The sequence below is a fragment of the Chenopodium quinoa genome, unplaced genomic scaffold, assembly GCF_001683475.1.
Source record: "Chenopodium quinoa cultivar QQ74 unplaced genomic scaffold, ASM168347v1, whole genome shotgun sequence".
NCBI lineage: Eukaryota > Viridiplantae > Streptophyta > Magnoliopsida > Caryophyllales > Amaranthaceae > Chenopodium > Chenopodium quinoa.
The window spans coordinates 985,666-1,129,844 of NW_018742904.1; the positions used below are offsets into that span (position 1 = coordinate 985,666).

At 36.1% G+C, this 144,179-nt stretch overlaps 5 protein-coding genes across 10 annotated transcripts; 2 read left to right on the plus strand and 3 right to left on the minus strand.

The window, feature by feature from the left end:
• Window positions 1-36,596: 36,596 nt before the first annotated feature.
• On the minus strand, window positions 36,597-41,788 carry LOC110727326 (probable folate-biopterin transporter 9, chloroplastic). 3 transcript variants are annotated; one of them, XR_002512527.1, is made up of 3 exons: window positions 40,504-41,788; window positions 37,110-38,485; window positions 36,597-37,017 (listed from the first exon to the last, which is right to left on the minus strand). XR_002512527.1 is itself a non-coding variant. In XM_021906884.1 (2 exons), the coding sequence occupies exons 1-2, from the start codon at window positions 41,078-41,080 to the stop codon at window positions 37,332-37,334; spliced, it is 1,731 nt and encodes a 576-aa protein (XP_021762576.1). In that variant the 5' UTR covers window positions 41,081-41,788; the 3' UTR covers window positions 36,597-37,331. The 3 variants fall into 3 exon arrangements, 2 of the variants coding, with proteins under 2 accessions (XP_021762576.1, XP_021762577.1); XM_021906884.1 differs by having other exon boundaries at window positions 36,597-38,485; XM_021906885.1 differs by having other exon boundaries at window positions 36,597-38,474; window positions 40,504-41,787.
• A 2,989-nt stretch (window positions 41,789-44,777) lies between these two features.
• Window positions 44,778-47,087, plus strand: LOC110727397 (protein FAR-RED IMPAIRED RESPONSE 1-like). The gene is made up of 5 exons (XM_021906959.1): window positions 44,778-45,001; window positions 45,104-45,491; window positions 45,592-45,887; window positions 46,032-46,130; window positions 46,259-47,087. The coding sequence occupies exons 1-5, from the start codon at window positions 44,778-44,780 to the stop codon at window positions 47,085-47,087; spliced, it is 1,836 nt and encodes a 611-aa protein (XP_021762651.1).
• An 8,045-nt stretch (window positions 47,088-55,132) lies between these two features.
• Window positions 55,133-61,347, plus strand: LOC110727327. Of its 3 annotated transcripts, none has more exons than XM_021906889.1 (9): window positions 55,133-55,448; window positions 57,182-57,314; window positions 57,577-57,928; window positions 58,047-59,660; window positions 59,757-59,937; window positions 60,166-60,288; window positions 60,382-60,519; window positions 60,608-60,811; window positions 60,919-61,345. In XM_021906889.1, exons 2-9 carry the CDS (start codon window positions 57,227-57,229, stop codon window positions 61,105-61,107), a joined length of 2,889 nt encoding a protein of 962 aa, XP_021762581.1. In that variant the 5' UTR covers window positions 55,133-55,448; window positions 57,182-57,226; the 3' UTR covers window positions 61,108-61,345. The 3 variants fall into 3 exon arrangements, with proteins under 3 accessions (XP_021762581.1, XP_021762580.1, XP_021762578.1); XM_021906888.1 differs by lacking the exon at window positions 55,133-55,448 and having other exon boundaries at window positions 56,718-57,314; window positions 58,047-59,046; window positions 59,167-59,660; window positions 60,919-61,347; XM_021906886.1 differs by lacking the exon at window positions 55,133-55,448 and having other exon boundaries at window positions 56,718-57,314.
• Window positions 61,348-62,407: 1,060 nt separating this feature from the next.
• Window positions 62,408-64,476, minus strand: LOC110727398 (protein FAR1-RELATED SEQUENCE 5-like). Its single transcript, XM_021906960.1, has 2 exons — window positions 62,525-64,476; window positions 62,408-62,432 (listed from the first exon to the last, which is right to left on the minus strand). The coding sequence occupies exons 1-2, from the start codon at window positions 64,474-64,476 to the stop codon at window positions 62,408-62,410; spliced, it is 1,977 nt and encodes a 658-aa protein (XP_021762652.1).
• A 20,463-nt stretch (window positions 64,477-84,939) lies between these two features.
• On the minus strand, window positions 84,940-103,745 carry LOC110727329 (haloacid dehalogenase-like hydrolase domain-containing protein At2g33255). 2 transcript variants are annotated; one of them, XM_021906890.1, is made up of 5 exons: window positions 102,810-103,738; window positions 97,712-97,754; window positions 95,684-95,744; window positions 92,460-92,594; window positions 84,940-85,557 (listed from the first exon to the last, which is right to left on the minus strand). In XM_021906890.1, exons 1-5 carry the CDS (start codon window positions 103,159-103,161, stop codon window positions 85,393-85,395), a joined length of 756 nt encoding a protein of 251 aa, XP_021762582.1. In that variant the 5' UTR covers window positions 103,162-103,738; the 3' UTR covers window positions 84,940-85,392. The 2 variants fall into 2 exon arrangements, with proteins under 2 accessions (XP_021762582.1, XP_021762583.1); XM_021906891.1 differs by lacking the exon at window positions 92,460-92,594 and having other exon boundaries at window positions 102,810-103,745.
• Between the last annotated feature and the right edge of the window lie 40,434 nt (window positions 103,746-144,179).

Here is a 144,179-nt window from a genome sequence, read left to right on the forward strand (position 1 = left end):
TCCCTAGTGACTGTCAAGTATAGGCGAAGAGGAATGCTTGGGAGTGCTGGTGCTAGTACAGGAGGATTTGCAAGGTAGGGTTTGGTCTTATCAAAGGCTTCTTGACATTCATCATCCCACACTACCTGATTAGGGGATTTTCCCCAGCCAATGATCATCTGACACGTGGATCATTCAGGTCCTACCATGTGTCCGCCACATGGACTAGTTGGAGCCTGCCACATGTCAAGCGATGATGATTCCACCTTGGACCAATTGTGCCACACCATGTGGCCTCCCCTATGCCAAATGGGCAAAAAACGGCCACCTAGGCCCAATCTTCGGAAGAAGCCCAATCAGCCCTAGGTTGACCTAAACCTAGGACTGGCACGCTTCCCAAGGCATATAAATACCCTCATTTATCCTCATTAAAGGGGGGTGAAGCAACTAATTACTCTCATATAGAGAAGCCAAAAACACACTGATTACTCCTCACCTTGAGGAACCAGATCTCCCAACCTTTACTTTTCTGCACTATTCACTCCTCAAATAAGTACTAACTTGATCGTTGGAGGCGGAACTCCCACCACAAGGAGTCTCCGTTGTTTTGCAGGTACAGGCGTAAGGATACCAGTCCCGGAATTGTAACTCTCCCACAGGACATCAGAAAACCCCGAAACATTTTGGCACCGTCTGTGGGGAGAGTACTTTAGAGATGGAATCACAGTCTGTACTGACCTTAAATGACAAGCGTCCCATGGACTACCCTCTGGTTCATACGGACCAGGATACTAACAATGAGGTTGAGGTCGAGACTCACACAGCCCCCGACGGGACTTAAGAGCTCGACGAACTCGTTCCTCCGAAAGGAAGGAGCGACAGGATTGCTTGGCTGGTTCTAGTAAACCAGCCGGTCAGCCGCTTGATCATCAACAAGCTGCCGAGGGATCTGCCCCCATCACTAGAATTGAACTCATGACCTTCATGAATAGCTTCAAAGGGGAGATCCACGATCTCATCAAAAAGAAGACGCCTGCTCCATCCAAGGAGCAGTCGGCTAGAAGACCCTCCCAGTCTGGGAGGAAGAAGCCTGTACAGGGTCGGGAGGCGACCCCTTATCCTAAGTCTAAGAAGTGGGAACCGCCAGTGATCGACCTAACGATGTATCACTTTCCTTTACCAGGAAAGAAAAATCCCATCCGTCATGTTCAAGCGGATGGATCAAAGAAAACTTACTCAGATGCTCGATTGTTGCTAGAGCAGAAGAAGAATGACCGAATGTCAGAGTCAGCCTCTACTTCCGATTTTAGACAGTTTGCAAAATACCTCCATGAGGTATTCACAATCAAACTATGAGAGCTAGACAGGCGGCACCTCCCGTCGGTCTAGATCCCATAAAGACCAGTTGGCTCCGCATGTGCCACACCAGCCATACGTGCCGCAACAACAATATTTCTTGCAGCCTCCTCTTTTTGGAGGGCAGGCGGCAAGAAACGTCCAACCTTTGGACTAGCAACTACGGTTGCTCAGACTTGGAGAACAGCCGTCCGCCTTCTCCAAGGAAATTGTAGAGGCCGCCCAGCCGGCCAAAGTGAAGAATGTATTAGTAGGCGCCTATGATGGCACTACGAATCCAGAAAATCATCTGATGGCATTCACCAACCTTATGTACCTCCAAGGGTTGGATGATCCCACATGGTGCAAGTGCTTCCCAGCTACTTTAAAGGGCATTGCACAACAACGGTTCGGCAACCTGCCGACTGGTTGTGTGAATAATTTCAAGACCCTCGCCTACTTGTTCACCTCCAACTTCGCCATGAATATTCCTGCTAAGAAGACGACCCTTGACCTAGGGACTATACAGCAGGGAGAAAAGGAGGGATTTCGTTCCTACATCAGGCGGTTTAACCTGATGAGAATCCAGATACATGGGCTGCCGGATGAGGTAGCCTACATTGACTTCTTCAGAGGTCTTAAGGATGGGTCGACCTTCAAGTTTGGACTGGTCCAAAAGAGAATTGCTACTCTCCAAGAAGCATTAATTGAGGCGGAAGCCTACATACAGGCGACTGACCTGTGTAATACTGGGAAGCAGTCGGATGGAAGAAAGTTCGACAAAAAAGAGAGCCGACCAAAGCAGTTGGCCAAAAAAGATGAGAAGAAGAGAAAAGAAGTCTGGGCGGCCGACTCCTCTGATCAGCCGTCCTAGAAAAAGAAAAAAGAGGTTAAACCATACTCCCCGAAGTATGAGTTCAATAAGGATAGCCAAGCTATCCTCAAAGAAATCCAGAGCCGGATGACCAATGAGAAGTCGGCCCCCATGAAAGGTTCCGCGAGTAATCGGAACCAAAAGAAATTCTGTAATTTCCATGAAGACATTGGACATGAAACCAATGAGTGTATTAGCCTCATGCGCTACCTGGACCGCCTGGCTGAAAGAGGTGATCTTGACTCCTATGTCAAGAAATCCAAGGGGAAGGCTCCCCCCAAACAAAAGAAGTCGGCCAAGAAGAATCACCGGTCGGCCGACAGTTCAGATACAGATGACGCAGTCGTCTATACCATAGCAGGCGGCTTCGCTGGAGGCGGCCCCACAATTAGGGGCAACAAAGGTAAAATCAGGCGATTGGACGTAAACTATGTCAATCAAGGACGGACCACCAAAAGCACATTCCCAGAAATTGTTATCACAGAAGAGGACCTGGGAGGTGTTAGGGGGCCGCATGACGACCCCATTGTCATTGAATGTAAAGTGGCCAACCAAAGAGTTGGTCGGATCCTCATAAATACCGGCAGTTCCTCTGATCTCATCAGCAACAAATGCTTGGCAAAGCTCAAGTACAAACCTGACTGCATACATCCGGTATCTCACCCTTTAGTAGGGTTTGGAGGAAGTGTCGTACACCAAGTAGGACGAATGGATTTACCCATCCGTCTGGGTGGGAAAGGGGAGGGCTGCCACATAGTGGTTCGGTTCTTAGTTGTTGAATAACTCTCGGCCTATAACATGATCTTAAGGCGACCCACCCTGAACCACTCAAAATCTGTCATCATTCTCTCTCTTATGCTGCTCAAATTTCAGAAGGATGATGGAACAGTCGGCTCCCTAAGGGGAGATCAGAAGATGGCACGAGAGTGTTATCTCACTGATACTAAACCCAGTGTAGCAGCTGCTGGCCCAAGTGGAGAGAACAATGACCTCGCACAGCTCAAGGAGGATGCGCCTGTTCAAGTAGCAGGTGGCAAGAAAAGAAAGGCTGCCCAACTGGGGGCCAAGAAAAAAGAAAAACGATAGCAATCACTGGCAGAGGAGCGGTCAGACGAATTTCGCCCTCAACCGGCTGGTGAGCATACGGATGTTATCTTGGACGACTCACGTTCTGACCGAACAGTCAAAGTTGGGACGACTGCTCTTACAGTGCTGGGTGATGATCTTCATCAAGTCCTGAAGGAATTCAAGGATATCTTTGCATTTGAGGTACATGAGATGCCATGCATCAGTCCAGACTTGGCAGTGCATAAACTAGCTGTGGATCCGAAAAAGAAGCCGGTCCGGCAAAAGAAACAAAACCATGGTGAAGAAAGAAATCAGGCGGCTGCCGCCGAGGTTAAAAAGTTGCTTGATGCAGGGTTCATTCGGCAATGTTATTTCCCAGACTGGGTTGCAAACGTTGTGCTAGTAAAGAAGCCGAATGGTACCTGGCGAATGTGTGTGAACTACACTGATTTGAACAAGGCGTGCCCCAAAGATAGCTACCCTTTGCCAAAAATCGACAATCTGGTCGACTCAACAGCCAGCCACGCTTTAATAAGCTTCATGGACGCTTACTCTGGCTTCCATCAAATTCCTTTGTGGAAGAAAGATCAGGAGAAGACGGCCTTCGTCACTGATCAAGGGTTGTATTGCTACACGGTCATGCCATTTGGTTTGAAGAACGCCCCGGCCACCTTCCAAAGAATGATAAACACGGTCTTCTTTGACCAAATTGGAAGGAATGTCGAGGCATACATAGATGATATGATTGTGAAGTCCAAGCTTCAGACGGACCATTTGGCCGACCTCCGAGAAACATTCACCACACTCAGGCGGCACCATATCATGCTCAAACCCAAGAAGTGTGTTTTTGGGGTTGAGTCTGGGAAGTTTCTCGGATTTCTCATCAATCAGGGAGGTATAGAGGCGAACCCCGAGAAAGTGCAAGCGGTCATAGACATGCAGTCGCCTCGCACAGTCCGATAGGTTCAGAAGTTAACAGGTTGTCTGGCGGCCCTGGGAAGATTTCTCAGCCGGTCAGGCGATAAGTGCCTTTACTTTTTTCAGGCAATAAAAAAGAAAGCCAGGTTTAAATGGGGGCCGAATGCAGAAGCAGCCTTCCAAAAACTGAAAGATCATTTGCACTCCTTACCAAGGCTGCTCAGTCCCTTGCTCAAAGAAGTGCTCTATATGTATCACGCAGTGTCTGACCATACTATAAGTGTCGTCCTCCTTGCTGAAAGAGACGGTTGTTAGCTCCCGGTCTACTTTGTCAGTCATGTGCTGAAAAATGCTGAGTTGAGGTACCCCCTAGTGGAAAAATTCGGTCTTGCTCTCTTCATGGCAGTTAGAAAATTGAAGCCTTACTTCTTGGCACATTCAGTCGACGTATACACAGATCAGCCAATCAAGCGGCCACTTACAACCATGGAGTCGTCAGGCTGAATGATCAAATGGGCGATAGAGATTTAGAGCCTTAAAATCACATTCGAGCCAAGAAAAGCAGTAAAGGGGCAAGCATTTGTTGATTTTATTGTAGAGATGACTCAGCCCTCTGATCCTCACATTCCAGACCAAGTCTGTAAGGTTTATGTGGACGGGAGCTCCACTTCGAATGGGTGTGGGGCAGGCGTCATATGTCAGTCGCCAGAAGGCAACAGGTACGAGTACGCTTTACGTTTTAACTTTCAAGCCTCGAATAACGAGGCGGAATATGAAGCTTTACTGGTCGGTATCCGCATGTGTAAGGCGGGTGGGGCAAGAAGAATAGACACCTGCTCTCACTCACAATTGATAGTGAGTCAGTATAATGGCAAATACGAAGCAACCCATCCGGCCATGATTAAATATTTGCAGGCGGTACGACAAGCGACCGGGTCACTTGAAGAGTTTTATCTAACTCAAGTACCCAGGTCCGAAAACAACCAGGCGGATGCTCTCTCAAAATTAGCATCCTCGGCCTCCTGTGATACTCCAAGAGCCGTCTTCTGGGAAGTTATGGAAAAGAGAAGTATTGAAGAGGAACCTATTGGAGTTCTAGATCGAAGTTCGACCAAGATGGACCCAATCAGGGAGTATTTAACAGACGGAACCTTGCCGAATGATCATTCCCAGGCGACCCTGCTGAAAAAACGGGCGTCCAGCTTCGAAATGTACAAGGGTGAGATCTTTAAGAAGGGTTATCTTCTACCCCTCTTAAAGTGTGTGACCCCAGAAAGAGGACGAGAGGTCCTAGAGGACCTACAATCAGGGTACTGTGCTTCGCACGTAGGCGGCAAGTCGCTTGCTAAACGAGCAAGGCGGCAGGGTTACGTCTGGCCTACCCTAGAAAAAGACGCCATGGAAATGGTGAAAAAATGTGACAAGTGCTAAAGGTTTGGCAAGTTAATCCACCATCTGGCTACTGATCTCATGGTCGTCCATAGCTCACTACCGTTTGCTAAGTGGGGCATGGATATCCTAGGTCCCTATACGCCTGCTACAGGTGGCAGGAAGTACATACTTGTTGCAGTCGACTACTTCACCAAATGGGTAGAGGCAGAGGCTGTTAAGGGAATCAAGACGAAGGATGTGATCTCATTCATCTGGAAAAATGTCATCACTCGATTTGGGGTGCCCATATCTATGGTTTTTGATAATGGTCCCCAATTTGAGATGCCTGTTCTCAAAAATTGGCTAAGAGACCAAGGCATCTCACACTGCTTTGCATCAGACGGCCGTCCTCAAGCAAACGGCCAAGTAGAAGCTTCCAATAAGATCATCTCAGAAGGTCTTAAGAAGAAGATTGAACGAGCAGGCGGCCTATCGGCAGATGAACTACCACATGTTCTCTGGGCCATTAGGACGACTGAAAAAGGGGCGACTGGAGAAACTCCATTCCTCCTAACTTATGGGGCAGAAGTTGTTCTTCCAATTGAACGCTACGAGCCGACTCTTCGAATAATGTTGTATGACGAAGAGGCGAATTGGGAGTCCATGCGCCTGGCATTGGACTCACTCCCAGAACGAAGGGGCAATGCAGCCCTGCGCCATGAAATCTATCGCCTGAGAATGACCAGATCATATAACAAAAGAGTGCACAGACGTCCACTCAAAGTGGGGGACTTTGTACTAAGAAAGATGGAAGCAGTCGGTAGGGCTAATGAGTCAGTCAAATTAACTCCCAACTAGGAAGGACCCTACCGAATTTATGAAGAGGTCAGGGACGGCACCTACCGCCTGGAAACACCAGACGGCCAATCCTTACCTCGAACTTGGAATGTAGATAATTTAAAGAAGTATTTATTTTAAATGATGTAAATAACTAAGAGCTACTAATAAAGTTTTCTATTTTGCTCCATCTATATTGTACTCAGAGAGGCATGCCGCCTGCTCCACGAGCAGCCGGCTACTCTCCATTTTTTCTTCAATTGAGGGGCATGCCAACTGATAAAACAGTCGGCTACTCTCCATTTTACTCGAATGTATTCAAGAGGGGCACGCCGCTTGTAGCTATACAGTCGGCTACTCTCCTATACTAAGTTTGCCATGAACTACCTAAGGCCTATGGCCGAATGATCAGACCAGGCGCCCAGCCAACTGATCCAATCCTCAAACTAATACTACATGTCCCAACATCATAGCAGGCGTCCGGCGGCATCCCTCCGGATGAAATTCGTCGCAGAGAGCAGCTCCCTTTTGGGTGGAACATTGCTCTATAAACTAATTACACGGCACCTAGACGACTGTCCCCAAGGGCGACCACGTAGCCGTTTTTGAGACAAGGATAACTCTAACACTAAACCAAACAAGTTTTAGCAGTTAACATCCGCGTCTGATGGCCGACTGTATTACTTGGGATAAGTACAGTCGGTACCTCTTGGGTAAATAGCCAACAAAAATTGGCAAATCAAGGGGATCAGCCGGCCTCTGCCGCCTGGTTCCTCTACTACTCAAGCTTAGAAGCTGACGAATGAGTAATCTCAAAGATTACTCATAAGTCACCCTCTCATACTTCGTAGGAATTCAAAAAGGTATGAGTAGTCTGCCTGTCCAAAGGCAAACAAAAGCTCTCGTACTGCGACCCCTACTAAGATGATTTCTTTTCAAACCAAACATGTTTGAAAATCTGGTTCGTAGGTCGACTGTTTTTTGGCAAACAGGGACTCATGAACTATTCTTATTAACCAAACAGGCGGGCTGATTAAAAGCGGCTTGTTTCTTTCTAACTTGAAAAAATTAAACCTAACGTGTTTCCTTAAATACGTTGGGGTCCGACTAGGAAAATGGTCGATTGATCGCCTAACCTAGAACCAAGACAACCAGTCGTCCAGGGGCATAGGCAGTCGGTACCTAGTACCTGTTCGCAATCTTTGGCTCACAATAAGTTGCAAATTTTAAAACATTTTTAGCCGAAATAGTCGGTATAACATGCAAGCGGATAGTAAGGATCCTCTACACTTGGAAAAAATAAAGCACGAACAATATTCAGTGAGCAAAGACGACCGAAAGATGGTCGCCACATTCATATATAAACAGCCGGCCATAAAGACCGGCAAAATATTCATAAACCCCGGCCCCTTGGCCGGGTAAAGTGATTCAAGAACAAACGGCACGCAGGCCGAAGAAAAGTTTGAAGAAATAAAGCTTTAAGCATTCAGAGGGGCTTCGGTGTTAGTTGCCGCCTGATCGAGCTCAATGATGGGCGCTTGATTCTCCAAAGCGACCTTCTTTGTTGTCTCGTCTTCAGGGGCTGAAGCTTTAGATGCATCCACCTAAATTGGTTGTAGCGCCACCACCTTTTCTTCCTCTACAGAGCTGGAGTCGGCCGCCTCGTGTTCACCAGCCGCCTGCTGCATGATCATTCGGTTGTACTCTTCAGTACAAGCGTTGAACTTCCTATCCCAGGCGGCATAGTGATCTTTTGGGAAGAGGGCTGTCGAGGTCATCTTCATGATCTGAGCCAAGTCCTCCATCATAGCTTGAGCCAAAGCCATCTTTTCAGCCTCGACCTTAGCTTTGAGATCTTTGGTGATGGCCTCTTTCTGCTTTTGCAGGCGCTCCTTGACGCTCTCCAAGGATTTCTAAGAGATTCATATTGGAGCGCCATAAGCTTAAGTGGCTTCAACTCCCCTCAGAGATCTTTGACAGTCGTCTCCAGCTCATTGTTCCTTCTTTTTGGTCGCCTCCAACTCTGTGCGGACAGTCGAAGTGGCCTGCGCCTGATAATAAAGAATATCAGTTGCCAAAATTTCATTTTAGGCAATTTGAAACATTTCCTTATCAACGTCAGAGGCGGCCATAGCTTTAGCAGCCCTTACCTCTTTGTTCTTGGCGCTGATCGGCCTATGGAGGCTGTGTACTCGCAGCAGAGTCTAAAAAGGGGAAAACAACCGTCAGATTTGAAATAATAGGCGGCAGGCAAAGTAAAAAAAAAAAACTCTAAGTTTACCTCGGAAAGGAGACCCATGATTCCGTCTAGGTCAAGGATGCCGACTCCCTTGATCGTATCTCTCTCCTCTTGAGGGATGGCCTTAATCATGGACTTGGCCATTTGGACCAAGTCTTGTTCTTGAGGGCCGCCTGCATCCAGAGAATAGAAACATCAAAAACATGAAGAAAGCGATGAAGAAATAAGTTAAGTCTAGCAGAGCAGTTTATACTTCTTAGGGGCCGACTGTTCCTAAGGACTTGTGATGGTTTACCCACACTTTGTGGGGTGATTGGCTGTTTGTCAGCCGACTGCTTCCTGGCAGAGCCAGGAGAGCTCCCAATCGCCAGCTTGCGAGCCTTTGTATCCGGCTGCTGGGAAGAGGAGGGTCTGGACGTGCCCGCCTGCGAAAAATATGAAATGGTCAATACTAATAATAGCAGAATTTCAAGGCAAAGTTTGAAAGATCAGAAACTCACTATGGGCGTCTCCTTGGCAGGAGAATCAGAAGAGGTCCGCTTCTGATGCATGATGGAAGTCCGCAGCAAGGTGGCCGCCTTCTTTGACGCAGAAATGTGGTCCATAGCTTCAGCTGAAAATAAAACCGCAAAGAGTTAGAAAAATTCGAAAGCAAAGCCAAAGATGTGTACATATGCTCAAGAAGCCGACTACCTCTGGAGGACCAGCTGCTTAGGCCGCAGGCGGCCAGAAAGTACTCGTCATAGAGCCATTGAAACTTTAGGACGCAGTTTAGGGGCACTTGCTCTCGTACCCCGGTGGTAGAGTTTGCCCTAATCTCTACTTTGAAGAGTCCTCGATCAAGGATCTCTTCCCTAGCCTTGCGGGGGACAAGTGGCATGCTGCGACCGCCTACTAGAAGAGGCGGATCCTTGTTCCACCTATTGTAGCGCTTGTTCAGCAGCTTGTCAGGGCTGTCAATGATGAGGAAGGTGTTTCTCCAATCCTTCCATTTATTTTCTTTGCCCCTCGTCATCAGATAGCCTTTGTGGCTCGTTATTTGGTACCAGCTGGTACCGCTTGCTTTGGGGGTCCGGCTAAGATAGTTCATATGGGTGAACGCCTCAAAATTTGGCTCCACCCCATGCATTTCACATCCGGCTACATAGCCAAGGATGTTGAACCAGGAATTCAGGGCTAACTGCCATAGCCCCACCTCGTATCCATCGAGGATTTGTTGAACGACCGGATGCAAGGGAAATCGAAGCCCAGCCTTAATGGCCGCCTTGTAGCAGCCAAAACAGGCGTCACCATAGCTAGTTCCCGCGGGCCAGACGACTGTATCCTCAGCATCCGGCACAAATACTTGAAAATCAGGACCCATCACATGGTCCGATAGAAAAGAGTCTATTCGTTCTTTTATGGCCTTGATCCGGCCCTTTGGGACATGACAGTAGTAAGGAGTATTCAACTCCCTATGAGAAGAGAATGGTTCCGACCAGTCGTCCCCCTTTTCAGCCGCATGAGAAAGTCTCGCCTCATGCAGACGAGAATGCCTTTCCTGTGAGTTTATAGAGAGGCGGCTTGAAGAGCTAGAGTCAGACTCGCTATCAGAAGAGCCCGACTCCTCCCCTCTCCCTGAGGGGGTCGACCCCTCTTCTTCTTCAAGGGCCATCTGCTGACTGGCCAGGTCAACAGTGAGGTGGGAAAGGGCTACCTTAGCTCCCTCCTCAGAGCTCTCGGCAGAAGGGCCACCTTGAGTCCCTGCGGTATCAGGCGGCTGGTCCGACAGCTCGCTAATTTGAACCCAGAAAGAGGAGCCATCAGAGCTTTCAATCCTCTTTGTTCTTTTTGTTCTTACCATACTGTCTAGCATAGATACAAAGACAGTTGGATTCCGGGACTTGCTCAAAGTTTAAAGTACCACAGGGCAATCGGCACCCCTAGTCCTAGACTCAGCCGTCCCCGGTGACCGGCTGATTACTAACCTAGGTCCTGCCGGATGCTTTTGAGGCCTCATTTTCAAAAAAAAAAAAAAGAATGAAAAAGTGCAAAAAGCAAAACAGAAAAAGGATAAAGGAACAGACGGTTACCTGAAACTTAAGTTCTGAAAGAAAGCTTGATCGAACAGGCGTCCAACAAAAATAGGCGGTTGGTAAAAGCAGTCGTCCGGAAAGTCAAAGCTCAAGTTCAGGGGTCCGAGAGTTCTCTTGAAAAAGTTCGCAAATGTGAACAAAAGACTTGGTCAACATGCCCTTATATAGGGTAAGATAAGAATGCGAAGGGTCACTTCTGAATTCAAAAAATGAGCGGGAAAACCGTTCGGCCCATTGCAGGACGCCACCTGAAGCAGTCTGTCGCCTGTTACAGGCCGACACCTGTCACAGGTGACATGTGACCAGTCACGTGCCACCTGTGAGGGGCAAATAATTAGGGGATTTTCCCCAACCAATCATCATCTGACACGTGGATCATTCAGGTCCTGCCATGTGTACGCCACATGGACCAGTTAGAGCCTGCCACGTGTCAAGCGATGATGATTCCACCTTGGAAAAGTTGTGCCACACCATGTGGCCTCCCCTATGCCAAATGGGAAGAAACGGCCACCTAGGCCCAATCTTCGGAAGAAGCCTAATCAGCCTTAGGTTGACCTAAACCTAGGACTGGCACGCTTCCCAAGGCATATAAATACCCTCATTAATCCTCATTAAAGGGGGGTGAAGCAATAAAATTACTATCACATAGAGAAGCCAAAAACACACTGATCACTCCTCACCTTGAGGAACCAGATCTCCCAACCTTTACTTTTCTGCACTATTCACTCCTCAAACAAGTACTAACTTGATCGTTGGAGGCGGAACTCCCACCACAAGGAGTCTCCATTGTTTTGCAGGTACAGGCGCAAGGATACCAGTCCCGGAATTGTAACTCTCCCGCAGGACATCAAAAAACCCCGAAACACTACCGGTACATTCTTTTTGAGTTTCTTGAATATTAATTCACATATCATGGTGAGTTTTGATATGAACCTACTTATGTATTGCAACCGGCCAATAAATACTCGAATTTACTTCTTGATTTTGGGCGGTGGCATGGACATGATTGCCTTGATATTAGTGGGATCTATTTCAATTCATCTAGAGCTAATGACATAGCCTAGAAGCTTCCCTAAGGTAACCCCGAATGCACACTTGGTGGGATTTAGCCTCATGTTATATTTTCAAAGAATTTTCTCAAAGCTACTTGGTGGCCAGGGCGATCCTTAGATTTAACAATCATATCGTCCACGTACACCTCGACTTCTTTGTGCATCATGTCATGGAGTAAGGCAGTTGCTGCTCTTTGGTACGTGGCACCCACGTTTTTCAACTCGAATGGCATTACCATATAGCAGTAAGTGCCCCATGGTGCTATGAAGGTCGTCTTCTCCATGTCTTCTTTTACCATGTGAATCTGGTTGTAACCCGTGTACCCATCCATAAATGAGAGAAGTGCATGATTGGATGTATTATCTACTAGAATGTCGATGTGTGGTAGAGGGAAATTGTCCTTTGGACTAGCCTTGTTGAGATCCTTATAGTCGACACACAATCTTACTCTACCATCCTTTTTGGGAACTGGTACCACATTGGCGACCCATTCTGGATATTAGGATACCTTGATAAAACCTGCAGTTATTTGTTTTTGAACTTCTTCTTTTATTTAAGTGCTACGTCTGGTTTCATTCAACGTAACTTTTGTTTTACATGTTTCAATCTCTGGATTAGTGGTATAGTATGTTGAGCGATTTCTCTTTTTATGTCTGGCATATCTTCATATGACCAAGCAAAGACATAAATGAACTCTATAAGTAAATTTATTAAGTCAATTCTTTCTTCTTGATTTAGAGTTAAGCCAATTTTAACTTCTCTATTAATAGTGGGATCTTTTGAGATATTAACAATTTCAGTTTCTTCAATTACTGCTGTTTTATTCTTAAGTGCTTCCATTGCTTTAATTATATCTTTGTCATTTTCATTATTATCAAAGCAATGTTCATCATCTTGAGTGAGAGAACAACACGAGGAGTAAGCGAAAGAATTCATATTATTAAACTCTTGAATCATTACATCGAAAAGAGAAAGGTCCGCTGAGACCTGGCTACTAACTATTCTAGGGGTCGGTGTTAAGCTAGGTTCAAAAGTGGGGGGTGCAACTACAAGAAACTTAGAAGACTCAATAATAGAAAACTCAAACTCTGACTCAAACTCTGACTTTGACGACTCGCGCGGACTCATCAAACATAGGTCCTTCTCCTGTGGTTATGGATATCTTCCTTCCACTTGGTGTAGTCACCTTCACGGTCTTGCGTCATCCCTTGAGTTGTCCTTTTGCCGGAGTGATTTGCTTGGAGGGGTCAAAGTTTTCACTTTGTAGCGCGGAGTTGTCATCAATGCGCTTAGGCTCAATTTTCTCGTACCCAAAGAGGAGACCTATGATGTTAAATTCGAAGCATGGGGGTGCTCGTTCCTTATAAACAGGAGTAGGGATCTCGTCTCAAATGTTGTAATCTAGGATAATTTCGAACCTAGGCTGGCGTATCCCATTCTTGACAAGTGGTTCCTAGAATTCGTAGCATGGGTGGTCTTCTCCCTCTTTTATAAACTATCCATTTAAAGTGAGAGGGTATGATTCCATTAGCATTGCATCTTTCTGGATGCGAGCTTTTCTCCGTGCATTGGGCTTTTCCCGGGCTCGCCTAAGGTCCTCTGGAGTTGGTTCGAAGCCAAGTCCAAACGTATCCATTTTAGGGAGGTTAGGTAGTCCCATCCGTTTAGCTTTTCCTTTCTTCTTTCCTAAGGTCATTCTAGGAAAGTACCCTTGTCTTTTAAGGATAGCGTTGACCACGAGATTCGAGTGGGGGTTATAGTCGAGAGGGGTCTTTTCATCCTCTTCGATAAAAGAGACCTCTTAGGCGTTAAAGCCCACAAATCTTCGTCATTTTCATCGTGTTCCACATGAATGATTGGTTTGTCAACTACTGTGATTCTCATGGGGGAAGCATCTATTGTGATAGGAATTCCTCCAACTATAGCCTTTACTTGTTGATGGAGGGATGAAGGGACGGCCTTAAGGTCATGAAGCCAAGGGCGTCCCAACAACAGGTTGAATGAAGCCTTGATGTCTACTACTTGAAAAGTAGTGCTATGTTCAATGACTCCTGCGGTGATATTCATAGTAATTCTATCCCTACTTTTGCTAGAGCATCCATCACCGCAATTCTATGTTCATGAGATGAAGCTAGGAGTTTCCAAACATTCATCTCAACCTTAGTCTTTTTGAGTTGCTTGACAATGTCGTTGTCTTCTATAATGGGTGTTTGAACTTGTTGAGTTGTGGGTATGGGTACAGTTGTGACTGGTGGTTACACTCTCCCAGACCTTGTAAGCATAGTGATTGGAGAGTCCTCATCCAAAATGTCATCATTGTCTTCAACAGGGTGAAGTGCAGCAAGGGGTGAATATACCATACCTTAGAGGTATACATCCTCATCATCATTGTCCCAGGTTCCATTGGTATTGGCATCATTGTCCAAATTTTACTGCTATCTAATTTTGGAATATTGATGAAAAGTTTCCCATCATCTATGAGTCCTTGAATATATTCCTTGAACCAGAAACGGTTTTTAGTTATATGTCCTCCAGATTGATGGTAATTGCAGTAGAATTTTTCCATTCTTTTAAGGGACTCCAATGGCTTTGGCTCAAGAGACTTGACCATACCCCTTTCGAGGAGCATGTCAAAGGCTCTTTCATAAGTAGTGCCTATGGGTGTGTAACCCCTGTTATTCCTTCATGGTTCAACAACACTGAATTTAAATGGCTTTCTTCCAATGGTGTTGGGTTTTGTAAGAGGAAGAAGAGGGGTCACACCTTCTTTCGGGGACAGGCTTATTTTCTATCCTATTTACCTCCCTTTAAAGAACTTGAAGTTCAAGACTTAACTCTTGAAGAGCATCAAGAAGGCTATTTATATCTGCATTGATAGGATTTTGGGAAGGACTAGCAATGTCTTCATTGGTAGTCTCTTCTTGAAAGTCAGTCATGGCATCAAAGAAAATCTCATCTTGTTCTTCAATAGCATGAAATTCCTCTATGGAAGGATCTGCAACTGGTTTAATAAGTAGTGATGGATCTATTGGATCATGTTCATCATTTAGATTATTCATGGCTACACCATCATTTAGATTGTCGTTCTTCTTTCCTTTCCAGCCACAGTTGTTACTATTTTTAGCAGCTTTTTGTTTCGTAAGATCGTCCGCAATTTCAATACTTATTCTATAGACACCTTTAAAGTGTTTAGGTTGCATTGATATTTCAAATGCTTTTGGTATTTCTCTTGGAGGTTCTTATGAACATCCTTACAGATTCTTTCTCACTTGGGACTTCTTCATCCTAGCGGAAGTTTCCTTCCACCTATTATAAAAGACAGTGAAACCTTCATTTTCTTTTTGTTTAAGAATTTCAAGTTCCCTATGATCGGTTTCTACTTGAATATTACATCTGTATCTATCAATGAAAGCATGTGTGATAGAATCTCAAGTAGTGATCTTCTCAGTGCCTATGGAAAAGATTCATTGCTGGCATACTGGTTAAACAGAAAGCAAGAAAAGCGAGGGGAAAACTTTCTTGTCAATCCCCTTGATTTCCATGATTGTTTCAAAGGCCCTCAAGTAGAAGGGTTGTCAGTAACATTGAATTTAGGAATGTCATTGGCAGAGAACTTTTGCGGAAGAAGCTCCTTATCCACTGAGACTCCCTTAGAGCTTATTCCAAAGTACTTTTAGTCATTGGAGATTTGACTCAAGCTACCCTCCATGCGCTTGATGGTTTCAATGGGTACTTGCTTGTTAGGATCTTCGACTCGAGTGGTGAGTCCCTTGAGCATTCCAGCAAGTCCATTCACAGTTTATTGAAGTTTCTCAAAATCTTCTTGACTGGCCATTAATGTGAACTTTCTTCTCTGTCGAATCGGTTTATCAAAGAGTAGTACTTGAACGATTGTGTTGTTCTTGATTAAACGCCCTTCTTTCCTTGACCAAGCGCTGTAAAATTAAACCATTGACTTTTAATGACTTGACTCGAATTGACTCGTATTTTTATTGGGTTGGAAAAGCAGAAAATAAAAAAATGGGTGCATATTTTGGGAATCAAAATATGGGGATCAGATCAAGTTTTTAAGCAACATGGTTTATGTTGGGAGGATAACATCCGACTTACCCCCCTTAAAAATGACAGGTAAAAATGCACACTAGACTCTAAACATGGTCATGGTGAAAAAACAAAGTGTGTGCATTGACTTGTGAGTGAAAAAAAACATGTTCAAGACTCATGTGATGACCATGAGACTAAATATGTGATTAGACTCAAGCAAAGACTAAGTTAAGACCTTGTTATACATTAAATTGGTTAATCACGGTAATTAGACTCGACTTAAAGACTCAAAAAGGAAAAATATTGAAGAAAAATAAACGAACCATCGCGTGGTGATGAAACTGTCGCAGAACGTCAATCCTATCGCGGCGCGGCAAGGCTGTCGCGGGCGCAATAAGCTTGGTGTTCTATGGCACAAACAAAAATTTTGCACTAAAACAATGGAACGTTAATTTAATTTGTTTTCGGTAATCCTTTTGAAGGTATAAGCCTATAGCCTTGCTAAGTCAGGTGTGTTTAGACTTTATAAGTTCAAATTAATTAAGCAAAGTCCTTTTTAGTCCTTGGTAAGTTGGTTAAGACTTATTTACAAAAACAAGTCAACACAAAATGTTTGTTTAATCACAAGTAAACTATGCACAAGTAAGGAATGCACAAGTAGTCACAACATAATGCAATGAGTTTGCAACCTAACCATGGCTCTAGTTCTCTAAAGGTCAAGGATTATGGTGTCCAAAGAGGGTCCATGGTTATGAGTCCGGATGCATCGCGCGGAAGCCTTACCTTTGGAAGGGTTAGCACGATGGATGGGACCCCGCAAGTTAGACTTGCTTCCATGGTTTGGTGAATTCACAAACTCAGATGCACCCATTGTTGCACGGAGCATTCATTAGGGTGGATGGAGCATGAATTCCCAGGGGCTAATACCATATGTAGAACACATATGGGTTCAAAAAAGTCGGAAAAACTCAATCAGGAAGTAGAATCGTCGAAACAGTACTAGAATTGGTCAAAACAAGAAGACAAACTCCTGGCACAATGTCGCGAGAAAATAGGGGTTGTCGTTTGGGGACAAATTTGTCGTCTTGCGACAGTTCCAACGCGTCGCGGCAGTTTTCTATGTTCTATGTCTTTTTCGATTTTTGTAGTATCTTTTCGATTCTAGTTGTGAAAGATATTTCCAGCTTTTCCTACGTGTAAAAATCCTATGTTTTTGACGCATTACGGATGAACTTTCCAATGCGGACCTGTTTATGCTTATGTGATACGACTGTCGCGTGTCAACCAAAAATAAACCTAACTAAAACCTCCTAAAATGTAGTAAGGTAAGCTAGGGTCGATCCCACAGAGAATTAGATTATCAAATTATTACTTGTGAATGTTAAAAACCCCTGATTTGAATAAGGAAAATATGATCTAAAAAAATAAACTATTAACTAGTAAACAAATAAAGTACGGAGAAATAAACTAATAAAATTAAAATACTATAAAATCAAGAATAATGAAATAGGGAATCGGGAGACGTATTATAGCATTGGAATGTCAATTGATCATCGAATTAAATATAATCATGAATGTATCTTAATGATAACCAATGAACACAAACAAGCATTCGAAACTTCCCTTAATTGCTAATAAACGAAACAAGCTTTTGGAGTATTGTCTAACTAACTAACAATCTAGAACAGGCTCTCTAGACTCGATTAATTAGAAGCATTAATACAAGGAAGTAGTTAACCTAAGCCACAAGTCTCACAAGCTTGGACTTGTGCAACTCAAAGGGCTCATAATCTTAGGTATTACAACAAGTTTTAGTCACCAATCAAACACCTAATCACTACTAATGATATCAACTAGGACAATTACGGATCACAAGTTAAATCTCTAATCGTCAAACTAGCAAATTGCACTAAAGATGGTCGGTCTCAAATATAATCAACTAGTTCATAATATTCAAACGGATTATCAAACCTATTAAAAAATAAACGTAATACCCACGAATTATAACATATCTATTCTCACAATCCAATAATCCAATGCATAATATATCTCCCTACCCTAAATTAATTAGCCTGACATGTTAAGAATAAGAACCAAAGTAGAAACTATGGAATTCATAATTAACAAAGCAAAAAGTAATTGAAAATGAAAACTTGATAAACTAAGTAACCAAATTCTAATACCAACCATGAAAATGGCGAGAAGTAAGAAGCAAAACGTGACTTTTTCACTTCAATTATTAAAACAAAATTATAGTACTACCAAAGTAAGTAACTGACAATCAACTTAGATAATACCACAAAGAGAATAAGCTAACCGCTGTCGCTGCTCCCTTCCCCCGAAGTTGTCAAATATCAAGCCGCAAAAAAAAAAAACCCTAAAAAAATATGGATATGATATCTCCCCAGAACTCCCTTCAAAGAAAGATAAGAAAACTCCTTTGATTCATCTCAGCAGCTCCGAGTATTTCGCTCCAATAATTATCCAATTTCATCTTCATCATCTCTTGCTTGACAATTTGAAACCCACGAAAATCGCTCAACAGTTTATTTGTGCTTTACCCGCAAGAACAATGAGTTAGCTGCTCTCTTCTTTTTTTTTCTTTTTGTTTTGCTGAGTCAAATTCGTATATTTTAAGATCCATGTGACTATTGGGCTTTAAAGTATGCCTTAACTCGGTCTTGTGGGTTTTGCTTCGTTTGATCCGAGCGGTGGTAAAATGCATTCAGATATCCTAATCTTCCTTCCTACAAACAAATAAATGAAAATAGTGGTATCTCGTGTCTAGGAAAGAAAATTACTTAATATATCATTAAACCATTAAATATCAATATAAAATTAAGAGTTTAATACACATAAATATTATATTTTTACGACCTTATCATTATGCCACAATGTTAATCAAAATTACGCACATGAATATCTAGAATCTTTCAAGTCTCATCCACTCATTCTAAATCGATTGCCAAAATAAATTTTAGGAATCAAAATTAGAAATCCTCCGAGTGGAGTCGCCAAAAAACTGTAGGGAATTTTTCAAACTCAACTTTGAGCCCCACAGTGATCATGCTTTTAGGCATGGTGGCGTCCAAAGAGAAGGAAACTAGAAATAAAAGAGTCGCCAACACGTTTTAGGAACATGTAAACCGTTCACGGGTGTGAAGTTTACACCCTCATCACGATCACGGAGATCGATAACTCCATAGTGGTCCGGAATCATGACTGGATATTCGGCGATAATGGTACGAATCCAACCTAAAAGAGATTGAACCTTCCCTAAATCGACCTCTATTTAATTCTTATGATATTCATGTGCGCTTTCCGATCAACATACATACATCAAGTTAGCCCTAAACCTGTTTAATCTACGTTAGTTGATTTTTAATGCACAAATAAATCTATTGTTGGCGATCACTTGAATTAAAATCATATTAGCCTAAATTATCTTATTAGGCGTGATTTTAAGTACTAATTCCCTTTAAACCTGCAAAAAAGGGCGTGATCAAGCAATAGCAATAAATCATGAATAATCAAGCAATGTATAATTAACATAACAATCATCATCATAAATAGCAAGATCCTAGGCATGATACTAAACGGATTAATAACAAACCATAGCATGTCACTAATAAATAAAGATCAAAGCTTTAGCCTAAACATGATACTAGAAACATGATATTAGGAAAATTAATTAACAACCTAAACATGATACTAGGAATCAAAATCAACATCCTAACATGATACTAGGAATTAAAGTAATATATTAAACATGATTTCTATATCAAAATTGAGGAACAAGGATAGTAGATCTACTCAATTTAATGCCTCGTATCTCTTTCTATCAAAACAATACGCTCGTTAGAAACTTCAAGAAAGGTTAAATCAAATAAGTCAAAATAAATCAAATAAGAATTGAAATATAGATTAGGGACCAAACCCTCAGAACTATCAACCACTCACGTCGAGGTCGAAGGAAACATCAAGCTTGACTCGGAGTATTTAAGGCTCGTAAAGGAGGTATGGTGTTTGTTTGGGAAAGGTATCAAAAGATGTGTGTTAAAGATGTAGTGGGATGTTTAGGCTAAGGCTAGAAATCAAGAAAGAAGAAAGAGATAAAAGCTTTTAGCTTAGAGAGGAAATTAGATGATGATTGTTGGTGATTGAAAACCGGGTAATACGACCTCTATTAATAGGGAAAAAAGAGAATAAAACAGGTTCCATCGCGGCGCCACGGGCTTATCGCGGCACAATAGCCTTGTCGCGGCGCGATGGTGCTGTCGCTAAGCGATGCTTTTTTGAAACAACGAATCCGTACGGAATTCTATTCTCAACCAGATTTGGTTAATCGAATGTCGCTCAGCCCTACTGTAGTTCATGTTTTTAAGCATGGCGGCGCTCCAAGGAAATGAAGCTAGAGATAAAAAAAAAAGTATCCAACAAGTTTTGGGATCTTGTAAACCGTTCACAGATGTGAAGGTTACACCCCCATTCACAATCACAGAGATTGCTAACTCCATAGTGGTCCGGAACCATAACTGGATATTCGGGGATGGTGGTAAGAATCCAACCTAAAAGAGATTGAATCCGCTCTGAATAAGCCTCTACTCAATTCTTATGATATTCATGTCTACTTTTTTATCAACATACACACATCTAATTAATCCTAAACATGTTTAATCTACGTTGGTTAACTATTAATGCACAATCAAATCTTTTATTGGTGATCACTTGAATTAGAATCATATTATCCTAAATTCGAATTATTAATTATCTTTTTAGGCGTGATTTCAAGTAAAAATTCCCTTTAAATCTGCAAAAGGGGGCGTGAATTAACAATATAAATAAATCATGAATAATCAAGCAACATATGATTAATCCAACAATCATCATCATCAAAATATCATTAGTAGTAAGATCCTATGCATGATACTAAACAGATCAATAACACATCCTAGCATGCTACTAATAATCAAATCAAAGCATTATCCAAAACATGATACTAGAAATCATATTGAGCATCCTAAACATGATACTAGGAATAATAATGAGCATCCTAAACATGATACTAGGAATTAACATAATATTGCCAACATGATTTCAATTCCAAAATCAAAAGAACAATGAAATAGATAATTGAACTACTCACTTTGATGCCTCAACCTTCTTTCTATTAAAACAATAAACACGTTAGTAAACTTCAAGAAAGTTAAATTAATAAAGTAACTAAATCAAATATGAATTGAAATATAGATTTGGGACCAAACTCTCGGAGGTATCAACCTTTCACGTCGAGGTTGAAGGTAATGTCGAGGATGGCTTGGAGTATTCGAATCTCATGAATGAGATATTATGACTGATTTTGGGAGAATATCAAGAATGTGTTTAGGTTAAGGCTAAGAACATTGGAATTAAGAATTCCGAGTTATGATGTGAATTGATTGTTGTTGGTGATCAGAAATGGGGGAAAACGACCTCTATTTATAAGGAAAAAAGACGGTCGAAGCGATCAAAAAATATATATCAGAATTCGAATCTGAATAGAACTGCTCTTGACGCGTCGCACTGGGTACTAATGCCCCGTGCTGGGTGCTAACGCGTCGCGCTGGTGCTAACGCGCCGCATCAGAACTGTCGAAGTGCTCTGGTTTTAAAAGGATAATTTATTATTCGGAGTTTGGTTTCTGATGGGGTTTTCTATGCAAATTATATCCAAACGTCTTTTAATTTGAATAAAACATGGATTATCAAAAAGTGAAGTTTTATTCAATCTCAAACTATTTGATCTTTATCTTTTAGAAAAGGATAAAGTAGAAACTTCTAAAAGATTCATAATTGATTTCGGATTAGGAATAAGATATTTGGACCCTCATATGATCATTGGGTCGTAGGTAACGTGAACCTAGGCTCGGTTTGGGCTCGTTTAGTATTTTTGCTATAACTTATTCAATTTTAAGTCGTATTTGGGCTTATAATATATCGTTGGAAAACTCTTTTCCAGCCCCATCCAACTAAATAATAATTAGTCTAGGAATATGGATCAAAATAATCTGGTTTGGACGTATTTGTGAGTTGGACACGAAATAAATGATTTTGAGGGACACGGAATGAATGATTTTGGGTTTATAGACACGAAATAAATGATTTTGGATTGAAACATTTTAGGAAAGGTTATGGGCATAGTCAAGGCTTAAGGAAACTTCACGAGACTATTCAACTCTTTACCGAACTCGTTAATCAAAGACGTGAAAGGTACTCATCAGTAGATTTGGTTTTTGGGAAGACACAATCAGGTGTCTATAAAAGCCCCCACTTTGATTAAGTTTGGAGAAACGTAAGTTTTGAAAACAAAAGTCAAAGTAAGTCTATAGAGACAGAGAATGATTCAGAACGTTCTGCTATCCTAAATCGTCTTTTTTAACGCTGATACCTACATAAAGTGTTAGTTCTTCAAATAAAGGAGTTAAGAGGGAAGAAACGCGTATCTGGGTTTTCCGAGCACACGTCTCTGGGTGATATCTTATTGAATCAAATTTATGTTGTTTGACAACCTCCACATTCTCAGGGAGGGCTTTCGAAGACCGCTACGCTTTGAGCCATCTTCTCAAGTTGGGTGACAACCTCCACATTCTCAAGGAGCGTTGTGATGTCCACTCGTCTCTAAACATAAGATCTTTGAAAGAAATGTCTATGCGTCTCTGAACAAGAGCTTACTCAAGGAATGTTCACTCATCTCTAAATAAGAGCTTACTCAAGGAATGTTCACTCATCTCTAAACAAGAGCTTACTCAAGGAATGTTCACTCATCTCTGAACAAGAGCTTACTCAAGGAATGTTAACTCGTCTCTGAACAAGTGCTTTTAAATGAAATGTTCATGCGTCTCTGTACAAAAGAGCTTTTGAATGAAATGTTCACACGTCTCTGAACAAAAGAGCTTTGGAAAGGTGCGAGTGTTAGATTGGTTACGAACAGGAGATTCAAAGAATTGCTTTTAAAATGGTGAGAGTGTTTGATTAGTTGCGAACAGGAGATTCAAAGAATCGTTTTTGGAACATTAAGAGTGGTTAATTGGCTGCAAACAGGAGCTTCGATGATTTGATGAAATAGCTCGATTGACTCCGAACAGAAGCTTCGATAAATTGTTGTATCTTGTAAAATCAAATATTGCAAAAGGACTTTGCTAGTGGTATTCTTGGGGTTGACCCAAGACTTGGTGTACTCGACTCATTGTGGTTGGTTAGCTTGAGGTTGACTCAAGGCTTGGTGCTACTCGACTCATTGTGTGACTCAATGTACTCAACTTGACTCGATGTAACGGTGTGGTAAAATGACATGAATCAATGTGCATGACTCGTGTGTGCATTGTGTTGTGATTGTGCCCGTGCGACTCGAAAATGAAGAAAAGAAAAAAAAATTTGTCATTTTTGTGGAGGGTACCGACTTTCTCCCGAAAAGAAAGACGTGAAAATGAATGAAGGTAAAGTGTTGGTAAAAAAAAAAGTTTTTAAACTTCCTCAAAAGGAAAAAGATGAAAAGAATCAATCAAGCGATGGTGCATGTTGAGTGAGCTTAATCAAGTGTTTGTGTTAATCGTTGTATCTCATGGTGCAAGGATTGATGATCCAGTTATGAAAGTATTTGGGAAACTTAGGCGCGGAGGCTAAGTACTTCATACTTTGTGATGGAATGATGATTATGATAATGAGTGATTCAATTCTTAGATGACAAGGCATACTTTAGAGTTGTATCAAGATTTCATGACAAAGGGTTCCTAAAGGAAGGATTATTTGGCTATGTTTTGGTGATGTGTGTGAGAGTGACACTAAGGTTAGGCTGCAAAGGCTAAAGGTGTGGAAAAATATTTTGAGAAGAATCAAATGATTGTGACTCTTAGGCTGGGTAAGCTAATGAAGTAAGGAGCAAGCCCCCAAATCTAGCTCTAAATGGATAGGGATGAGCATTGGAGATCCCTTGATATGATCATGCATGAATTTGAATATGATTGAATGTGTTTTTATTACAGCCACACCCGAATGTGAGGTTGCCTACGTAGGAATCAGGCCGAACATAGCTCTAGTCGACCTTGCACAAGTGTGTGTACTCCTCAAAAAGGTCTTTCAAGGGTTGTAACGGGGTTAGGCTAAAGGTTTAAAGAAGAAGTGATAAAGGCTCAAGACCCAAAATAATCCCCCAAGGTGTGCAACCTTGCTTTTGAATCTTGGTATTTGTACGCTTAAGGTTTCTCACTTTTGAACTTGTTTTCTTAGTTTTTTTTTTTCGTATTTGAATTGAATAACTGTGGGCAATCCCGATCATGTGGTCGATCACTCACTTGACAATCATGTTTCTCAGGCACGGTGCCAAGCACTCGATAAGAGACGCAATCTGAGACATGTTCATATCAAAGACATTGAACACTTGTCCTTTTGTACACTTATCGTTTTTTAAAATTTTGGGACTTTGGTAAAAAAATCACTCAAGCTTTTGTACTTGACGTATGTTGCACCTATCCTGTCCCAAGGTTAGGTAGATGTGGGTTGAAAAAAGAAAGGTGAATAGTTAGACGAGGCTCAGAGTGGTTTATCAAGAAAGGATTATATTTGAAAGAGGTAAAGGTGGTATGATGTGGCTACAAGGGGTGCCTCAAATCACTGGTATACCTTGTTCTTAGCTCAGCAAGGGATTTTTTTTTCTTTTTTTTTTTTAAATGAAATGCAACGCAATGATAATATGCAAAGAAATAAAATGCTCATTTTATTGAAATGGAAAAGGGAAAAAAATCAAGCCCATGAAGTAATTCTAAGAAAAATGATAGAGGGTGCCTATGCTAGACTTATTAAGGGAAAGGAAAATCAAAAATAAGAAAAGAATAATGAAATCTTGTCGTAGAAACCCGCCTCGTACTTTTGCACTTATTATCACTTGACCTTCTTGTTGCTCGGAGGAACATGAAGGCAATTTGAATCAATGAGGTATTGAACACGATCCTTAAGGGTGAAGCATTTCTCAGTAGCGTGACCATCGCCTCGATGGTATTGGCAATAGGAATTTGGATTCCAATTAGGAGATCGTCTCTCAGGTACTGGATATTAGATTGGACTAGTAGGATGAATGAAACCTTGGCCATGGAGATAGTCAAAAGCTTCATCATAAGTCATTCCTATCGGTGTATATTCGTCAATGGTCCATTTAACCCGCGGCTTAGGAGCATTGAGTTTTTTCTTCAGTCTTTGATGGGAAGAAGAAGAAGGAGGAGGATGGTCGTTCTTTTCATTCTTTAAATCATGGCAATGAGGGTTTTGTTCAATGACTAATATCCGGTTCATTAGGTCTTCTACCATACTCAAATCATGGCAATGGAATCTCGGAGCTTATCAACATCTTCTTTTAGATTTGCTCAGTATTCCTCAGTGGCATCTAAGAAAACTTCTTCGTCCTCCTCAATCATGGTCACTTCCTCAATGGTGGTAATATAGACTTCTTCAATCATGGGCTTATAGATAGGTGTAATGAGGAGAGAAGGATCAAAGATTATTTTATCTTCTGTGATGGGTATAACCTCGGAAAGTTTGTTATCATCAATCAAATCCTTGATAGCTTCTTTGAGTTTCCAATATTCCTCGTATTATGACCTCTTCCTTGGTGGTACTTACAGTGTTTATTAATTAGGATCCCACTTAGTTGGTCTAGCCTCCGGGACTAGATCTTTGATAGGTCCTATAGGCATGACCAGTCCTTTGTGGTGTAGTTTATCGAAGGCTTCGTAACTCATGCCAAGAGGAGTAAACACCCTTTTCGACCTTTGGACTCGTTGCTTAGGAGTGTCGGTAGCAAGTACTTCATTAATGGGAGAGGAAGAAGAAGGATGGTCGTTCTTCTTTCCTTTCGCATTATTATCGTTAGCAGCTGCCGATTTCATAGGGTCGTCCTCAATTTCAATGCTTATATCGTAGACAGCCTTGAAAGTGTTTAGAAGTTGACATTTTAAGTACTTTTGGTAATTATCTTGGAGATTTCTAATGAACATTCTCACATAGTCCTTTTCATCTAAGACCTAGATCATTCTAGCATATGCTTCCTTCCACGAAGTATAAAATTCAGTGAAGCCTTCATTATGTTTTTTTTGTTTCAAGATTTCAAGCTCTTTGTAATCAGTCTCTATTTGTACGTCGCACTGGTATCTCTTAATGAAAGTATGAGCAATACTCTCTCAAGTAGCAATGTCCTTGGAATCCAGGGAAAAGAACCATTGTTGACACACTAGTTCTAATGAGAAGGAAGGGAAAAGTTACTTGTTGACCCTTGATTTCGATGACCATTTTGAAGGCTCCCAGGTGGAAGGGTAAGGGTTATCTGTGGGTTTGAACTTAGGAATGTCAGTGGTAGAGAACTTGTGCGGAAGAAGTTATAGTCATTGGATACTTGACTTAGGCTCTCTTCGATGCGCTTGATTGTCTCAAGTGGGACATATTTGCCAGGGTCTTCGGCTTTCTCCATTCGAGTGGTGAGTCTTTTGACCAGTTCAACGAGATCATCCACAGTCTTTTGGATTTTGTCAACATCTTCTTGTTTGGCCGCCATTTTCCTCTTTTTTCAAACCATGTTCTGGAAAAAGATTACTTGTACGTAGGTGTTATCTCGAACTAATCGACCCTCCTTCCTTGACCAAATGTTGTGGAAAGGGAAACCATGGACACTTCTTATTAATCACATGACTCAAACTCAATTCAACATGCATAGATGGGGTAAGATCATAGTGTACAAGGGGTATGATATGTATGGGAAAGCATGAAAGAGGAAAGTATGTGAAAAGTGTTTAAGAAGGAAAGTGTAAGGTATGTAATGTACGGAAGGTGATGTAGAAGGAAAAGATGTATTTGTGAAAGGATATGGAAATTTCTAGGAAAAGGAAAGACCCTCAACTCAAATGACAATAAGGATGAGTCATGCATGGACCTAAGACATGGTCATGGTGTGAAAAAAGAGTATGTACAAAGTGTGTGCAAAGACTTGTGGGTGAAAGTGATATTTACAAGACACATGTCATGACCATGTGCCTAGACATGTGGTTGGACTCAAACAAGACCAGGGATAGACCATGTATGTACATTAAACTGATTAATCGTGATAGTGAGACTCGATGCAAAGACTCGGAAAGAAATAGTCGAACCATCGCACAGCGATGGGACCATCGCATGGCATTGGTTCTAATGCAAGGCGACAAAGCTGTCGCGGCGCGCTGGTAGCCAACGTCCTGCGCTACAGATTAAAGTGGTGCGCCATCACTAGAACGTCACCGCAATCTGTTTTTAGCCATTCTTTCAAAGGTTTAGGCCTAAAAGTCCCGAGCATATTTAGACTTTATGGGTTTATATTAATTTACCAATTTAATTAACCAAAGTCTTTTTAGTCCTTGGTTAATATGTTTAAACATATTTACAAGAAATAAGTCAACACAAAGGGTTACTTTAATCACAAACAAGGTGTGCACAAGTAGTCAAGTAGTCACAATATGATGCAATGAGTTTGCCACCTAACCATGGCTCTAGTTCTCTATGGTTAAGGATTATGGTGTCCAAGAGGGTCCATGGTTAAGAGTTCGGATGCATAGCGTGGAAGCCTTACCTTAGAAGGGTTGGCACGATGGACGGGACCCTACGAGTTAAACTCAACTCCATGGTTTGGTGAATTCAACAAACTCGGATGCACCCATTATTGCACGAAGCGTTTATTAGGATACACGGAGCGTGAATTCCAAAAGGATAAAACCATATGTAAAACACATATGGGTTCAGAAAAGTCGAAAAAACTTAATCAGGAAGTAAAATGTCGACACAGTACTAGAATCGGTCAAAACACAAAGACAGAATTATGGCGCAGAATCGCCAAAACTAATGCTGGACAGCGGGGTCCAACGTCCAGCGCAGCATTGTAGCGATGCGGCAGTGCTGTCGCGCGGCGTTGGTCACTAACGCCTCGCGATGGTTGTGCCGCTCTGCGACAGTTTCTATTTTCGACGTTTTTTCGGATTTTTCACAACGTCTTTTTTATTTTAGTTGTGAAAAATATTTCCGTCCTTTCCTTACGTGTATGTCCTATGTTTTTGACGCATTCGCATGATCTTTCTAATGCAAACCTTTTTATGCTTATGTCACAATGTTAATCAAAATTACGCACATGAATATCTAGATTCATTCAAGTCTCATCCACTTATTCTAAATCAATTGCTAAAATAAATTTAGGAATCAATTTCGAAATCCTCCCCAGCAAAGTCACCAAAAACTAAAGGGGATTTTTCAACTCTTTCAACCCTACAGTGGTTCATGTTTTTAAGCATGGCGGCGCTCAAAGGAAAAGAAGCTAGAGATAAAAGAGTCGCCAACAAGTTTGTAAACCGTTCATGGGTGTGAAGGTTATTACACCCCATTCACAATCACGGAGATTGCTAACTCCATAGTGGTCCGGAACCATGACAGGATGTTTGGGGATGATGGTACGAATCCAACCTAAAAGGGATTGAACCCGCCCTAAATAGGCCTCTACTTAATTCTTATGATATTCATGTGCGCTTTTCGATCAACATACATACATCAAATTAATCCTAAACTTGTTTAATCTATAATAGTTGACTATTAATGCACAATCAATCTATTATTGGTGATCACTTGAATTAAAATCATATTATCCTAAATTCGAATTATTAATTATCTTATTAGGTGGGATTTCAAGTACAAATTCCCTTTAAACCTGCAAAAAGGGCATGATCAAACAATAGCAATAAATCATGAATAATAAAGCAACATATGATTAATACATCAATCATAATCATCAAAACATTGTTAGTAATAAGATCTTAGGCATGATACTAAATGGATCAATAACAAATCCTAGCATGCTACTAATAATCAAATCAAAGCATTATCCTAAACATGATACTAGAAATCATAATGAGCATCCTAAACATGATACTAGGAATCATAATGAGCAGCCTGAAAATGATACTAGGAATTAACATAATATTGCCAACATGATTTCTATTCTAAAATCAAAAGAACAATGAAATTGATAATTGAAGTACTCACTTTGATGCCTCAATCTTATTTCTATTAAAACAATACACACGTTAGTAAAGTTCAAGAAAGTTAAATCAATAACGTAAATAAATCAAATATGAATTGAAATATAGATTTGGCACCAAACCCTCAGAACTATCAACCTTTCACGTCGAGGTCGAAGGCAACATCGGGGATGGCTTGGAGTATTCGAATCTCGTGAATGAGGTATTGTGACTAATTTTGGGAGAATATCAAGGATGTGTTTAGGCTAAGGCTAAGAACATTGGAATTAAGAATTCCGGGTTATGATGAGAATTGATGGTTGTTGTTGATTATTATTAGTGATCTAAAACGGGGGAAAACGACCTCTATTTATAAGGAAAAAAGAGGGTCAAAGCGATCATGAAAGATCAAGAGAACTGCTCTTGACGTGCCGCGCTAGTGTTGACGCGCCACGTTAGGTACTAACGCGTCGCGTTCAAACTGTCGCAATACGCTAGTTTTAAAAGGATAATCTATTTTATGCGGAGTTTGGTTTCTGTTGTTTTTTCTATGCAAATTATATCCGAATGTCTTTTAATTTTAATAGAACAAGGATTATCAAAAAGAGAAGTTTTATTCAATCTCAAACTCTTTGATCTTTATCTTTTCGAAAAGGATAAACTAGAAACTTCTAAAAGAGTCCTAATTGATTTAGGATTAGGAATAAGATATTTAGACCTTCATATGATCACTGGGTCGTAGGCATTGTTACTAAAATCCCGATTAAATCTTAGAATCTTACGATTTTACGATTCATGTATGTCACACGATTTGATTTACGATTCTACCCGATTTTACATATTCTCTTAACCAGCGAAATCCTTAAAAGTTTTAAACATGCCTATATAGTCATTTATAAATATATATTGTCAATTATTCATTCCTCAATGGGTAAACAACTATTTTCTAATAATAATTTGGTTTCAAACTCGTAACTTAAATATATTTAATTAAATTTAGATATGACATCTTGATTATGCATGTCGGTAGAATCTTACGATTCTGAGATTTGATTTTACGAATCTATTATAAGAGCTCCTTCCGATTCGAAGTAGAATCCCGATTTTAATAACTTTGGTCGCAGGTAAGGTGGACCTAGGTTTGGTTCGGGCTCGATGTAGTATTTTGGCCATAACTTCTCCGTTTTAAGTCGGATTTGGGCTTATAATATATCGTTAGGAAACTCTTTTCAAAACCCATCCAACTAAAAAATAATAGGACTAGGAATATGAACCTAAATAATCTGGTTTGGATGCTTTTGTGAGTTGGACACGAAATGAATGATTTTGGGTTAAAACATTTTAGGAAAGGTTAGGGGCATAGTCAAGGCTTAAGGAAACTTCACGAGACTCTTCAACTCTTTACCAAACTTGTTAATCAAAGACGTGAAAGGTACTTATCACTGGGTTTTGTTTTTGAGGAGACACAATCTGGTGTCTACAGGCGTATAGTTTCTGCTCAGACTACTACTGAGGAGTTATGCATACGTGCTATGTAGTTGCTTAGAGTGGATATGGATACACTTTTGGCACCTCCTACACCAAATTATGATGGTGGTAGGATCCTCATTTATTCCATTGTCAGCATTTTCTCACAACGGATTCCTGATACGCAAATTATTGGATACATGTTAATATTGTTGGTTCTACAATGTTTGTGGATAAGAGTGCCACTAGGGTATACGAACGGCTAATATCCTAAAGCTCATTGAGAGATTGGATGACATTTCTGATTACACATGGGTTGTTGCCACTATGGCGAACTTATATCGCCGTTTAGGGATTGAGTAGGGGTACATGTTCAGGCATTACTGGTTGTTGTTTGACACTATTACATGCTTGGATATATGAGTAATTCCACCGTTTCGACCTCATAGGAGGTTCGGTTACTTTGTGCACTCATGGGGCTCGTGCCTCCACTTGGAGTACCAAGAAGGAGGATTTGTCGAACGCTCGGTTGAGAGCATTTCGCCAGCGGTTAGATGATGAGTTTGATTCCAACATGGTAAATTTTAACACTTTTTACATGTTTCCATTAAACAGCTATTATTGCAACTTAATTCATGTTTTTACTTTATTTCTTTTAGCTAGGTCGTTTGGCTACCTTATGGTCTAGAGCCTACCGCGGTTATTGCTAGGACTTCATTCATTGGATGGCTTCATTATCGAGATGTCATTGAGCCATACATGCCATATCGTGTCTTACGCTAGTTTGGTTATGTGTAGACGATCCCTATGCCTAACCGCCAAGATTTCGCGTACAAGCATGCAGATTTGAAATTGTATGAGGTTCAATCGCATATCTCGAGTGTTGAGAATGCTTGGACCTTGTATCAATTCTAGAGGTTTCCGTTTGATTCTTGTAGAGTTCTAGCGCAGTCAATATTCTGGTGAGACTATAGATGGGTAATTTGACTTATTCAATAACGTTTCACATGTGTATATTGTCCCAGAAGTGGATGCGGTGTTCCCTGCAGTTCTTAATAGGACACCCCCAGTTTATGTAAGTTAATTTTAATTTTGCTATAATTTTATTTCAATTAATTTAGTTTTGGTACTTCTTATTTTATTAATATGCTGCAGTGGATGGGACGGATTGATCGGGCCGTTCACTACAAAAAAAATGTCTATATAGAACAGAATTCTAGCGACATAATTCAATCCGTTTCTAAATTAGAGATGGAAATTAAAAAAATCCGTCTCTAAATTAATTTAGAAACGGAATCAAAAAATCAGTTTCTAAATTAGAGACGCGACAGAATTAAAAACTCTGTCTCTAAATTAGAAACAGAATTGAAAATCTGTCTCTAAATTAGAAACGGATTTTTTCCGTTGCTAAATTAGAAACGGATTTTTTTCCGTTACTAAATTTAGAGACAGATATTTTTTTTTTTCCGTTGCTAAATTAGAGACGGATTTTTTTTTTCCATTGCTGATATGAGCGACGGATTTTTAATTCCGTCTCTAAATTATTTTCGAAACGAATTATGTAAAATATTACTTTAGAGACGAATTATGTAAACTAAAATTAGTCTCTAAACTAGAAACAGATTTTCAAATCCGTCTCTGACCTAGAGACGGATTTTAAACTCCGTCTCTAATATTTCTTTCACTTATTATTAATTATGTGCGTAGAAGTAACAAATAATATTTGGTATAGTTGGTAAGAGTTTCACTATGTGACTTTGAGGTCACGAGTTCGACTCCTACCTATTACGATTCTTGATATTGGGGATTCAAGGAGCCTTACATGCAAAATCGAGTCGGGTTGACCCGAGTGATTCAAATCGAATAGCATCTACTTTTAGACACAAAATAATTTTTTCCGTTGCTAAATTTAGAGACAGATTTTTTTTTTTCCATTGCTAAATTTAGAGACGGATTTTTTTTTTCGTTGCTGATATGAGCGATGGATTTTTTTTTCCATTACTAATACCAGCGATAAAAATCCGTTGCTAAGTTTAGCAACAGAAAACAAATACAACGTCGCTAGTCTCATTTAGCGACAACAGTTTTGCCAATGGAGTAATTCCGTTCAAAATTTTTCGCTACCTATATTTAGCGATAGAAAAGTACAATCTAGCGACGGATTTGATCTGTTGCTAAATGTATATTTTTTGTAGTGGTTGAGGGTTGTCTCGATTTCCATCCACATGTTGCTGAAGTGCTGAAAGAATGGGATGAGTATGCTTAATGATTACTGTAATTGATGTACTTCAGATTGGGAGTTGATGAAGTTAGTGTTTTGCTACTATTATATGTTTTTGATAATTTTATGTAACTGATGGACTTGACTATGTATAGTATGGTCTTTCTTAAATTTTATATGTTTGGTGTTGATGGCTTTTTTTTCCTATAGCTTATAATTAGTGAATCTATAAATATATAGAGCTCAATTGTTAAGCAATTTCTACAGATAATAATATTACATAAAAAATCTAGAAAATTGCTTGAAGACAATCCCAATGTATCCTTCTATTAAGATGATGAACTAGACGATGCTACTAGCTGATCCAATGTGCCCTCATATCTTGATAAAGTTTCTCCCAACCAATGACGCTTTGATCTCTACCATGGATCAACAATAGGAGGTACTGAAAAGTTTGGTGACATATCAAGTCGAACATAGTGGCGGCCTATGCATGCAATGGCAATCTCAATCCAAGGTCGATCATCAATAGACTGGGCACGCAACGGTTGAACAGTCATACACGGAAATAACTCTCTATTTTGCCCAACTCCATAAACCATAACTGCATAATTCCAAAAATTTGCAATTGGGGTACAAATCATCGATCGGGCAAGTCCATGTAATGGTGCGCGCCACAATGTCCACTGTTCCAACTGATACGGGTAATCGATTCATCCAAGCCTGGCCTCTAGGATACAAATGTATGTATTCTTGTTGATTTGCTTTCACCTCGTTTACAATTATGTACCAAGCTTGTATCCAATTATCTTGTCCACCTAATAAAATTTCAAAAAATACCGAGTTTTTGTGTTTGGGTGTTGCACAACAATAAGATCTCTATTTTTTCCTCTATCTCAAGCACCACGATTGCATCGCAAATACAACCACTCGTTATGGATGTAGTCATGCACAATCTGTAACTTGAGTGTTATTGCAATGTCTTTCGCCCATGTGACAATTCTTGGTATGTCAGAAATAATTAGTCAATCTGAAAGTGTGAGCAACAATTTACCTCATCGCCACCAAAATCTTTAATCGGATCCTATTAAAAAGAAAAATACAATGTTAACAAAAAAACTAGTTGACTTTGAAACTATTAAATACATGAAATTACAAAAATTAAAATACTTCAATTAATATAAAAATTATAAACTAAACTAATTCGTAAATATCTACAAAAAAACGTAAATTTAAAAGCCAATTTCATAAATTATTTCATTCTCATACTATTAAATAAAAAGTTTTTTTTATTAATTTAATTAAATTAAATTAATTAGCTCATAAAATATTAAATTAATAAACTCATCGTGAATTTACTAATAATATTAAATGTATTTTGTTTATTTTATTTATTATAAAAACATAATTAAAAAATAAACAAAAAGAAAAAAAATTCCCTAACGTTTTCTAGCGCCTGTAATATTAACCATTCCTTGGTCTAGTTGCATGTAATATGCAATTATACCATGGTACTGTTGCGTATTACAGGTAACTATAACATGGTATAGGCGATTGTAATAGGTAACTATACCATGGTATAAGCGCATGTAATATGCAACTATACCATGGTGAGGTTGCATACTATAGACCTCATACCATGGTTTAGACACCTATTATAGATGCCTATTACAAGCACCTGAGTACATCTGAATTTGAAAAAAAAATAAGGTTTGACATATACCTGATTCGATGGCGTCGAAGGTTCGTTGTCCCCACCTAGTGCCTCTGATGAACGCGGACCGTCATCGTCTCATTTATGTGGCCGGAATGTACAATGTGGTGGCCAACCGTCTTGGAATCAGGGGCGGAGCTAGTGGTCGAGCTGGTTGTCAAGGTGGAGCCATGGTGGTGATGCCTTGGATGGTCAAGGTTAGTGGTGTCAGGTCAAGCTTTGGCAATCATGTGAATGTATGTAATGATGGGAGTATTGAGGTCACTCAATACCGCAGCTTGAGTATTTTCATTGTGGCATTTAGCAATTCACTTTTTTATTAAATTTGAACTTAAAGTAAACAATTAAAAATTAAAAACTATTTTGTGAAACAAATTATAATAGTTTTAACCCATCTAACACACTCACCTAGATAATTAAGCCACATGACCCACTACACTCTAACCAACCTAACCCATGAACCCAGCTTGACCCACCTGCGACCTACCTAACCCACAAACCCTGGGTGTTTAATTTCTTCAACCCAGTCCAGCCCACCCATACACCAACCAAGGGTCGGTCATGTGTCACCCTACCCCAACCCACAACCCACCTAACCTTAACCCAACACACCTAGCCTGCACGATGGCCACCTTAATGAGGCGAGTACAAAGCGAGGTGAATAGTGGGAGCGGGGCCAGTACAACCTAAAATCCACCTTTGTCCTCTGCCCCATCACCCATGGCAAGTATGACTTTTTATCCCCATCACCGATCCCACCACCCGTCAAATCAGCATCCTTGCCTCACTCACTTACTTGACTCGCTTCATTGACATCTCTAAGTAGATATTTTTATCAAACAGTCAAACCTAAACTTACACAGCATTTCCTTACATTAGGTAAATCCTAAGGTCATTAAAGGCCCAAAAAACTTGTTTAAACTCCCAACACCCTTATTTTGTGCATAGCCCAATCATGATGTTGTCCATCTCTAAAATGACCACCTAAGGGATTGACATTCATAAATTCCCCAACACCCTCCTGACCAAGAAAACACTATAACAAATAAAGTAGAATAATTGAATAATGCTAACTTTGATTATAACTCTACTAGTCTACTACTATTATTAATAGCCACAAAAGCTCCAAATTGCACAATTAACCAAAGATCACACAAGCTTAAAAGGTATTGCTCGGAATGTAAACTAGCAAATGGATAGGGTCAACCCACCACACAATTGGCAACAAAACTTATTATGGTTAATCGAGCACCTAACAAGGCAAAAATAACTAAGAATTCTGCTAATATAAGATAGATAAAACTCACATAATAAAAAAACTGATACGATTATGAAGAACGCCTATGTCTACTGCGGCGTCTCTTGTTAACTTGTGAGTCCTTGATGCAAAATTAGATTAGAGAGTATATACTAGAGTGCTTCCTTGTAATGAGTTGAAGGAAAATACAGATACGATAAAAGTTCAAATTTTGTTCGCCTACGTTTGGTTTAGCCATACACTGTTTCAAACAAATGGAAGCACTAAAATCACTCCAAAACAGCAATCACTGTACAATTTGTGCCAATATATGAGGTTGGATGTGTAGAGTTACATGTCATGGATATACCTAATGATCAAATAGCGAGTCTTATGGAGAGCAAAAGCATGTGGCGACTTACGACTTATCTTGCCAAGGCATAAAAAATACGGAGTAATACATTTTTTACAAAACCATAATCAAAGTTTAATGCAAAAATAAGGGGTCAGAAACTCCAACAGAGAAATCACACCACCAAGTAGGGGTGAAAATAATTTGGATTAAAACCGAACCAAATCGAAAATCAAATTGAATTAGTAATTCGGTTTAGATTTATTTGTAATTCGGATTGTATCAGTTTGGAAAAATTAAAAAATATGGATTACGGTTTGGATTCGGTTCGGAATTTTAATAAACCGAAAACCGAATTACAAACCGAGATTTCGTTTTGTTACATTAAGCCTATTTTCTTTTACAAAGTATCTCAACCCCTTTGCCCTTTCATGTATAAACCAAAATAAAAGACCCTAATTTTCAATTCTCCTTTCTCAATATCTCTCTCACAAAGAATATAGTTAACAAGAAAAAGTTCAACAATTGGAGGAATTTTTTAGGTGAAGTTCGGATTCGGGTTTGAATGTTGCGAAAGAATGGAACAAATTTCGGTTTTGACTGGATTCTAATTAGCAAAACCGAATTAATTCGGTTTGGTTTGGATTGGATCGAATCTTAATTCGGTTTGGATTCGGTTTGAGAAATCCAAAACTGAATTAATTTGGATTGGATTCGATTTTGGCTATATTCCAAACCGCAAACCGAACTTTCAACCCTACCACCAAGAACCTTATTATTATACAAAACTTCGTGCTGTACAGGACTCAGGACTCAAGTGAATCAATCAGATACTGGTAACGAATCCAACATCAGTTACAATTCTTAATATCAAGAAACGAAACCGACTAAATGACTGATTTCATCAAGATGCATATGGCATTTCGCTCAAATTAATGCAACAGGTCATCAATGGAAGTGCATATATACAATTGAAGCAAAACTGGGCAGCTCCGGTATGAGCATCTGACCAGCTTCTAACTGATCTTCAAGCAATTTGTCTGTACCTTCTACACCAATTGTGCATCTGATTAATCGCCCTGGAGTGATTCATTTGAGCAAGATGTCTGAATCTTCTATATCAACTGTGTGTTTCGTTCATTTGGATGAACAGCATCCTATCCATACTGAACTTCACCACTGAACAAAGATAGAGATAAACTGGTGTTATAACTTACAGCCAAAAAAAGAGTCCCACTTAGTTAATGAACTCAAGTAGCGAATCTACTGACTCTGTAAATTCAGCAGAAAGGAACTGGACCAAAATAATCATATCGCTCCTTGTTGCCCAAACAAAAATCAGCACCAGCGTAGTTTGGGGGATATTTGAACTATTCTGGGATTTAAACCAAATATGTATTGTATCCTCTTAGGAGTTCAAGCATGAGGCACAAGTCATCAGGACTTAAGTGGATATTCCTGTGTTATTCCTAAATAACATAATAAGAATGTTGTCATCTTTGTGTCTCAGATTCCCTTTTTCGACGGTAAGAAAAGATTGAGTTGAGCGTCACTCTTCCAACTCTCCTGTTTTTTCGGCTCCTTTTACTCCTGCCTTTCTTCTTTTCCTTTTCAACGGAAAGTTGTGAAATTGGTAAGTTGTTGATCCAAACTAAAGGCACTAAAGCAGCCAAACTCTGCAGCATGATCCCTACAGAGAGGCTAGTGTAATTGTCAGAAGTTATACCAAGTACAGAAGCCAATCCAATACCAAAAAAACCACTAACAATTGTTGACAAAGTTAAAGCTGAGGCCAAGAACGCAGTGACTGAAGCCTCACATCCTGAAGGGCATAAGCTCCCAATAAGCACAAAAAATGGTACTGTTTTAAAAGTAGCAATGGTCTCAGCCAACCCTGAAAAGCACAAAGCGAAAACATTGTTTGGTATTCCGAACTTCAGGTTGCTTTGTGTGACTAGAACAAGGTCAAGGAGGAGAGAAAAGGCATATAAGAATTGCACTATGCCAATCAATTTCCTTATGGGAATATTTTTCCAATACCGGTCATAGAGCACAGTTAATGATAAGAGCAGCATCTGCCCAATTACCTTGGAAACACCGATAACTGAAGGGTCAAGATTAAGGGATTGTGTTTGATAGCAAAAGATAGATCCTGTGAGCATTGGCACCATTGCAATAGAAGCTACAACCCAAAATAGAGGACGAGATATCTTATCATCACTCAAAGCAACTAGAAGATCAGAAAACTGTCTCTTTATATTGCTCAAGCTTGAACTTTGTTCAACAATAGTACTTAGAGGCTTTGATAAACCAAGGGACTCCTCCTTTGTTGATATAGAAATTAGAAGTTGAACAGACAGCAGGAGTGTAAAGATAGATAAGAGAGTCCTTGGATGCGATTTCGATAGTAGTATACCACCCAACGAGTTGCCTAGAATTCCTGCAACTGCTATTGCCATGAATGTATAGGACTGTAGCCCAACAATTTTATGTTTTTGTCCATATTCTGCAATAAGAGCATCTTGTGCAACCTCTGTGACAGCTGCACCAAGATTACTGAGAAGAACGCATGCCATAAGGGTAGGAAAGGCTTCACCCACAACTGGAATTAACGATAACGGTCCCCATGAAAAGACCTGCAAGATAACTACAAAGTATGAACTTATTTATGAGCATCACTTATGTGGCTTAGCCTCAAGGCACAGACAAAATGCACCACATTACTGCAAAATGCTAAGCTAGAGAAAATCAGCCAGAAATCACCGACAAATGAAGATAATGTACTTCTAAGAAAATGAAACCAATAATAAAGCATAAGCAAAAAATAGCTGCTAAACATGCAAAGACTCCAAGAGATAGAGTAAATAAATCAAAGAAAAGTATGGCACCCAAAGAAGCAGATGAGGCATGTTGATTCAGGCATACTACTCCTACCTCCAGATAAAGCCGACTGGTTTTAAGAGCTCATATGGGTTTTGGGAGCAGGGGATATGGGAGAGAGCATTACAAATTTACAAGCACCATCCTAGGATTGGCCTAACATGCTATACAATGTATCATAATGAGTTTTAAAAAATGTTAGGAGAAAAAAAAGCTGGACTAGATACCTCTACGCTGTTCCCAGAACCAAAAATCTAGATCATAATAACCTTGTGAACCCAAATTTTCATTTTCAAAACTTATTTAGCCCAAATTATTCATATACATTTCATTATTTAAGCTCTTAAATTTTGTATTAGAACCAAAAAATTCAAACTCTGTCCATCAAAAGACAGTATTACCTTTATCTGAATATACTACGCCTCATTTAACTTTAAGAATCAGAGGTTGCTTACATTTTGTCACAATTTCAGTAGTATCAAAAAAATAAAAATAAACCGCATTTTTCAGTTTTTTCTCAAGAAATATTTTAGTTAAACTAAAATTTACAGTTTTTGTTAAGATATGACTATACTAGTGTAATACGAGTATTACTTCTTTTTTTTTTTTTTTTAACACACTAGCAAAAACTTTTTGTTACAGTACGATTTTTATCAGTCCAAAATATACCAACATTTGATAACCAAGAAATATAACCCTTCATATTCATATGCTACCCTTCTATTTTGGGCTAGTCATAGTTACAAATTTACAATTCTGTATTCAACTATTCGTGATTTTACTTTCAGCTTTTGTTTAAAATTCTGTATCTGGTATCAGTCTTATAAATCAATAAGATTTAACAGCAATAAACCAAAAAGAAATAGACAATAGAATTAACAGCATTAAACCAAAAAGACATAGACAATAAGAACAAGCACAGCACAAATAACATGAATAGATTACAGTTTCCTGTACCATCAATACCATAAAAGGTACAGAGTACTGCATACTACATTCTACGTATTCCAATATAGATAACCAACAACGGTGTAAGTCCAAGTATCATACTAGGTCATTTTCAAGGTACATCCACCATACATAATTAGTGGTTAACTAATCACATTGTTCCAACCCTTCATATCTACTTATATTACACAGTTAACGTACTACCGGCAAATTTGCAGATTGCAAATTCAATCATAAATCATTAGTATTTCCTCGGCTCCACAATATTGCAACAAGGATGAAATTACGCATCCCGAAACACATTTTATATGCTAAATATCTATAATTATATAATATTGTGAAAGTATTTTACGGGACGAATCTAATAAGACCCCACGTAACTATATTTTACTTTACGTAAAAATTATAATATGTGGTCAAACAAGCGTCATGAATAGTGTAAAAGTCCAATTTATTGCAATATTACTAGAACGGAGGAAGTATTACATGATGGAATAGTACTAACATGCGCGTGTACTAAACATTAATTACACTAATATGCGCGTGTCTTTGTCATAAATCTCCAAACTTATACCATTTTAAGAAACCTTTTTACTACGTATATGCAGCGCTAACGGCTGTAATAGCATAACCCACTTTCTATATTAGATGACATTTTCCAGAACATTTTAAATTAATATGAACAATATACTACGAGCACATCAATTTCATGATTGTCAGCAAGTGAAAACTAAATGTGTATGTCATTTTTAGCAAGGATATAAACCAACAAAATTAAAAAAATTAAAAATTAAAAAAAAGAAAGAAAAAAAAAAATATTTGAATTTAGAAACTAACCTCCAATACAAATATAAGGAATTCTATGAGCAGCACCAATATAAAGAGCATCAGATAAAATCCCATAAAAGGGTTTAGCCACCATTGGAAGAATACCACAATATTGCACCCACTGTAAAGTTGAAGGATCATAATTCAGATTTTGTGCCATATGAAAATTAAGAGCTAACCATGGAAAACACCTAAACCCTTGTACCCAATAACCCAATCCACACAAAACCAACATTTGATTTTTACTACTACTAATAGTATTATCATTTTTGCTAACACCAATCTTTGTTTCAACAATTATCTCATCACCAATTCTCCATCTCATGGGGATCCTGCCCTTACATTTTTCCCCGAAAGGCGGCGGCGGCGGCACGGCCGCCTTTGGTGGTTGAACAATGAAACAACGTTTGTTTGTAGAATTGGGTTTCCATAATTTGTTGAAGAAATTGTAAGGGGTAAGGAATTTTGAGGTTTGGGATTCAAAACAAATGATGGAATTTTTCATGGAAATTGAAGATGATTTTGGGAATTTTTTGATAAATAATGGGTTTGAATGTAATCCATTGGGAATTATCAATGAAACCATTATTCTTGTTCAACCTTATTAACAAGAAAATGCAAGAAAAGATATTAATAAAGGGAATAAATGAAAAAGAAATTAGACCTTAAATTTGTTTGGCTGAATTTAATAAGAGTAAAATATAAAATTCTTGATTTATCTAGTGATGAGTAGAAGAGTGTAGTGTAGGGAAGGGATTTTTGTGGAGTCAGCCAAACAAATTCTCCATCATATGAGTCATTGGGAATTGGGAGGGAAGAGGTAGAAGAGACAGAAAGAAATTTCCAGGCTTTTTTTGAATATTTAAAGCTAATTTTTACAGCTGCTGGCCTTTTTGTCTCTTTTTTCAATTTTTTTTTAGTTTCAAATTTTTTTTTTTTTTTTTTTTTTGACATAAAAATGGAGTTCTTTTTTGGACATAAAAATGGAGTTCATAAATTTAAGTTTTACTTGCATTAATCCTTACCTTGAATAATTTAGGAATTACCCCCATGTTTTGGGGGACTATTTTTGAAAAAGTGTATTGTTTTATAATTTTTGGTTAATTAATTGTTTATCAGGCAATTATAACATGTTTGTTTATGGTGAAAAACTCTAAAAACTAAGAATGGTATTATTATGATAAATTTGAAAATGGAACTTTGTCTCTATGCATTTGTTATTGTTTAAGAACTTTTGTTACCACTTAATACCAAATATGAAGAAAAATATTTTTTTCCTTCATTGCGAAATTTTCTCCTTGATTCAATACAACTTAACATCTCCCACTTGGTTTTTCTTGATTATAACAAATTTTATTAGTTAAATAGTTAATGCACACAACATACCCTTCAACACTTTCGTTTCAACAATCTCAAGGCTTTACATCTGTATCGATCTTCTTGTACAGTTCACCGGATACATTTTAATCAATTTGCATTCTTGTTAGATTGATTATTTTTTTTGTTTTAGAAAATGATTATTTAAGTTGAAATATATGGAAGCTTCAATTGGCATGATAATTCTCTACGAAAAATACATCCTCCCCACTCTATTTTCTCTCTTCTCACTTCCTCCTTCAAAACCCAATTTAATTTATTTACTAGCTAAAGTCCCGTGCAAACCACGGTTATCGTAAAATTTATATCGAATTATATTTTTCATTACGTATTAGCAAAAAAATATTATTTTTAACCAAATAGTTTCAATTAAAATCTATATCCAATACCAAAGACATCAAAAATATTACCCTTCGTGTTTTTTTCTATATACTTTGTATATGTTATCAAAATAATATTTTTAATGAAATGACTTCTATAGCCAAAATATAAAGTTCTAGAAAAAAGAATGATTATGTTATTGTAATCATTGATAATAATATTATTCTAATTACCTTTTTTAAGGTAAATTCTAATAACCTTATATAATAGTATATACGAGTATAAAAATTTACCAAGTATATTATTGAAGATATATAAAAAATATTCTTTTACATATGATTACCAAAATGAGAAGACTATAATATAGGTTATAAATTTGAGATTTTAATTTGATACACTTTTGTAGGTTCTATTGTAATATACTTTGTAATTTAAAAATATTTTGTTTGATATATTTTTCTTAATTATATAGAAGACATTGCATTGCATTTATAAAAAAAATAGTACAATATCCAGTGACCTAATTATAGTGCCCTAATTATATATGTATAATGTTAGTCAATAATTTTGTGATTTGGTAAATATATGGTAAATATTTATTTTAGGAATAAATAAATGGAATCTTGTATAATAAATCAATGGATAATTAAAAAAATTAAGATTTTTTTGTACCAGGAATTGACACGTGTCATTCCTGGTGTCAGTTTTAGTATTATGTTATTGATTTTAATTTATGTTTTTTTTGTTTTGTTTTAGGGTTTACCGCCAACCTTTATTTGATGGTAAGCCCCTAATTTATTGTTATTTACTAGTTTTTGTTTTATGCTTATAATAAATCTCCACTCTCTCTCTCTCTCTCTCTCTCTCTCTCTCTCTCTCTCTCTCTCTCTATTAGAGAGTTATTTTATCCAATTTTTTCGATTATATCACACATATACCGGGTTTTTTCTCTCTCCTTGTAAGAGTTTGGGGCTATATAATTTTTTAAATTTTGCAGCAAAAATGGATTTTTTGATGAGGATTTGTGCAATGTCACAACAAAGTTCAGTTCTACAATACATTAATGATCAATTGCATCAAATTTGTTTAATTTCAAAACTACAATAGATCGAATTGAAAGACCCCCTCATGGAATGCGATATATATCAAATAATAATGTGAAGAAGAGTACTTATCATATCTCATATCCAATGATCGTGGCGTTGCTAAATTAGAATATTATTTGATCCAATTTATATAGTATTTGCTTGTTTTAAACTTTATTGCAGATGTTGTATGAATTTTCTATCAATGAATTATTTTTTATATACAAAAAGAAAAGTTCAAACATTAAACAATTGTTTTTCAAAACTTTCAAATATACTCCCTTCGCCTCATAATAATCGACACGTTGAATGAGTATTGATATAAATTTTCATTATATATATATATATATATATATATATATATATATATATAAAAAAAAAAAATAATATATATATATATATATATATATATTGAAAACACACACACACACACATATATATATATATATATGTAGCGAAGGGGGTATATTCAAAAGTTTTGAAAAACAATTGAGTTCATGTGAGAACCAAGGTGAATAATAGGAACTAGGAACTAATCTCAACTGTTCATCAAGTTGCATCTGATGCCTCACGTTTCACTCGCCTCATTAATGGCATTTTAGTAATTTTTCGCGTTGAATGAACTTCCTTCTGTTCTTTTCGTTCTCTCTCCTCTCTTGAACTTTCTCTCTCTACCCGCATAACTCTCTCTGCTCTCTCAAATTCGAGAATCTGTTCTTCGCTCATCAAGTATTTTCTCTGAATCTTCGATTTTCTTCATTGTTTTGAGGTAATTTGTTTCGATTTATTATACTTTTTGTGATTTTTTGAATTTTTTTTATCGATTTGCGGATTTTTGTTTTCTCATTCGATTAGTTATTTTTGATTTGTTGTTGTTGTTGTTTTTTGTTCGATTTTTCAAATTATTTCTTATTTATTTATTGTTCTTTTATTATGATTTTGTGTTTTTTGAATTACTTATTACGATTTAGGGTTCATATATTTCAATTTGGGTGTTTTTCGAATTACTTATTACATTTAGGGTTTTGTATTAAGATTTGGGGTTTTTTGTAATGATTTTTAATCTAATTGTATGATTTAGGGTTCTTTTGGTTGTTATTTTATGATTTACTGTTATTTGAGTTATTTCCTCTTTTGAAGAAATATTGCTCCATTTACTTTGTTCAATGTTCCGAAGAAACATTCGTTTTAGTGTTGCTGCTTTATTCAATTCTTTTTATTCTTTTTTCACTCTTTGTGGTTTTATATTTATTTTTTGCTTTGTGTCATTTACTTTTTGTATTGAATCATTTAGTTTTCACTATTACTTTTGCTTAATCCTTATAACTGCTTTTTTATTTTGTTTGTTTTACTTTTTGAGCTTTTTTTATTTACTTTTTGCTTTGAGTCATTTACTTTTTAGTATGCCTCTAATAGTTTTTATTTGTATACTTTTTTTTTGGTTTACTTTTTGTTATTGTTTATTTACTATTTTCTTTGATTCATTTACTTTTCAGGAAGATGACTAAAAGTGTAGAGCATTGTTCTACTGTTGTCACCGATAAAGATATGAATGTAAGAATTTTCAAAACACCCACTCAGCCTGTGCTTCCTAGGATATATTATAATTCTGGAGGTGATAAAGAGTATATCCTAGGTTGTTCTTTGGAAAACAAACCTATTATTGGAATGAAATTTGATAGTCTTGAAGATGGTATTGTCTTTTATATCAAATATGCTAATGAGTGTGGATTTACAGTCCGTTCTAGTACTACTTAAGTAGATAAGAATAAGGTTGGTTCTAGTAATGGTAAAAGAGTTACTGTAATTAAATATTTATTATGTAGCAAAGAAGGGTATGTGACAAATAACAAGAAAGCTGGTAAACTAGTTGAAGGTGCATGTTTAAGGAAAAAGACTGTGAATAGAGTTGGATGTCCTGCTAAGATTAAATTTAGGTTTTGTAGTGGTGGGAAGTATATGGTTTACTTTTTCCATGAGTCTCATTCTAACCCTTTTTCTACACCTATTACTAAGCAGGTTAATAAATATGAAGTTGGTTTAAATTTTGTTCATAAGAAGTTTATTTTTGACAACTCAAAGTTAAATATAGGGGCTGTTATGTCTTATAGGATCATGAAAGAACTTTGTGGTGGGTATATCAAGGGCAGTAAAAATGACTTCAAAAATTTTTCTAGGGACTTGAAAGTTTATATCTCTAATGCTGATGGTGCTGTTTGTTCAAAACCTTGAACAAAAAGTGAAAAGCACTGAAGGGGGTTATTATTTTGATTACTATGTTGATGCAAACAGGCAACTGACACATATTTTTTAGGCTGATCCTATTGGTAGAAGAGATTTTCAATTATTTGGGGACTCTTTATCTTTTGATTCTGCCTATGATACAAATAAATACTCATTAGTTTTCTGCCCTTTTACTGGAGTTGATAATCATAAGAGATGTATTACATTTTGTGCTGCTTTATTATCTAAAGAAGATGTAGAATCTTTTGTGTGGCTATTTCAAACTTTTTTGAAGTGTATGGGAAGAGAACCCTCTTGCATAATTACTGATCAAGACCCTGCAATGGGTATTGCCATACAAAAAGTTTTTACCATGACTAAACACAGGTTATGTATGAGGCATATAATGAGGAAGGTACCTGAAAAGGTTGGAACTCAGTTTTGTAATGAAACTGAGTTCTTGAAAAAGCTAAGTGCAGTAGTGTAGGATAGAGAAATTGATCCCCATGTATTTGTTGATGGCTGGAACAGTGTTATAGAGGAATTTAACCTTGTAGATCATGAATGGTTTGCATACATGTTCAAGATAGGCATCTTTGGATCCCTGCATATTCAGGGACTTGTTTATGGGTGGGTTACTGCGTTCTACTTCTAGGTCTGAAGGTGAAAACAGTTTCTTTTGTAATTTTATAAACCCCCATGTGATCGACCTGTGTTGAATTCTTTGTTTGTTATGAAACTACTCTTGATGCTCAAAGGCATGAACAGGATGAGTTGAACATGCTTAATAAATCTGAGCCTCAATTGCTTACTCAATTACACTTTGAAAAGCACGCTGCTGTTGTTTACAATCGTGCCATCTTTTATGATTTTCAAGAAGAATGTCAGGCAACTTGTTTCTCATGTGGTGTTGAAAGTTGTAGTTCTCTGTATGGAGATGGTGTGGAATTTTCTGTAATTGTTGATGATGAGAAAAGGAAAAACTTTGATGTAAATTTTGACTTGGCCACATATAAGTGCAATTGTACTTGTAAAATGTTTGAGAGTCAAGGCATCTTATGTAGACACATTTTGTTTATTATGAAAGGCAAGTCTATACGTGAAATTCCTGATCTTTATATCCTGAATCGTTGGAGAAAAGAAGTTCTGAAGAAAGCTTCAGCCAGAAATGCTATTCTGGATGATGCTTCTAAGTATGATAAGAAGAAGCAATTGGTGAGTGATGTGTGGTCCAAGATTTTTATTTGTGTGAGTTTATCTAAGCAATCTGAGGATGATTTATCTGAGCTTATTAGGACATTATTTTCATTTAAGGAGCAGATGCTGACAAAGAATAATCCTGAAAATGCAACTAGTTTAAAAGAGGTGAAATATGCTAATATTCAGGTTTTGGTTGGGTCAAATGAAGTAGATGTAAACATCTTGCCTCCAAATCAGTGCCTTAACAAAGGTTCTGACAGAAGTTCAAAGCGGTTGAAGAGTGCAAAAGAAATAGCTTCTGAAGAAAAATCCAAAAGGGGCAAAACTTGTAGAACTTGTGGGCAATCTGGTGTTTCACATGACAGTAGAAACTGTCCAAACAAGTAGTCCTTCAGGTATGTTACTTTTACATGTGTTCCATTTACTTTAATCTGTTATTTATTTACTTTAACTTTAAACTTGATTTACTTTTTATTTTGAAGGTATTATTATACTTGTACTTTTCTTTTAGGTATTTTACCTTTGTACTTTTCTCATTTACTTTAAGTTGAAATTATTTACTTTACATTGTAACTTTAATCTGTCACTGATTTTTAGATGTTTATTTTTGTGCAGTTATTATAATACTTGAAAATTTTAAGATGTTTTGGAAGATCAATATCAAGATGCACTGAAGAATTTTTTTTTTTAATGTAATATTTTTACATTTACTCTTAAGTAATTGTACTGTAGAAATAAAGTTCAGTTTATTTACTTTTTACCTATTATACTTTAACCTTATGAAATATTTCATTTACTTTATGATATTGTTTTTTTCCTGCCTTTCACAATGAATAATATATCATATGAATTGTATTATCATGTAATGTCCTTCTTATTTACAAAGTTGAAGATAATACCCTATATTACTCCCTTTGTTCCAGAATATTAAAATACATAAAAGAATCTTTTACACATTAAACTATTATTCTAACCATGGTTTCATTAAACTCCGTGTCTAACGAAACGTCCCAACTATCTGGGACGGAGGGAGTAACAAAACTTGTTAATATACGAGGCTCTTTTATAACCAAACTTTAACAGTATTTTTCTTTTCTTTAAAATCGAACACCATATTTCAAAATGACTTCATTTTCTAAACTTTTTTCTTTTACTTTTAACTGAGTTCCTGTTACTTTAACATTATTTTCATTTACTTTTTGATTTATTTCTTCTACTTTTATATCTAGCACCATTTTTCACATAGAATAAATCTACTACTTCAACTCAGAGATATAATATGTATTCTTCATACAAACATACTACTTAAACCTTCAAACTAATGTATTGGATTAGTACTATACAACTTAAAGTACTCTAATGCCTATGATATATTTAAATCTATTAAAAACATTTACAATTCTTCAAATGCCTTTTGCTTTCTTCTCTTCCCAATCCTCAACATTTGTCAGCAGTTTCTCTTGTATTTGATTGTTATCATTGAGAAGTAGGTCAAGTACTGTTTTTATATGATGGTGTGTCAATGTTTGAAATTCTTGTAAAAAAACAAAAGATTAACCTTAGTTTTAATAAATTATGCTCTAAGTAATTCATATAATTTAAAAAATTTAAGGACTTCAGAAATAAGTATGGTAACTTACCTCTTTTATGGTTCTCAATCCTATCCCATTAACACCATCATACACCTTCATATGTAGCATTAGATAGCTTCCTGAGTAATTTTCTTGTCTTTTTTTTGGGAATGGAAGTTCAATTATTCTCAAGTTGTAGGACAACATATCATCTGCCTTTGGATGCTTTTTTTTTTTTTGAACAACTTCTGCATTTGTATGATCTGCAATGGAATGAATATTAATGTAAATGATACATTGAAAAATGAATTTAATGACAATCTGTTAATCTATTTATGCTTTACCGTTTTTGAGATAAAACTCTTTACAGGGTCCCATTCATTAGTGTTCTCGTATTCAGTGTTGTCCAAATGATTAATTGTTTCATTTCTGAAGTTTATGACAGAAAAAATATAATGATCTTCCTGCTTCAGAGGTATAAATACCTGCACATAAAAAATATTTACACATATTTACTTTAAAGCTTTTTCTTATTACTTTAAACATATATCTTTCTACTTTAAATATTTATTCTATATCTTACACATTCAACTGCATCCAGGTCCAATGATTGTGATTTTGTCCATTCAACCTATAGTTTTTGCAGACTTGTTACTCCCTTTTTCCCATGTGCATTCAAACACATAGTTAAAGCATCCTGCAAAAAATTTCCCAAGTTTATTTCACATATTTATACAATGTATAGTTTTATATTATAAAAGTAAACTTAAAAAACTTACCATGAAGTCAAGTCCAAAGAATAATCTGACCATGTCATTTTCAGACCTCTCTTTTTGCCTTTCATTGTTATTGAGGTGGTTTGACCAAGCAGTGATCAGATTAGTTGTAGCTTCCATTCATTGAGCAAAGTGTTACAATCTTCCCTTATTATTTCAATTGATTCTCCAAACCAACCTACTACTTCTTATAATGTTAAATTAAATTTATGCTGAACAATTTAATATATAATGCAACAGCAGTATTAGTTTATTTACAAGTATAATACATACCTCTTGTTTGGAAAGTTTTCATCATCATTGATTGCTAAGTAGTCAATTACTTGATTACATTTCAAGCTCATGCTTTCCATTACTTCCTTGCGTGTTTTCAAGAAATTAGAAACATATACCATATCTTTCACCTCTTTCTCTTTCTCAAGTTTTCTAACTACTTTGAACCTTGAAACTTTTTCCATAAGACTTTTTCTTTTAGTGTTTATCTCTGCCAAAGAAAGTGTAGCACAAATTTTTGCACAATACACCTTTCTCCTATTTGCTAAATCAAGGTCGGAATCAAAAGGATCTCCAGTAAAACACAGCATATGCATCATTATAAAAACACCACAATCAAGAGTATATTTTGGTGTTTTCCACTTGAACTTAACTTCATCAAACTCATAATCTAGTATTTCATCAGCTTTTTCATGATTAATTCTCTTCAGGAAGTTTGACATTTCCTCCACCTATAACATTTGTAAAGCAATATATAAGTAAAACAAATTTACAGTACAGTTTACTTTAAATAACCTATGTATTACTTTAATAAGAACATCATTTACTTTATATTTTATCTTATTCTTTTTACAGGCATAATAATGTATACTTTTAATACAAATTTATTTACTTTAATAGTAATGTCATTTACTTTATATTAATAGTAATTTACTTTTGAGAAATTTTAAAAAATCATACCACAAGAGATGCAAGAATTTTGTAGAAAGGCTTATGCTTGTCATCATACTCCCTGTTATCCAAGTATTGAATGGTCTCTTTCAAGAAGTTAACCACTACCAAATTATAATGGTTACCTAGAAAGATTGGAACAAAGATCTGTCATTAAAATTACACTTATTAGTCTACAAATTCAAAATCATAATGCGCTACGATGTACTCTAATTGACATGTAATCAAACATACCAACTGAGCTGTCATAATTTTCTTCTTTGCTTCACAGAGGCACATCCAATCATACCATGCCTCATTCAATTCTGCCGTGTATGTTGAAGGAGATGGTTTTTCTTTTTTATCTGTTTTCGGAGTTGGCTAGGAAGGATTTTGTGACATGAGAGACAACTCTAGAGGTCTTTGTGTATTAATGAGGACATAAAACATGTTACTTAATTAGATCATATACATTTTATTATGTATTTAGCTAAAGATTTAATTTAACGCTTACATTGTGGTCAATGCCAAAGAAACAGCATGATGGATCTTCTTTCAATCGTAAATCATTCATAAGAAATGACCAACATTGAACTATACTGGATTTTATCATTTTGGGGGGGGGGGCAGTTGGAGCTAGGGATACCGTGTCATCCCTTGTTATCATGAAAGCAGCTTCATATCTCACAAGCTCTTCACTGTGCACATGTAAATGTTTATAAAGTAAATGAAATATTATATAAAGTAAATTAAATATTAACTAAAGTAGATAGAATATTCTTAAAATTAAAAAATTTCATAACTTACTGTTTGAATGCACTGTACTTCACAAAGCAATAATCAGCCTCTACTTGATACAGCTCTGGAATTTCATTCATTCTTGATTTGTTGCTTTTCATCCACTTTGAAACGAAATTAATTTCAACATCTTTTTCTCCACAATCTACATTGATGTTTATCTTTGAAGTTATCTCTTAGTGAATGTTCTTAAGCACAATGGTTTCTTATGCAACAGGTTGTTTATCATCATCACCTGAAATAAAACAGCAGATGTAGTTTCAAAGAAATCATACACTATCTACTTTTAATTGTTTTGTATTTACTTTTATACAATATTTACTTACTTTTGTTAACAACTGCTCAAAATCAAAGATAACAATTGAAAAGTTAAATAAAACAGATCAAACAGTTATTTATTAAATTTTAACCAATTTTTATTTACTTTTATCTATTTTCTATATACTTTTATCTACAACTATTAAATTTCAAAGAAAACTACCCAAAGTTAATTTGAAAAAAGGTACACCATTACCTTTTTCAACAACCACATTAGCCTCTTTGGTTACTTCCTTTGTGAAAGTATCTTCAGCATCTTTGAGTGCCTTTTTACTTTATTCTTTTGTGATAGGTGGCTTATCTTTGCTTATTTTTTTCCTTGGTTGTTCACCATCTTCCTCACCATTATCACCATCATTTTTTGTAGCACCCTTCCTAGTAACTTGAGGCTCTCCATCAATTGTTTTTTTTGTTACTTTCTTTGTAACATTTGGCTGCTCCTCTTGAACAACATATCCTTTAGGATACTCTTAGTAACTGAGCTTACTACATTATTAAGGTCTTCATTTGGTTCTTCATGAATATCATCACCATCATCAGCTATATTGACTTCAGTATCTGGATCAATATACTCAGCATTCATTTGATCTTGATTCAGATCTTCTTTGTGTTTAGCTGCCTGCTCTTGATAAGTATCGTAGAAAACGTTTGTATTATCCTTCAAATAATCATACAACCTAACCACTTCATCAAAAGCTCTTTGCACCCGTGGGTCACCCAAAAGTCTTTGTGTTTGAGTAACTACTTCAACTTTCTCTACCAATATTGTATTTATATCAGCAACATCTCTAAGCCTCTGTGTGATTGCATTGATGCGATTAGCATGCAACATTGAAAATAGAGATGTATCTCTAAGCAATAGCATCAAATCCTCTTCAACTTCCTGCAACTTATAAACATTTTACTGTTATTAAAATTAATATACACCCATTTACTTTTTATTATTAATGTTTACTTTTCATATGTCCAGGACCTTTTATGCCATTTAACATTTACTTTTAAAGGTAAATTGTTTACTTTTAAAAGTAAATCATTTAATTTTACTGGATGGACAACAATAATTTTACAGAAAACATAATCAAATATTTCCAACATATACTTGTACTCACTTTTCATTAATATCTATTTACTTTTTACTTAATTTTATTTACTTTTAAAGTTAAACTATTAACTTTTAAGAATAAAATTAGAAGTATAAAATAGAAGCAGTAAAAGTGACATAAAGTATTTACATCTCTTACTTTTTCATGGATTTCAATATCTGAAAACAAAGTGCTCGGAATGTCATATGTAACATATCTTCTTGCTGCAAAATGTTGATATTCGTTAAACCTTCCTTCTTTAGCACAAACTGGATAACTTTCTTTTTGCAATTCTCCCTGGCCAAACGACGCTTTTACTTCCTTTGATATTCTGGTTTTTATTTTTTCATCCGTCCAGTGCTTGATCAAAGGTAGCTCTGTTGGTTCAGGATGTCCTCTGAATGCAACGTGGTGAAAATAAGCAATCTGAAGGACAAGGATACATCCACTGATTCCAGATCTTGCTTCCTTGTTTTTGTTGTATTTCATCCTCTGAATTGCGTTCCAAAGGTTTTCAAGAACATAAGAACACCAATCCAAATTTGGTATTTCCTTCACATTATCACAATACTTGATAATCTTGTTATCAATAACCCTATTTGCAACCGGTGCAAGGAAGGTGCTGCATACGTACATCACAAAGTACTTCTTGAAATCATCACCTCCTTATTTTAAGGTCTGAATTTTATTTTCCAGAATATTATTGACAGTGTATCATCTTCTAAACCAACATCAAGCTTCTGCTTCCAATTATTTATAATCCTCAGATCAGTTATTCTGCTTTCTTAACTTCACTGCCAACTTGTTTCTAGTAGTATGTGGAAGGAGAAATATATCATACACATCGTAGTTGCTCACAGATAACTCCTTCATCAAGTCTACTTTAAACATACAGCTCTGTTCAATGAAGTGGTGACAAAGCCATGGAAGAATCCTTGTTTGAACATATGTCAGTTTCAGTTCAGATAATCCTCCAAAGCCTATGTCTGACATTGCCTTTCTCTGATCTTCACTGAAATTCTTCATCAAATCTATTACAGCATTTGGTCTGTAGTGTGTCTTTTTTTAATTATAATACCACCATTGTCTTCCACAGCTTCATCATCAACCATTACAATCTCTTGTATCTCTTTATCTTTTTCTCCTTTTTTGTTCTTTTCTTTAGAGGTGGTTTTGTATCGCTCTCTTCGTCATCTGAAGGTTCATCTTCTGGTTTATAATCATCTTCACCAGCTGGTTCTGGTATTCTTTTTTCGCTTCCTGTAATTTCATAAACAATGAATTATATTGGGTATTTTATTTACTTTATGTCCTATTCTATTAACTTCTATAACCAAAGTGAATAAAGTGGATAAAAAATGCTAGATTACCTTTTTCATTTTTCTTTTGAGACTTCTTCATATTAGCCTGAATCATAACAAGAGATAATAAATCAATTACTACTTTCAAATAAATCATAGACTTTCTACTTTTAACAAGTTCATATTTACTTTTATGCAATATCTATCTACTTTAGTCAACAACTTCTCAAAATTACAAAAAATTACGGAAAATTACAAAAAATTACACAAAATTATGCATAACTACACTAAATTAAACAGAACTACTCAATATTTAAGGAAGAACTACTAAAAATCAAAGAAAAACTAGGACAAAAGCAAATTAAAAAGAAATTTAGAAAAACTTTAAACAATTAAACAAAATAAGAACTAAATTACAACAAAACTCGAACATAAGTAAATTAAAACGAAATTACACAAAATTAAAAACAAATTTGCAGAAATATAGAAAGTTAGGTCGAAACTACATGATAGACAAAATAAGAACAAAATTAAAACAAATTTGCAACAAATTTAGGTCGAAACAACAAAAAAATCAAGTATACCTTTTGATCAGTTTGATTTCTGCTTAATTTACTTCAATTCATCAAAGATCGTACTTCTTTTACTTCAATTTCAACAAATTTAACAAAATATAGTAAACTAACTTAGAAATTACAAAAAAAATAAAAAAAAAATAAAAAAAATTATCTAGAAAAATTTTGAATACCTAAATTTTTGTTCGATTTTCGCCAATTTCTTCAAAAATCTTTTGAAAATGAACAAGGAAGTTGAATTGTAGCAATTTTTTTGAATTGTAGCAGTTAGCAATGGCGGTTTTTCGCTAATTTCAGGTGTTCTTGAGGAGAGAGAAAGTGTTGGAGTAGTAGTGAAGAGGAGAGAGAAATCGCGCTCAATTTTATGAGTTTTGCATTTAATTTGTCATAAAAAATCTCGACCGTCTATATTGATCCGCACCTTAACTAATCTAACGGTTTCTATTTGTTCCTAATTCCTATTATAGGATTGGTTCTCATTATAACTTGGTCCTATATATATATATATATTTATATATATAATTTTCATTAATATTTACTACTTATATAGAAACACAAGGTCAAGCTACTACATTGACTTGTGTATAAAATTTTACCGTATTAGTTGTTATTATGAGACAAAAGGAGTATGATAAATTTTTAGATTATCGAATATTGAAGAGTTACTCCCTCCGTTTCATAATGTTAGTCCCATAAACTATTTTGAGCGTTTCAAAAAGATCTACCCATATTCAATATGTTCCATTTTTAACTTAGTTTTTGGAATTAATTGGCTGTACTGTGGATTGATGACATGGTTCTAAGCAAAGAAATCTTTACCTTGAATTATGCATTATGAATTTATGACTTATGCTTTCCAAAAAACAAAATCAAAAAACTTAAATAAGGTAAACTAATTATGAATTATTTTGTACTTTAATGTTAGATTCCAACTTTTTATTGTAATTGATTCCGTATGGGATTAACATTATAAAACGAAGGGAGTAATTTTTAGCATATATATATATATATATATATATATATATATATATATATATATATATATATATATATTTTTTTTTTTTTTTTTTTTTATATATATATAGGATTAGGATCATGTAAAAACAAGTCTTAGGGTGAAAACATGAAAACAATTAATCCCAGCCGTAGATTATAATCTAACGGATGATATTTAATGTATATATATCCTAATTTTCTCTCTCCTCCCGCGAAAACACTTTCTCTTTCCTCTGTTATTTTCTTCCTCCTCTTCCTTCTCTCTTCACTTTCTCTCTCCTAATTTCTCGACATTAGCGAACTCCTTCAGCAACACCGCTTCAATTACCATCAGCGAACTCCTTCAGCAACACCGCTTCAATTACTTTGATTTTTAGCAATTTCTCAGCTCTACGATCTATTATCAGGTGAGTTCTTTGTGGTAATTTCGCTATTTTTGCACGATTTGAGGTTATTAGGTTTCTGAAATTTTGTTTGCTGGAATTTCATGAGTACTTTTTTGTAGATTCAACCGAAAATTTAATGTCTATTATGTTTTTCGTGTATGATTTTTGTTTAATTTTGTAATTTTGCATGTTTTTTTATTTTATTTTTTCGATTTGATTTTATTTTTTGAATTTCAACTTAAGTTTCGTTTTAGTAGAAGTATTTTTTAAATGTATTTTGTTTAATTTTTCTTAATTTAAGTAAACTAGGTTTTTATGTGTATTTTTGCTCGAAATTCTGCTTTTGTTGTTCTTCTTCATCTTCTTAGTAACACGATTTTTGTTGAGCATAATTTTGTTTTTGTTGATTTCGAGTTTAGCTGATTTTTGTGGATTTTGATTTCGAATTAATGCCTGTTAGGAATGCGAATAGCTAAAATGCGAATTGTGTGTGTGTGTTTGTGTTTGGAGTAGTTAATTTGAATTTTGAGTAATTTGAAGTGTTTTTAGTGGATTTGTGAGTGAATTCGGGAGAGTTTGGAGTAGTTAATTCGAATTTTGAGTAATTTGAAGTGTTTTTAGTGGATTTGTGAGTGAATTCGGGAGAGTTTGGAGTAGTTAATTCGAATTTTGAGTAATTTGAAATGTTTTTAGTGGATTTGTGAGTGAATTAGTGAGAGTTTGGAGTAGTTAATTCGAATTTTGAGTAATTTGAAGTGTTTTTAGTGAATTTGTGAGTGAATTAGTGAGAGTTTGGAGACATAAATTAGCTACACTGGTTCCTGCTTCCACTTGGTGTCCAACTCGATTTGTATTTTCCCGTGTTCCGTTTGGTGTAGGCAACAGGAATGGTCATCAATCTCTTGCTAATGATGATCTGGAATTGAGACCTGACCAACATGGTGACATGTTTGGAGATGGACTAACTGCCTTGGTTGCATTGGTGTTCCTTGATGCTGTTGTGTTTCTCTCTTACAACCTGTCTTTTCTTATTTGTGATTTGAAGTGGTTTCAGCTGCATCAAATGTCATTAGGTTCCTACATGAATTATTTGCCTTTTGCACTTAGATAAATTTTCTGGTGTTTGTGATATTGATGCAAAGACTCTTTCCACATCAACCGTAGAAAGAAAGAAAGAAAGAAAGAACATAAAGTATGAAGAATGCTTCCTGGTTTAAGATACTGACTTTGATTCTATATGTCCGATTTTTGGTGTTTAGCAGATTGCTTAAGCGACTAACCCAGGAACAAACATCTGGGGTGGATTTGTGATAGATTGCTTCTGATCATGCTAAATCGACATCTACATGACTTTCTTGACTGTTGAAAAGTGTACTTCTAGTCTGACATATGTGCATGGTTAATTTGACTCTGTACTGGATTTTGCTTCAAAATTTCTGAATTAGGCCTGTTTTGAACTTGAATCAAGGTAGCCAGAATTCGAGGATTTGGATACCTTAGTTTGATCTGATTTTCACTGCCCTGACCTGACTTGAATTGATTTTTTTATTCGTAAACAAATTGGTTGTCAAAAGACATAAATATGAATATGACCTGAACTTGTTCTAAACCAAACCAAAATAAACTGAATCTTTTTGGAGGGGTGTTGGACTATGTTATTTTTGAAGTTTTGTTTTAAAAAAAGGTCACTATGCCATAAAAAGAGGCAACTACTTTGGTTTCTTTTGTTTATCTTTTTGTATGTCTTGTTACAGGGTGCAACAAGGATTTTCATTCGATTTGGATTAGATTTTATAACTATGGTGAGAACTAGAGGTGGTGCTACTTTTAAAAAAAGGAGAGGCCTTCGTAGCTCAACAGGAGGAGTTAAATTGAAAGATACAGGAGGTATGATGAATGTTTGATTTTTGGATTATTAACCTTAATATACTAGTTGCTGTATTATGATAGTCTCCTAATACTATAGAATGTAGGTCCCTATATTAATATAAAAGTTACTATATTATTAGTTCCCTATGTAACTGAAAAAGGTCACTATATCAATGACAATGATTATTATTTTTAAGTTATTAGTTTGCTATATTATAATTGTTTGCTAGATTAAAATGAAGATAATTGTATATATAACTATATGCTTGCGTGTTTTTAGCATGTATCAATCTCGATCATGAAGATGAAGAGCATATTGATGGTGGAAGCAAAATGATCAATGATGATACTAACAGAGATAAAGATGCTTGTATTGAAAAAGGATTGAAAAAGAAAGCTATCACTAAGAAAAAGAAACCTTCTAACATTGAGAATGCTATACCTTTGTCAACTGTGATGGAAGGAAAGAAGGGGAATAAGTCTTCTTCTTCACATGCTATTGTTTTGCCAGCTAAGAAGAGAAAGTTGGATGAAAATGAAGGTCTTAAAGTGAAGAAAGTGAAGGCAAATAAGGATAAGAACATTGTGATTCATAGGCAAGAATCTGCAATCATAGATAGTGATGTACATATGTAAGTGAATATTTGTTTCTTTTTTTTGAAGTTTTGTTTAAAAAAAAGGTCACTATGCTATAAAAAGAGGCTACTATTTTGGTTTCTTTTGTTTATCTTTTCGTATGTCTTGTTACAGGGTGCAACGAGGATTTAAAACACGTTGCAGGCCATTTCATTTAGTAGAGATGATTAAAACTTTTTCAGATGATCAAATCAAGGCTGTTAAAGAAATTGGCTTTGGAGGTTTGTTATCTTTGAAGGTGAAACGAACTGCAACTGATATGCTATCATGGTTGGTAGATTGTTTTGATCATGGTAGCTGCATGTTTACTATTGATGGTAAAAAAGATTTTGTTGTGACTGAATTTGATGTGTATGATGTTTTTTGCCTTCCTTGCAAAACATCTAAGAAAGTTGAAGAAATTTCTCGTTGTGCTAATGTCATCAACCCTGATTATGATTTAAAGGTTAAATGGAGGTCTCATTTTGGTCTTATGGGTGAGAATGATCAGATTCCTTTGGGTTTTTTGGAATCTAAGATCCCTTTACTAGTAGATGGTGGGGAAGAATTCAGACAGCTTTTTATCATGCATGCTTTTTCAAGTTTTTTAGCACCTACGTCCAACAGAACTGTGGATTTGAGAATTGTAAAATGTTTGGTTGATGTTAATCAAATAAGAATTTATAATTGGTCAAAATATGTCTTAGATAGACTTTGTGAAGCTGTGAAGAGCTACAAAGAAGGAAATATAGAATGGTTTTGTGGTTGTGTTTTGATGTTAGAGATTATCTATTTTCATCGATTGAGGTTTAGGAATGTTGTGTTAAATTCTACAATACCTTTAATTCAACATTGGACTGATGTGGATATAAGAGATAGAATTAGAAATGAAAAGTTGTCCAAGGGTTTTGGGTGTGGAATTCTTGAGTTTGATACATATCCAGTGAGTGAGAAGTTGCAATTTGAGGATGGACAAGTTGTTTGTAATCAATTCAAGGAAGCTCCTGTGAATCAAACTTCTGGAAAAGAATCTGTTGTTTATGAAGGTGTCCGTAGCAATGTTAAGGGTGTTATTCAGTTTGAGCTACCTGCCAGTTCAATGTCTAATGAGGAAATCCGTTCAATTGCTATTGATGTAAGTATTTTACCCTTTAATTCTGTCTGTCTGTTTAGTTTTTTCTTTTTTTTTTTTTTTTTTTTTTTTTTGTCACAAATTATTTTATTAAAATCTAAGTGCTACATTTTTTTTTCACAGGAAGTTTATGAGAAGTTTTTGCTCATGAAAAGAGATTTAGAAGTGGTATCTAACTTCTACATGAATGAGTTGAAAGTGTTATTTCAGACTCGTAAATCTAATGATGCTTCAACTTCGACACCTCCAATGTCCCAAACTGATTTATTCTTTATGAATCCTCGTGTTCATGAAATTGTTGATGAGATTGTGTCTCTTGTAAATTGGGTAAGCAAAGTGCCTAATGGTTTGGATGATGATGATATTGATGATAATGGTGCACCTGCAAAAGAGATTAATGTTGTAGTTGGTGAGGTTCCAAGGATAGGTTTTGAGCATGTTTTGAGTAATGGAAAATCTAAATGCTCCCTTGCTATGGATGTTAGTCTCTTTGGTGATAAAGTTACATATGTAACTGAATATATGAAGTCAAGTAATAAGGATATGAAGGTTTTGGATGCAGTTGTCCAGGAACTTGTTGACTACTGCATTAGTGATTATCATGGTTTCGATCTCAAGTAAGTCATGTCATTGTTCTTTTTGTTATTTATTTTCAAATTTTAATAATAAGTGATTATGTTAATATACATGTGTCTTTTTATTTCCTTGTACAGTGAGGTGTTGGTATCTTTTGGCAAACCATTTGAGATTACAAGGAATGAATTCCTTTCATTAGGTGCACCGGCTATTGCTATATCTTCTGTTATTATTGATTGTTGGGCTATGTTGCTTAATGAAAACCAGAAGAGTAGTGCACATGGACCTCAAAAACTATATTTTGGTGTTTCTCAAAGTGTAAGTATCTTTCGGCTATTTAGTTACTACATCATTATAATGGTAGTTGTTCATTATAAAAAATTCATAAATTAATTTCACTATGTATTGAAAACAGTCACTATGATTCATAAATTAATTTCACTATGCAATGAAAACAGTCACTATGTAATGCAAGTAATTACATTTAAGAAAAATAACTCTACCTTCTAATTTTTTTAATATTTATTAATGTTTGTTCTTTTTTAGGCTTTTTTACTGAAAGTTGCAAACACAGATAGTAACACACAAGACATTGACAAGCTATTTGACATTTGGTCAAGATGGTTGTTCATTCCTTGCAATGATTTTGATATTGCAAATGTTGAGTTGGTAATACATTGCAAATGTTGACAATCATTTTTCAACTAAGTACTTTTATATTAAGTTTTTCAAGCTTAATAGTTGTTTATTTATTTATTGCAGATATTTGTTCCTATACTCTTGAATGAGCACTTTTTCCTAATTGTTGTGAATTTGAAGGAAGAAAAGCTTCAGTTCATAGATAATATGAGTTATGATACAAAGTACATGAGTGAGGTTGAGAAGTTCTCTGATGTTCTGGTAAAAATATGATATTTTGGATTTTATTTGTATTTTTCTAGTTAGGATATGCTTCATGGAACCTAAAGTATTAATTTATTTTGCCTAGAGTGATATGCTGAGTACTTTTCTTGATCAACGCCTTCCTCAAAGTAATGACTCAGTGAAGAACATGATTGAGTATACTTTGGAGTCACCTTCTGTAAATTGGAAGTCTGGAAAACAGAAGAATAATGATAGTGGCATTTATACTATGGTCAGCATGCTTTACTTTGATGGAGCTGATGTGTTCGACTGCAATGTTTTGAAAACGGTTATCTCGTCTCATTTTTTTTATTTGGCTTTCAATTTTTATTATATTAACTATTTCCTCCATGGAATTTAACTAGCTTTTTTATTCTAATTTTTGCTTAAATTTAGGTTTCAACTAGACGGACATTGAGAGCTCAGATTGCTGCTACTCTGGTATTATCTGATATGAACATTGTCAGAGATGAAGTTCTTGAAAAGCTATCTGAATTCAGATTAATAAGGAGTCAAGTTGCAAAAGATGTTTTTGATGGGATTAAGAAGAAAACAAAGCAAGGTAAAAAGGAAAAGAAAGTATAGGCAGACTAACGAATATGTGGATGAAGTTTTTTGCTCGGAAGTATTTGTATTTTGCACAGAAGTAGGAAATCTAATGTAATGATGTAGTTTGCATCAACAAATGGATAATCTGACAAAATTGTATAAGTGTTAATATAGAACAATATGATATGATTCCAGTTCATACAAAGCTTTTGAATTGGTGGTATTGGTAGTTCTTTTGATATGTAATCTTTAATTGACATTCAAGAAAGTTTAGTGAAATATATATTAGTTATAAATTTGGCGCCTATGTTATAAAAAAATGGTACCTATGTTATTTAAAAAGGTTTCTATATGATAAGGTCACTATGTATTTAAAAAGGTATCTATGTTATTTAAAAGGTTTCTATATTATAAGGTCACTATGTATTTAAAATGTTATTAGTTCAATGTGTTAGGTAAAAGTGTCGTATTTATATTAATCTATTCTTAAGCTATTCATTTAGTATATCAATTAAAAGAACGAGCCCCTCCTTCCCTAACTTTGTATTGGCTTAATCGATGTGGATTAGAAGAATTGTTAAAATGTGAGTATTTTTTATACGGTTGTTATATCATAATAAAGGTCATTATATCACTAAAAAGGTTATCACGGAATAAGGTGTCAATACGATGAAAAAAAGTCACTATGACGTTAAAAACACATACTATAATATAAATTGAAGTTATCATATGCCAATATGTCACTACATCAAAATAACAATATAAAGGTCAATAAAAAGTTTAACAATAAAAGGTCACCCTATCAATAAAATTTGAGCAATAAAAGGTCCCTGTTTAATATATGTGAAACAATAACAATCACTATATCAATAAAAAGGGCACTATAGCACTATGTTCTTTCTTTCCTCTCATCTCCTCTATTTCAGCACTAGGCTGTCAGTAGCCGATGTTGCTTCTTGTAAATATGAAGTGGTTTTGCAGCCTTTCTACTCTTCTTTGAAATCCTGAAATCATGTACACGAACATATATAAAGTGAAAATCTAGTGGGAAGTAAACATAGTACAAAATTTATTTATTTTTTTCTACAAAAATACCTCATTCAAGTTGGATTTTTTTTGCGGACAATTCCGACTATCATGGTTTGTTCTCTGACCACAAGTTCTACAAAGTCTATCTTTCCTTTGGCTTTCCTCAATAGCTATCTCTTTGTCAGATTTTTTCCTTTTTCCACTACCACTACCTTTGTTGGAAGACTTGTTTGGAGGAAGAATATCAACAACTATGTCATTAGATCCAACAAATAATTTGATGTGTTTATTTTTTGCCTCACGTTTATCAACTGGACTTATAGAATCCAAGTCTTTCATCTCATTTTCAAAAGATATTAGCTTAGACAACAATGACTCTAGGCATTCAACTTTCTCCTCACAAAGACTTACACATGAAAAAAACCTGCACCATAAATCACCAACTAGCTTTTGCTTCTTATCCTTCTCTGCCCCATCAAGCAAGTTGTTTAAGCCAAAAATTGGTTTCTTCATAGCTTCTTTAGTCCAACGATGTAAAACATATTGCCTTGGAATCTCAAATAAGAACTTTCCTTTCATGACAAAGAGAATGTGACGACATAATATTCCAACAGATTCAAACATTTTACAAGAGCATGAAGCATCATTAGAACACAAAACATATGTGACATGATAGCTTTTTTTCCTTGTGTTGTCAACAATTCTATATTGCTCAATCCCTTCTTCTTCTTTGATGGTAACATTACTTATACCACAATTGTACAAAGCATGCTTGAATTCCTTTTGGAATATGTAAAATACATTATGAGTGTAAGCAAATGCAGCATGCTTTTCCAAGTACAGGGGGGTGACAAGTTGGGGATGTGTAGTTTTTGAAGTAGCATTCAACTTGTCTTGTGTGTGCCTTTGAGCATCGATTGCAGATTCATAGCGAAACCACAACTCAACCAATAACAAATGCTGATTGGTGAAATTAGTGAAAAAGCTATTTTCACTCTCTGATCTTTGAGTTGACCTTAAAATCCCACCCATAAATAGGTCACAAAAGTAGGAAGGAATCCACATATTCCTTATATTATACATATTTTTGAACCAATCTTCATTCACTAAATCAAATTCAGACATCACAGACTGCCAACCAATTTCAAATTCTTCTGGTTCAAGGTCTCTATTCCACACAACAGAGTTTAGTTTATGAAGAAAATCAGTTTCTAAGCATAATTTGGGCCCTACCTTTTGTGGCACTTTTTTCATAATGTGCCACATACAAAACCTATGTTTTGCCTTATCAAGAACTTTTTCAATTGCCACTTTCATCGCAGGGTCTTGATCTGTCATGATACAGGTAGGCTGACAGTTATTCATTGCCTTTAAGAAAGTTTCAAATAACCATTCAAAGGATTCAATATCCTCCTTTGCAAGTAAGCCTATCCCAAAAGTCACACACTTACCATGGTGATCAACACCCGTAAATGGGGCAAAAACCATAGAGTATTTGTTGGTGTCAAATGTTGTATCAAATGTAATCATATCACAGAACAACGAATAATTTTTTCTACTAATTGCATCTGCCCAAAATACTCTTGTCAAGCGTTGATGTTCATCCATACAATGCTCAAAGAAAAAGGCACCTTCACTGTTTTCAGCTTTTTCTTTCAAATTGTTTATAAACATCGAAGCATCTTTCTCTTGTATGTAAGCTTTCAAGTCTCGATTAAAGTTCTTGAAATCATTCAATGTTGCACCTATATTATCATAGCTACCAAGATGTTCTTTCATCAACTTATAAGACTTGTTTGGACCAATGTTCAATCTAGAGTTGTCAAAAATGAATTTTTTCTGGCCAAGTTTAAGGTTTCCAACATTTGCCAAAAAATTCATTGTGTTGGGAGAAGCAAGATTGTGGCTATGAGATTCATGAAAGACATAAACCATCCATTTTCCATCTGAACGTTCTCTAAACCCAATCATTGCATTACATCCAACACGATTTATGGTTCTTTTTCTAGCTTTAGGATTTTTATCTTTGTTAGAAACTTTTGCTTTAGTTTCACCATCCTTCGTAAACCCTTGTTTATTACAATGTAAATATTTCAAGTAGACTTTATCACTATCTTTAATTCTCTTTTCAGTACCTAGTCTTACCACAAACCCACCAAATCTAGCATATTGCTTATAAAAATCAACACCTTTAAGTAAGGAATCAAAAAGCATACCAAGTGTAGGCTTTAGTTCAGGGGGACAACACGGTATAAACTCTTTTGTTCCTCTGGGAGTGTAACACACACTTGGGCCCTTTAGTGACGGTAAGTTTTCAGCAACATTGGTAGTTGTAGATGTATTTGAGCAACTACCTTCTTCTGACTCCTCTTGCATTGTCTGCATATAATATCAAATATATGGTTTAAAATGGGTACTATAATAAAATAATCCATTCCATGGTGCAACTAACTGGACACCAACAAAAACAGTCTAAAATATATGGTTATGGTATCATAAAAAAGAGTTACTATATGGTATTAAGCAAGGTGTTAGTCATTTAAGCAAATACACAAACACCTTATGTGCAACAATTTCTCCTAGTGTTTAATATCATATATCCAGGAAAAAAAAACTTTAATATAAAAAAAATATATATATATTGCAAATATTTATACAAAAACGAAAAAAGAGCATATTGTTGATGAGGATTGAAACTACAAGTTGATGAGATTGAAACTAACTGGACACCAACAAAAACAGTCTAAAATATATGGTTATGGTATCATAAAAAAGAGTTACTATATGGTATTAAGCAAGGTGTTAGTCATTTAAGCAAATACACAAACACCTTATGTGCAACAATTTCTCCTAGTGTTTAATATCATATATCCAGGAAAAAAAAACTTTAATATAAAAAAAATATATATATATTGCAAATATTATACAAAAACGAAAAAAGAGCATATTGTTGATGAGGATTGAAACTACAAGTTGATGAGATTGAAACTAAAAAACAGAGCAATCAAATAGAAATTCAAGAAATTCAGCTTATATACAAGGAAATAATCACAGTTATATCGGTATAGTAAGCCGCAATCAACTAGAAATTCAGCTAAAAACAGAAATTAAAGAATGAAGAACACTTACTAAGATTATTGAGGAAGCCCCAAATTATTGAAGAATCACGAGCCCTCAATTTTGGGAGTAAATAATCAAAGTAGCCCTAAAATTTGACGAATTGAGGAATTGACGATTTGATAATGAGATGAAAAGAGGATCTGCTGAAATTTGCTGAGATTTTGCGTTTTTCAGCAAAATTAACAGAGGATTTGCTGAAATTTGCTAAGATTTTGTGTACCTTGTATTTCAACCGTTAGATTATATCATTAATAATCAATGGCTGAGATTTGCTGTTTTTAGTTTTCACCATAAGCCCTGTTTTTAGCGGAACCCTCCCGTATATATATATATATATATATATATATATATATATATATATATATATATAATCTCGCCACCTTTAGTAAAGTAGAAAGAAACATGAGAGCAACTTCCATTAAAAATCTACAAAAATGAAATAAATTCTTCATATAGCTGTGATAGCAATTTATGAAGACACATTTTGTTTTTTAATAACCGACATCAACTCTTTTGGTGGTCCTTGTTTCTTGTTGGATGACTTTAAACAAATCAAGCTACGACTTATTAGTGGAGATGTGAAAATCTGTCCCAACTGACCCAACCAAAACTAATCTGAAAAATATCAGATCAAGATTTTAAATCGCATGGACACAATAATTTAATATTACTCAAGTTAAAAATTAGACCCGACCTAATCCGGAATATATCTGACCTGGCCGAATCCGACCCGAACACTCGAATTGACACTTCTAACTACGAGTTAGACTTTTTAATATAACAATGTCCAAATAGTTTATTCCACACTTACATTTAAGGAAAAATTACTTTAAATAATCCAACTTTTGCCACATTCTCCCTAAATAAACCAATCTTTTGATTATTCTAGAATAATCCAACCTTTATACCCCTTCTTCCCAAAATGAACCCAATTGACCGATTACCTAAACAACCGGTCATCCCTTTCTCACTCCTTCCTCCCACCATTACCACCACCCGAAGCTCCACCTCCATTTTATCTTCCCCTTCTTTATTTTGAAGTCACCACTCATCCCACCACCACCTTCACCAGACCGCCCCTTACCCAACTGAATCAGCCCCCCTGCCCGCCCTCCCCACCCCGAAAACAAGCCCTACCCCACATGAAAACAACCCCCATTTCGGAAAAAAAAACCACCATTTCGAAATCATCATTAAATCTATTTTATTTTTGTAAAACAAAATTCAGGGTAGGAACGAGATATGGACAGCAGCGGCAACAATATTGAAACAAAGGGTGGTGGTTATGTGGGGTTTTAAGGCTTGTGGTGGTGAGGATGGGTTGGCGCACGCATGCCTAGGTGGTGGAAGGGGTGGCTTTTAACATGCATCGGTTGTGAGGTTTGTGCTTAATTAGTTAGTTGTTATTGGAGGTGGTAGCTAGAGATTCATAGTGGCTAGAGATACGTGGTGGTTGGAGGTTCGTGGTGGATGGAGGTTGTGGTGGCTGAAGGTGTTGTTGGTGGTGCTGGCTAGAGGTGTTGTTATTGGTGGGTAAGTTAAAGGGGAGGTGAAGTGGTAATGAAGGAAGGCCATAGAAGGGGAAGGGGAACGAGAGAGATAAAAGGATGGTGGTGGCTGGTGGATCTGGTGACTATGGTGGTAATGGGGGAAGAGAGAGAAAGAAGAAAGAAGATGATGGTGGTTTTTTTTTTTTTTTTTTTTTTTAACAACTCGAAATTAAAAAAAAAGGTAAATTACAAAAAAAAAAAAAAAAAAAAAAAAAACCAAAAACCAATTATGAAGTGCCACGTAGCACATATAACCGGTTGTACCAGGTAGATGACCTGCAAGGTTTATTTTGGGAAGAAGGGGTGTAAAGGTTGGATTATTCTAGGATAATCCAAAGGTTGGTTTATTTCGAGAGAACAACGCAAAGGTTGGATTATTTATAGTAATTTTTCCTACATTTAAATTTATAGGCTTTAGAATTTCAATCCTTGTGTTTTCCTTCTAAATTTTGTAAAATAGGTAGTATATGTGAAGTTCTACAAATAATAAATTAACGTATACATTTCCTTTCACACCTTATATTATATATGTATCTAAAATCTACTTCAGTCACTAGCTTCCCAATTTCTTAATAGTTTATGTAATGATTGATTCTAGCTTTTTGGTATATGTTACGCACATGTTGATAGTGTAAAAAATAAAATAATAAATAAATAAATAAAGTAGAGCTTTTTATATGGTAGCCATCAAGATTTAAAAATTCTATTATTATTATTATTATTATTATTATTTTTTTATTTATTTTTTTTTTTTGAGAAAATTTAAAAATTCTATGTGGTGGCAAGGCTTTTCATGTAATTGTACATTCTTTGAAATATTAAATAGTGTTTGGTTAACTTCATGGAGGAGGACTCTTCTCTTGCTGTAAAAAGTGCTTACTCATGGGGTCGCTCTATTCTTTCAACGCATCGAGTCCGCCTGAAAAACGGTGCTTCGGGTTGGTGGAGGAAAGGTTAGGCAGTAGAAGAGCCTCTAATTCATTCTCATTCAATCACGGTGGGGGGCAAGTCTCTTTAGGTAATTAAGTTCCACTATTTTATGCAAAGCGAATTCCATTAATATGTCAACCAAACACCACAAAGGAGTTTAAATTCCTAGAAATTTCAAACTTCTTATGGCCTTTTTTGTCAACTAAAATTTCACTGCGCACTCAAGAAAGGAGGTCATTGAATTAAGTTGGTAACAGTTAATGAACTTAAAAAATTTCCTCAAATTAATCGAAAAATAGTAAAACCTAGTTTTAGTACAGCGAAAATCATATCATATCACTAATTAATAAAGCCGGATTTCACAGCCAGGCCACAAGACATTGACACTTGACATTCCAGTTTCTCGCATGTAGGCGACAAATATGTAAAACTGTGACACATATGATGCTAAGTAAGTGAACTTTGGATATACTTTTAAGATAAAAATATTGTATAGTGTTTTATTATCGATATATTACTAATATTTCATTATACACAATCTTTTTCATAACTTTTAATAAATATCCTATAACTCGGTTCTATTTCCATCATAAAATGTGTTTTAAAAAGTTCTTTAAAATAAGATCCATTTATAATAGTGAAACGCTAAACATCGCCCGCAATTTACCATATAAAGCCCACAAATATGATATGGTTTGACCATTATGCCCATTTTCTAAAATTGAAATAATCTCGATGTAAAAAATGTGGAGCCGTACTGGCTCGCCGGGGGAGACCGGAGGGCAGGCCGGAGATGCGGGGGACGCCGGAGGTACGTCGTCGTCGACGGAAAACGAGGTAAGTCACCGTTAAAATTCACGGTTTACCGTCGGAGTGGCTCCGGCGCCTAGGATGGACGCCCAAACCGTAGCCTGGACGTCCAAGCCAGACGCCATAACCACCAGAGTGGCGTCCAGCCCAGACGCCCAGACCACCAGATTGGCGTCCTGGCCAGGCGCCACTCCACTGGGTGAGGCGGCCCTGCCAGGCGCCAGTCCAGTGGCTGTGGCAGCCCTGGCAGACGCCACCCTTATAAATTAATTTTTTTTTTCTTTTTTGATTTTGTTGTTGTTTTTTATTTAATTTTTTTTTATAAAAAAAAATCGAAAATGATTTTTTAAAAAAATTCAAAATGGGTTTTTTTTAAATTAAATTTGAAAATTCGAAATAGGTTTTTTTAAAATTAAATTTGAAAATTCGAAATGGTATATTTTTAAATTTAGTTTGAAAATTCGAATTGGGTTTTTATAAAAATTAAGTTTGATTATATATAATTATGCTTTTTTTGTGTTAATTCTGTGTAAATATAGAAATTAAATGTATTATCCGTTAAATGTATTTATTGTAATATATAATTGATGCAGGAATATGGTGGAGACGGAAATGATTATAGTGGGATATTTGGACATGATGGTCCATTCGAAGAAGCTCAACAGACGATTGATTGGGCAAAACAGGTTGCAATTGCAGCTGGATTTTGCTTGGTAGTAGTAACTCATAAATCTCAACGGGATGGTAGAATGGATCGCATTTTGAGATGTGACCGTTATCGCAAAAGAGAAGAAAGAGATTTTCGTACAGCCACTCGGTTTGATCCAAAGCGGAAAGGTTGTGGGTGTGAGTTCAGAGTAAAGGTTCGACAACTACGGAGTCGTGACGGTTGGGAAGTGATTGGTTACTCTAAATGGGGGTATCACAACCATGAGATGATAGTATATGAAGAGGGTCATCGACAACTGAGCGACTTAAGTCCTGCTGCGAAACTAGTTGTGAAAGAAATGAGTGATGCTCAAGTGAAGCCTGCTAAAATATTAGCATCTGTGTTAGAGAAATTTCCAGAAGACCATCCAAACCGAAGACACATCTACAACGTCAGACAGTAACTCAGGTTTGAACGGTCAGAGGGAAGGAACCCTATACAGCAGCTGCTACACCAGGCACAATCACGTGGTTACCTGTTCTGGTTTGATTCTGATGAAGATACAACGGAGGTGACTCATCTTTTCCTTGTGCATCCTGATTGTGCTGATATGATCAAGTCTTGGCCATTTGTGATTTTGATCGACTCAACGTACAAGACAAACAAGTACAAGTTCCCACTGGTTGAGATCATGGGGATGACTCCAACGAACCAGAACTTTCTGATTGGTCATGCAATCATCAAGGATGAGACGGCTCCAAGTTATTATTGGGTGTTGGAGAAGCTGAGAAACTACATCGGGCCTAATGTTCATCCAGCAGCCATCGTCAGCGACTGTGAGGGAGGTCTCTTTGCCCCCATAGCAGAGCTGTTTCCCGAATCGAACCACTTATTGTGCACATGGCACATCAACAACTGCGTGAAAGTGAAAGCCTACAACCTTTTCAAGAAGAATTTGGAAATGGCAGAGAGATTGGTGAATGGTGAGTGGCGGAAGATCCTACAGGCTACCACAGAGGAAGCGTATGAGCGAGCATTGGCTAACTTCAGGGATTCGTACCAGTGGTGTCCGGCACTGGTGGACTATGTGATGCAGCAATGGGTCCCTCACAGGGAAAAGTTTGTCAAATATTGGACAAACCAGGTACTTCATTTTGGGAACACTACAACATGTAGAGTTGAGAGCGCTCATAGAGCTACCAAGGACTGGATTGATTCATCGACCGCTGCTTTGGATACACTGTTCGCTAGACTGAACAAGTCAATTGAAACTCAGAAGAACGACATCAGGAACTCTCTAGAGGACTCCAGACGACGACATGGTACGATGTATAGCCATTTTATATTTAAGATTCTCCATGGTCGTGTGTCGCACTACTGCTTGGGGTTGATTCTCACTGAGCTGAACAGGGTGAGGGACTTGGCTGACGAAGTGTATGCTCGGTGTGAGTGTACTATTTTAGTAACTCATGGATTACCTTGCGCATGCACCATTCACCGCGTTATTACAGAAGAAAGGGTGTCGTTACATGTTGATCAGGTCCATTCATTCTGGAGGACGCTTGTTATTGGTGAGCATGCAGACACTCAAACGGCCGACCGTGAACAGGAGGAGTTGGAGCAGTTTCGATGTACGACCGAGTGTCCTCCAGCCATCCTTCTATTATTCGTGACGCTACTCATGTACTTCATGACATGTTCCACCCATCTACCTTAGATTATGAGGAACCCGAAGGAGTTGACCGTCCTCGAGGTCGACAACGGCGGAACAGGAGTGCGTTTGAGTATATCCGTGGTCTTGGTCGTGGTCGTTCTTGTGGTCGGACATCGTCATCTAGTCGTAGTCAATCTTCATCGTCTGTGAATATGCCCCTGAGAACTGGTACGTTTTGGTTGTTTTTATTGCACATAGTTTTAAAGTGTTACTCCTGCCTTCTTAACTATCTATAATTATATGGTGAATAGGAAGAAACGATGTTGATCAGTTTCCGTACAAGGAAAGGATACCTGCGATCATCATGTCGTACTTGGAAGGGTGGAATGATGTAATCGGAGATGGTAACTGCGGATTCCGGGTCGTGGCTGATGTTTTTCAAATGGGCGAAGACAACTACGGTTTGGTGCGTCAGTTGATGTACAACGAAATTGCCTCTAACCGAAATGTTTATCGTCATGTGTACCAGGATGACTTGGATGGCGCTCTGCGGCGTATCCGGTGGGGAGGTGGACCTTGCGGCCAAAATCATTATTTTGACGCGCCCCTAGATCTGTTTGCCGTTGCAAACATTTACAAATGTGTAGTCATGCATTTCGGCCTGGGAGTGCATAGTCAAGCTTATTATCCTTGTACCACGGTTCTCCCTTGGCGGTCGCGTGAGACTGTCACCACACCGGTCAGAGAGCTAGCTATTGCGTTTCTTGGGTCGTCATACAGACATTTCATCCGACTAGACATGTCAACCGATTTTCCAGTGCCACCGATTATACCTCGGTGGTACAACATTCGCACAGCGAGCGTAGAGGGTTGGGATGCGCTATATCATGACCGGATCCACGAATGGAACACCCTAGCTGCATTTTAGTTTTTCATGTTTACATTCTTTATTTGTAATCTTATTTGTACGTTGCTCTTTTAATGAGAACATTAATATTTTATATTGTATTGCTTACTGCATTTTATATGTTGCATGGGTAAGTTGCGCGGATCCACGAACGGTTATATCAAAATTTAAAAACAGCACTGATAATATGTTTAAGTTGGAAGCTAAAAGAACAATCTAAAATGTTACAATCTTACAACATAATGTCCAACATAATGCTCTATAAATAAAATGACAAAACCATCAGTAATCCCTCCTCGACGACGACTCCCACTGCGCAAGGGTCTGTTCCAGACTATCAATAACAGCTCTGCCTGTTGCACTCATGCTGTCCTTCTCAAGAGAGAGTTTCTGTACGTCCTGCATTATCTTTCTCATCCACTGCATACAACAAAAAACAGAAGATGAAATACAATAACAACATATAAAACTTAATTAAAAGACAACGATAAATATAATAAAAGACATACCGCTTCCGTAGCAGTAGGCGGTGGCACATAATCATCATCGCTGTGGTCGAGATCTGCGATCAACCTCGGGTGCGAATACCGGTTGAACCATTCCATGTAGTAATGGTCACACATGGGAGTAACCCCAGAGGGCGGCCGCTGCAACTCCGCAGTCCATAAGCGGGCCACCATCGGAAACTGGTCCCACGTCCCGGTCATGATATCCGGCCATTGCACGACGTAGTCCCTCGACGATGCAGGTCGGACCGCCTTCATCGGGCATGCCGGGGGAGGAGGGACAACTTGGACAAATCCAAGCTGGCGAAGACAACGCTGGGGCATGTACGCCTCGACGATCTCACGATATTGAATGAGTCCCGTGTACAGGGTCCTGGGTACCCTAACACTAGGGTTCGGGCCGAAAGGCATCCAGTTCACCTGTACAATAACAACATATAAAATTTAATAACATGAATATAATATGTGCAAATAATAAAATGTAGAAACAATTTATAAACGTTACCTCTAAGGGGGACAGCCTGTCCAGCAATAACCGTATCGATCGGAGGCGGTCAACGGACTTCTTCTCCGAGCGCGGACTCCACGCACAAGCACGCGGCATCCCCTCATCAATAGGAACTGGGTCACGATGTGGTCGCAATGCAGGAAAGTACTCGTATATCCAGGTCTGCAATAGAGTCAGACACCCAGTGATACCTGCCGCGTCAGCCCGACTCGCAAATCCTAGTTGGCGATACAAATACGCCAACGTAGCCGATCCCCAGGAAAACTGGCCTACACTGTCGGGGTCACACGCCTCCACTATGTCGCGTGGCCTGAGCTTGTTTCCGCCGCTCTTATCCGGAAACAAGGTACATCCGAGGAGTAGAAAAACATAAGCACTCAGCTGTGCGTCGTGCGTCCTACGCTCACTGGGGTACAAACACCGCTGCAACACGAATGCGATCTTCACACCTCCGTGTTCCCAAACACCTAGCGCCTCGGTGTACAGTGCAGCCCTGTCCACCGCCAACAACTCCGCCAGCAAATTTGCCTGATCCGCATCAGCCACAGCACAAAGTCGTTTACCCTCAACACGAATCCCCAGAATGGCCTCGACGTCATGTAACATGATCGTCATCTCACCGAACGAAAGGTGGAAAGAGTTTGTATCCGGCTGCCATCGCTCAATGAAAGCCGTGATCAGCGTACTGTCAATCTTATCGTGCATGGTGGCAGGAACGTGATTCACCCCAGTGCCCTCTAGTCGCTCGAACATCTCGCTCTCCGCCGGCCAAGCCTCAGCCCATGTACGCAAAAAGCTACAAGTCTTTTCCCGGGTATGACATTTCAACAACCCCGTAACTGAAGGCCTCTCCTGGTCCTCCCAAATACGGGCAGCTATGTGTCCTAGAAAGCTAGGAATCACACTCCCGTCAACAAGCCCACCGGGCACCTCACTCCTAACAACCCAAGAATCATTACCGGCCCTCGACCGTTTCCTGCTTGCCCCAGATACAGTGGACGCAGATGATGTGCCAGATCTACTAACAAACCTACCACCCCTACCCTTACGCACCTCCACCATATGTGTCTCGTACATGTCATCAACCCTCTGACTGAATGGACCGTAATCATCATACGGTCCACTGCCATCGTCCACATCCTCATCTGCGCCCTCCTCCTGCTCCTCCTCCTGGTCACCCTCCTCAGCATCATAATCGTCATCGTCATCCTCATCCCGACGGTGGATCCGTTCTCTACGAGCTGAGGCCGAAATACCACGGGATCTGACATGTCTATGCCCCGACCTCTCCACTGAATAGCTTCTACTAAGAAGCTCTACATTCTTCCCCGCACCATGACGACCCAGTAAATTCTACACAAAATTTTAAAATATATAAACATACAAAAATTTATACGAAAAATAGCTACCACTCCCAAATCAAATAAACTAAAACCATACAAATAATTGTAAACAAAATATAAACATAGAAAAAATATGACAAAATTGAAAAAATTTATAAAAATAAACAACAAAATATAAAAACATTTCAAAAATATATTACACAAAAAAAAAATAAAAAAAAAATAAAAACAATATTTTATTTCAAAAAAAAAAAAAAAAGGGGGGGGGGCGCCTTGGCTGGACGCCCAGCCAGTAGTGGTGGCGCCAGCTGCAGACGCCGCCACCAGTGGGCTGGCGCCTGGGTTGGACGCCAAGGCCACGGCTGCGGCGCCTTGAATAAACGCCACAACCGTGGCTATGGCGTCCAGCCCAGGCGCCAGCCTACTGGTGGCGGCGTCTGCAGCTGGCGCCACCACCGCTTGCTGGGCGTCCAGCCAGCGCGCCCCGCCTCCGTCACGGCGGTTTTTCCTTTTTTTTTTTTTTTTTTTTTTTACAAATTGTACCTTGCCTCCTTGCGACCTCCTTCCCTCCGCCGCCGCCGCCAATTCCTTGCCTTGCCGCCTCGACATTGCCGTTGTTTGAATTTTTTTTTTTTAGAGAGGTTCAAAGAAGATGAGCGATGAGAGTTTGAGTGATGAGGGTGTGAGTGTTTTTTTTAGGTTAAGGGCAATATTGTCAAACCAAGTGAATTTTGTGGGCTTTATGTAGTAATTTGTGGGCGATGTTTAACAAATCCCTTATAATATACTCCCACCGTTTCGTAATAATCGCAACACTTTCCTTCCGTTTCATAATAGTTGTAACACTTCCTAATTTGGTAAAGACTCACTACTATTTTATTATTTTTCTCTCCCACGCACTAACCCCACTTGCATACAGAAATTCTTGCGTGGACCTGGTCCACAATAATATTATTACGGACCTGAGATTTATATACACGCAGAACTAACGTTATTTGGAACATAGTGACCGTAATTTTAACATAGTATCCTTATTTTTTAACATAGTAACCTTTATTAAAACTTGTGTGATCTTTAATGTTATTTCTGTTTACACCCAATAAATTAACCACTTATAGCTTTTATTATGTCACAATCGCTTTTATTTCAACATAATAACCTTTATTTTAATGTAGTGACCTTTTTTTTTATTATTAAAACAATCATAGTATCTCTAATGTTAGTGGTCCATAATAAATTTGTGTGAACCACATCCATTTAAGAATTTATAACTTGCATATATATTTTATTATTTCTCTCTCCTATAAACCCCACTTATACTACCTTTATTATTATTATTATTATTATTATTATTATTATTATTATTATTATTATTATTATTATTATTATTTCTCTTTCTTACAAACAATTAAATATATCTCCACCAACTCTATATTATAAAATTCACCCTATTATCCCTACCCTATAAAATTCCTAAAACTTTATGCAAGATCTACTGTTGCGATTAATATGAAACGGGGGGAGTAATTAATTTATTTAAAAAATAATAGAGAATCAGCAAAAATAAGTTATAATTCGTAAAAATAACTGTAGTTCTGTAATGATACTTTCAGTTTTGTTAAAATAATTTAAGAACAATAAAATAAATTTCAAGTTAATTTACAAACAAAACTACAGAAAGTACACTATTATATAAATCAGCGATATGATGATATTGTATGTCTAAATATTCCGCATTATCAAAAGGGATTATATGCCCGTATTTAACATTCAAGTCAAAAAGATTATCCTAAATTTGATAACCAATCAGGGCATCACCTGGGCACAAACCTAGTAATTAATATATAAAGCTAAACTTTTAGCTAGGTCACGATATAGAGACACTTGACGTCTTAATTTTTCACCAAGTGTCGTGCTACGTAAGCAACAAATAAGCTTGAATATACGACATCTATGACGTTAGATAAGCTAATTTAAGATAAGAAATTTATTTTAGAGTTTAATTTATGATAGGACGTCTAATATTCCAGATGTATAAAATAGATAAGTGAATTTAAGATAGATTTTTTAAGATAAAAAATTTATTTTAGAGTTTTATCTCTGATAGGACTTCTAATATTCCATATGTATAAAATAGATTATAACTCTAAAAAAATATCTTATATAAGTTATTTTTACATCATAAATTAAATTTCGTTTTAAAATAAAAGTTGTACAAAACAATTCTATTTATGATATACTTTAATCAACTAATACGAGACATCGAAATTTCACATTTTAGCTTTTTGCCTAGTGTTTGTCATGTAGACAACTAATAAGAATTAGTATGACATATAATGGGTTTAGTGGGGACCATGGGAGGAAAGAGATATCATATCATATCATATCACTAATAAATAAAGCCGGTCTCGCAGCCAGGCCATGAGGCAGCGACACTTGGCATTCCAGTTTTTCACCATGTGTCATGCCACTTAGGCGACAAATAGGTATTATTGTGACACATATGATGCTAAGTAAGCGAAGTTTGGATAGATTTTTAAAGATTAAAAAATTGTATAGAGTTTAATTATCGATATACTTCTAATATTTCATTATATACAAAATTAATCATAACTTTTAATAAATATCTTAAAATTCGGTACTATTTTCATCATAAAATTCGTTTTAAAAAGTTCTTTAAAATAAAATACATTTATAATATATTTAATTCATTTACAAAAATAATAGACAATTAGTGAAAATAAGTTTTAATCGTGAAAAATAATTATTGTTTTGGTAAAAATACTTTTAGTTCAGTGAAAATAAATTCAGTTCAATAAAATATAATTCAATTCAATATGTCTAAATATCCTGCATTATCAAAAGGGATTATATGATCGTATTTAACATTCAATCCAAAAGTTTATCCTAAAATTTTATTAAAATGAGATCCATTTATATCAAGTTAATTTATATTAATTAGAAATAATTTAAGTGCAATAAAAAAAAATATCAAGTCAATAATAACATATATATCTATTTATTAATAAAATTACAAAAAGTACACTATTATATAAATAACCGATATGATATCATATGTCTAAATGTTTTACATTATCAAAGGGGGTTATATGATCGTATTTAACATTCAAACTAAAAAGTTTAGGACAATTCGGGCATCGCTCGGGCACAAAACTAGTCACTAATAAATAAAGACAGTCTCGCAACCAGGCCACGAGACATCGACACTTGACATTTCAGTTTTTCGCCAAGAGTCGAGCCACATAGGCGACAAATAGGTATTATTGTGATTAGATTAGATGCCAGGTTAGATTAGATTTTGTTTAGGATTAAAAAAAAGTAGAAATAAAATAATTTATAATTCTTTTGAAAAAGATTTATCTTTTTAATTATTATTGACAATATAATTTTACTTATAGCAACACCCCACATATTATAATTAATATGAATACCTAATTAACAGTAGAATTTTACTCCTATACAAATAACCACGTAATTATAATTATAAATATGGTCATGTATCATTATTTTTTTTAAGTCTACCACTGATTTACCTTAAAAGCTTTTGAATATGTTTGTGATTTTGTTAATGAAATTATAAATAAAAAAAATAAAAAATAAAAATAAAAAAAGAAAAGAAAAAAACCCTACTAAATTTAGGACACAACGGAAACAATACTATAATATAAGGGAATCTTGAAGTGAATTCATATCAATGTTAGCAAGGCCTTAGAATTTTACGGATTTTTTTTACTTAAAAAGCATATGCTAATCATATTATTATTATTATTATTATTATTATTATTATTATTATTATTATTATTATTATTATTATTATTATTATTATTATCAGCTTATTTTAAGAACAATAGAAGCAATAAACAGTAAAAGGTACTAGTATTTTGCATCATCAAAAGGGTTTATTTGACCATATTTAACATTCAAACCAAAAAATTTATCCTAAAACTTTATCAACAATCCGGACATCGCTCGGGAACAAAACTAGTATAATATATAAAGAGGGATTCTAGCACGGTGGTATTTTGGTTATTTTTTGGGAAATTTAAATTTCAATGGTATATTTTGTGTACCATTAACAATGTATATTTCGATGGAACTAATTTGATATATGATACTACCATTAAGACTTCAATGGTATTATTATGGAAAAATTGGCCTTAATAGCACTAACTATCGGTTGGGTGCAAGGAATAACACAACCTTGATCGGGTGCACACTACATCACAAAGTATTAAGTTTGGTGCAGAAAATGTCATAAATGACATTGGAGACTAGAGATTCTACCGGAAAAGCGTATATTTATTATTTAAATATTTTAACCAATTTCACTTTTTTCTAATCTTCTCTCATCTATATAATTACTTTACTGTACTAAAAACATGCCCCCTTTATTACAATTCACCCATTACCCCCCAATTAGTAAAAAATAATACGTACTACTCCTTAAATAACACCAAGGTAAAGGAGGAAGAAGACGAAGACCAGTCCTAATATTTTAGGCAATCAATTGTACTTTAAATTGTACTTTGGTGCGTTAATTTTGAAACTCAATTTTCTACCTTTGTGTTGAATACATGCATTTGGTTATTTGTCTCTTTTTCATTATAAGTTGGAGTTATGATGATTTGTTGAAATTGATGTGTTGTTTGGAAGACTTTGTTTAATTTGTGTCGTGAGATTTCGATTTATGACACTAGAAAACTTTATTTTGCGAAACATAATCCATTGGTTGCAATTCATCATAAATGTCATTACAAAATAAGTTAAAGAAAAGTAATTAGGGAGCACATGATAGGTATAATAAAGTAAGTAAATAAGTTAGGAAAAATGTAAAGGGTGAAAATTGGATAAAAATATTAAAATAATAATAATAAAAAAAACGCTTTTCCAATAGCCTCCAATGTCATTTATGACATTTTTTGCACCAAACTTAATAGTTTGTTATGTAGAGTGCATCCGATCAAGGTTGTGCTATTATATGCACCCAACCTATAGTTGGTGCTATTGAGACCAATTTTGCCTTTATATATATATATATATATATATATATATATATATATATATATATATATATATATATATATATATATATATATATATATTTGATAAAAGGCCAATTTTGCCTATTACATATGGTTCTAATGGTAAACAAAATATCTTACATAGGAATTACATAATATCTTATAATTTCTATATATCTACATCATAAAATTCATTGTAAAAGTAGTTGGAAACACCATTTTTTATGATTATAACATAGAATTATCTTACACAGGAATTAAACCATTGATTTTCTTTCCGGAGTTTAATTCTTTAATATATATTACTCTTATATAAATCAAGGGTATGCTATGTCAAAGTATCATTAATCAAAAGTGATAATTTTCCTTTTATAGGATATGATGATTTGTATAGGAAAAAAAAAAGTGTTAATATTTGACATTCAGGACAAAAACGTATTTAACAACTCGAGCAATTGCCCGAGCACAAAACTACTAGAATGATAAAAGCAGTAAGAACACTAAGATTTACCGAGGTTCAGCTCAACTCAGAGACTACATCTTCTCTACCCTAATTACTCTTATTAATTACCTCGAAAAAACAAAAGATATTACAAAGATTGTTTGCCTACTCGAACTAAGCAATCCTCAAACTTTAATCAACCTCATAAACACTCGCGCTTGACCTCACAAAGGCTACCTAATCATTAACCACTTAGCGATTCAATTACACACGCAAGCAAGTTCTCTTAATAATAATGATTTCTCACAAAACTAAGGTAAGAGTCAATGAAATCGTAACAAAGTGTGTGCACTACCAGTTAATTGATAAACTGACAAGCTATTTCCAAAAAGTGTTTGGACTTTTTGAATGATCTCTAAAAAATGTACGCGAAAAACTTCATCTCAAAACTGAAAATGTAATTGTGATGAAAAATCCTTGGGAGATAAATTATTTCATGATATCTTAGATGAAAGATACTTCCACAATGCATCACTCGCATAATGGAAAACATCTTCGTCCTATATTATTTAGTTTCCATAAATAGAACCAGAATAAAATCTTAATAAGATACCTTCTCCGTATTTTATTACTAGCTGCACTTTCTTTTTGCTATCGTATTTTATCATTTACTCCATTATTTTTTTTGAATCCTTTTACAATATTTTACTAATTTATTCTCTCCTAGTCGACCCCTAACTGTCATACTTTAATATTTTCATATTCCCTCTCCTCCCAACTATCATACTTTATTTTCCACTAGCTTCACTTCCTTCATAATTTATTACTTTTTACTATTTCTCCTAAAACTTCGCGTATGAAAAAATGAAGCAAATAATAAAATTCGAAGAAAGTATATGTGAAATAATTATCTCTCTAAATATATATCACAAATCCTTTTTTCTTTTAGTCAACAAATATTCTCATGCTTAAAATACACTAAGGACAAGACCCTCAACCTTTAAATACTAAACATTTGCCAAGTAATAGACTAATTAAAATAGTCATATGTTTTTTATATTACAACAAGAAGACTAACTAAGATAAAGTCCTATCCTAGAGATTTTCATGAAAATTCTTTTATTTGATCAACTCATCCAGATCCCGTCTTTTCTTCAACTCAATCAAAATGGCTAACATACTTCAAGAACCTAAATTAGATATTACTTTACATTCAAAACAGTTGACAATACTAAAACAAGCAGCAATCAGCTAAGTTGTTTGTCTTCACTTCAAAAACTAAGAAAACTAATATCACCAAACGACACCTCAATGTTGCAAAGAAAAGGTTAAAACGTCAAAATTTTAAATTATTAATCAAAAATAGTATGATGGGGAGAGTTTATACACACAACATCTACCAACAAAATCACATCAACTACACATTAGGGAAGGCGTTAGGGAAGGGAAGAAGTGGCCTATTCGTCCACAACTTTGTTAAATCAAAATCATAATCACTATAACGACAATTTGAGTGTTATTTTCAAAGTGGGTCTAGGATCCCACCTTTAACACTTCCTTAACCGCAAATTTTTTTTCCATTTTAATTGCTTTTTTTTGGCAATCGCTAGAATTTGTTTCACTTAAACACAACTATACTCGCATCTTCTATGACTCACACAGCAATCGCTTTCTAAAAAAAAGTGAGAACATTCGGGCCAAAAGTGTTTTGGCAAGCATTTATGATTAGCTTGGAAATTCTTAGGGGTTCGCCTCTCGTTTGCACACACACGCCAAAAAGCAAAATTAAAAAATTAAAAAAAAAATAAAATAAAATTGATTAGCTTGGAAATTAATAATTTGGGAAATTCTTGTAAAAAAAAAAATTTACACAATTTTTTGTATGCGGTCTGCTGTACCGTGCGGCAGGGTTACTCAAGTTGTCGGGGTTACTCGAGTTTCTCGGTCAGGGGTTACTCGACTTGTCGGGGTTACTCGAGTTACTTGAGCTACTCTTGACCGAGTAACCCCTTAAGTAACCCCTGACCGAGTAACCCCTCGAGTAATCCATGACCGAACCCCTCGAGTAACCCCTGACCGAGTAACCGCTCAAGTGACCCATGACTGAACCCTCAAGTAACTCCTGACCGAGTAACCCCTGATCGAACTCCTTAAGTAACCCTTTGACTGAATTACTCGAGTAACCCTTGACCGAACTCCTTAAATAACTCCTAACCGAGTAATTCAAGTAACTCCTGACCGAGTAACTCGAGTAACTCATGACCGAGTAACCCTTCGAGTAACCGCTAACCAAGTAACTCCAGTAACCTTTGACCGAGTAACTTGAGTAACCCGTGACTGAGTAACCCCTCAGGTAACCCTTGACCGAGTGAACTCCTCGAGTAACCCCTATTTGAACCCCTCAAGTAACCCTTGACCTAATAACTCGAGTAACCCCTGACTAAATAACTCGGATAACCCTTAACAAAATAATTCGGGTAACCCCTATCACATGATGTGACCTGTTGCACCAAAAAGTTGCTAAAAAAAATGATAACTCAAGAACGATTTTAGTAGGAAATTGTCTTTTATTTATTTAATTATTTATCTTTATTTTTATTTTTTTTTTACTTATTTCCAAATATATATTTGTTTTTAAAAATATTATTTCTCAATATAATGTTCACATCAACAAAATTAACTAATTGTTATAGCATAAAACCAATGTACTTGAAATAAAATACACCCCATTCGAATTAGGACATTGAATACCACTAATTTTTTTTTTTTTTTTTGAAATAAAATATCTTAGGTTTTGTTCAAGGAAAAACTAAGGGTTATAAAGTGTACCAGTATAGCCGTTTCTCTCTATTTTTTTTCTCTTTAGAGTTGTTCCAAAAAAAATAAAAAATAAAAAAATAAATAAAATTGTTTCATAAGCCGGAAATAGTTAAATTTCTCCGAAAATTTGGCTCTTTTCGACCCTTTCTCTTTAGTCTTTATGTTTTTATTATTGAATTCAACAAATCTACACTCTTTGAAGGTAGTAAGTACCCCTATTGTGGGTTTGAGTATAGAAAGTGCCCCTATGGTGGGCTTTGTTCTAGTTTTGTTTTTGTTTTTTGAGTTTTATTTGGTAGAAGTTGTTTCATGGGTAAAAATTTGTGCGGGATCGAGAAAGATGTTAATTCTTCAATTGCAATCAGATGAATCAGACAAAAACTTTTTTCTTCACGACTACAACAGATAGATAGACCCCCTCGTCGAAAAAGGTTGTAAATCACAGCGATATTGAAAGAGGGTATGAACAATGTACGATTGCAACAATGATCATAGCTCTGCTGAAAGGATGTTTTTATTTGATTCATCAATTGTCATATATTTATTAGATTAAAATCTATTTGTAGATGTCATATGACTTTTTATTTATGAATCAATCTTTATCAAAAACAAAGTGTATCAGTATAATTTTTTTAAAAAAAATTTTGTTACAGCTGACAACCTGACATTATTAGGGGATTCTCGTACACAATTTTACTAAGTACATATCAACCTGGAAAATGGGTCATTCAGGTCAGGTATGAGTTGAGTCGAGTCAATTTCGACGGGTATGTTTAGGTCGGGTCATATTCGAGTCTGGTCAAAATCAAGTCGGGTCATGTTCAAGTTGTTCTATTTGTAGATCAAGTTCAAATCAATAATTTTATATTTTGTTATTGCTATAATAAGAACTATTAATTCGGTTTATGAGCTTGGCTACGGTTGAAGATGAACAATTTGAGTTATTTTGGCACCACACATTTTTAGTTCAATAATAAGCTAATTTTAGTTCGGGTCATTTTGGGTATCTGGTCTGTTCGGTTCAATTTCGGGTTGGGTCATTTCGGGTGTCAAGTCAAGATCGGGTCAACTCCATTTTTTGGGTTGGGTCTTGGTCGGGTCGAATCAATTGCAGGTCATTTCGAGTCGATGTTTTTGGATCATGGGTCGGGTCATCGGGTTAGAGTCAGAATTTCCAGGTGAGAATGGCCAGGTCTATTTATTACCACCTACCAACATTGGCGGACCTGGCCTTTTGCATGGTGAGTCAAATGACTCACCAGGTCCAAACAAAATTTCTGAGTTTTTTTTAAAAAAAAACAAAAAAAAAAAAATTATTTTCTTTTGTTGATTTTGTTGTTGTTTGTTTGGTAAACTTTGAACCTTTTGTTAATGTTGTTGGGATTTTGGTGAAATTTGAACCTTTTTGACCATGTGAATTGTAGTCAGTGTTTATTTAGGGTGTTTATTGATGTCAATTATGTCTGTCAAATTGTCAATACACCATTGGCTTTGGTAGATTTATATGGGGTTTTGCATATGTGCTGATTTAATTGGCGATTCGGACGATTGCTTATGATATAGTCGACCCACCCTAATGATATAGTCAATTATGTCTGTCAAATTGTCTATACACCCTAATGCTTGTAAAGAAATTAATCTTGTCAATTATTAGAGAGCTAAGCTTGTCATGTTGTCAAATTTTTTTTTACATATTTGGTTATCGATTGTGACTCACCAGTCGGAAATTCCTGGGTCCGCCACTGCCTACCAAGCAGACTTCTTTAGAATAAAAGTATGTTTTGATTCTCTTTACTTTATTTTTGCCGAACTAAAATGAATTTTATTGAAATAAATTATTTTTGCTGAATTAACTTTTAGTAATTACAACTTATTTTTACTAATTCTATATCATTTTCGTTTTTTTTAATATTATTGAGGTGTTTGGTTACACAAATTTTCCATAGGCACTCAAAATTTCTAGGAAATACAAAAGTGGTGAATTGTTTGGTTAACTAAAAAACGTTCGAAATAAAAGAAGTTGGAATTCCATGAGAATTTAAAGTTCCCACATAATGTAGGAATTAAATTACCTAGGTCTCCTACGTCATTTTAAATTCCCATGAATTATTTCGCATTGCAACTAAACAAGGCCTAATTTTTATTGATTAAAAATTATTATTAATAAACCAAACTTATTTTTGCTGAAAAGAAGTTAAATTTACTAAATACTATTTTAATAAGATAGTGTGAACAAAAGAGAAAAATGAAATGGGAACAGATTCTCGCATGCCTTAAGAGAATGATTTATAAAAGGTGGTGTGAAAAAACGCAATAGCTTAGAGTCTTAAAAAGCATTACAATGACTTCTCTAATTTAAGGCATTCCCATGTAGAAAAATGGGGCTTTGTACACTGAAATTGTCATCAGAAATTTTTTTGTACAAAAAATGAATAAGAAAAAGAAATGCAGTTATGAGGTGCTGTTGTTATAATGTAGCTACAAACTAGTATATCTCAATCACACGAAAACAGAGAATAAGATTTAAGAGATACCAAAGGCAAATGAAGTTTTAGAACTAGAAAAACCAAATGAATGTTTTCATGTTTGAGCTCCTTTGTCATTCTGAATGTCATCACTATGATATACACAAATTAAGCTGCCAATATAACTAAGAATCCAGGAGGAATGTTCTGCAGCAGCAAATCTAATGTCACAAAAAGTACAATATTAGGAAATTTCTCAATTTTTCGCCCGAATATGAAAGCACACATATTTAGCAATTTAGACAAGACAGAGATTATGTTCTTAGTATGGAGTATCATATTCTATGAAGAAACGCCAAGTTTGAATGCGACAATATTCTTCAATTTCTATCACAAATCACTTCGTATCCTTTTCTTTTACTTGCCTAAAATATTGAAGATGCTCATGTGAGAACCTTCAAACAGCTTAAATAATTTTTTTGTTGCCGGAAGCACAAAGCTTAAGCAATTTAGCTGTTAAAATACTCGACATAGGGCTCAAGTCCATTATGGTCTCAAGTCAAAATGTGTTTCCAGCAATGACTGAACTTCTGTGAGAGAAGAAACCTTAAAATCTGGTTTGTGGTCAACTGAAGCAAACTCAGGAGAGTCATACCTCCCAGTTTCATCAAGCAAGCATGTGTATGCTCCTGCTCTTTTCCCACAAGCTACCTGTCATAAAAGGAAATTGAAAGAAATATTTTAACACATACACAAAGGAGTAGGTAAGTTGCTTCTTTTCTCTTTCTGTATAGGAATTATGACAATTATCCATGACAAGAAGTTTTGCATAATCTCAGTATATCCTTCATACCATGAAATTTTCCTAGTACCTTTAGGTTAGTGTTTCAATCCTGAAGAATTAATGGAGATTACAAATTAAAGGGATCAGCATTGCTCTATTTGTACTCCTCCCCATGCCTCTCTTTTCATCTGGAGATTATTGGACTCGGTTATTGTCCTCTTCAACCCGAGTTTTTCTTTGGAACAAATGTGCTGAACCTACTGCTTAACATTGAATACTTGATACTCCCTTCTAATTACCACAGCCATAGCATATTGCTGGCCACCATCACTAGGCCTTCTATGATTTAGCTCAATTTCTTTGAAAGAAACTATGTTGTGATCTGTATTCGATTTTCCTTATCCTGTTCAGGTTTTTCCTCACTAGGATGCTATTTTAGAGAGCTTGCCGGATATTTGATAAACTATCCTACACTAGAGGATTGATTTTGACAATGATTTCAGACTTTCAGGGTTGAAAATAAGGCTTTGTTCTAGAATCTATTTCAATTTTTTCCTTGTGATCTTTGTGTTGAAAACTTTTAAGTGGACTCGGTGAAATTTTTTCTACATGTGGTCCATCTTGTTGCTTCTACTTTTAGAGGGAAAGAGATGAAGAGAAAACGAAATGATGTGGATTTAAACCCCTTAACTTAATAAAGAATCTAAAATCACACAAGTAACACAAGCCCTTCGAATTTCCTAAGAAAATCGAACAGCTTAAGAATAAAGCACTGGATATGACTTTGAAAACGACCACTCCTGGAACGAATTCAACGCCTCTCAAATTACCTAGACCACTCCTGGAACTAAGTACTTTGATGAACAAAACTTAGACTACTCCTAGAACTAACTATTAAACGTTCTAATTATCAAAACAACTCCTTGAATTGAAAATTAGCAAAAGAATTTGTAAGCAATTAAGCAAAAAAACAATAAACTTGTATTGAATTTTCTGGTTGTGTGTACAAAGCCACGAATAATCCCTTATTTATAGACTAAAATTAACTATTCCTAAGTCTATTTGAACTAGGAAAAAACCCTAGCCTTGATCCCAAAGTATCCTAGATAGAATAGGAGAACCAATTCCACCTAAACTAGGAAACTAGTAATAAGACTAATTCTACTTAACCTAAAACTCCTTAAAACAATTCCTAATTAACTTAGAAATTCTTTTAAGCTAAAAACAATTCCTAATCAACTTAGGAACTTACTAAGCTAAAACAAATCCTAATTCAAATAGGAACTCACTTTGTCAAAAGCAAGTTCTAATCAACTTAGGAACTCACTTAACGAAAACAATTCCTAATTGAAATAGAAGTCCTATGTGCTTAAAACAAGAAAAACCCTTTCAAGTGAAAGGTAAAAACTTGTAAGAAAAACTCTAAAAACTAAGTAATGAACTACGCATCTTCTTCAATGGCTACGCATGTTAACCATTCTTGATTCTTCCCTCCAATTTCGAACCCTATAGGACTTAAAACCAATATGATTGGCTCTTCAAAAGAATTTCCCTCTTGATTCACATCACGAAAAAAAGAATGATTTGGGGAGAGGGGTTGATGGAGGATAAGCAATGAAAGAAGACGGGAAAGCGAGAAGAAAGAGAGAAAAGGTGAAGAGAACCTTAAGTTACCATAGATGACCCTAAACATGACGGCAAAAAGAGAAGGCTAAATCTGTGAGAACTAGTTTACTATTGTGCAATGGAGCAGTGTTATGCCTTTTCATAGTACGCAAATTCACTCTGCTTAAACAACCTTTATTTACACATTCTTCTCCTTCAGCTAATTTTCCAAGTACAACATTACTCATACATTCAGAAGCTATGTTATATGAACACGGCAAAATTGCTTCCATACCCAGGTTGATACGACCCGACACAGACCCGAGTATATAATCTGTTCTGGATACAGCATCTGGTCGTCGGGCATGGCGATGTTATCAAAGAAGAATATAAAGGGTTTTGTGATTAGCTTTCTTCGGGTTCTTCGTTATTCTCACTTTCTTCCTCTATTATTTCTACTATTCCTTTATCATTACTTTATGTAGCTCCAACTAGCTAAGGCTTTCATGAGTATGTGATTAGCTTTCTTACATTCATTAGCATAATGGCCTAATTCTCCACAAGATCAACACATGCATGTTCTTTTTTTTCTCAAGGCAATATGTTCCTTTCTGGAAAAACCTACTATGCTTATGGTACTTCTTCCTATAGGTTTCTCCTCTTGATCTATCAAATTTATTTTTCTTGTAATATTTCTCCTTGTTATAGCTTTTTCTTTCGCATCCATAATTAATTGGAAAATCCTAACAAGTGAGAGATTGTTTATTCAATTGTCGAGTTCCTGCTATTTCTCGACATTTCTTTTCAATCCATTTTCTAAGGAAAACAATTCTATTACCTAGGGCATCCCTAATTTCTTCATTAATAGGGCTTGGTAATTTATCAAAAAAAATTCCAAGGTTTGGTTCATTAACCAATTTTATAATAATGTATCTTAACTTCATGATGTAATTCTCAACATATTTTATACTACCTCCGGTTCATGTTACTCGCAACAAAGTGGTATTTTGCGGACTCCTAGGCAAAAGATCTTAAGCATGGTTAGTGAAAAATAAGGGCATATACTTAAGTATTAATCCAACCAAAAAAAAAAAAAAAAAAGACAAATTCAACTAAAATTAAACTAATAACCCACCACCACTAGCACCATCCTGCAGCACCGAAACCACCCACCACCACCACCCTACAGCACCGAAACAACCAAGCAACCATGAAACCACCTCCGCACCCACGAAACCACCCACCACCGCAACCACGAAGCCACGAACCCACCACCCACCGCACCCATGATCTGCAACCCACAAACCCACGATCTGCAACCCATGAAACCCACAAACCCACGACTGCAACCCATGAAACCCAGAAACCCACGAACAGCGGCAATTGAATGAGGCAGAGGCAGCGACGACAGTGACTGAGTGACACCAAGCGTGGAGCAACGACGACAGTGGAGCAACGACGACAGCTGACTGTGTTGATGCGAACGGTGGAGTGGTGGGTGGTGGGTGGAGCAACGACGACAGTGACTGAGTGATGACAATGGTGATGACTGATTTCGCGTGAGGCAGAGAGGAAGATGAGAAATTGAGAAGTGGAAATAGGCAGGGAGGCATAGAGGCAAAGCAGAGAGCAAGACTTTAGGTTATTTCCCGTGTCATACCAAAACGGCCCGTGTCTAAGGGTGACACGGCCCGTGTCCAAAAATCAAAAACGTCAAAAATAAACCGGACACGGTTTTTGGAGTGTCCGAGACGTTTTGCCCCGTGTCCCACGCGTGTCCGTGTCCGACACGCGTGTCGACTCGGACACGCCTGAACTTACGAGTGTCCGTGCTTCGTTGGGAAGAAGATGAAGAAATTTGATGATGAAGGAAGAGAAAGAAAAATAATGGTGATGAGGAAGAAGATGAAGGATGATGAAGGTGGCTGGGATTGGTTTTGGTGGCTGATTAGATAGAAGGGGATTGATTTTGGTGGAAATAGCTAACTTAATCAATGTTAGGGTTTAAGTTAATTAGATAAAATCAGTTTTTTAATTAGGGTGCTTAAAAAAAGTAAGGGTATTTTGGTCAAATTCCATCCAAAAACTTATTAAATAAGGAAAGAAAAAAATGTTGCAAGTAATGTGAACCATCCGTTTTAAGAAATTGTTGCAAGTACATGAACCGGAGGTAGTATTACATTTTGATAGATTACTCAATTTTCTTTGCTATTCCATTGTTATTTCATTAGGATTGGATCTCAAACCTATAATTCTAACTCGATGTATTTACATAATTGTCTAACATTCTAATAGGAGACTCACTAGCTCTTAATGCTGTTAAAACTTTGTCGTAATACCCCATGATACCAATCTTCTACGCAATCATAAAGACTATGCTCCATATAGTTAAAGAAATTTCCAGAAATCCATTCATCATTTAAGTTTAGTAAACCACTCATACCTTTTTTCCAGTTATCTAAGGCTAGTTATCTAAGGCTTCTTGCCTATCTCTTATACCATCTAGTTGAGTTTACTCCCTCCGTATTAAATTAATTGCTCCACTTCTCCGGGCACAAAGCTTTAAGAGGAATAGTCGAAAGTATTATTTTATGACTGAAGTAGGGTTGATTGAAGAATAAAAAAATATCTGAAAAAAAAGTGAGTATAAGTGAGGAGAGAGAGTATGAAAAATATTAAATTATGATTTCCACTAGAGGGGAGGCAAATAGTTAAATATTTTTGGTATTTATGTGATAGAATTTGTTTGTTTATATTTAGATAAAATTCATAATTTCAAAAGATAATATTTTATATTTAATTAATTGAAACGTTAAAATCTCATTTGCCGATTTTGCTTAGGTGGCATTTGAATTATTTAATTCTAAAAGGAATTACAAATTTCTTATTTAATTGGCTATAACTCAAATTTATAATTCTACATAGCGCGTTAAGAAATTTTTATTCTATGTGGCTCTCTAAAAACTCGAGAAAAAACTCCCCTTTATATACTCCCTCCGTCACAAATTACTCGCAACGTTTTGACTTTTTGCACTATTCACACATCTCACTTGACCATCTTTTCTAGCTATTATATGAAAGTCAATGTGTAACCATGTAAGATGTTGTTAGGTCTATTTTGAGGTATAGTTTATTAGTATAAAATTTTTATAGCTATTATAAATATATATTAAAAGATATCCGATGGTCAAACATGTGCATCGACAAACGTATCCAGTCAAAATTTTGCAAGTAAACTAGGACAGAGGGAGTATATACTAGTACGTACCCCGGGCGATCCCGAGTTTCCTCTGCAATATATATCCTTATGTTTAAAAATCCTCACATTACTTAGCTACTCATAAAATAATTATAAAGAAACAATTATTTTATTAATGTGTAAATCTATCCACGTTTGAACATTTGTTGATTTAAATGTTCATAATCGGATGAGTAATTTAATTTTATGGTTTCATTGACATTTAACAATTTGAGTACTCCTATACTTTATTCAAAACCCTAATTCGAAAATAAGTTTTTGGCTCCTAGAATTTTAGGATTTTTTTTTGTTGAAAGACGATTGCCTATTTGGAATTTTGATTCTAGTTGCGATGCCCGGTTTGTTTATTGAATTTTAAAATAAATTTTTTATCTATGTGCCAAATTTTAAAATATGATACACATTGTTATGTAAGAGGTGTATATCCCTTTTAATTTAGGATATTTTGATGTAGAATACCATTGTTTTTTGGTAGAGCGCAATACATATTATAGAAATATACACTATATATGAGAAAAAAATCTATGTACGTTATTTGAATTTTCTTCTCATGAATTAATAATTACTTGACAATCATACTTATAAAATAAAAAATATAATAATATCGCTCATAAATTGATTTATTTTGGAGCACTCTTTAACACGAATATTATGATATAATTAAAAAATTATCAAGATAATAATTATTAAAAGTTATAATTTAATTTTTTTAATAGGGTTATAATTTAATATGTACATGTAAAATATTGGTATTTTATCGAAAATAAAACTCTAAACTAGTAATTTTATCCTAAAATTCTATCCTTTATTGAAAATAAAACTATAAACTAACTTTTTTATATAACAAAATCAATCTAAATCTATCAACATTTTTATCCTACATGTCATACGAATAATTAATTGTTACCTACGTGGCATGACACTTGGCGAAAAGTTGAAACGCCAAGTGTCACTATCTTGTGACCTGGCTACAAGTTTAGCTTTTTTTATTAGTGATATGATATGATGTATTAGATTGTTAAAAGTTTCTAAAAATGAGAATGGCGCAATTATTCAAATGCGTCCACAATAGGAAAGTGAAACAATTAATTAAGTACAGAGGAAGTATAATTGGTTTGACTAACTGGTTCAAGAGTTACTTCTTCTTGTTTAGGTATAGGATTTGGCATGACCATGACATTTCATGATATGTATCTTGATCGTGTGCAACTTCCTTCACCTTGATACCTAGGTCTATGAATAACATTGTTTACATTATTACTTTCATTGATAATTTCTTCTCCAATTTCATTGCTATCCATCACCAGTTTTCCGAATTTATTATCAATTTTTTGTTGTATGATTTCAATAGATAGAATAAGACAATCTAGTTTCATTAATCACATTTGTTAATATAAATTTTCTTCTAAAAACCTATAGTTACTTCCTTCTATTTCATTATTCTTCTGAAATTGTTTTCTTAATCTCATATATCAAATAAAGTCTGTAACTCTTTGTAACAGTTAGGTTCATTGTCTATCTTTTGTTCAACAGTTAACTTCTTAGGAATGCTACACAGAAATTTTCTCTTTCTAAGTTTTGGAAAGGTTATTTATATTTATAAGGAATTATTTATTCTTTACTCAATTACTTGGACTTAAATTTATGTTTCTCGTTCATACCAACCTAATATACATTACTGGAATACCTATTTAAAGTGTTCCTCCTAGGATGGTATTTAAACCTTAAAGGTTGGTATAAAAAATGTTCGCTAGAACAAAAAATTTCTATACAGATACGGTGTGGACTGTACACATTAGTCTCCTCTATACTACCCAAATTAAGCTGCAATAACATCATCTAAAACTCCTATTTCATTTCACCTCCCAACTATTGGATGTTTTAATCACATAACACCCCACGGGATGTTTGATGAAGAAAGAACTAACCAATTTTAGAAGAGTTTGAGAATAATAATTCACTCACATCATCTTTGAGGCTATCACCAATCATAATCACTTCGTTTGGTTGAACTTCCCAGTTCGAACATATATGTAATAGGGGAGCTGGATCAGGTTTGCAGGGGAGGAATTCCCTGCTCACTGCAGGAGAAAATGTCATCTGCAGAAATTTATATGAAGTCCAATATATAGCATCAAGCCAACTTTGTCAAGGTGATTGTCACAAAGCATAATTAAAAACAAACTTAAACTAAAGACCAAAAAAATAAAAAATAAAAAATAAAAAAATACAAAATAAAATAAAATTGAAGAGAACCCATATGTTCAAGAAACAGAACCAAGGCCATGCTGAGAAACCCTTATCCGTGACTGGAATTGGGTATATTTGGCGAATTTTCAAAGTAATATCAACCTCCCTCCCACCCACCCCCCTCCAATCCAAACACCGAGAATTTCAGCGCTATATAGCTTTCAACATCCCACAAGCCCCATATTCCAATACCATATAGCCTCCCATTACCCGATAATCAAATCCTGGAGTTTTCATTGAGTTGGTTAACTTAATTGAACAAAGTTACAAAATTCAGTAAGCTAAAGAAAGGGGGGTGTTTTTTACATGGGAATTGAGGGTGGGAATGGGAATTTTAATCCCAACTTAAAAAAATTCTCTTGTTTGTAAGTTGGGATTGGGAATAAAGAAAGAAATGAGATTGGGAATAAATTGGGTGAATTCCCACTATTTTATTACATAGGGAGGGTAGGTAATAAATGGATGGTAATGGGAATAGATAGACAATGACAATTTCGCCATTAATGAAAAGAATGAAGGGAAAGGTTAGTAAGGGTAATTTTGTATTTTTGTTATTTATTCCCTCCCTATTCCCATTAACCAGCCAAACAAAGTATTGCCATATTTTTATATATTCCCAACAATCAATTCTCAATCCCATTCCCACATTTTAATCCCCAAACTCCCATTCCCACATTCCAAATGCCCCGGAGTCCTTGAAAAAAATGACAAATGACAATGACATCGAGGTGCGTAGTCTAGAAATTGACCGGAGGGAGTGCTGAAATCCCTTTAATCTGCTGAAAGATAATGGGGCTTGTTTGGCATCGTTTTTTGTTTTTAGTTTTCTGATTTTTTGAAAACAAAAAACCAAAAACAAACAAGAAAAATGTAATTCCACTTTTCTGTAGTCAGTTTTCAAAATTATCATGATTTTGATAAAATCGACCAATTTTTGATTCATTTATGACATATATCATATGTTTTTGAAAAACAAAAACCAAAAAACAGAAAACCGCAATGATACCAAACGAACCTTAATGCCTGATTTGGTCCTGTTATTCTTATGACAATGACTGAAGAATTATCACCTTGGAGGATTAGTTTTGACCAGCATAAAGTCCAATGCTTCCTAAAATCTCTCTAAGTCCACATGCCTCCCTTTTTCAGAGTATTCAAAGTCTCCCATTTGTATGAGGATTTTAAAAAAAAATGAAATAAACCAAACAAAATAACTTTTCGTTCTAAATTGATCGATATCAAGCTCACAAATGGACTGGATGGGCTAGAAACCCAGTAGGGTAAGCCTGATCTTAAGTACTATACTTGTGAGCCATGGCACACCTAACATGAATTTGATAAGCCTAGTGAATAGCATTTCTGCAATGTATCACTTACAGAGTTCATAGCATTCAATGACTTGGCCAGCAAACTATGAATGGATAATGAACTAAAGCTTCCAAATGACATATTATTCATTAGAAAGAAGACTAATTGATCTTTCCAACACTAAACTCAATGCTCTCAGACTAAGAACTATGACCTTTTGACCTTAAAAGTAACAAACTGAAGTGCCATGTGCAATTTGGTAATCCACCATATGTTGATGGCACTATTTTTTAAGTTTGGCTCCATTTTTTCTCCATATTCGCTTCCATTAGTATCAAACATAACAACCAGTATTAAACGATAATAATATCAAACAAATCAAATTTAAACAAACAATTAAGAAATTTATGTATTTTCCCAAGTATATTCAATTTTTTATACATTGATGTAAATTTATGTTAATTCGCATTAAACATATAAACATAAAATAAATTATTTATTTTTCCTAAACATTACGAAAACTATTAATATACAACATGAGTGGTGGTTGGATTTAAACAGGGGATAGAATGGGTATTTCCTTTATTAATGTGCATGAAACCAAGTATTTTGAACTTTGTAGACCGTGGTTGGATTTAAGCAGGGGGTAGAACAGGTATTTCCTTTATTAATGTGGGCGAATCCAAGTATTTGAACTTTGTTGACCAAATCAACAATGTATTTCCATATGGTAAAATGCTAAGCTTTTTGGTCAGTCTCTTTCATCCACTGAGGTGATTGTTCCTATAAATTTAGCACTTAACTAGCCTTAGTACAAAAATTGTCATATTGATTCCCTTGAGTGAAACAAATACTGACAGGTCAACTATGTGTTAAATTGACAAAGTGCAATAAGACAGTTCAATTACACAAGACAATAAGCAAGATACCTAAAGCTCTGCCCACAACAATCCACAATGACATTTCAGTTCTATCCAAAATGGGAAAAAAAAAAATGCAACTTGATGTAGGTTTGACAAATACCCACATGAACATGTTAGACTGGATGATTAGATTTAACAATACGATATTTCTTGGGTGAGCCAGAATAGTCGTGCAACTATGCCAGACAACCAAGAAATGCCATAAAGTCCAAAATACCACCATGGTGCTCGCTTAAAATTATAGGACTTCCAAAACTTAGTTCTTGTTTTAAGACAAAAATGAAATCCCAATGGAAGGTCTGCATCATATGCACCTAAGACTTTGTAAATAAGATCAAGAAGTGTCAAAATAACTTCAATGTTCCAACTTGACAAATCAAATGCAAAGCAGTTTATATAAAAACAGGTTCATCTTTTTACCATTGATGCACAAGACTGACAAGGCTCACTGATTTTATAAAAATGGCTTAAACTTTTTGCAAATTATTAGAAAGTAGAATGATAATTTTCCAGAATTATATTTGACCACCTACATCTTGTGCATTAGCTTTCTTCTAGGCATAACACCATAACCTGAATAATAACTATTATTCGCAAATTACCAAGAAAATATGTCACATAGCAGCAGGGATTTGTGACCCCAAAACAACAAAAGAAACTTATAATACCTGATCCATGTACCTAATATCACACCTAAAAGGCGCTTACCCCGAACCTTTGATGAAATATGTCAACTGAAGGCTTGACATTCCGAGTAATTAGTCCTCTCCTATGAAATGAATATCACACATGGACTCAGAGCATGCAGGGGAAGGTCAAATAAGATTTGCATTTTACACTATTCACAGTAAAGAAGAACTCAGGAAACTCAAGGAATGGAATTTGAATTTCTTATGAAGGAAATATAAATTACTAACAAAGCAGTTGTATTCGTATTTACATTTGGTCATATTACCAACACTAGAATCCATTATTTGAGCAAGCCAATGATTGCTTTAATAACATAACTAAACCATACAAAATCTCTTCAATGTCACCTTGTTAATATTCATCAAATAATATAAAGGAAAAATCGTCTGAAACTACCCCTAAATAGGCTATTTTGTCAGCAACTAACCTCTTAAAATTTTAACAGAAAAACTACCCCTAAATGTTTAAAGTTTGAGTGGAACTACCGATTTGTGTTTTTCGGAATCAAAATCCGACGAGTGGGGCCTCTTTCTATTTTTCCTCTAAAGATTTACCATGAAATGCCAAATTTGCCCCTATTTCATTGACCTCCCCAACCTTCCTTCTCTTCATTTAATCTCCTTCCTATCTCTAACCTTTCTTTTTTTCTGGACCACAAGAATCTCACTAATTCTTCAATACCATCGGCATCCTCTCTCTCTCTCTCTCTCTCTCTCTCTCTCTCTCTCTCTCCATTCTACTGAATAATATCTCCTACACATTCATTTTGTTACACCCATTTTTCTAAATTTCTTTTGTTCAATCATCAAATATTAATCTCACAATCTAGGTTTAGTTTCATACTATCATCAATTTCATTGTCAGCTAAGTCAATTAAGGATACTTTCAAGAAAGAAAAATCGACTTTTTTGAATTGTCCGGCAATTCGAAGCATATGAACAATGCAGTGAGGATTTATTGTAAATTGGGATTTTTTAAGTAGAATTTATTGTGAAATTTGTTTCATTTAACCAATTGAAAGAATTCAAAAAATTATTAAGCCATAAACAATGTATTCATAACCCTAACTTGTGCAATTACACTTAAAAAAAAAATAAAAATAAAAAATCCCCTCTATTTCATAAAGCCCCAATTTTTATTTCAAGGAAGAACCCTAATTTTGTAATTATTAAGCCATAAACAATATATTCATAACCCTAACTTGTGCAATTACAATTAAAAAAAATAAAATAAAATAAAATAAATAAATTAATTAATTAAAAAAAAAAAAAAAAAAAACACTACATAATCCCTCCATTTCATAAAGCCCTAATTTTTATTTCAACTAAGAATTGAAATTAAAAATTGAACATTAATTTATAAGCTTACATTCCTGTTATTTAAAACTCCAATTGCTTTCTAATTCTTCAGCTCGCACAAATCGGAAATTTTTTATTTTTGGTTGTATCTTTGTAAGGAGAACAGGGTGGGTAGTTATATACAAGGGTTAGAGTGAACTTTTGGTTGTTTATGACTGTTTTTCCTATTCCCTCAATTTCGTAATTATCACAACATTTTCCTTTTTCATCTGTTTCGTAAAAATTGCATCACATCCTTATTTGGTAAGGACCCACTACTATTTTATTATTTTTCTCTCCTACCAACCCCACTTACACTAATTACTCCAAAAGAAGGCACAATAACATCACTTTGCCATAATCACTATATGTGTCAACATGAACCTATATCTTAAAATCCTAGTCTTCTAACTGTTCAAAGTCAAGATATTTAAATCAGAACTCAAAGAATTATTTTGCAATAAAAAAAAAATTCATTCAATAGAAAACATAAAGATTTAAGGAAGTGGAAGGGCCTTGTCTACCAATAATCAAGTCACAAAAAAAAGCTCTGAATTGCAACATATTTGAAAGGGACATGTTTGGAAAACCTCATCATTGTAAGCCCAAAGAAAAGCTATTACACACCACTTGCTCCCACAAAGTATTAAAAAAAATCAAATAACAATTCCGTGAACAGAATAAGGAGATATTAGCAAGGTGAATTTACCTTAATTTCTTTGAGTCAAGGAAACCACAAAGTTGTGCCGCACCTACACTCACACTTAATAATAGTCAGAATTTAAACTTTATATAGCTCTATAGAATCAAAACAGCATCTAAATTACGGTAAGTTTAGCAACATAAAAAGTTTCAATTAAGTAGAATTGGGGTTGGAGATCCATTAACAAGGTCACAAATGAAAGTTCCTTGCAAAATTACACAAAAATGATTAATTTTTCCATTACCTATGTAAGACCTCATACTAATAGAGAATTGGGGTTAGAAATCCATTTTACCATGGTCAAAGATGAATATGCCGTGCAAAATTACGGAATAATGACTATTACAGAGTATTTCCATTACCTCAATGTATTGATGTGAATCAAGAGGCTAATTCATTTCAAGAATCTAATAAACTTTTAGAAGGTCCAAATAACTTTGTAATAGGCTGCCTAAACAAGGAAATAAACAAGAAAAGGTTTAATAGATTAATTGAGAAAGAAGGAAGCACGATTTACAAAGAAGAAAAAATGACACATTCTACTTCTGGCGGCAATTGCAAAGGCCACGCGACACACCAAGGGCCACGCACCACCTGTGAAGAACCGCCTTGAACCCAGCAACACCGTGGGCTGGCGCATGTAGGTTGTTTCGGCGTGTGAGGTGCTCTGAGGTTGGCAAGAAGAAAAGGATGATTTCTTGTTAACTTGGTTTTTTTTTCTAGAGTTTTGCTTGCTAGTTTTTACCTTTCACTTGAAAGGGTTTTTTTTTTTGTTTAAGCACTTAGGATAGACTTTAATTTCTGTTATTCAGTTTCTATAAATTTCCTAAGGTTGTTAGGAAAGTTGTTAGTTAATTAGAGTTTGTTTAGAGTTAGTTTTCATATTCTAATTAGAAGTAGTAATTCTATTCTAGTTAGGATGCTTAGAAGACAAGGTTAGGGGTTTGTCCTAATCCTTGTAGGAGTAGGATTAGATGCCTCTTATGCCTATAAATAGGAGGTAATTTGGTGGCTTTAATAGACATGAAAAATTGAGATTAATAAAATTGCTTTTGGTTTAACTTTGTTTAAACTTTTCTTTGTTAGTTTTCAATTCAAGGAGTTGTTTGAAGATTAAAATATTAAACACTTAGTGTCTAGGAGTAGGCTAAGAGTTTAATCTCAAAATAATTAGCATCCAGGATTGGGTTAATTAATTTGGGGATTTGAATCATAAGTTTCAGGAGTGATCTTGTGAGGAGAAATATCAGTTCGTCTATATTCAATCTTAAAGAAATCTTTAAAGGTTGGATCTTTAGTTCAAGATTGTGGGTTTTCTAAAAACTTGACTAAACAAGGGATTAAGATCCACATCATGTATGAACTTATACTAATAAAGCCACCAGCTATCTATAAGATAAGAGACAAACACAATCTCTACCCTGCCTATTAGCCAGCTTTGTTCTCAGTTATTACATGGTTACACCTACTGTAACTATTAGAATATTGCAAAAAGAAAATCTCTCTTGTTGCATGGGAATTAGTATGCTGTCAAAGAACGCATGCAGCCCCAACACATGGATTATGAATACAAATATGTACATGTCCACTGCGAGTTCTACAGGCAGTCAGATGGATCAATAAAATATTTGTTTCACTCGGCTTTAAATTGGAGACAACTTTTGGCAGTACAAGCCATGCAAGATTTCCATTGGTACTGGCCAAGCATTTGATGATTGATGCAATAAAATACAACCATGACTGCAAGAAGGCAGAAAGGCTTAATGTCCTTCACCCATTCTCCTGGATATTTTCCTCCCATCAACACATGATACTTATCATCAACTCAAGTTATCATTATTATTTTTGTTTTGATAAGAAGAAAAATATTACTTTGTATAAAACTGCACAAACCAAATTAATTTCATAAAGAAGACAAGGTGTCTTCAAAACAAACTGAAAATCAAAACCACTTATATATATATATATATATATATATATATATACACACAACCCATAAAATTGCCATAATTAAAGTTCAGTAAAGTAACTTCTACTCAGTACCTTTCTTTCACTCTCCTTCAAAATCATCATCTCCTAAATGCCTTCCCTTTTGGACTTTAAACAAATTATATACAGCTTACTTACCAAAATAATAGCACGCCTTTCCTAATCAGTTCTAGATTTGCTCATGGATCCCTTAACTATCCAGTCCCAAAAACTCTTCAAGAACCATTATTTCTTTAGTTCTTGGTTCCAACCTCTGTAATTTTTCTACTACAAACTCACCATCAGAAGATGCAGCCCAACGAACATCAGTAGGTACAGCAATGGTTTATTTACACACAGAATTTTTAAAGCTATTCATCAGAAAATATCTTACTTATGCATGCACCATCAGAAGGTGCACTTATTAATGCATCTTTCATGTCTTAGATAACAAGATTAGATGAGTGTTTTACTCTTGTTAGATAACGCATAATCAATAATTGTTATAGGTAGATCATCAAAGATAATTTCCTAAGTGCTATTAAAAGATAATATCATTAGGTAAAATTATATCATATAGTTGTCTTGGTACATCATACTTTAAAACGAAGCGTTGAACATTTGATGCCAGAGGAAATTGCACAAGTCACTGTCTAAACTCTGCTGCATGGGCCATGGGGGAACCACTTAACACTAGCTATTTGTTCGTGACTGGTCCAAAGCAGTTCCACAGAGTTCCAGAATGATTTTTGACAAAGAATCAGGAATAAGAAGTGCAGCAGTGCAATTTATCAGTAGCTAATAGGTTCGGTAAGATGAACAATGTGCATAAAATAATTATGCAAGATCCCAATAAGTTTTAATCCATTCACCCATTGGACTCCCCAGTTCAGTACTAACACTACAGCATAAAACATATGCGCATATATTCTCCCTGCATAATGTTATCACAGAGCATGCAACACACTAATAGTACTCTCAGATATAAACTGTATATTCACCCCTAAGAGGCTAAGACCTTAACACATGCTTATGCTTATGCTTTTTCACTAAATATTTTTCTTTCTCATACATTGATTCCCACAGAAGATACACAATGGCCTGAGCAGGCTTTCTGAAACTGTAGTGAGTTAGGATTCATCACAGATATAACAGAGAGCAAATTCTCTAGACTTTAAACGTAGACAAGAGATTCGTCATATAAACAGCTTTAAAAAGTAGCACCCAGCTCAAGATTTAGCTATCCAATAATGGACTCAACTATATATTTAAACCTTAAAAATATACTATCAACCAAATTGTCTCATTGGGAAAATAACATCCTATGGCTAAAACTCAGCACTGGTACCAGGTACATATCCAATAGTCAGACTTAGCTACATTGTGAGAAAAGTGTATGTAATTGGTCCAAAATGTATCAGTGCCAACATTTTGACACAAATAATTAAGGTGGAATGAAGAATCCCAATAACACAGACAAATAAGTCCTTATAACAAGGAAACAACAAAACTTGATTCTGCAACAAAAAAAAGGGGATCCTTCAAACCGGTAGTCCATCATAAATTCATAATAACCTCCTCAATTAAATCATGCTCCCTCCGTCTTTTTTTTCCCCCATTTGCCTTTTCAAGCCATTGCTTATCATTAGCCTCATTCCTCCAATTAAATTTTTTATGCAAGATCCCACAAGTTGTTATCTATTCAACCAATGGACTCCCCGGTTCAGCAATGTACAGATTCACAATTAAATGAACTACACTAAGAACATACTTCCTCTGTTTTCATTTACTTACAACACATTACATTTACACGCACTTCAAAGAAGTTATTAAACTAGGCAAATGAACAGATTAATTGAATAACTTTACCATCGATAAGAAGATAATGTTAAGTTGTTACGGTTTAAATATTTCTCCCTTTGTCCCTCAAAGTTTGCGATACTTTCCTTTTCGGGTTGTCCCCTTAAGTTTGCTTCATTCCATAAAATGGCTATTGGGACCATTACTTTACTCTCACAAACATTTGGTCCAACCAATTTTCTATCTCGGAACTTCAATCAACCAAAACTTACAAAAGTGAAATATGCCTTTGGGGGAAGAAAAAATAATAAGGGACGGAGGGGATAAAGCTTAAGCCGTTTGATTACCGTATCTAATCACTTCTTCAAATAGCGTGCCAAGATGGTGTGTTGCAAGTATCAAAAAACAAAGGAGTTACATGAGTATAAACTCTCTTGGATATATGATGCTGTTATCAGAGAGTGTGATACACCCTAGTATGAAATGTAAGTCCATCCCTAATACATGCTTAATCACCTAAATCACACAATCGATCCCCACATCAAAACAGCCTAAGCAAGCTTTCTGTAAGGGACTATAAACAAGAAGAGTCAGTTTTTGTCACAGACAGAAAGGAGAGTGAATCCTCCAGAAACTTAGATGACAGAACGCAGGTGCAACCTACATACAGCTTCAAAATGTAGCAACTAGCTCATGATTCAATTGTCCAAAAATGAACTCGTCTAAATATTGACAGCTTTAGCAAAACGTCAACCAAACTCTCACATTAGAAGGTGATCTCTTATGTTATTTGGACTCGATAATTGTAACAGGACGTGCCCAAGGGTCAGACTTGGCTATATTATGAAAAAAACTACATAAGTGGTCCATATGAAGCATCAAGTGCCCAAACCCCTATCAGTGTCAATAATTAGACACGGGTACTTGATGTAACATGAAGAGTCTAGGCAAGACGGGTACCATTATAAACGTGAACGATGAAGTATATTACCTCTGTTTTATATTGTTCTACTCAGGTGTCAAAGTAAGAACTAGAGTATGTGCTAAAACAGATTAAATTGGAAAAAAAAAAAAAAAAAAAAAAAAAAGGGAATAAAATGAGAAAGTGATTAGAACAAAAAAGAGCAGAATAAGTACATTAATTCGTTCAACAGTCATACTGTACCACCAACACCCCAATAAATAAAATAATATTAAGTCATAATAACACAGTATTAAAACCAGCAATACATTATAATAAATAATCTCCAGTTTATTTAAATAAACGCCAAGAATTATCATCAAACATTATGTTCATAATTCATCAATTCATAAAAAAATTAAAAAATAGACTAACCGGGCATAATCTGGAGACGATCAAGACCTTGGCGCTCGAAATCGGCAATAATTTCATAAGCTTTCTGCTGTTGAACAGGATTCCAAGTCTGAATATGATGCAAAATATCAATTCCAGAAGGATTTTGTGATTTCATTGAATTGTACTGTTCTTCACCCAAAACAGCTTTGTACATTGCCGGAAAATCTATGACTGGGACAGTTAGAGTGCCGTCCATGTCAAACACCACGCCTCTTAACCTGGCTTTTGAGTTTCCGGTGGCGGCGACGACGGTGGTGCCGGCGGGAGTTACGGCGGAGCGCGACATTAGTGCACGGGAAAAGATTGGAGGGCGGGGTAATGACCGGAGCATAATAATGTAAGGAGGAGAGTGAGTGGGAGAATGGAAAAGTGGCACTTTACAAGCTTTTTGTCATCCACCCAACTATAATTTTTTTATTTTTTTTATAATTTTATGAGAGTGGAAGCAAGTAGAGTAGACCAGTGAAATGGGTCATTTGGGTCGGATTTGGATTGGGACAATTTCGGGTCGAGTCATTTTAGATTAGCTAATATTTGGGTTGGGTATGGGTCAAGTCGGGTCAATTTGGCTTTTGGGTCTGGCTTGGGTCAAGTATCAGGTGGAGTTCGGTCAGTCGAGTTTATAGGGTATATGTAGTGCTATTTTATGCACCTCGTCAATAGGTGGTGTTATTGTAGTCAATTTTTTCTTTTTTTTTTTTTATTATGAGAGAATGGAATATAGTATGTCTTTTTATTTTCTTTTACACCCTCTGTTAGGGCTGTACAGAGGGCGGTTTAGACCGCAGCAAACCACAAACCAAACCGCAATTTTGCGATTTGAAAATTGCAGTGCGGTTTTTTTAAAATGACCAAACCGCGGTTTGCGATTTCAAAAAAATATTTAGACCAAACCGCATCGTAAACCGCATTTTAATGCGATTTGCGATTTTTATACTACATTTTTATTAAAAAAAATATAAAAGAACTAAAATATATGAGCTAATTTTTTACTATTAGTTAATTAAAGGTTAAAATAAAAGAGTTTAATATTTGAATTATAAATTAATAATTACAAAATAAAATAAAAGTTTTGTTTTAAAAAAGAATAATTATAATTTTAAAAAAGTATGGTTAAACCGCAAACTGCACCGCACCAAACCGCATTTTGCGTTGCAGTTTGGTGCGGTTTTTTTAGAAGTGCGATTTGGTGCGGTTTGAAAAAATTACAAACCGCAATTTTGCGGTTTGGTGCGGTTTAAGATCCAAACCTACTGCGAACACCCCTACCCTCTGTATTTTATTTTTTGCTCCATTTCTACATACGCAGAGTTTTAGGAGAAATAATAAAAAAAATACTCCTTCTGTTTTTGTAAGTGCCCCATCGAAGATTTTGGCACTATTCATTAAACATACTTTGACCAATGTTTGGAAATTATACATAAGAAAAAAAAATATAGTCTTGTGGGTATTTGTTTAAATCTCAGTAAAGAGATTATTAATATTTAATTGTTATAAGGATTAATACTGTTTTTTAATCCCAACTTTTACCAATTTAGTTTCATTAATCCCAACTTTGGATTATTCCTCAATACTCCCAACTTTAAGGTGGCCTATCATTCTTCAATCCCAAAAATCGGTTACCGATTGAATGGGTTAATTTTTATTTTTTTTGGCTAAAGTGACACGTGTCACAAATTAATTGGTTAAAAAAATATTAAAAAAAAACAAATTTTGTTTTAACATTTTTTTAAATAATAATGATGATTTTAATTCAAACAAAAATCTTAAATTTAAAATAAAAAATCCCTTTACCCAGCCCCCTTTCACCGGAAACCACCTGCCCCCCTCCACCAGACCACCCCCACCGAAACCCCCCTCCCCAGCCCCTAGTTTCCGACCCTATTCCCCTTCCCGTCCATGTTTTTGGTGCCCCCTCCCCTTCCGGTCCGTGTTTCCGACCCCACCCCCCCCCCCCCCCCTCTTCCCTTCCCCTTTCACAAGCCACCCTCCTTAAATTGAACTATGGTGGTTACGGCGACATTCACCGTATTTCTTCCACCGTTCAGCACGCCCTTTCCTCCACCAGTATTTCCCTCAACCACGTCCCTGGTAGTAGTTGATTTTATCTTATTCCAACTTTTATTAATTTGATTATGAAATATTTTGGGTATTAGTGTATTAATTTTTAGTTGTAGATATTGATTAATGAAATTATGTTGTTTGTGAGCACCCATGATTCCAACTTTCATACTACTATCTATTGTTAAGGTTTTTTTTTGCCTGAGCATTAAATCATTCCCGGTACTAAGTTGTGATTACTCAGCCTGTGTGTTAAAACATTACCGGTGGTTCAGGAGGTAGGGGGAGGGGCATCACCTGTGCCGGCGCGGGGGAGGCGTGTCCAGTCGGCGGCGAGGATGGGGTTCCGAAAGGGGGTCGTGGCTGGTGGTGGGGAGGGTGGTCGTGGGTGGGGCTTGGTTTTTTTTGTTTACTTTTTTTTGTGTTTTTGTTTTTGTTTTTTTTTTTTTAATTTTTAGACCAATCAGGACTTGACACGTGTCAAGTGACCTAATATAACAGGTTTAGTTACCGGTTGGGTATGAAGAATGATAGGCCACCTTAAAGTTAGAATTATTGAGGAATAATCCAAAGTTGGGATTAATGAAACTAAATTGGTGAAAATTGAGATTAAAAAACGATATTAATCCTTGTTATAATTTATAGTTAATGATAATTAAAGATATTATAGATCAAATTTTAACGTCGGCACATGTATCATGTCACTATGGGGCACTTAAAAAATAGAAGAGTAACAAAATATGATGAAAGTGAGGTCAGTTGTAAAATAAAAAAATCTAAAACAACAAAATACGAGTATGATAAAAGTGGAGCAAGTAATAAAATTCGGAGGGAGTATTTAAGTTAATGTTCCACTTCTCCGGATATCTATACTAACAATTAATAACAAGAAAATTTGAAGAAAATTTAGAGTGCCACATGGCCTTTTTTATTTTTATTGTTTTGGGTAGTTTCATGTACGTCACTTCTCTCCTCACCTCCTCTTAAACGACACTTATCCTTTCATTTCTTCAATTTTATACTTTTATCCATACGACGCTTCTTCCAATTTACCTTTTATATATTCATCAATCTTCCCTTTGCTAACGGTTTAAATTTCATTTAATATCTTCTTCAATTCAATTAATGGTCTGAATTTCATCTTTGTTCAATTCCTTTCTTTCAAGGAAAAATACACTTTAATAATTCCAACTATGGACGATTTACTTTTGATAATTCCAACTAATAATCCTGACTTTGATATAAGTTTTCCTCTAGAGGTCTCGATGACTGATAACCTGCTAAAAGAAAAAAAGAAAATTCATGTGTCATCAGCACGTGATTGGTTTAAAATTTTAAAAAAGAAAAAAAATAATACAAAAGAAATAAAACCAAAAACTATTCCCAGCCACCCCCTCCCCCTTCCCTCACCCCTTCCCCCACCGTGAAACCCTAGGCATATCCCTCAGCCCACCGAGAAGTGGTCGATGCCCTCCCCTAACCACCCAAAAATGGCCGCCTGGCCTTTCCAAGTTCCAACTCCAAAACTACCCAGCTAATCCACCCCCTCCCTTCCTTCCCTACCTCGCGTTAGTTGCCTGCCATAACTCATACTCCGACTTCTACACCACCGTTTCAGCCACCGCCGATCAACCCATTCGTCGCGCCACTGTCGTTTCGACCTGCATGTACTCCTCCTCCAATGCTCGTTCCTCAGTTTACTCCATCCCTCAAAATCCTAATATACATTAATCAAATCATGGTGTTCCACTTGGAGTAAAATATGCTACAGCCGGCCGTTTACGGGGGTTAGGGTAGGCGGCTGATCATTTTCAGGGGGTTATGGGAGGTCGCCGACCTGTTTTCGATGGCCTGGGGGATATCCCTAGGTTTCACGGTGGGGGAAAGGGTGGGGAAGGGGAGGTGGTTGTTATGGTTTTTGGTTTATTCCCTTTTATTTTATTTTATTAAATTTTAGACCAATCACTTGTTGACATGTGTCATGGTCACCTGTTATAATAATTAAGTCAATGACTTGTTGTTAACTGGTTGGGACCATTAGAGGCAAACACATAGCATAGTTGGGATGTTTAGATAATAAACCTTAGTTAGGATTATTAGAAGTAAATCGTCCATAGTTGGGATTATTAAAGTGTTGTTTTCCTTCTTTTAATCTCAATTCAATTTTAGGTTAGAATTGTAATCCTCTTCCTCTATTTTTTAAATTTTAGAAGTAGTAATTTCTTATTTTAATATTTACTAAACAATTCTTAGAAAATTTTGCCAGAAACTACCATTTAAAAGGCCACTTTTGAAAACATCATTAATTTATTTATTTATTTTTTTTTTTTTTTTTGAAAAAACTAGCACAAAAACCCAAAATGTTTGAGTAGCACTACCACTCTTGGTTTTCCGAAACGAATCTCTAGTTGATGAGGTCCACTTTATAAATTTTCCTCCAAAATACCTATATAACATAAAAAAATTGCTCATATATTAACCCTAAATTGAGTAATACGATTCAATTGCACCAAATCCCCTAATTTTGTAAAACCCTTAATTTAGTCTTTAAATCATCAACCCTAATTTAAGATTAATTGATAAATTAAATCAACTATAATGAAAAATTAAAGATAATTTACTTATAATTATTGTGTCCGCAATTGAATTCCTTTGTTGTCTCTAACTCAATTGATTGAAATTTTGTAAAGTAAGGCCCACTAGTTAGAGATTCTTGCAGTAAAATTAAAGGGGGGGGGGTGTTATATACCGCTTTCCAAATTTATCAAAACCGCCATCATTTTATGAAAATGGTCATTATTGCCCGTACTAAATCCTAACCCATTTTTTCTCCCTTTTTTTTTCTTTCTCATTAAACACCCCAACCACCAACCTTTTTCAACAAAACCACCACAAAGACATAGTAGAGGTTACCGGTAGCAGTTAGTGTAACACCCCGTATTTTCGATCCACTATATATTTTGTATGCATTTCAACCTATTAAACCTAATTTCTAATTTAAATCTTAATTTCTAAACTGAAATGTTAATTTGAATATGATTTAAGGGTGTTCCCAAGCTTTAAAAAACCCTAATTAACATTTCGACGAAAATAATTGAAGGTTATTATTTAAAAGGTTTTATATTTGAGTTTTAATCATTTTAACTATATTTGACTTGTCTAAATTAATATTAGCCGTAAAAGGGTGATTCCTTAAGCTTAAGCATTAATTCAGTAAGTGTTACACTTAAATTATATGTTATTTTGATATTATTTAACCTGTTGTGATTGATACGGGTCATCATGGGTGATTCCTTGAGTAAAGTGCTAATTTCAAAGGTGTAAAATGATTTTTGAGTTTTAAAGACGTTCTACGTTCAATTGTATCAATATCGATAACTAAAGTTGTATTGGGTGATTCCGTCAACTCGTTTATCAAATTGATATCGTTATAAACTATTCTTTAATTCTTATATATATAAAACTCATTATAATGTCATTTTATTTAATGGGTCATTATAAATTAATAATATTATTGGTTTCGTATCTCGTCTTTTTATATCGCCGCTTTTCTGCAGAATATGAACTATGTATATTATTGCATTGTGATTGAAATTATCATTTTCATTATTTATTATTATGATTATTATAGTTATTATTATTTTAATATCATTCTTGTTATTTGTATTATTATTATTATTATTATTATTATTATTATTATTATTATAATTATTATTAATCAAAACAAACAAAGTCATACAACCTACACAAAATTATTGGGAAGCCGAGATAAAATTTGGGCCCCCACTTCTCTAGCTATAGCAAAACCTATCCTAGTGAAAATATAAGCAGCTGCACGCGCCCCAATGTCCTGAGTCGTCGAGAACTTCTAAATCCGCTTCAGCAACATAACAACCTTTTTCTCTAATTCCCCAAGTGAAAAAAAAGAGAAGGGAAGGAAACCATATCAAATTACCCAACAATAGAATCATAATAAACCTGCTTTTGATGTGCCGCATCAGCCACAACCTGTCTAGAAACAAAATCAGATGCCCAAACCGTGTCAAAGGAGAAGACCCTGTCAAGTCAGCACAGACATCGTGACCACAATCTCAGGAATAAAGTAACACATCTCTAGGTCTGAGGGCCCCGTCATTCCCTCCAGACAACCCAATGTTAACCTCCTTCCTAGCTGAAATCCTTAACCGATAGCAAACATCAACAACGTGTAGACATCTAAAAATGTCTCCCTAAAGCCAAACACGATGATGAATAACCTTTCATCGCCATTATTGGTCAGGTCAAGTATTTAATCTTGGGAGTATTTAAAATCCTTATTCAATCAAACACAACATACAAATCAATCCACATTTTTAGTCCAAATGTTTATTCAAACATTGTCCTATCCTTATTCTAGCCCAAACCCTTTTAATCCATTTCATTTAATTTATAATTTAAGCCTGATTAATAAATATGTAAAACCCTAAAGCCTAATTAAGCTCGGAATAGCTGAAATGGCGCCTAATTATCCCGAACTTAATGTAAAATAAAAGATAAAAATGAATTTGGACGGAATTCCAGAAATCTAATTGTCGTGCCACAGCAAACTCTGCCGCGTCACGGAAATTTCTAGGTTTCGAATTCATTTCTCCTTGCCGCCTCACTTCTAGGGTTCCGTAGCTCACCCCTTACATTTTCTCTATAAATACGAGGCTGATTTTATCAGTTTCGGGGCACCAACACACATTTTAATCTCTCTCTCATATTCTAAGCCTTAAACTTATTTTCCTGATTACATCATTCCTACCTGAAGCACTCCTCAGAGTCCATACAATCCGAAGTTCCATACTTAAACCAAGGCGTGAAAGGTAGAACCGATTGAGGGTTTGAACCAAATCAACTCTACTTTTATGTAATTTAATTTCAATTTGATTTACATATTTATTGAAGTTACTAATAATTTATTCATGATGTAGCAATTTAAAGAAGCGCGGAAGATGAGGGTAAACACCTGATTGTGTCTCCCCAAAAACTAAACCAAGTGATAAGTACCTTTCACGTTTTGATTAACGAGTTTGGTAAGGAGTTGAAAAGTCTCGTGAAATTTCCTTAAGCCTTGATCTTATTCGTAACCTTTCATAAAGTGTTTTAATTCAAAATCATTCATTTCGTGCCTTTAAACCCAAAATCATTCATTTTGTGTCCTTAAACCCAAATGGTGCCTTTAAACGTTTTGATTAATGGAGTCCTTCCAACAAGTGTATTATTTCGATAGAGGGTTCAGAATTATTAGAAAGCTAATTCTTCAGTGAGGTCAAGTGATCGGAATGCCTAGGTAGAGGCCGCTTCTGATCAGTAATATTAATGTATAATTAATATTACAGTTTAATCTTGACTGAACCCTTCGGGTCACACCCAATCGAGTAACCGATATGAGGCGACGAATCAATCCGAAGGATTAGATGAGTCGTTAGAGTATTACGAACAAAGACGTCGGATATCGAGCTTAGAGCGTCGAAATCGAGCGTCATAAGTTGAGTTGAATTGGAATTCGACGAGACGAGAAAAATCAATAAGCGACAAGTACGAGCTAAGCTGTAGCCTTGCATTGGCCTAGCCATGCAAGTGCTAGGCTAGCCTAGGGCCACGCACTATGCCGAGCTTGCTAGCTAGCTGGTGTGGCATGACCAACATGTTGGGTTTCGTAGCGTCCAACGCTACGCGGAAGAGAAACCCGCCCAAGACCCGCTCACTAATTAAAGCAACTAGATATTTAATCACATAATTAACAACATAAGAGAGAGAAAGAGAAAATACATTCTTACCCTTGACGCGTGCTTCGCTCCTATTGAGCTCGGACTTCAAAGCCTTAGCTTCGCAAGTGCGAGAGCCTCCGAGGGAGTCCACCCTCGAGACCCGACCCAAACGGCCTCTACCCCGAAGGTTTGTCGGGGCTAGACCAAGAAAAGACTAGAGTATTACGAACTTAAAGGTTTTCTCACCTAAAAGGAGATGCCTTATTGAGTTCAACTCAAGTGTCCCTTCCCAAACCCAAATGATGGGTATTTATAGGGAAGGGAGCTCTTGAACTTCAATCTCCCATCTATGTGGGAGAGTTGGTAAAATGCATTTTATCCAATTTATTTTTAATTCAAAAATCAAATTGAAATGCAAGTGAATCAACAAATGACAAGTGTCAAGAGGTGAGCAAGGGGTTAGGTGAGGACCATAAGGGGGGACCATTCTCCCCTTGCTCCTCAAGCAAACCCACACTCACATGCCTCTCACATGCATATCCAACCACATGCAAGATCAACTACACGCACATATGCTACACACATACGCTAGCTCACGCACATGGTGTGGCTGGGCATAGGCGCAATGCGTTGCTGGCTGCCAGCCTCGCTGTGCGGTACACGCACACGCTGTGCTGGCATTACTAGTTTTCGCTAGCTAGTTGCTTCTTGCGTTATGCGTTGCACAGCTCGCACAGCCCACAATATACGTGCATGATGGGCATTGACGCAAGGCTTGGCTAGTTGCCAGCCCTGCTGTGCGGCACAGCCAGCACACGCACAGGCCAGCTTGCGTGCTGGGCCTTGTGCTGTGCGGCATTGCTGCTCGCATGGCCTAGCATGCTTGCTAGGTCCTCGCTGCCCATAAGGCACCTGCTGCCACGCCCCTACTAGCCCAGCCATGCGTGCTGGTGCTAGCTAGCATGTGGTTAGGCACTGTAGCCCTGCAAGCATGCTCGGCCAGCAAGTCTAGCACGTACATGCATGCTTGGCTTGCGGCATAGCCATGTATGTGGTTGGTTCCCTATGCTAGCCTAGCCTTCGCATGGCTAGGGTTATTATTATGATTTGATTTGACTAACGTTATTATGGTTAAATTGCTTCCAATGTTAATGATGTTTCTATTATGTTTATTGATCACCATATTGCATGTTAAAGGGAATATATAATTAAATATAACGCCTAATAAGATAATTTGGACGACCGGTTTAGGATCTTTTTTAATCTCGTTGTTTAATTGAAGTGATCACAATATTTTAGAATTGTATGTTGCATTAACATTCAACCAATTTAGCCTAATTTAGTTTGGAGCAAATTGAATATCTGTTTGTATGCCTTTGAGATTGCAGGAATACTTTTCACAATAAGAATCAAGTAGAGGTCAATGCGGGCGAATGTGACTCCATGACTCACTTCGTACCGTCATCCCCGATCCTCCTTTCGTGGTTTCGAACCATATGGAGTTAGTAATCTCATGGATTATGAATGGGGTGTAACCTTCACGGGTCAATCGTTGTTGCCTATCGTTGTTCCTTATTCATGGTTGCCTTAAATGATCCGTGAATGGTTTACAAGTTCCTTAAAAACTTGTTGGCGGCTCCCTACTTTACTTTGTCCTTAATCGTGTCCCTAATCGTATGTCAACTCCCACTTCCTATGAGTGCCAAGCATCTTCACAACATGCTTACATAGGCGCGCTTCGAATGACGCCTAAAATTTGGCGACTCCACTGGGGAGGATTCTTGGTTATTTATTGATTTGAGTGATCGGTATTTAATTAAGATGAGTGGATGAGACTTGAAAGATTCTTGAATCGTATTCTTATGATTAATTCGGCATTTTTGCATATGCATTGACGTTTTAACGTCGTATTTAGGTTCACTTCATAGGAAAAATTGAATAACCTGATCGCGATCGAAAAAATAAAATCATTACTGTATTTTTATTTCAACCACACAACGTAACGGAAAAATTGCCGTGACACGGCATAGAGTACCGTGGCGTGGCACTATATACCGTGGCACGGTAATTGCTGTCGTGGCACGACAGTCATAAAAACACTCCAGTGGTTCTGTTTTTTCTCGTAATTAGCTTTCTTCGTTTTTTCTGAAAAATCGTATGTGTTCTACATACGCTTTAGCCTCGGGGGATTTAAGCTCTATCAACCTAAAAACGTTCATGACAATAAGGGTTCATCCGAGTTATTAAATCCACCCAAACCATGGAGTCAAGTTCGATTTCATGACGAACTTGCGAAACCGCCCGTTCAAGGGAGGTTGCCTTGCTAACGGGTCCAAATTCTTAACCATGGTACCCCTTTGACACCCAAGTAAACTTGACCATAGTAGAACATAAAAGTTGACTTTAGGTTGTGAACTTCATTGCATCATTGTGACTACGAGCCTTATGTGTGCATACTTGATTGTTTTAATTCTAACCTTAACGATTGTTCTTTGTGGTTTACTTTGTTTATGACTAACAAATGTTATGCCTATGGACCGTACTCACTTAGTAATTAGCGCAAACTCTAAAATTGACAAAAAAAAAAAAAACTGGAAAAAACACACAAACAAACCTGGAACTGATCACCGTGCTACGACAGGAATGCCGTGCCACGACAATCAGCGCCGTGTCATGGCATTCTGTACCGCACCACAGTATGGATTGCAGTGCCGCGACAGTTATTACCGTGCCACGGTAATCAGGTTCTTGTCTAGTCAATCCTATTTTGGTCTTCGTGCTTTTTTTGGTCCACGCGTCTGCCGTTTTGATACTGTTTACATGTATGGCCATGCGATCATACCACGAGTCTTATAACATCACTTTATCACTCACAAGTCAAGTATAGTCCACACACTCGAGTGTTGCACCATGTTGTTTATGATTGTATACTGGGTTCATGCATGTGTCTCCCTTTTCCGTCATAATAATAATGAGTGGAGTTTTTTTTTCCCCATTTCCTTCCTATTTTGAGCAATGAATTAAACCATTAAGTAAATTTGTTTGATTTCACAGTACTTCCCGTCATCACTTATCACCTTCAAATTACTTTCAGTTCATTCCAATGGCCACTAAAGAAGAGGTTGAGAACATTCAAAATTCCATCGAGGCACTTTCTGCCAAGATGCAAACCCTTACCACCAAGGTCAATATTATGGAACAAACCAAAGTCACTGTCGCTACAGTTGACAAGATCAAAAAATAAGTGAGCAAAATTTCTATAGAGTTCACCTACGTGGAACAAACTTCCATTGCTTTGGCTATGAAGGACAAGCTTCCTGAAAAATCCTCCACTTCTGACATACCCAAGTTCAAACCTACTTACAATCTAATATTCCATTTGAAGGCCATCTCTACAACCATGGCTCTTAAGGGATTGGATGTGGCACTCTTCCCTACGATATTCCCTCTCTCTTTAGAGCATGCTTGCTAACAATGGTTTTATTCTCTAGATGCCAAGTACACCGTAACTTGGCAAGATGTCACTGAAAGTTTCATGAATCGTTACAAGTGTAACATTCAAACCAAGACTTTAAAATGTGAGATTTCTATCCTTAAGCAGAAAGAAAAAGAAGGGTTCACTGCCTATCTGAATAGGTGGAAACAAACAGCTGCGCAAATGGTTGAGCCACCAAAAGAGAAGGATATGGTTTGTCTCTTTATCCTTAATTTGAATCATAAGTACATGCCACATCTCATATTCCTCCCATTGAACACTTTCAAAGCTGTATACGATATTGGCATTAACACTGAGGACGAGCTAATAAAGACTGCTAGTAGTAGTAACAGTAGTAACACTTAGAAAAAAAATAAGAACGACCTTCCTTCTTCGTCTTCTAAGCCCGAAAATAATGCCAACAATGTAAGCCAATACAATCTCAATTAAGTGTTAGCTCTTGATGCTCCATTGCCCAAGAAAAGGAGAACTCACACTCCTATGGGAATGACTTATGATGCTGCCTTTGATCGCCTTTACGGTCAAGGTTTGATCACACCTATTAGACCTTTCCCAGAGCCAAAACCTGAAGAAAGGAGTGCCAAGTGGAATCCCAATTCTCACTGCAAGTTTCATCAAGGAAGAGGCCACTCTGCTGAACAGTGCTGGAATCTAAAAGATGCCATTCAAGATGTGGTTGATGCAAACAAACTTCCTGTCCCTCCAAGCAGCAAGAAGTAATGAAGACAAGGCACGACAAGTCCTTCGTGCAAGATTTCATGATTTCTTTTTTTATTATTCATTTCCATTCCCGTATTATGTCTAGCATATGTTTTTTCCATTTTCGAGTTTTTATATGTCTTATGTGTAATGATCACTCTTCCCATTAATAAAATGAGCATTTTTCCTTTTACATATCGATCATGCCACTTTTTAGTTCAAAAAAAAAAAATCAATTGTCGAACCAAACGCAAGGTACACCAATGACTTGAGGCACCTTTGCAACCCATTATTCCTCTTAATCATTCAAACACATAGTCCATTCTTTCATTACCATTTTTAAGCCTTGTCTGACATTTGACCTCATTTATTCAACCCACATTCACCTAACCATGGGATAGGATGGTGCGCAATTTATGTAATTTTCAAAAGCAAGTTCATAAAAAGAAGAAAAAGCAAAAAAAAAAAGAAAAAAAAACGATGTTTAAGGGCAAGTGTTCCAATGTCTTTGATATAAACACGTCTCGAATTGCGACTCTTAACGAGTGATTGGTACCTACTTGAGAAACATGAATGCTGAGTGAGTGATGGACCGCATCATCCGGGATTGACCACATTGATTAATAAAAGACAAAAGCAAAAATAAAAAAAAAATGTGAAAAAATAAAACTTGCAAAGTCCAAATTTCAAATACACAATTACACATCTAGGGGGGCTTATCTCGGGTCTTGAGCCTTACTTTTACCCTTTTCTTCTTTAAAACATCAGCCTTAACCACATTACAACCCTTGAAAGACCTCTTTGAGGTGTAAATACACTTGTGCAAAGTTTGGTTAGAGCTACGTTCGGCTTGATTCCTAACGGATACGTAGGCAACCTCACATTGAGGTGCGGCCATATTGGCATTCATGCATGATCGAGTCAAAAAATTTCCAGTGCTCATCTCTATCTGTCTAGAGCTAGACTTGGGGGCTTGAACCCACATCACTTAGCCTACCTAGCCTGAAGAGTCTCTATCTTTGACTCTTCCCACATCTCTTTCCATCGCCATACCCTTTGCAGCCTCACCTTATTAGTATCACATTCCCACACTTCATTCACATATACATTTCTATTCTTCCTCTTAGGTACCCTTTATCATGAAATCTTGTTCCCATACTGCGCATGCTTCACGATAACATTCAGCAAACGTCATCATCGTTCAAAAGCATTAATTAATACTTGCTTAGCTTCCTGACCTAAGCAACATTCATACATTACATATTGTGCTTAGCTCCATGACCTAAGAAATACTCAGCATTCACCACTGTATACGTGCTTAGCTTCCAGATCTAAGCAACGTCTAAGATTGTACACTATATATGATGCTTAGCTTCCTGACCTAAGCAACATACATCGACAAAAAAATTCGATTATACCGTGCTTAGTTCCTGACCTAAGTGTATTCATTGATCGTGTCACATGATGTAATTGTCCTTAGCCTCATGGCATAAGAACATTCATCATGCATACATTATTTTCAAGACAAGCGAGTCAATTTGACAAGAAGAAAGTCCATGCGATTCACCTTGCTTTGCTCAACGAGGGAGTTCAAAACTTCTTCCCATTTTTAATCTTGTTTTCTTTTGGGGAAGTTCAAACACTTTTCTAAAAAAATTTTCTTTTTTGGGAAATTCAAAATCTTTTTCAAATTTTTTCATCGAGGGAAGGTTAAAAACTCTTACTTCATTTTTCACGTCATTCTTTTACGGGAGAAATCGGTACCTTCCACTCATGACAAGAAATGACGGAAATTTTTTGCCTTTTCATTTTCACTCGATTGTGTATGCGCACATACTTAAACTATACATATACACACACAATCACAAGTCATACACATGTCATGTCATGTCAAGTCAAGTTTGGTCGAATCAATTGGTCAAGTCAATCGCTATCTATACGAGTCCTTTGTCGAATTTTATTTTGCAGGTCTCAGGTACAACCTCTGTTTGGGGATAATCAAACCATTATCATCTACAACCCACGTTCGAGGACAATCGAACCATTATCATTTACAGCCCACGTTCGGGGCCAATCGAACCATTATCCTTTACAACCCACGTTCGGGGACAATCGAACCATTATCCTTTACAACCCACTTTCGGGGATAATCGAACCATTATCATTTATCAAACACTCAGTTGTCATCCCGAGGTGCAGACGATTCATGTTGCAAGTTTCACGAGGCGTAGAGACTTGTAATCTTTCATCATCAAGCATGTTTTCCCGAGGCGTGGAAAATGGTCAATCGTGCATACTTCTCAATGCGTAGAGGTCTAGTGTTATTCCCGGAGTATGGAATTTCAATTGTGATTTTCTCGAGGAGTAGGAGCTCACGATACGATTCCCTAGGTGCGGATACTATCTCATATCAGTATTCCCGAGGCGTAGAAGATCATCATTCAGTAGGTCGCTGGAGGCATAGGAGTCTACGACATATTTCCCGAGGTGCAAAAACTTGTCACCTTTCATCTAGTGGACCGCTGAGGCGTAGGGGTTCAAGATATGAGTCCCAAGGTGCAAAAAAACTATCGTCCGGTGGATTTCTCGAGGCGTAGAAAACTACCAAATGTGTTTGCCGCCAACATAATGGTGCCAGATACGCATTTCATCCCTTTATTCTTTTACCTGTGGAACTAATTCTTATTTTCTGCAGATATCGGCATATACAGAGTGATTTAAAATCGCTGAACGTCTTAAATCATTCTCCGTCCCAATCGACTACTTTGACTATCGTTTTCAAAACTTACGTTTCTACAAACTCAGTCAAAGTGGGGGCTTTTGTAGACATCTAAAAATATCTCCCCAAAACCAAACCCGATGATGAATAACCTTTCACCGCCATTATTGGTCGTGTTGAGTATTTAATCTTGGGAGTGCTTAAAATCCTTATTCAATCAAACACAGCATACAAATCAGTCCACATTTTCAGTCCAAATGTTTATTCAAACATTGTCCAATCCTCATTCTAGCCCAAACCCTTTTAATCCATTCCATTCTATTAATTAATTAAGCGTGATTAATAAATATGTAAAACCCTAAAGCATAATTAAGCTCGGAACAGCTGAAATAATGCCTAATTATCCTGAACTTAATGTGAAATAAAAGATAAAAATGAATTTGGATGGCATTCCAGAAACCTAATTAACGCGCCTCGGCAAATTTTGCCGCGTCACAGCAACTTCTGCCGCGTCATGGCAATTTCTGTCATGCCACGACAATTCTGCCGTGACAAGGCAATTTCTAGGTTTCATATCTCCGCGGTGCCTTACTTCTAGGGTTCTGTAGCTCACCCCTCACATTTTCTCTATAAATACGAGGCTGATTTCATTAGTTTCGGGGCACCTACACACATTCTAATCTCTCTCGCATATTCTAAGCCTTAAACCTATTTTCCTAATTACGTCATTCCTTCCTTAAGCACTCCCTGGAGTCCATACATCTGAAGTTCAAATATTAAACCAAGGCGTGAAAGGTATTACCGATTGAGGGTTTGAACCAAATCAACTCTACTTTTATTTAATATAATTTCAATTTGATTTACATATTTATTGAAATTACTAACAATTTATTCATGAAGTAGCAATTTAAAGAAACGCGGAATGTGAGTAATTTATTTACTTAATTACTCTTATTTTTATCCTTATTGCTAGTATCATGATTAGGGTTATTATTATGATTTGATTTGACTGACGTTATTATGGTTAGATTGCTTCCAATGTTAATGATGATTCTATTATATTTATTAATCACCATATTCCATGTTAAAGGGAATATGTAATTGAATATTACGCCTAATAAGATAATTTGAACGACCGGTTTAGGATCTTTTTTAATCTCGTTGTTTAATTGAATTGATCACAATGTTTTAGAATTGTATGTTGCATTAAAATTCAACCAATTTAGCCTAATTTAGTCTGGAGAAAATTGAATCTTTGTTTGCATGCCTTTGAGATCGCAGGAATACTTTTCACAATAAGAATCGAGTAGAGGCCAATACGGGCGAATGTGACTCCAAGACTCACTTTGCATCGTCATCGCCGATCTTCTTTTCTTGGTTCCGAACCATATGGAGTTAGTAATATCATGGATTATTAATAGGGTGTAACCTTCACGGGTCAATCGTTGTTGCCCATCGTTGTCCCTTTATCGTGGTTGCCTTAAAATGATCCGTGAACGGTTAACAAGTTCCTTAAAAACTTGTTGGTGGCTCCCTACTTTGCTTTACCCTTAATCGTGTCCCTAATCGTTTGTCAATTCCTACTTCCTATGAGTGCCAAGCATATTTACAACATTCTTACGTAGGCGCGCTTCGAATGACGCCTACACAAGGGTATCTCGAACAACATTATGCTGATGTTTAATGCCCACAATACTAGCACATGATACCACGTGATCACCGAAAATATCCCCAGTAAAAACCCTTGAACTAGCAGAGCACGCACCGTGATAGAGAACAATGGAACACCCAACCGATAGCACAACATATATCGATACGTCTTAGCGTTCATTGTTGGGTTTCATAGTGTCCGACACTAAGCGAAATGAAACTCGCACACTAATTAATGTAACTAAACATGCAATAACATAATTAAACAACAAGAGAGAGAAAGAGAAAATACGATCTTACCCTCGACACGTGCTTCGCTTGCTTACGAGCTCTAACTTGAAAGCTCTAGCTTCGCAAGTGCGTAAGCCTCTGACGGCCCGCACCCTCGACCCGACCCGAGCGGTCTCTACCTCAAAGGTTAGTCGAGGCTAGACTAAAGAAAAACTAGAGTATTACGAACTTAAAGGTTTTCTCACTAATGATGAGATGCCTTATTGAGTTCAACTCTAGTGATTTTTCCTAAACCCAAAACTTAGGGTATTTATAGGGAAGGGAGGCTTGATCTCCCTTTTTCCTCAATGCAGGAGAATTGCATTTTTCCTTAATTTATTTTAATCAAAAACAAATTAAAATGCAAAGCAATCAACAAGCTCCAAGTGGCATATGGAGAGCATGGGCAGGTGAGGACCACCAAAGGGGGGACCAAAATCCCCTTGCTCCCCAAGCAAGGCCATAAGACCGGTCCCCACTTTTGACCTGGCTGACCACGCACAGATGGTTGGCTGGCAGCTTGCCTTGGCTGCCAAGGCTTCCTAGCTGGCGCCTAGCACCAAGGCTGGGCTGCCCAGCCAGCTCGCACACGCATGCGTGCAGCAAGCAGGCCACGCACGCAATGTTGGCTGCTACTGTGATGCGTGCTGCTCTGCGAGAGGCGAGGCCCAGCTGCTGCTGCTTGGTGCTGCTACGCTAGCAAGCACGCACAGCACACACACACATAGTATGCTGTTAGCGATGTTTGTGTTGTGCGAGTGCGATGTTGCTGCGATGCTGCGAGGGGCTGGGTGCTTGGCCTAGCATGCTAGCAAGCATGCACAACCATAGCACGCATATGCATAGCACTATGCTTGCAATGCTTGCATGCTAAGCGCAACCTAGCTGCGACTATGCGTGTGGTTGGGTGCAATGCCCACCACGCTAGCATGCATGCGGTTTGTGCCCTCGCCTAGCCTAGCACTTGCATGGCTAGGCCAATGCGATGCTATGGCTTGGCTCGTACTTGTCCCTTGCTTGATTCTACGTCTTGTTGAATTCTAAATTCGACTTGACTTGTGGTGCTCGGTTTCGACGCTCTAAGCTCGATTTCCGACGTAATTGTTCGAAATACTCTAATGACTCATCTAATCCTTCGGATTGATTCGTCGTCTCAGATCGGTTATTCGATTGGGGTGCGACCCGAAGGGTTTAGTCAAGATTGAGCCGTAATATTAATTACCCATTAATATTACTGATCGGAAGCGGCCTCCACCTAGGCATTCCGATCACTTGACTTACTGAAGAATTAAATTTCTAATAATTCCTAACCCTCTATCGGAATAATACACTTGTTGGAAGGACACCATTCCTTTCAATCTCCCACTTATCCTTTCAGACAAGTGTGCATGTAGTGTATAGCCCATTTCCCATGTCCCTTAATGTCTCTTCATGAATTATAAGATAAGATTTTTCGTCATCCTTATTACGTCCAGAAGTGTTTCTTGATTTCCGAGTTTGACTGTCAATAAGCAGATGATATCTAAAATCTATCTGAGCACAGCCATGCGTTTTCCCAGTCTTGCTCTTCGAGAGGCCTTGTAAACAACAAAGACATGTTCCCTATTGTTAATAGGATGACATTCCCAGTCTTGCATTATTAGCTTCCCTTACTAAGAGGACCTAGCCTCCCGTGTGTTGCTGTTATAATCCTCATATACGACAGACGTTTGACAACATCAAAACGAACTAGTACTCAAACAAGAGAACTTACAATACTCATGGTCGAGGAAAAAGGTTCCGATAGCTATAATGAGAAATGTACTTATGACGAATTTAGATCTCTTAAAGTACTCTCATAGGTCGATCCGGTATAGTTCTAAAACAAATACTTGTGCAAATGATTTATGACAATCATGTTCTCGTAGCACAAGAAACAGTGCTATAAATCATACTACACACTAATCTCAAGTGATCATTAATCGTCCATCATTTAAATGACCTTGATTAGGGATAATTTTCGATTGAAATATTCAATGTTCACTTAATAGGTGTTTCTTTATCCAAGACATGGTCTTGATACCCTGTTTTTAATATTCTTCAATAATCGAATGGACTCATTATTTAATTCTAAACCACAATTAAATAGCTTGTGGAACATTTAGAATTTTTTTTATTCCACTATGAAACTTTTCAACGTTTCATCTAATGATAAATGGTTTTCCCCAAATGTTTCAAGAGTAACACTCTTCATAAAACATTTATAAAAATCACACCCATATTTAATATGCTTGTTTTCTTTCATGAAATTTTGGTGAATGTTTTCGTTCACTTATTGCATAGGTTTAGATATGATTACTTTGCAAATCTTAGCATCTTCATTATCGAACACTTTCATAATTAGATGATAAAATTTGAGAGTGTTATGGATCATATGTTATTTAGGATTAATTGTCCAAGTGATGGCTCCCACTCATTTTCATGATTTGAGATCTTTCAACTTGACAACCTACAATCATCAACGTTTGACAACGAACTTTCCATTGAACAACTTTCTTATTATTGCCTTTCAGGCAACAATATTCTCAACATATATTTCAGTAGACTTTCTGATGGTGCTCTGCTGGAATTTCATTCCAAATGGCTCACAATGATTTGGGAGACCCTAATCATTTGTGATTATGGAAATTTACCTTAAATTTCCGCACATTACACATGGATGCGTGTCCATGTTACCATTCTCAAGCCACGACTCATTCTAGCTCGTGCTTATAAACGACTTCCTTATTAAGGATTTAATCCTTGCTAAGGATGTGCTTGCAACATCCATTCTCAAATTATATTTGTTTCCATGCGTCAAGAACTTATCCCTTTTACTCATCAAAGTACTTTGGACTTTTCTTGATCATAATCTAACAATCCATCACTTAGATTTTAAATTGATTGGTATTTATACTTGTCATGCTCTAACCATGTAAGTTGAGTGACGATTTTATATCATAGCATACATGATGGTTTCAATTGTAGAATTATTCCCAATATTATTCCATTCATGTGACCTTGTAGCTCATCCAGTTTCACCAAGTCTTGCTAAACTGTTTGCTATGTGATACAGTTGAAAGTATCTACTATAGTCTTTCTTGTTTGATTTAGTATTTGCCCAGCTTATACTTAGTTCAAACATTTACTTAGTTTTATACATATGGGTCGAAAGCCTTTCAAAGTCCTTCATGTTTAACACGGTAAATTCCTCTACTCGTTTAAGCATTTCATTAAGTCTATCCAATAGATCTAAGTATCGCCTTTTGCTTGGTCCATTGTCGAAAATCCTTTTAAATCTAAGCATTTAGCATTTGACAGTCATTTCACAATACAGTTCGTAAACATCTTGTTGGACCATACAAGATTGACTCTTGCTCCCACTAAACTTCTTGTTCATAAGAATTTCTATGATTCTCCATAAGCCAAACCTTTTATTAATTTTATGAGAATACATGTTCCAATTCCTACAGAAAATGCTTCACTTAATCCCACAATGGATTTCTTGAGCTTGCTTTCAAATCTAACATTATTTAGAATTACAAAACCCTTAGACTATTTCCACAGTCTCTTCCAAAATCCCATTTTAGGAAGGCGGTTTCGTTATCTATTTTGCCATATTTCATATGTGCAATTTTGCTAGAATAATCACGAAAAGACTTAAGCGTTCCAATTGGTGAATAGGTTTTTATTAAAATCAACGCCGTGAATTAATTGTATCCTTTTCAATCAATCTAGCTATGTATGCATATACATTTCCACATTTGTTAGTTTTCTCCTTGAAAACTTATTTGCGATCAATGGGTCTTTCACCCTTCATGCAAATTAATCAAGTTTCAAACAAGATTTTCAAATATGGAGTCTATTTTGGATTTTTATGGCCTCTAACCATTATTCGGAATTTGGATTTGTCGTAGCTAATTTACAAGACACTATTCCCTTACCATCCAATAGTAAATAATATGCTTGTAATTCTTAGGTTTATTTCTAACTTAATAGAAATTTATAGGATTCAATCTAAGCCTTTGGTGAATTCTATACCTATACGGGGTAATTGCATCAAACACTGAGTTTCAAGGTTCGGTTAAAGCCCTTTGATTATATTGATCTTACTCCACCACTTCTAAAGTTTTGTGAGGATTGAATTCTCATTTAAGGCACTTGTGAAGTCCTTTGAGTATCCTTGATTAATCATTGTCATGAAGCCCTTCAAAGTCTTCGGAGATTCTCAGTTTAAGTTTGTTGCTAATCTTGATGGTCATCAAGATTATTTTCCTCCCACTTGTCGTTTTGGAAATGTGTTACTATAATCCCCCGTAATTTTGTGAAATTTAAAATTATATTTTAACATATTTTTGTGAATATATGATTATAGTTATTTATTTACATAAATTATTTTACTATGATTTAAGCAAATAAATTTAATGTTTATAAAACTAATAAAACTATTTCATTAAATTATTTCCCCACCCATATTGTAATCATGCATTAATATGCAAGCCCAACCCATAAATTACTAAACCCATTCTTTTACCTAAAGCCCACTTACTTTAAGCCCAAACCTTAATCTTAGTTTTATTAGAACTAGAAAAACTAAAACCCTTATTTCCCCCTCTAATCTCACGTTAAAAAAAAAAACCCAAGCTTTCCCCCTCCTACTGCATTCACGATCAAACAAAAAAAAAAAAGGGTCGAAGCTTGTTGCCACCGTAACCACCACCGCAGCACCGCCCAGGACCCTTGCTGCCGCCTGACCACCGTCGCCCAACCACCAGGCCGCCAGTTTTCTTTCTTCCTCCTTCCTTCCTTGTTTCTCCTTCTTCCTTATTATTATTAAAGATTGTTATTTTAATTTATATTGTTAGTTTTAATTACTTTAATCATGTTTAAATTCTTTAAAAAATGAGAAATTATCAAGTTTATAAATTATGATATGTAGTTTAAATTTTCAGATTTACATAATTTGTGAAATTAGGGTTTAAAACTTGATTTTCATGGTTTCAGGGCTTAAAAGCGTATTGCTAAAGTTATTCAATTTGAGCATGATTTTGTTGTGATTTTTCTATGACTATGATGATGTTTAATTCAACAACAAGTTCTAAATTTTTTCGTAATTAATTTCTGAATTCCGTTCGTAATTCTCCTTAATCACGTTTTAATCACGTTTTGATTGTAACTCGTCTGATTTTCACAAAAAATAGTGTTTTTCGTGTGTAAACGACATTTTAATCAAAATTCACCACCTTTTGTAGTGAGAACCACCCTCTCGTGGCCAAATTCAGCCTCTAAATATGGTTTTCGGACAATTTTTGATTTTTAACGAAGGTTTAATGTTTAAAATAAATTTTCAGATTTTTATAAAGCTTTAAACTTGCTGTAATTTTATGAATAAGTAAGTATTTTAATGTTTTTATATAGGAAATTTTAAGAATAATATATAAGCTTTTAATTCTAGCAAAAAGGAAGGTTTTTAAAGTGTTGTTTAATTGAATTTTGAAGGTTTAATTGAGTTTTTATGAAACTAGTTGAATTCTAAATATATATTTTAAGTTTAGATTGTTGTATTCATACACTCTACTATTAAATTAAATTTTCAGATTTTAATTTTGGTTTTAAAAGTTTTAAATCATGGTTTTATGATGGATTTTTTTTGTAGGTTTTTAACAGACTAACCTACCATATAATGATTATTTCAAGTAGAGATGTTTATAAGGTTGTTTTATTTTCTTAACCTAAATTTCCATATTATAATCCTTACTTTAAAGTTGCTGGAATTTTATGTTATAAGCTATATTTTTATGATTTTAGCATATAAACTCATAGTTGAAGTACTAAATTATTAACTGTGGCTATTGGGAATAATTTAAGAGCATTATTTCAATGATTTAAAGGATTTTAAAGTAGTTTGGTATTGCTGTAAAATATATTGCTTGGGTATTAATTGAGCTACGGTTGTCTTGTTTAGGAGAGGACTTCGTAGAAGGTGACTTCTAGCCTTAAGGTGGCCAACCAATTTGTGTACTCAAGGTACGTACAAGAATACGAGGAACCTTGATTTAGGAGCATGCTTAGGGACTTGGAAAAACCTAGAATCATGCTAGGGAACTTGTGGATTGGTTGACATTGTTTGGTAATAAGTTGATTGATGATAAATGTGATGATTGCTTTAATTCATGTATGAGAAATTTGCATTGATTTTTCCTTATGAGCATTATTTATGCAATACTTTGCAAGGAGAGCTTAGAAGTAAAGCTACAAGTATACATATGGAATGAATCATTTTAATTACTTATTCATCTGTATTGAAATGGAATAAGTAAAGGAAGAGTTAAAGTCTTATAAGACAAGATTGTGGATATGAGGTGCCTTATGCATTTAAGGTGTTTATACACCGAGGTAGTTAAAGGATTCAATAATAAATGTTGTTTGTCACTAATATATTAAGAATTGAATTGGAAACTTGAATGATTTGAATGATTGATGTATGATTGGTTGTGATGTTTGCATATGAGTCATCACCAAATTTAAACTGGTAAATCACGTAAAGTGCAAGAAGGATGAGCAATAAAACTCTGGATTTGTGCACATCTAGAGTAATGACAAACAGGGGTTGGGGTTCACGGGGTATTAGCCGTGCACTTTTCAGAGGCTGTCTGATCTACGAGTCTCTTGTTTTAAATTCTTTTAAAATTATAATGAGTTAGATGAGATCTCATACTAGCTATGGCCATGGAGTCGCGCCCGTCTGCCATTGGATGTTTATTAATGTCTTCCAAAAGGAGGCATAGGGTTTTCTTATTTAATGTTCCGGAATGGAGACAGGGGGACAACCCGGTCTATTGCTTAATCTAATCAATTAATGAAGTGGTCAATGCTACTTAGATAAAAACTTTGTAATAAGTAACAATTGAATCATGTGTTCGAGTCAATGATTATATTGAGTGTATGGAATGCTTGTTAGTATCATGCTAAGGCTCTTTGCTGTGTTTCGTAGCTTGTATGTACTCAGCGTTGCTGATGATGTGCTTTTGTGTGTTTCTCTTGGTCATGGCCTTCGCCTTCAATAACCCTGTAATGATCCAATTCTTACACTTGTAATATTGGGGAGCAGACTAATCACAGGTTTCTGCATAAACATAACTTGCATTAGGGTGATGGGATTTTAGTGGAGCGTTGGTTAATCATTTAGCTTATTTCATTTCATAAATTGATGTTATTTTGACTCTAACTCTACTCGCTTCCTATTTTACCGGGTTTTGAATAAGGGCCGTTATGGTTCCAACTTGTAAGTCTAAATTTGGTTTTGATTATTAGTTTTGAAACTTACATTTTCTTTTAAAACTAAATTAGTTTTCCGCCGCTGATATTTGAAACTAGCCTTAACGTTTGAACACGTGGCGGTAGCAAGCTAATAATTCTCTCACAGGTTATTAAAAGTATTTACAGGTTACTATAGGTTATTACAGGTTAATACAGGTTTTAAAGAGAGAATTATTGGGGTGTTACAGTTACTTTCTAGAAAGACACCACTTAGAGCAACAAATACTATCTTCTCAATTAGGTTGTGGAAGTAATGCCCGTAGTCTCACTTGAATACTTACAAAGAGACATGTATATTGTCTTTGGGTAAAAGTTCATTGTAAAACAAACAGTTAGCTCCTTCTCGAGCTACCTTAGCCCTTATTGAGCCACTTAGCTCCGACTAAGCCAACGAACTCCCACTAAGCTAAGAGCCCTAGACATATACTTGAAAAGACGCTAGAAACTATTTCTATCCATAACTGAATATGGTGTCCTTTCTTAGCTTCGAAAATTTTTGTTTAGTGTAACACTAGTTATTTGTGCAACACTTTAAGAACTTTATAGGAAGGTATGTGATCCATCATCATTCAAGTCATTTCCAAATGGCATCGAGGTCTCCGTCAAGACATACTATATTCTTTGTGGAGCTCATTATGAAATTTCAATTTCATAACTTTGATATGATCACTCTTGGCTCAAGCAAATATTGCTCGATCTAAGCTAGACGTTTTAATATCTTGCCAAGTTGATTCTATACTTCATTGAACATTTGAGCTACTCAAGGTCCAATTTGTTCACATGATGAATGTTGCCACATTCTTTCAAATTCTTGTGAGACATTAAAATGGAATCCTCTTTAGCTTTTGGAGTCAATTGTCTATGTCAAGCACAATAGCTCCTTTCATTGTCGATTTTAACTAGTAAGACTCGCTTTTTTTAGAACGATTCCGAATCGATCAAATATCAAGAGTCTATCTAATAGAGCCTTGAGTACGTTCTTGTTGATGTGACATTGCTAAAAATGTTTGGAACACAAATCATGTCCATGACTTGAACCTTGTGACTTTTCATGTTAGGGAAATGTTTGTTTATAATCTAGCATTCTTGACTCTTGGCTTAGACAACCATGCCATTCAAATAAAACCCGCAACTATTCTCTTTTACTTTGAATGTGAGTCTTTCCGTGTGTAAACGGATTGTTTGCTGATTATGGAACACAATAACCATTATTCGTTCCAACCTTTGCTTAAAAGGACTTTAAACAAAACAAATGACCTTACAACTGATGTAGCACTATTTGCTTCATTCTAAGCTTGTAAGTCAATAACTTAGCTTGTCTCTAATGGTTTGAGGTCACTTTCAAAGTGGAACACTCAAGCAGTATCCAATACTTGTGAAGATAACGAATTGCTAAGTTAAACACAATAGCATGAACTTATGGGTCGAAAAGGAACCTTATTCCTTTCCTTTGTTCCTTGTTTCCTATATTTCTTATCATACACCATCTCATAACTTTAAGAACCATTTCTTTAAGTGCCTTGACTTTTATACTTTGTTAGGCATAATTAAGCATCTAATGCGCCGTGAAACAAAGTTCCATCTTTTCCTTCAATTCGTACTTGAATTACTACATCAATGAGTCCTACTCATTAGTGTATGAAGCGAAAAGATATGTTGGTTGTTAACTATTCACAATTTGAGTTTTTCAACTCAATATATCATGTTCATAAAACTACCTAGTATTTTGAATACATGATATCCAATCGTCCTTTCAGACTTTAGTTATAAAAGTCAATTATGAGAAGTTGTATTTTAGAAATACCTTTTTTTTCCTTGAGAACCATTCTCAAATATTTCCTTTACCAATCATTGAAAACAATATAATTTGATATAGAATTCTACAAATAAAAGTGCAAATATAACCATTTATCATGTTCATAACATAATAAGTTTGAAGTTCAAAGCATATATGCAAACTTTCAATCTTATTACGCGTCTTATCCACGCATTAAAAATTGTCCCTTTTAGGCGAGAATAAAACGATTCCAAGATCCTAAAAATCAGAATGTGATTAAGCATGTTTTGGCTTGTCATAACACTTAATATTTTAAGGTAAGCAATCCAATTGCTAATAGCTCTAAGCTACTCTTGGTTCGATAAAACGTCGCATCTAATGCTTCCATGACATTTTATCTCCATTGCCACGACATCTAAGGACTCCTTACTGATATCATTGAGCTTAACCAAGACCAACTTGTATACCTAGTATACTTTACGTTCCTAAGGAAGTAGTGATGCCTCACTTTGGCGTAGCCCATCACTACGCGCATTAGTTCGGTAAGTGTTGTTCTTGGAATGGCAAATTTGGCTCAATATTTGAGGGACCTAGGGTTTCTATGTTGGTTGATTTAAGTGAACTTAATTAATCATCGCAACATTTGAAATCCTAGACATGCATCTATCATACCATTCAATCATATATAAACACAATTATATAGAACATAAGTAAAATATGCATTTGGCAACTAGCATGACCCCATGAGTCTTTAAATCTCCATGGGTCTTTGATGCAACTTCTTGGCTTGTCTTCTTAGAAACGCCGTCTTCGAGACATCTCCACCAAATATGCAACTACTAGTTACTATAACTAGGATTAATATAAATATTAAGGTACAAAAATACGCAACGGTACGCAGACCATATTTAGATTTACAAAATTACATGACGGATCGCAGTCCGTATTTACTATCCTAGTCGGGCCCCACACCCGTACAACCGCTTATGGCCCAAGCACGTGGGAGTGATTTCAATTTCGTATACACGTTACACCGGCCACATCAGCGCACTTGCACACACACAAGACATGGCCTCAAAGGTCCTAAATCATGCGAGCTTAAGTTGCCTAGCAACACATTGCAGCACCAAGGCACCCTTATTGTAGCACCTTGTGCGCGTCACCCTTGCATCTTTGATGCACCAAACATTCACACACCGCTCTATGCGTGTAGCAACATGCGTGCATTAAACCCAAAACTGCCACACATTAGCATCACTTTGAGGCATAAGCAGCCCATGTACACCACGACAACCACATGTGGGTTGCGAGAGCAGCCCGACTAACCATGTGGTGTGCTTTGGCGGTCATTGCCTCGATTTGTGTGCTTTTATCTCGGGATTTTAATCCCGATATGTGTGTGACATAAAATTGATTCTAAATTTATTTTAGAACCAATATTGAGCAAGAATGAAAATATAACAAGTCTAACTTAAATAAATTCAATTTTAGTGCACAAACCAAAATTATTCAAGAACCATTCTTTAAATCAATTTCGGTTTATCATGATGCTTCAAAATTGAAGGGCTATACTCACATTAATTTAACCTTACATAAATTAATAATGAGATTTGACAAAATTAAAGAGGTTGGAAAATAAACCCATTCATCTAATGAAAAATTTCCAACACTAACTTGTGTACAATTGAAAAATTACATCTTCCATTATGAAGATTAATTAAATTTCAATCACAAGTTTTGAACATTTAGGACTTTAATCAACTCAAATGATTAAATCCAAAAATTAGTTCGACATGGAATTTAGAAATCAAAGTTCCAACCAAATAAACAATTAAAGATTGGATCTTTAACATACTAGGGACTTCAAAATTACACATTCACCATAAACATTCACACTTGAAGCAATTAATTTGCAAAATTGTGAAATTTCAAGTTTATGTGAAAAATGAGTTCACCAAATCAAGCACCAATTATGACTTCATTAACATGCTTAATAAGGTTTATTATTGCAGTAGAATAGTGATGCAACCATACATTTAATATACCTTTAACATGCCATAATTAATAAAGGTTTAAAGATTTAAAAATTTTCGTCAAAAACGAAAAACCCCTCAAAAAACATGTTTCTGGGTGGATTTTGGCTTCTGGACATTCCTCAAAAAGGGTCAAAAACGATTTAGAACATCGATTCCATCCAAAATTCATTACTTTTGAGTCAAAATATGGGTTCGTGAGCCAAAATTAGTAAAATACGAGATTAAGACTAATTAAAACGAGTTTCTAATCTAATTAGAAAACAAAACTAGAAATTTAAATCCATTTTAAATCACCTTAATTAATTATTTGTTACAATAATTAAAGTGAGCGCGACTTTGATACCGCTGTTGGGTTTCATAGTGTCTGAAACTACGCGGAATGAAACCCGCCCAAGACTCGCACACTAATTAATGTAACTAAACATGCAATCACATAATTAAACAACAAGAGAGAGAAAGAGAAAAGACGATCGTACCCTCGACACGTGCTTTGATCGCTTACGAGCTCTTACTTGAAAGCTCTAGCTTCGCAAGTGCGTAAGCCTCTGACGGCCCGCACCCTCAACCCGACCCAAACGGTCACTACCTCAAAGGTTAGTCGAGGCTAGACCAAAGAAACACTAGATTATTACGAACTTTAAGGTTTTCTCACTAATGATGAGATGCTTTATTGAGTTCAACTCAAGTGATTTTTCCCAAACCCAAAACTTGGGTATTTATAGGGAAGGGAGCCTTGATCTCCCTTTTCCCATCAATGTGGGTGAATTGCATTTTTCCTCAATTTATTTTAATAAAAAACAACTTAAAATGCAAAGCAATCAACAAGCTCCAAGTGGCATATGGACATCATGGGTAGGTGAGGACCACCAAAGGGGGGACCAAAATCCCCTTGCTCCCCAAGCAAGGCCGTAAGATCGGTCCCCACTTTTGACCGGGCTGACCATGCACACAAGGCTGGCTGACAGCCTGCCTTGGCTGCCAAGGCTGCCTAGCTGGCGCCTAGCACCAAGGCTGGGTTGCCCAACCAGCTCGCACACGCATGCGTGCAGCAAGCAGGCCACGCACGCAATGCGTGCTGCTGTTGCGAGAGGCGAGGCCCAGCTGCTGCTGCTTGGTGCTGCTATGCTAGCAAGCACGCACATCACACGCACACACAGCACCCTGCTAGCAATGCTTGTGCTGTGCGAGTGCGATGCTGTGAAGGGCTGGGTGCTTGGCCTAGCATGCTAGCAAGCACGCACAACCACAACACGCATACACATAGCACTATGCTTGCGATGCTTGCATGCTAAGTGCAGCCTAGCTGCGGCTATGCGTGTGGCTGGGTGCGATGCCCACCACACTAATATGCATGCGGTTGGTGCCCTCGCCTAGCCTTGCACTCGCATGGCTAGGCCAATGCAATGCTACGGTTTGGCTCGTACTTGTCGCTAGCTTGATTCTACGTCTCGTTGAATTCTTAATTCGACTTGACTTGTGACGCTCGGTTTCGACGCTATAAGCTCGATATCCGATGTCATTGTTCGTAATACTTTAATGATTCATCTAATCCTTCGGATTGATTCGTCGTCTCAGATCGGTTATTCGATTAGGGGGCGACTCGAAAGGTTCGGTCAAGATTAAACTGTAATATTAATTACCTATTAATATTACTGATTGGAAGCGGCCTCCAGCTAGGCATTCCGATCACTTGACCTCACTGAAGAATTAGCTTTCTAATAATTCCGAACCCTCTATCGGAATAATACACTTGTTGGAAGGACACCATTTCTTTCATTCATCGTCTGAACCTGCCCCGAAATAGGGACCTCCCGAAGCCAAGACAAAGTGTGATCGCCCTGCTGGAACTTCCACAAAGGTGACTGTCGAGGAGATAAAGAAAAAGTGGACTCTACAGAAGCGGTAACCTTTGTGAAATATATATGTGCCACTTTCTTCATGAGTTTAGGGGCAGCGACCTCTCTAAGGTTACTCAAAATGCCCAAGAATGCATTTTCAAAGTCCTGACCAAGGCCAAAAATGCCAACGTGTCGTAAAAGTTTTGTCTGTAACCCAACAGAGTGTAACCGAGAAGCAAGAAAAGCATAATGACAAACACCACCTGTGGAATAGACACCAAGCGCTCCATACGCAAATGGTAAGGTGGTAAGCCTCCACTGCCAATCGCTAAACCCAGGTTCCGAAGCAGTAACAATACGCTCCAAGGAAGATTAAAGAGCCCCGTTGAATATGCGTTTAGCTGCCTCAAAAGTACTAGGAGGACAAGTACGCAAAGCAAAGTAGAGTTTAGAAACTCTGGTACATGTCCTAAGTAACAAAAACTCACACTGAGGATTATCAAGCTTAGCAACCTTATCCATAAGCGCAATGGTCTTGGTCACCCTTTGCATCACAAGCTTATCGCTTTAACTGGAGTCGGAACTAGCAGACCACCAAGCAACTTAACACCATGCATAGGCCGATAAATGTTAGGGGGAAAGACACCCGCAAGCCTGCTTCGAGGGTCTTCTTTTTTTATTTTTATTTATTTATTTTTTATTTTTTTTATAAGATAAAAGAGGAGATATATTAATTAATTAAAAATATCCAAGTACATCGCTGAAACCGCCCAAACCAACTTAACAAAACAAAAGCTACAACCATCCAAACTTCTGTAAGCAGCTTAAGAAAGCAAATAAAGGGAAAATTGCTCCTCTTCCAATCTACACAAAAGAGCCCCATCAAGGGAGTAGGGCACCTTAGAAGTTGTTGTCTAAAAAATCCTCCTCATATGCATCCCTTGCACATGCTGGAATACTACTATGGACTGCTTCCGGGTCCTCCATTTTTATTGATATTTTTGCTAGAAAGTGAGCCATGAAATTCGCTTCCCTTGGGATGTAACTAAACTCAATTTCACAGCCCATCTTTATCATCTCCTCCAAGTCCTTCAGGATTACAGCCATTTATTTTGTACCACACCTCTCTACCTCTTCGATTGTGTCCTTTAGAGCAATTGCACCCGTTTCAACAACTATTTTCTTGTAATGGGCACCAATAGCTGCTGCAAGACTGTTACGAACTGCAATGAGCTCAACCTCTTTTGAATTTCTTGCAGTAATTTTCCACGATCTTCCAAAAATCCATCTACCATTATCACCTCGAGCAACGCAGCCCACCCCAGTTTTGTTGGTGGCTTTCCAAGCTGCATCCATATTGACTTTAATGTACCGCTCTCTTACTTTCTTCCACTTCAAAGTGCTTATGCTAGCTATTGACTCCTTGCCCTTGCCCTGAAAAACATTGATATTTGCCACCAAATAGCACATGAACTTGTTAAACATGGAAATAGGGTGTAACATTGCAAGATGAAACACCGAACCATTTCTAGCTTTCCACAGGTGCCATAAAGCTACGCAAAAAATGGTTTTCCTACTCTCAGTTCTTCCCAGATTATAGTTAAGGAACTCTTCCCAACTCAGATTGAAAAATGTAGTTTTACTGAAATCTTGCTTAAGTTTGTTGCCCCCAAAAATTCTATCCCAAAACACTCTAGAGTTAATGCAATCTCTAAAAAGATGAAGGTGGTTTTCAATGTCTAACTCACATCTTCTACAAATAGGGTCGAAGTTGACAATTTTTGTGGCAAGATTAGAGGAACGGGAAGGATAGCATGGCAAGCATTCCACATAAGCATTTTATATTTGTAGGGGACTTTGAGGTGCCATAATTTTTTCCATTTGATACGAGGGAAAGAAGGGTGGGGAGCAAAATTAGAAGCTAGGGAGTAAGCAGTGCCGACTGTGAATTGACCATTAGTTGTGTTATTCCAACAAATGGCATCCTTCACAGTAGCAATAGTAGAAAGGGGAAAGCTTTCAATCAAAGTACACAAGTGAGCGAGAATAATGTGTTTAATTCCTTGGAAGTCCCACTTGCCATTTCTAATCACATTGCTAACTCTCCAATGTGCAATAGACTCTGGGACCTCTCTATCAATAACCAAGTATAGCGGAGCATCGCCCACCTAATGGTGATACCACAAGCAAATGTCTTCTCCATCCCCCACCCTATAAGAAATACCCGTCATAAGCAAATCCTTTCCCTTTTGAATGTCCTTCCATAGAGGAGAAGCACTAGGAGAAGCATAGCTATTAAGGAAATAAGAGTTTTTAAAGTATTTAGCTCTTAGTATCTTAACCCATAATTTTTCCAGCTCATGAAGAATTTTCCAACCCAATTTAGCCATGAAAACTAAATTCTAGTTTTTTAGGTTTCGAATACCATGCCCACCCAAACTCAAAGGAAGATAAATTTTCTCCCAACTAGTTCTTGGTAAGTAATGTGATCTATCCACCGTATTCCACAAAAACTTTCTACAATTTCTTTCAAGATCATCAAGGATAGAGCAAGGAAGCAGAGTAGTTTGCATGACATAAAGAGGATAATAGTTAAGAACGACTTTAATGAGAGTGCATCTTCCGGCCATATTCAAAAGTTTGGTTTTAACAAGAAAGTCGTTATAGTCCGCCTTTTTCAACCGATTGGGGTTAATATTGACCCCTAAGTATTTTCCAAAGGAAGGAGCTTCCGCGATATTTGATGCATTGAGAATAGTCATTTTGAGGGAAAGACACATTTTTGGAGGAAATATGATTTTAGATTTAGAAGGGCTAATGAAAAAACCCGATAAATTCCCAAATTCCAAAAGGGTATCCTTAATGACCTCAAGATTATCAAGAGTGGCGTTAGCAAAAAGGAAAACATCATCGGCATAAAAAAGGTGAGAAATGCACACATCATGATCAATTTTGATCGGATTCCACTCCCCCAAACTCACCCTTTTTTAATCATTAAAGAAAGTTTTTCTAGGCAATGAACGAAAATATAGGAAGATAAAGGATCTCCTTGTCTTATACCTCTAGTAGGAGTAAAGCTCTCCGTCCTCTTACCGTTCCACAAAATAGAAATGGTAGGAGTGGTGATACAATTTAAAATGAGCTTAACCAAGTTTTCCTATAGGCCAAAAAAATTCAGTTTTCTCCACATTGAGGTGTAGTCCGAAACGAGGCCCATCCTTCATAATAAACTCCAAAACCTTCCCTACCACCAAGGTATCACCAACAACAGTGCCATCATCCAAATACCACGCCTGAAGACATACGTCAAAAGAGTCTCTGATTTCACACACTAAATGATGTAAAACCAAAGCAAAAAGTAGAGGACCAAGGGGATCACCCTGCTGCACCCCCCGAGACGACCATAAGGTGTGCTCCTCGTGATACAATCTAGCTGTATGAGAGTAGCAGAATTCAACCCAATGCGAAATAGCTGGAAAACGAAAATGAACTTCACGTAACATGACTGCAGGATTAACTAAGTTGAAGGCATTTTAAAAATCCACCAATAACATGGAAAGACCAACATCAGAACCGACATCCTTAATCAATTGATTCATAGCATGAAGAATTGCCTACAGTTAGTCCGGTAGGGATTTCGGTACTACATTGCGGAATTTCACGAATCATATTCGTTCGCACCTAAACAGGATCTACAAGCATAGCACATAAAGGATCACATAATTCATACCTTTGACGCATGATTTCCATGATGAGATTGACTATCAATTAGGGAGATAATAAAGCCCCAAGCGTTGCTGTAACAGCCTGGAAATTCCCCCCTTTTGAAATACCTGTTTTACCCTTTTAAAATACCAAAATAGGAAATAGCAAGGCATTACCGCCATCGTGATAACGGCTAAGACATTTATCAAAGATACATAGCGGAAAATATTTTCAAAACCTTTCAATACAAAGTCAAAGTCCAAAAGTTCACCAAACAAAAGTAAAGTCAAACCAAAGTCAAACGAAGTCAAACCTACAACTTGAAACCATTGTAGGCCCTTTTAAGACCAAATGAATATTTAAAGCTAATGTGTTAGTCTCATTAAACAACAATAATAAACCAATAATCAATAATAAACTCATATTCAAGACAATATTATATTATAGGATTCGCTCTTCACTCAATCCCCAACATGAATATGCCGCATCACCTGAAAAACTTCTCTTTAACTGTCCCTACTACTCACCATAATAAATGGGTCGTCGTAGGGCCAAGATAAAGACAAGGCCAAACACGCATAAACACAACAATCAACAATGCTGAGTACATAAGCGTAAAAGGAAACGCACCAACATGATAGCATCTTAGCAATAACAACAAAGCTTAACTTTCCTCCGAGTTCAACCTACAAACAATAAATACAACATGGACTCATTACATTACTTATTTTGATTACGCATCAAACGGGTTTCCCACCAAATCCCTGCCCCAAAGAATAAGGGTAAACTACTTCGGGAGCTAACCGGGTAGGCATAGATGTCACATGAAAGTGATGGACATCCTGCGCATAATAATAATAATGAAAAGGAAAATACAGTGTCCAGTACTCCCAGTAGAAGTTATGGTTAAATATAAAACCCCATAACTTCCCTCATATGTCCATACTCGAGGTATATACATTCCATGAGTTTTGGTGCGTAATCTCTTTCACTTTACGTTGTTTACATAATCATTCAAGTAATCAAACATTTCAATTTAATTCTTGAATATTTAGTGATCACATAAAATTAAATGTTGAACCCTTTTTACACTACCTCGGTGTTGAAACACCTTAAGCGCGCAAATCCTATCCCTCGGTATTTAGAACACCTTAAGTGCACATAGGCACCGCAATTTAATTTATACTTGTGTACTAAGACACTTAATAGCTCAATTCCCATGCTTAAAAGCATCAATAAAAATTATAAGAACCATAATAATATTCCCTTTCAATTTTTCAAATCAAATTAAACATTTAGTTTAATTAAACAAACCTTCTAACATGCCAATAATAAAAGTATGGTTCAATAACAATAATCCAATATCACCAATTTCAATAAATAATTTATTTCAACCAATCATGCTTCAAATCACCAATTAATCTCATTTCAATTCAACAATTCTAATTAATTCCTAGCATGATACTAACTTGAAGTTAATTAAATAAATCCTAGCATGTTTCTACAAGCTTAATAAATTTCCGAGTACGCGTATGTACCTCGAATAAGCCCTTAAAGTAGCCGAATACACTATAACACTTCCCGAACTAAGTCTCTTACATAAAGGGACAATAGCCCTATAATATTATCCTAGTATGCACAATTTCCATAAACTTAAACTCACTTTAGACTACTTAAAATAATCTGAAAATTATTTATTAACCCTTAATTAATTACTCATTTAATGCGTAATAAAACCCCCTTTTCAAAATAATTAAAGCACTACTTGTATCAAAATTCCAGCACTTTAAATTAGTTAAAAACTCCTTAAATCATCATTGAAAACACACCTTTAAGCCGGATTAAGTCATAGAATCACTAGATATATATAAGCCTCTAATCAAATTATGAAACAACCTTAAAAATAAAGTCTTTGATAAATTAATAAAACCTTAACTTTATAATTTATAAAATCTGTAAATTAAAACCCAACTAATAATAAAAAATGATAGTTTTAAATCAAAACATGTTTTTGATACTAAATAAACACAAATAGAACCATTAAAATCAAAAACCCACATATATAATTATAACCCACCATTAAAATAGAAGAGGAGAGAGAAAGCAAGAAAATGAAGAAGGGACACTGATTGGGCGCGCGACAGCCATGTCACCAGCGGTGGTCGACTGGAGTTCGGTAGGTGGTGGCGGGTGCGGTGGATCGACGGCGAAGAACCCACGCACGAAAAGTTCCACGAAGGTGGTTGCTGCGTGAAAACAAGGAGGAAGGAAAAAGAAAAAGAAAGGAAAAAGAAGAAAAGAAAAGAAAAAGGGAAAAATTGTTTACCTTGACCATTTGACCTTTTGGGTGGCAAAATTTTAGGGAATAGAAGAGTATTTATAATGTAGAGTAGGTTAAAGATAACATTTAGGCTTCACTAAATAGTGATATGAGGAAGGAAGTATTTAGCCTAATTATGAAAATAGGATAAATGGGCTTATTATTAAATTGGCTATATTGGAGTAAGCTAATTGTTGACCCAAATATTAAAACTTGACTGCTTTATTTAAATCCGATAATTTTAATAATTTGACCCAAAATATATTTTACAATAAATTAAATAATTTTACAATAAACTAATGTGTAAGATAAAAATTTGTTTCCAAATTTACACCAACTATTATGTAATATACACCCTTAAATACAAATTTACACAACTAGTGTATAAGTTATCCTAACTAAACAACAAAGTCAGTGTAAAATTGACTAAAAAAGCACTAAAAGTACTATAATTAAGGAAAGTAACAAGAATTTCTATCGCACTCTACCCCCCCCCTAAAGAAACGAGTTACAACCCCGCAACTCCACTCAAATCAATTCAGGCAACTTAAGGCATTCCCTTTTTTCATTTAATCCTTTGTTAGACCATCACACTTCCATCTTATTGACATTCTTGTTGCCTGAACTTGCCATGTAACCAATCCTTTACTCAAATCAACTAAGAAGCCATGATTGAGTAATAATTAACAACAATATCCCCATGGAATAATTAATACATCAACCTACTTAAATCTTTCCATAACAACGTTTTAATAGACAAATGCTATGCACTCTTTGTGTCAAAAATCCTGACAAGTTTCCTCGCAGGTCCAACATTGTTCTAACTCAATAAATTCGACATTATTATCGCACCACCATTTATGGCATACCTCTCTTAACTTGGGGTATACAAAAACACTTTGTTCTTTGCCAAGGTCGTTGCAAGGCTAGTTTTTTAGCCGCCTTTACCAATCCATTCCCAAATCTCATATAACCATAAATACTTGGGCTTCATTTCTCTTTCTTATCAAATCTCATGATTTGTATTTTGAGTGAATTTTTACAAACTCCTTGTCCTCAACCTTGAATACTTCCTTTCTACGTTGAAATTTACATAAACTTTTTTTTGTTTACTCCTTAAAATCATTTTTCTGTTTATACCTTTTTCTGTCTATTCTGCACATCAAACTTTACGTTAACCAACTTATTTGAGGTTTGAAAAATCCTCACCCCACTAATGTTATTTCCACATAGTGAAATTCCTCATTCTTTCCATACAACGCCTCAAACAATGTTATGTCTATGCTAGCATAGTGACTATTATTAGAATAATTCAATTACATTCAAAATATCACTCCCATCACCTTGAAAGTCCATGATAAATACCCTTAACATGTCTTTTATCGTTATATTCATTTCCAATCATTCACCCAAAGTTCTTGTGCACACTTTTCCGAACAGACTCATGTCATTTATAATAACATTTCTAGGTGCTCCATGGAGCCTCACCATTTTCGTGACGTAATTCCCAAAAATTTTGTCCACCACAATTCAATGGTATCATTTTCCATACCTTGACTTAAGTCAATATACTGTAATTCATTGAGAATAAATCTCGCTTTCTACCTTAGATCTCATATGTCTATATCGTTCCCCCATGATTCTTCATGCTCGATCTTTGCTTCATATGTCAAACACTTAGCCACATACCTGCAAGTTCATTATTCATTCCAGGCAACCAATACACCTTTTCAATTCATTATACACTCCATCCCCTTATGGGTACGCCCAAATACGACATATTTGTGCCTTTCCTCCATGAGTTTGCTTATAAATTCTTTGAAAGTGCGATGTTCTCACATCCGTTTTACTTTATCAAGCTTTCATCTTTATTAATATTAACGTTGTCACCCTGGATTAATCGTTTCACATATTCGCTCAATTCCATACGCAAAACTTGTTCACTAATATATCTCCTGTGAATTATATACCAATTGCGTAACTTATTCCTTAACAATCCTTCTTTCCCACGAATTCAAGGTTCATCCTCTCCATTTTTAAACAATTCTAGTGCAACAATCATCGCATTCGTTCCATGACTCAACTTTCGACCTACTTCATCCTCAACTATAAATGAATCCTTTCCTAATATGGGATGTCCCAACCATATCCACGTACATAACTCTTATCCAAATCCAACTATCTCTTTTAACACGTATTAGAATCCTTTTTACATGAAAATGCGCTTTAAATTCTTGTAGTTTTTGTATACTCGTACTTCACCCCATGATGATTTCACAACGTAATCCTTCACTAACTCAAACATTGTCCCCTTAAACCAAGAACATTAAATGTAGGTTAATCTTCAACAACTTCCATCTTTCCTTGGTCCATTTGTGTACCTTCCTTTCGAATGAATATCATTTAAAATACTACGTCCTCCAATCCGAATCCACCTAACCGATTTCACCTCTATGCCTGGTCTTCTATGTCATTGTAATGCATTAAATTCTTACTATAATTTATCCCAAAATTATAATACTCAACTCCACAGGTTTGTAACAATGCAAGTACAATTTTCAACTCAAAAGCCTAGTATTGAACTCAACTCACCATATCAACTAATGTTCAACCCCAAGGTTATCCTAAACTTTTGCTAACTTTCTCCATTTATCTACAAATTGATCATCCTTGGAAGAAATACTTTTCTTTAATATCACCTTTATCAACTCCTTTCAACACCCACACAACCTTTTACTTCCATCCCTCTTTTCTGCAAACCTATATAAGTGCTCCCAAGGCGATGTAACTTCTCTTCAACACTTCTTGACAATTTAATTCTCACCTTTTTTTTTATTAAGTAATAGAACTCTATTCTTTTCTCATATTCAATTGCATACTTATAACCAAGAATCATCCACAACCTTCATATTCCTAAATTATAGTGTTTTTTCACAATTCAGTACTTTAATGCTATAAAAGTTTCAACACAATCACAAGCTTTCTTAAAAACTCCATTTAATAACCTTTTTTTGACTCTGAATGAGTCTTAATGTAAATGCATAATTTTTTTTCCATACCCAACTTTATATCAAATCTCCTCAATCAAGTTCCACATTAGCTTTCCTCTTTTAAAACGTTCCAAATCCATATTCAAGTCATCCCAAAAGTGTAAGTTTACCATTTCCTACCAATTCAAGAAATTCCCAAAGATCAAGAATCAACTCACATGTGTAGGGAATTTTCAAACTCAACCTTTTGAGCCCTACTTTGTTCATGATTTTAGGCATGGAGGCGCTCCAAGGGAAGGAAGCTAGAAATAGAAGAGTCGCTAACAAGTTTTAGGAACTTGTAAACCGTTCACATGTGCGAAGGTTACACCCCATTCCCGATCACGGAGATCACTAACTCCATAGTGGTCCGAAACCATGACTAGATATTCTGGGATGATGGTGCGAATCCAACCTAAAAGAGATTGAACCCGCCCTAAATTGGCCTCAACTCAATTGTTATGATATTCATGTGCGCTTTCCGATCAACATACATACATCAAGTTATCCCTAAACTTGTTTAATCTATATTGGTTGATTATTAATGCACAATCAAATCTATTATTGGTGATCACTTGAATTAAAATCATATTAAGCCTAAAATCAAATTATTAATTATCTTATTAGGCATGATTTGAAATACAAATTCCCTTTAAACCTGCAAAAATGGCGTGATCAAGCAATAACAATCAATCATGAATAATCAAGCAACGTATAATTGACACAACAATCATCATCATAATCAAAATCATCAAAACATCATTAATAGTAAGATCCTAGGCATGATACTAAATGGATTAATAACAAATCCTAGCATGTCACTAATAAAAATCATAATCAAAGCTTTATCCTAAACATGATACTAGAAATCATAAAAACATCCTAACATGATACTAGGAATCAAAATCAATACCCTAACATGATACTAGGAATTAAAATGATATTCTAAGCATGATTTCTACTCCATAATCAAGGAATAAGGATAGTAGATCTACTCACTTTGATGCCTCGACTTTCTTGCTATTAAAATACTAAACACGTTAGTAATTTCAAGAAAGATTAAATCAACAAAGTAAATAAATAATAATAATTGAAATATAGATTTAGGACCAAACCCTCAGAACTATCAACCTTTCACGTCGAGGTCGAAGGCAATGTCGGGGATGGCTAGGAGTATTCGAATCTCGTGAAGGAAGTATGGTGTTTGGTTGAGGAGAGTATCAAGGATGTGTGTTAAGGCTAAGGCTAAGAACATGAATAATCAAGAGAGAGAGAAAGTATTAGAGAGGGTTGATGATGATTGTTGGTGAATGAAAACGGGGTCATACGACCTCTATTTATAGGGAAAAAAGAGAGTCGAACCGATCAGAAAAGAGTCAAAATTTAAACCAAAGTAACACACTTCTCATCGTGACGCGATGGTGCTGTCGCTCAGCGATGGTTTTGAAAAAGATAGAATCCGTACGGAGTTCGATTCCCAATCAGATTCGGTTAACCAAATATCCTTATGTATTCTATTTTGACTGGGATTAGGATCATTGAAAAACAGATGTTTTATCCGATGTAAAATTCTTAAATCTTTATCTTTTCAAAAACAGGATAAATAAGAAATTTTTAGAGGATTCTAGATGCTTATAATAAATCCTAACGAATTTAGGAATGGGATTAAAGTAATGGACCCTCCACATGATCGTTGGGTCGCAGGTAGGACTTGGTTCGGGCTCAATTTAGTATTTTGCCATAACTTCTCCGTTATAAGTCAGATTTCGGCTTATAATATATTGTTTGAAAGCTCTTTTCAAGCCCTACCCAACTATACAATAATTGGACCGAGATCATAGACCAAAATAGACTGGTTTGGACATTTTCAGAAAGTGGACACGAAATAAATGATCTTAAAAGACACGAAATGAATGATTTTGGTTTAAAACATTTAAAGAAATGTTTAGAAATGATTAAGGCTAAAGAAATTCACGAGACTCTTCAACCCTTCACCTAACTCGATAATCAAAGATGTGAAAGGTACTCATCACTGGGTTTGGTTTTTGGGAGACACAATCAGGGGTATACACCAGGCTTTCGCCTTAAAAATATTACTGCTCCCATGCATATTCTTAAAATTCCTTTGATCATCTTATTGGTCATTTCCATAGAATTCCCAAACGCATTCTTTTCTCAATCTCGTTCTTAAACTCAATACCTTTAGTTTTATGATTATATAAATGAAATATTCTTCATACAAATCATCCAAATCTCAAAGGCTTACCCCCCAACAACCTTAGTTGAAATCCATAGCCAATCCTTTTTCCAAGGTTATTCACTTGTTCATTCTGACTTCCTTAATAGATACCACATCCTCATGTGTACTCGAAGCAACTCAATAAACTTCAATTGACAATCTTATTGGAAACAATTCCCTCATTTCCGAATCCATTATAGCATTTATAACTTTTCCCATAATAAACATGGACAAGCAACCATTTCTTAAGTTGTTGTCTTAAAACTTGCCAATTAGAATTAGGTGTGTCCTTCACCGTTGATCCATTCTATTGCCCCCCTTTTTTTCCCTCTTAGATTACCATTCATATATAAATTTCTTCGACATCTCGATGTCCCCATCCAACTTGTCAACTCAATAACTTAGCTTTCCAACCCTAGAAAGCATGATCCCTTCTT

What these genes read in the sequence shown, in the direction of transcription:
- LOC110727326 (XM_021906884.1), bottom strand. Translation starts at nt 41,080, where the DNA reads ATGGTTTCATTGATAATTCCCAATGGATTACATTCAAACCCATTATTT. An exon ending in TCCTTATATTTGTATTGGAG is followed by an intron (nt 38,486 to 40,503) that starts GTTAGTTTCTAA and finishes CATACTTTGTAG; the next exon opens with TTATCTTGCAGGTCTTTTCA.
- LOC110727397 (XM_021906959.1), top strand. Translation starts at nt 44,778, where the DNA reads ATGACTAAAAGTGTAGAGCATTGTTCTACTGTTGTCACCGATAAAGAT. An exon ending in TCTCTAATGCTGATGGTGCT is followed by an intron (nt 45,492 to 45,591) that starts GTTTGTTCAAAA and finishes CATATTTTTTAG; the next exon opens with GCTGATCCTATTGGTAGAAG. An exon ending in TTTACCATGACTAAACACAG is followed by an intron (nt 45,888 to 46,031) that starts GTTATGTATGAG and finishes TGGCTGGAACAG; the next exon opens with TGTTATAGAGGAATTTAACC.
- LOC110727327 (XM_021906886.1), top strand. Translation starts at nt 57,080, where the DNA reads ATGTTATTTTTGAAGTTTTGTTTTAAAAAAAGGTCACTATGCCATAAA. An exon ending in TAAATTGAAAGATACAGGAG is followed by an intron (nt 57,315 to 57,576) that starts GTATGATGAATG and finishes GCGTGTTTTTAG; the next exon opens with CATGTATCAATCTCGATCAT. An exon ending in TATCATGGTTTCGATCTCAA is followed by an intron (nt 59,661 to 59,756) that starts GTAAGTCATGTC and finishes TTCCTTGTACAG; the next exon opens with TGAGGTGTTGGTATCTTTTG.
- LOC110727398 (XM_021906960.1), bottom strand. Translation starts at nt 64,476, where the DNA reads ATGCAAGAGGAGTCAGAAGAAGGTAGTTGCTCAAATACATCTACAACT. An exon ending in GTTGGTGATTTATGGTGCAG is followed by an intron (nt 62,433 to 62,524) that starts GTTTTTTTCATG and finishes ATGAGATGAAAG; the next exon opens with ACTTGGATTCTATAAGTCCA.
- LOC110727329 (XM_021906890.1), bottom strand. Translation starts at nt 103,161, where the DNA reads ATGCTCCGGTCATTACCCCGCCCTCCAATCTTTTCCCGTGCACTAATG. An exon ending in TCGTCTCCAGATTATGCCCG is followed by an intron (nt 97,755 to 102,809) that starts GTTAGTCTATTT and finishes GTGTGAGTGTAG; the next exon opens with GTGCGGCACAACTTTGTGGT. An exon ending in TATTTCATCAAAGGTTCGGG is followed by an intron (nt 92,595 to 95,683) that starts GTAAGCGCCTTT and finishes AAATTTCTGCAG; the next exon opens with ATGACATTTTCTCCTGCAGT.